The sequence below is a fragment of the Arabidopsis lyrata genome, assembly GCF_000004255.2.
Source record: "Arabidopsis lyrata subsp. lyrata unplaced genomic scaffold ARALYscaffold_1, whole genome shotgun sequence".
Taxonomy (NCBI): domain Eukaryota; kingdom Viridiplantae; phylum Streptophyta; class Magnoliopsida; order Brassicales; family Brassicaceae; genus Arabidopsis; species Arabidopsis lyrata.
The window spans coordinates 16,998,226-17,125,225 of record NW_003302555.1 but is presented as its reverse complement, the minus strand read 5'-3'; the positions used below and the strand labels follow the sequence as shown (position 1 = coordinate 17,125,225).

At 36.1% G+C, this 127,000-nt stretch overlaps 16 protein-coding genes, 2 long non-coding RNA genes and 2 pseudogenes across 25 annotated transcripts; 10 read left to right on the top strand and 10 right to left on the bottom strand.

The window, feature by feature from the left end:
• Positions 1-4,990: 4,990 nt before the first annotated feature.
• On the top strand, positions 4,991-5,969 carry LOC9327236. The gene has a single exon (XM_002893821.2). The coding sequence runs from the start codon at positions 5,190-5,192 to the stop codon at positions 5,952-5,954; it is 765 nt and encodes a 254-aa protein (XP_002893867.1). The 5' UTR covers positions 4,991-5,189; the 3' UTR covers positions 5,955-5,969.
• A 38-nt stretch (positions 5,970-6,007) lies between these two features.
• Positions 6,008-8,413, bottom strand: LOC9327235. Its single transcript, XM_002891127.2, has 7 exons — positions 8,103-8,413; positions 7,970-8,038; positions 7,766-7,885; positions 7,613-7,687; positions 6,730-6,867; positions 6,407-6,548; positions 6,008-6,296 (listed from the first exon to the last, which is right to left on the bottom strand). The coding sequence occupies exons 1-7, from the start codon at positions 8,277-8,279 to the stop codon at positions 6,136-6,138; spliced, it is 882 nt and encodes a 293-aa protein (XP_002891173.1). The 5' UTR covers positions 8,280-8,413; the 3' UTR covers positions 6,008-6,135.
• Positions 8,414-9,595: 1,182 nt separating this feature from the next.
• LOC9327234 (RING-H2 finger protein ATL34) lies at positions 9,596-10,992 on the bottom strand. The gene has a single exon (XM_021013143.1). It carries the CDS (start codon positions 10,873-10,875, stop codon positions 9,802-9,804), a length of 1,074 nt encoding a protein of 357 aa, XP_020868802.1. The 5' UTR covers positions 10,876-10,992; the 3' UTR covers positions 9,596-9,801.
• A 2,363-nt stretch (positions 10,993-13,355) lies between these two features.
• LOC9329928 (MLP-like protein 168) lies at positions 13,356-24,606 on the bottom strand. The gene is made up of 2 exons (XM_002891125.2): positions 24,415-24,606; positions 13,356-14,083 (listed from the first exon to the last, which is right to left on the bottom strand). The coding sequence occupies exons 1-2, from the start codon at positions 24,590-24,592 to the stop codon at positions 13,806-13,808; spliced, it is 456 nt and encodes a 151-aa protein (XP_002891171.1). The 5' UTR covers positions 24,593-24,606; the 3' UTR covers positions 13,356-13,805.
• An 18,104-nt stretch (positions 24,607-42,710) lies between these two features.
• LOC110224969 lies at positions 42,711-46,963 on the top strand. 3 transcript variants are annotated; one of them, XR_002329410.1, is made up of 8 exons: positions 42,711-42,817; positions 42,913-43,611; positions 43,719-43,782; positions 43,895-43,934; positions 44,056-44,217; positions 44,298-44,389; positions 44,523-44,571; positions 46,640-46,963. It is a non-coding gene; the product is annotated as an uncharacterized LOC110224969 (long non-coding RNA). The 3 variants fall into 3 exon arrangements; XR_002329411.1 differs by lacking the exon at positions 44,523-44,571; XR_002329412.1 differs by lacking the exons at positions 44,298-44,389; positions 44,523-44,571.
• A 643-nt stretch (positions 46,964-47,606) lies between these two features.
• Positions 47,607-50,631, bottom strand: LOC9327232 (acyl-acyl carrier protein thioesterase ATL1, chloroplastic). 2 transcript variants are annotated; one of them, XM_021013158.1, is made up of 6 exons: positions 50,449-50,631; positions 50,200-50,296; positions 49,986-50,063; positions 48,135-48,166; positions 47,926-48,021; positions 47,607-47,828 (listed from the first exon to the last, which is right to left on the bottom strand). In XM_021013158.1, exons 1-6 carry the CDS (start codon positions 50,596-50,598, stop codon positions 47,709-47,711), a joined length of 573 nt encoding a protein of 190 aa, XP_020868817.1. In that variant the 5' UTR covers positions 50,599-50,631; the 3' UTR covers positions 47,607-47,708. The 2 variants fall into 2 exon arrangements, with proteins under 2 accessions (XP_020868817.1, XP_020868818.1); XM_021013159.1 differs by having other exon boundaries at positions 50,200-50,300; positions 50,459-50,631.
• A 2,154-nt stretch (positions 50,632-52,785) lies between these two features.
• Positions 52,786-53,647, bottom strand: LOC9327231. The gene has a single exon (XM_002891123.2). It carries the CDS (start codon positions 53,377-53,379, stop codon positions 52,945-52,947), a length of 435 nt encoding a protein of 144 aa, XP_002891169.1. The 5' UTR covers positions 53,380-53,647; the 3' UTR covers positions 52,786-52,944.
• A 5,874-nt stretch (positions 53,648-59,521) lies between these two features.
• Positions 59,522-61,124, bottom strand: LOC9329927 (annotated as a pseudogene).
• A 4,800-nt stretch (positions 61,125-65,924) lies between these two features.
• On the top strand, positions 65,925-69,366 carry LOC9329926 (putative cysteine-rich receptor-like protein kinase 39). Its single transcript, XM_002893819.2, has 7 exons — positions 65,925-67,148; positions 67,232-67,357; positions 67,439-67,572; positions 67,670-67,880; positions 67,961-68,198; positions 68,300-68,438; positions 68,534-69,366. The coding sequence occupies exons 1-7, from the start codon at positions 66,317-66,319 to the stop codon at positions 68,816-68,818; spliced, it is 1,965 nt and encodes a 654-aa protein (XP_002893865.1). The 5' UTR covers positions 65,925-66,316; the 3' UTR covers positions 68,819-69,366.
• LOC9329925 (MLP-like protein 165) lies at positions 69,028-70,456 on the top strand. Its single transcript, XM_002893818.2, is given in 3 exon segments — positions 69,028-69,031; positions 69,247-69,348; positions 69,474-70,456. Coding segments are annotated over 3 exon segments (384 nt in total). The 3' UTR covers positions 69,752-70,456.
• A 3,090-nt stretch (positions 70,457-73,546) lies between these two features.
• On the bottom strand, positions 73,547-74,380 carry LOC110224970. Its single transcript, XR_002329413.1, has 2 exons — positions 74,304-74,380; positions 73,547-74,193 (listed from the first exon to the last, which is right to left on the bottom strand). It is a non-coding gene; the product is annotated as an uncharacterized LOC110224970 (long non-coding RNA).
• Positions 74,381-75,020: 640 nt separating this feature from the next.
• On the top strand, positions 75,021-76,265 carry LOC9327229 (acyl-acyl carrier protein thioesterase ATL1, chloroplastic). The gene is given in 6 exon segments (XM_002893817.2): positions 75,021-75,278; positions 75,449-75,549; positions 75,649-75,758; positions 75,849-75,944; positions 76,028-76,058; positions 76,061-76,265. Coding segments are annotated over 6 exon segments (552 nt in total). The 5' UTR covers positions 75,021-75,132; the 3' UTR covers positions 76,129-76,265.
• Positions 76,266-78,488: 2,223 nt separating this feature from the next.
• LOC9329923 (MLP-like protein 165) lies at positions 78,489-79,457 on the top strand. Its single transcript, XM_021013160.1, has 2 exons — positions 78,489-78,766; positions 78,983-79,457. The coding sequence occupies exons 1-2, from the start codon at positions 78,589-78,591 to the stop codon at positions 79,261-79,263; spliced, it is 459 nt and encodes a 152-aa protein (XP_020868819.1). The 5' UTR covers positions 78,489-78,588; the 3' UTR covers positions 79,264-79,457.
• Positions 79,458-82,495: 3,038 nt separating this feature from the next.
• Positions 82,496-84,245, top strand: LOC9327228 (acyl-acyl carrier protein thioesterase ATL2, chloroplastic). Of its 2 annotated transcripts, none has more exons than XM_002893815.2 (5): positions 82,496-82,769; positions 83,413-83,513; positions 83,652-83,761; positions 83,845-83,940; positions 84,032-84,245. In XM_002893815.2, exons 1-5 carry the CDS (start codon positions 82,558-82,560, stop codon positions 84,149-84,151), a joined length of 639 nt encoding a protein of 212 aa, XP_002893861.2. In that variant the 5' UTR covers positions 82,496-82,557; the 3' UTR covers positions 84,152-84,245. The 2 variants fall into 2 exon arrangements, with proteins under 2 accessions (XP_002893861.2, XP_020868815.1); XM_021013156.1 differs by having other exon boundaries at positions 83,856-83,940; positions 84,032-84,124.
• Positions 84,246-85,514: 1,269 nt separating this feature from the next.
• Positions 85,515-86,187, bottom strand: LOC9327227 (classical arabinogalactan protein 5). The gene has a single exon (XM_021013161.1). It carries the CDS (start codon positions 86,144-86,146, stop codon positions 85,745-85,747), a length of 402 nt encoding a protein of 133 aa, XP_020868820.1. The 5' UTR covers positions 86,147-86,187; the 3' UTR covers positions 85,515-85,744.
• A 5,464-nt stretch (positions 86,188-91,651) lies between these two features.
• On the bottom strand, positions 91,652-97,747 carry LOC9329922 (protein FAM91A1). 3 transcript variants are annotated; one of them, XM_021013132.1, is made up of 12 exons: positions 97,632-97,747; positions 97,153-97,299; positions 96,835-96,952; positions 96,322-96,418; positions 96,122-96,228; positions 95,700-95,822; positions 95,414-95,567; positions 95,019-95,079; positions 94,552-94,919; positions 92,790-94,416; positions 92,427-92,707; positions 91,652-91,925 (listed from the first exon to the last, which is right to left on the bottom strand). In XM_021013132.1, the coding sequence occupies exons 2-11, from the start codon at positions 97,278-97,280 to the stop codon at positions 92,461-92,463; spliced, it is 3,030 nt and encodes a 1,009-aa protein (XP_020868791.1). In that variant the 5' UTR covers positions 97,281-97,299; positions 97,632-97,747; the 3' UTR covers positions 91,652-91,925; positions 92,427-92,460. The 3 variants fall into 3 exon arrangements, with proteins under 3 accessions (XP_020868791.1, XP_020868793.1, XP_020868792.1); XM_021013134.1 differs by lacking the exons at positions 96,122-96,228; positions 96,322-96,418; positions 96,835-96,952; positions 97,153-97,299; positions 97,632-97,747 and having other exon boundaries at positions 95,414-95,557; positions 95,700-95,792; XM_021013133.1 differs by lacking the exons at positions 96,122-96,228; positions 96,322-96,418; positions 96,835-96,952; positions 97,153-97,299; positions 97,632-97,747 and having other exon boundaries at positions 95,414-95,593; positions 95,700-95,780.
• Positions 97,748-100,701: 2,954 nt separating this feature from the next.
• LOC9329921 (homeobox-leucine zipper protein HOX4) lies at positions 100,702-101,911 on the top strand. The gene is made up of 2 exons (XM_002893814.2): positions 100,702-101,307; positions 101,440-101,911. The coding sequence occupies exons 1-2, from the start codon at positions 101,011-101,013 to the stop codon at positions 101,713-101,715; spliced, it is 573 nt and encodes a 190-aa protein (XP_002893860.1). The 5' UTR covers positions 100,702-101,010; the 3' UTR covers positions 101,716-101,911.
• Positions 101,912-106,940: 5,029 nt separating this feature from the next.
• Positions 106,941-107,906, top strand: LOC9329920. Its single transcript, XM_002893813.2, has one exon. The coding sequence runs from the start codon at positions 107,222-107,224 to the stop codon at positions 107,741-107,743; it is 522 nt and encodes a 173-aa protein (XP_002893859.2). The 5' UTR covers positions 106,941-107,221; the 3' UTR covers positions 107,744-107,906.
• A 13,054-nt stretch (positions 107,907-120,960) lies between these two features.
• LOC9327226 lies at positions 120,961-122,627 on the top strand (annotated as a pseudogene).
• A 225-nt stretch (positions 122,628-122,852) lies between these two features.
• Positions 122,853-125,235, bottom strand: LOC9327225 (2-oxoglutarate-Fe(II) type oxidoreductase). 2 transcript variants are annotated; one of them, XM_021013146.1, is made up of 11 exons: positions 125,036-125,235; positions 124,746-124,941; positions 124,567-124,665; positions 124,432-124,483; positions 124,182-124,303; positions 123,995-124,092; positions 123,849-123,907; positions 123,690-123,746; positions 123,558-123,603; positions 123,280-123,359; positions 122,853-123,195 (listed from the first exon to the last, which is right to left on the bottom strand). In XM_021013146.1, exons 1-11 carry the CDS (start codon positions 125,135-125,137, stop codon positions 123,108-123,110), a joined length of 999 nt encoding a protein of 332 aa, XP_020868805.1. In that variant the 5' UTR covers positions 125,138-125,235; the 3' UTR covers positions 122,853-123,107. The 2 variants fall into 2 exon arrangements, with proteins under 2 accessions (XP_020868805.1, XP_020868804.1); XM_021013145.1 differs by having other exon boundaries at positions 124,567-124,668; positions 125,036-125,229.
• Positions 125,236-127,000: the final 1,765 nt, after the last annotated feature.

The window sequence follows — 127,000 nt, the reverse complement described above, 5'->3', positions numbered from 1 at the left end:
GCAATGACGTTCTCTAGTCAACTGTGAAACTGAGATGAGATGACACTTCAGCCCATCAACAAAAAACACATCTTGTAGACACAACGTAGAACCAAGCGAGACATGGCCCTGTTTAGTAGCCGTAGTGTAACGACCGTCGGGTAATTTGATAAGTACATGAGCCATATCACGGACGTCAAATAAGAACTCAAGAGTTCATGTCATGTGATTAGAAGCACCGGTATCAATAATCCATGATTCAATAAAATACGTACCCGAAAGATTGTTGTTGTTGAGTTTCCGGTTTGCAAGTGTCTGCACTAGTGAATCCCATTCTTCATTACTCAAACCAATAATTCCAACACGGTCTGCAGATGTTAACGAAGATGTTGATGTGGAGAGAGCCGACGATGAATTCAAGCACGCAGCAACATGATGAACATGACCATTCGTGGAGCCTTTTCCCGTCATTGAGCCCACCGATGTCGTTGTTATTCCACGACCAGCACCATTTGATTTTGCAGATTTGTTTCGAGGATTGGTCTTAGCATTGTCGTGCCACCAGTCCGGATACCCGATTTTGCGGAAGCAGTTGTCGGCGATGTGGCCGGTGCGACCGCAGAGCGTACAAGAAACAGAGCCTCCTCTATTTTCAAAGGCGATGCGTGGTGGAGCTGTTTGAATGACAAAGCTGACGCCGTCTGTTCTTTCTTCATGAGTGTGGCTCAGATTTTTGGATTCTTCATCGAGACATAAGGCGTTATAAGCTTCTTCAAGGCTTGGTAGAGGAATACGGGAGAGCAAGTTGGATTTCACAGCTCCATAAATAGTGTCATCGAGACCCATAAGAAACTGATGTAACTTATCCTCCTCGCGCTCCTTGCGAACCTCTTCCATTGTTTTAGCTTTTGATAATCAGCTAGACTTCCCCAGAGTTGAGTAAGCTTACCATAGTAAGCATCAATAGCAAGTCCTTTTTGTCTACAATTTGCGAGTTCTGTCTTCAATCTTTGGACTCTTTGTCCATTTTTCACTCCAAATCTCTTCTGAATGTGTATCCAGAGTTCATGAGAATCATTAATGTGAGAAATAGAGGAAGAAAGTTTCTCTTCAATCGTGAGTTTAATCCAAGACACCACTAGGGCGTTATTAGCGATCCAATCTTCAAAATCAAGGTCGTCTTCCGGTGGCTGAGGTATGGAACCGTCGACGAAGCCAAATTTCTTTCTTGCTTTGAGAGCCAAGTGAAGGTTATTGGCCCATTCATCGTAGTTAGGGCCGCGTAACAGAGGCTTGGAAATCAAAGTGCCGGGATTGTCACTGGAGGTGAGATCATATGGCGATATCGTTTTTCTAGTCGCAACTCGTGGCTGCGTTGTGACGGATGCTAAAGCAGACGAGGAAGAAGATGAGGTAGAAGATGATTTAGCCATAAGAAGATTTCGATGTAGAGAGTATCAAAATTTAGGTCAAAGAAATAAGAAACGGAAAAAAAAAATTGAGTATTTTAGCGGAAGTATTAGATCGTAAGATCGAGCAAAAACCCTTTTGTATTTAGGTTTCCAGCTCTTGATACCATGTCAAGAAACTCTTGATCGTATAATCTGAATTTCTTAGAGTTTAGATTACATGTTGGTGGCTATATATATAGGTTACAACTTGAGCATGAAGTTAACCTAATACACTAAACAAACCAACTAAGTTAAGCCCATATGGCCCAATACGTCACCTGCTGCAGTCCCTGATACGTCACCTGCAGCTGCAGTCTCTGATTCGCCTGCTGCAGCCCCTGATACGTCACCTGCAGCTGCAGTCCCTGATTCTCCTGCTGCAGTCTCTGATTCGCCTGCTGCAGTCCCTGATTCACGACCTGCAGCCGCAGTCCCTGACCTCACTCACGACAGAGAATCTGTCTCCAATGCTGAGGATTCTGTCTCCGAACCAGAGAAACTAGGTTTCGGATATCGCAAGAAACAACCACCAGTGAAGCTTGCTGATTACGTAACCTCTCTTGTCTACACACCTTCGCCATCCGCAACGTCGTATCCCATTGATAATTACATCTCCAGTTCGCAGTTTTCAGACAAGTATCAAGCTTTTGTACTTGCTATAACTTCCGGACATGAACCAGTGACTTATCAAGAAGCTATCACAGATGAGAATTGGAGATACGCCGTGAAAGATGAAATCGAAGCTCTCGAAGAGAATGGTACTTGGACTGTTGAGACTCTACCCGAAGGGAAGAAACCCATTGGTTGCAAATGGGTTTTCCGATTAAAATTCAACGCCGACGGCACTCTCGAACGACACAAAGCTCGCCTAGTGGTTCTTGGAAATAATCAAAAAGAAGGTATTGACTATGCTGAAACCTTCGCCCCCGTAGCTAGAATGATTACGGTTAGAGCCTTCTTGCAACAAGTTGCGTCTCTTGATTGGGAAGTTCATCAAATGGACGTCCACAACGCATTTCTTCACGGTGACTTAGATGAGGAAGTTTACATGAAATTTCCTCCTGGTTTTCGCATAAATAATGATACGAAAGTCTGTCGTCTCTGCAAGTTACTCTATGGTTTGAAACAAGCTCCACGCTGCTGGTTCGCGAAGCTTGGAAGTGCTATGAAAACTTATGGTTTTGAGCAAAACTACTCCGATTATTCCTTATTCACGCTTGAGAAGGGTGACACTTGACTTCATGTTCTGGTTTATGTTCCTGATTTGATCATTACGGGCAGCTCAATTCACGTTGTCAACAGGTTCAAACATTACCTAAGTACATGCTTTCACATGAAAGACCTTGGACCACTCCGATATTTTTTGGGAATTGAAGTAGCTCGCAGCCCTGAAGGGATCTATTTGTGCCAACGAAAATACACTCTCGACATTATTGCGGAAACAGGCCTAATGGGAGTCAAGCCCATCACGTTTCTTTTGGAGCAAAATCACAAATTATCTCTTGCAAAAGACGACCCATTCTCTGATCCAACTCGTTACCGGCGCCTTGTTGGTAGAATCATATACTTGGGGAATACTAGACCGGAGGTCTCTTATGCCATACACATTTTATCTCAATTCATGAACAATCCGAAACAGGCTCATTGGAACGCGGCACTTCGTGTTGTTCGTTATTTGAAAAACAGTCCCGGTCAAGGTATTTTACTTCGCGCCAACACGACTTTAACCTTATCCGCTTGGTGTGATTCTGATCATGGTGCATGTCCTATCACTAGTCGCTCTCTCACCGGCTGGTTTATACAACTAGGCGACTCACCATTGTCTTGGAAAACGAAGAAACATGATGTCGTGTCACGTTCATCGGCCGAAGCGGAATATCGAGCTATGGCTTACACCGTAAGCGAACTCATGTGGCTTTGTGAATTGCTCCCAACACTTGGTATTAAGGTTACAGCTCCTATTACACTTCACTCCGATAGTCTATCCGTGATTATGCTTGCTGCAAATCCCGTGTTTCACGCTAGAACAAAACATGTCGCTCGTGATGTTCACTTTGTCAGGGATGAGATTATTCGCGGAACTATCGCTACAAAACATGTCTCTACAACCAGTCAGCTAGCAGACATTATGACAAAGGCTTTGGGGAGACAACAATTCGAAGATTTTCTCGTCAAGCTGGGTGTTTGTAACCTCCACACTCCACCTTGAGGGGGGGGTATTGGGCCATATGGGCTTAACTTAGTTGGTTTGTTTAGTGTATTAGGTTAACTTCATGATCAAGTTGTAACCTATATATATAGCCACCAACATGTAATCTAAACTCTAAGAAATTCAGATTATACGATCAAGAGTTTCTTGACAAAGAATCATCCAACAAACAAAAACAGGGGTTTATCAGTCCAAATAACTCCATAGTAGGAGACTTGATTCTGGATGAAGTGGTGCCGGTTCTTGTAGACTTATGAATGCTACTATAGACCGCGGTCACTTTTTTCATATCAAAGTATGTAATTAAGTAGTTGTTTTGGCAGATAAACCGTCCATGGATTACTTCCTTTTCATTGCCGGAAAAAAAACAAAAAAAATGTTATATAAAGTTTGGTTTATATAAATTAAAACATGATCGCTAGCGGGTCATAAATCTAGTATATATATTATTATTTGTCAAATAATATTGACAAGATTTTCACGTTTCAGAAGTGAGTGTAAGCATGACCACAATTTCGGTTATTATTGTTATGGTTGATTAACTACTATTTACGGTTATAAATTTTATTTAACCGTAACGTTAACCATTACATATAATTATATACGGTTAAATACTGTTAAGATTATTTGATGATTACGATAATGTTAATATTGGAGGCGAAATCTTACGAGTTACCTAACTTTTTATACTACTTTTAGTAAGATGAAAAAATATGTTATAAATCAAATTTTCTTCATTTCGAGCAATATAGCATTACAACATATTTGTTTAAGAAAAAAAAAACATTTTTCTAACATAGATTTTTCATATGCGGTAATTTTTTTAAACTCTTTATCTGAACATTCGATATTTGTTTTTGCATTATACACAGTTACAATTATATTTTTAAAATTTTTAATTATGCGGTTAACTAATGGTTTTAATATGTTTACGGTTAAAAAACGGTCACGGTTAATTAGTATATTTTTAACAGTAACTAATTAATCTATTTTTACGGTTAACGGTTATGGTTGAGAAACAGTCTGGTTACGGTCCGAAATACGTTTACTCAGTGCCGGCGTTTGGGGTGTGCAAGTGGAGCAATTGTACCGGGTCCAATTTTTTTGGGTAAATTTAAGGGCCCAAATTTTTTTTCGTATAGAAAAAAATGTAATTTTTAAAACTTTAAGATATCTTCATCATAAAAAAAGCCTAAATATTTTATTTAGTATGAAAGTGGTTAATTTTTAAGTTTTTTTAACATGAAAAAGGCCCAATTTTTTTTTTTTTTTGTATGAAAAAAGGCCAATTTTTAAGATTTGTACCGGGACTCAAAATTAATTGAGCCGGCCCTGCGTTTACTGTTAGCTTTTTAGTCATGCCTAGGTGAGTGTGTCGTTTCTTTTCTTTCTAGGTTAAAGTTACGATTTAGGGTTTGTATGTGAGTACAAAGTTTCTTTTTTTTCTAGGTGAGTAAGATTCTTCTCTCAATTGATAAACGCGTTGGAATTTTTTTTATAATTTGCATCTGATATTTCTACTCTGAATTGTTTTGATTCATAGATTGCATATGGAGCATTCTTCCTCGATGAATCCTTCAACCATCTCGACCATCTCGAAAAAGATGGAATCAATGTCAATGACTCACCGTGTTGTCCGTAACAAGAAGAAATTATCACAGTCTAGATATTCTCCTTACACTGCTAAGATTAAGTTAACCATTGAGAAGCAGAAAGATGAGTCTTTGCGACTCGGAGTTGAGCTCTCACTCTTTGTGGCTGAAGCAATGTTCCTATTATCTGATGACATACATTCTATGTTAGTCTTCTGTTATCAAATAGTATATGAGTGTACAGGGAACAAAGAAAAGAAGAATCCCACCCAAGTGGTAAAAGGTCTGATGTATGTTATGCTATATGTGTTTGAAACATATATCAAACCCAAGAATGGAGTCTATCAGGCTGATGGCAAATCAACTCAATTGGAGCTGATCAAATCGTCTACCGAGCATTTTGCTTACGGAGTCAGGAATTTGGAGCGCATTATTTTGGTTCTCAATAATGGTGGCCTAATGCCACAGTCTGATTTTGAACACTTCAACAAAGAGCTGAAGAAGCTAGAGGAGAAGTTCAGGTCTTCCAAAGATGTTTCAGAGGCGAATGGATTTGCGAGAGATGCGATAAAGTCTAACATTCTTCATTTGTGGGCAAGGAAGTCACCAGTACCACTCAAAATAATAAACGCTCCGATTAGAATTGCTGAGATGTTTAGGCCTCTCTTGAACCAAGCAAGGGTGCGTATTTGCTCTTGTCTTATTGCTTCTTTACACATATGAATCAGAGTTTCTTAGATTCAATGGTTTTCATTTATGTATTGACCCTTGTTGCATTTTGGTATTTCATTTGGCTTTTTACATTTTATGAAACAAAAATATACACTTTCTTGGCTGTAGTTTATATTCACTAATTTTGCGAATAACACGCATTTACAAGGAGAGACATTGTATAGTGTAACGATTAGCGAATGTCCAAGGATTGGATGGCGAGTTTGGCTGCAATTGAAGAAATGTTCTCCTTTATGAGTCCCATTGAGAGTTCTAACCTCTCTATTGTATCTTTCATATCCATTGCTTTTAATTTCTCTTGTTGTAACCTTGATAGTTCCGACTTTGTCGATCCTGCATACAAGAAAACCCGAAAAACCTGAGGATTTTTTGTTTATAAAATTTAATAGTTCATACCTGAAAATCTTCTTGAAACATGAAAAGACGAGAGAATGTGAAATTACCAGAAATGGGTTGAAGTGCAGAAAAGGATAGACGCTCTTGGAGGGAAGGTAAGAATGATTCGTCAAATTCAACTGCCGGCTCATCTTCAGCCCAGTTTAGAGAGTTAATGAGACGAGTTTGTAGCGGCGAGTCTGCTGGAGCCTATTGCAAAAGGAGATAATCCAACACTCAAACTTCTGAGGATGTAAAAGATCTACATACAACTTAGATAGAACTTACCACATCTAATTTCTTAGCATAGGCTATAAACATCCGCGGGGACGGATGAAACATCTGAGTTGTTTCCAAGTAAAACGCGATTAAAGAGAGAGATTTTTTGTACCTTAAGTTTGATCTCCAAGCTGTTAAGATTCTTAATAGATTCCTTCAGCTGGGAGATTTTTGAGGTTAATTCATTGCTGCTCTCATAATTCACACGATCCTGTATTGGTCTGACCTCTCCGGACAAATAAGGATCTGCCTGAGACAATAATTCATATTGTAAGAACATCAACTTTGGACATTCTATATGAAGAAATCAACTTAACTAATCTCACCAAATGGAAAGTAAAAAACGATTATGATTAAGAGCCTAAACAATCACAACCCGCGAATGCACGAAAAATTAGCTAAAGTAACACAGATTCCATAAGAAATAAAAAACATCAGGTTGTTTTCATCAGATAGACAGCATATAAACTGATTTGCAGAGCTTAAGCTAAGGTGGAACAACATCTTCGCTTAATCAACAGTTTCAGCCAAAGAGAAGGAACAGAGTAGCTCATGGTCTAGTTTTAGTCCACAAGCTAAAGTATCACACTCTGATAGTTACCTGAAGTCTGTGTTTAACCAAAGATATCAACGTCATACTTTATATCCGTAATCTTACCCCAAAACTAAGAACCAAAAAGTTTGTACTGAGCATTGGCCAAAGAAAAGGAACAGAGTACCTCGCAATCTAGTTCAAATCGACAAGCCAAAATATCGCATTTTAGTTGTTACCTTAAGCTTGTATATAACCAAAGATTACAAACTCATACTTTCTATTTGTAATCTTACCCCTAAGCTAAGAAACCAAAACTTTGTAATGAGTTTTGGCCAAAGAAAAGGAACAGTGTAGCTCACAGTCTAGTTCAAGTCACAAGACAAATTATCACATTCTAATCGTTACCTAAAGTTTGTGTTTAACCAAAGATTACAAACGCATACTATATCCGCAATCTTACCCCTAAAAACCGCGAAATCTTCACACGACCAGCACCTCTTATCGAAACAAGCGCGCCAACGTCCAATCTCTCAACCTACAACATGTTGTAAGCTTCAGAACTCAGAGACAAATTCCTGACTCATTCAACAAACAACACACAAAAGATCCTTACGTTTTCAATAAATACCAAACATCCATATCTAGCAGCAAAAGAAGCTTCTGTTGCAGTCTCACTAATCGAAATAGGATCCAGAATGAAATGAACAAACATATTCTTCTTCCTCTTCATAGACTGAACCAAAACACCAACATCTTCACCATCAACATGTAATCAATCTCACAGAGCAAAATGCTTACAAAAGTATCGAATCCATACCTCTTCAAGTAAAGCTAAATACCTTGCTTCATACAAATGCAAAGTTTTACTCTCCGTTGGTACAAGAACCTGTGTAAGAATTTTCAAATCAAAATCAGCTATGGAAGGTTAAGGTGTGATTCATGGTGCTAACCTCGCTCATGCTAAAAGGAAGAAGTGGAAGATTGAGTGATTTGGCGACGATTTTTGAACGGCGTGCGCGAATGTTGAAACCTCCGGGAATTGAAGTCGCCGGGATTCGAATCCGGTGGAGATTTTTAGTAGGGAAGAAAGTGGAAGAGAGATTTGAGGAGAATAGAGTGGAAGTCATCGGGAAAATGTGAATCGCAGTGATCGATTCAGGTTTTCTCCGTTAAGCTCAGCCGTGAAAAGATAGCATGGTGAAGAAGAAGATAGATCCGGTTAAATTGAAATTGAAAGTGTATCCGGTTTAATTGAAACTGGAAATATACCAATAAGAGTTAAGACCACATTACCGGTTTAGTTTACGAGTGTAATTTGGTCAAATTTACCACAAAATTTGTCTTATAATAGTCAAAATTAGTGAATTACACACAAAAAATCTACTACGTATATTTCTAAAATTATTTCATAGTCATTTAATTATTATATATTTGTCTTTTTGAAAAACAAATAATTTTTATTGGTTTCGTTCTTAAGGAAGTGGAGAGATCTTTTTGCATTGATGCTAGTTAGGTTCTTACAGTAGTCATCCATTTTCTTAGGATCGCCTTACTAAACCAGCTAAACAATAAGTCCTTCATGAATCATGTGCCCATAGAGGAATGGAGACCGATGAGGGAGTTGGAGGACTTATTCCTTGTTTAACTTACCTAAATTGTATTCATGTTGGAGCTTGGTAAGAGATAGGGCTGGGCAAAAACCCGAACCCGATCCTGATCCGAACCCGCTACTGAAAAACATTCGAATGGGTCTATGGTCTTAGTATTTCGGGTTCGAGTATTACCCGAACATGAACTAGTATACCCAAAACAATCTGAAGTTTTGGGAAATTCATATACTTTTGAATATTTACGGTGAGTTTGAGTTTTTTTTTTACGGAATTTTGGGGGTAATTCATATATTTTCGTATATTTTCTGATACTTTGAGTAGTTTAAGTTGTTTTTCTAGGGTTTTTAGGTTATTCGGATATTTCGAGTATTTCTGGGTAGTTTTTTTCTGATAGTTTCGGATCCGACCGAACACGAAAAAAACCGAACCCGAAAGGTAAAACCCAATCTGAACCAAACCGGATAGGAACCAAACCAAACCCAAGCCAAATATTATAAATACTTGAATGGATTCCATCAGCCCTAAACCGAACCGAATATTATATAAGTGAGGAATTTTAAACTCACTGAGACAAAAGAATTGTAGAAGATAGAATAAATAGATCAATGCAAAATGAGAATCTACTAAAATATATGATTGATGAAAAGTAATTACGAAGTCTCGAAACTACTTTATAATTTCTCTATCATATGGGTTATCGATCTTAGTCTGAACTTTAAACTTTCTAAAATCACAAAACATCAGCATGCTATTTAGGTTGATATTACATGTAAGAAGATTTGCTTTTAAGAAGGGATAATTTCATTCGTATAACTAAGATGTTATGCATCAAATTAATACCAAAGTTCACAATCGATTCATATATAAAACTGTACAATATTGTTGACTGTATCGGATAGGCTCTCTTCCGCTATAGTTTTTCCCCACACACTTAGTAGACAAACCTACACATAGATTGTTTCATGGTTAAGACACACCAGACGTTCTCTATATCCTAACCTTGTCAATAAGAAAACTTAATATAGTCAACAAATTTAGACTAGACCATCTCTGGCTTAAGGCGATCAAATGACCCTTCACCAAACTCTCTTTCCTTGCCTTTTGCTGGTTGAAGAGAGGCCGTTTGAAAAGAGAGAGAGAAAGAAAGAGAAATGTTCCGTCGATTATATCGGCGTCCATTAGGAAAACCTCTTCTCTCGCTCCCAACGCTACCGCTCCTATACCCTTGCCTTGAACTCCTAGCTTTTGGTAACGTCGTCGTGTGGCTCAATTGCCTCCGTACCTCTTCCGGTAACTGCAATGTAAATCTGTCAAGGTTCTCTCCAATTGGTACTAGAGAATGTCCCGTTGAATGGGATCTTGGGAACAAAATCTCCGTTATTCTCCAGTTTGACAACCCTGTAGACCTCGATCGAGGCGGTCTGTTTGCCCTGGTGTTATTGCTCCATGTCAATCTATCTAACAAATGTTGATCTGGAGATTCCAATACACTTCTTCGCGCGTTTCCAGTTTCAAGATCATCCATATCTTGATTATCATGTGGGCGTATAAATGGATACAAAGAGATTTGATCACTGCCTGGTTTGGGAAGGAGACTAGCACGGCAAACAGGACATGTGGAGCGAGAAGAGAGCCAGACATCTATGCAACTAGCATGAAATACATGGCTACAAGGAGGCATCAAACGCAATGTTTCTTCGTCCTCAAACTCGTTCAGGCAGATGGCACATTCCACGCCGCCTTTGCCTATCTTTAGCCCTTTAACTTGTGAGTAAAGAAAGGAAGGAAAAGACGTTATCACATCCTTTCCAAGTCCACGGCTTGTTCTCCTCGTAAACGCTACTTCTCCATGACCTCCTTCTTCGGTATCAGAGCTAGTTCCATGAGGAGAAGTGCTTGTGTATTTAAAGCAAACGCAGCAAGCAAACAAGCTGAATAAAAGCGTGAACATAAGCATCCCAATGATTACCGCGGGTATTTGTTTCGGTCTTTGGGCACTATACGGTGGACCAATGGTTCCAGGCTTCTGCTGGCCGGTGACTTGGAGAACAAGCAACAATAGGAAGACAACATGATGACGTCCCAAGATCGGACTCTTTCCGATTGTCATCATGTGAAGAGGATTTTGGTTTTGGCTGTGTTACAAATGTGGAACATCTCTTGAACTCTATCTTCCAAGGTAGGGGAGAAGTCCATGTTCCATGCTATAAAAAATATTTAATTCGGTGAAGTGCATACCACGTTTGATCGTGACAGAGAGTATTAATTATATAATCAAGTTTGAATATTTCATTTTGTTTAGTCTTAATGATTGGTTCGGCTTTGTTCATCTGAAGTTTTGACTTTGAAGAGGTCGTAGGTTTTAAGTTCAACCTCACTTTGCCTCACCCTCTTTAACTAACGTGGTGGTTAAGCGCCTTGACTCTTTCACACAAAGGTTTTTTTTTTAATACTAGTCTGATGGTTAATTAAGTTGAAAACGAGAGGTCAAACATCATAAAAAAGAAACGCAGTCAGAGCAGGTCGTTAACCCTATTTTAACAAAGGTTTTTTCATTTATTATGATTATTTAGAAACACACAAAACCTTTGTTCAAAAAAAAGAAAGAAACACAAAAAACCAAAACATTGTCTTTTGTAATTTTATGAATGAATATAACAATGTTTTGGTATTTATTGAATTTTTCTTGTATTTACACTCCAGTTTTATATAAGAGAAGTAAGCTAATGTTAGATACAAGTATACAACTACATAAAGTCAGAGCTAATCTCAAAAAAAAAAAAAATAGAGTAGAAATTAATTTATTGATAGTGAACATTTATTGTGATATATTTATCTTTGATTTTTGTTTTTGCTATTTCATTAATTAAGCTCAATGCTAAGTGTATGGAAGCTCATAAACAAATTGTTCCTGAACTAGGATCAGTCACCTATAATAAAATTAAAATAGGGTTAACGAACTGCTCTGACTGCGTTTCAAATGTTGGCTAAATTGATTGAGAGAGAAACCAAATTTTTTGCACCGGAGATCATAGACATAGGATAATTAAATGAACAGAGAATCACACCACATATAAATCAATCAATCAAAATGATGATAAGTATGTAGGAAGCTTTTAGATTTGCATTCTAGCAAGTCTACTTTGTATTTCCTTTGTGTCATTCTCCTTTTATGTAGGCTTAACACTTAAATTATAAAACTAACACAATTGTGATGGACTCTCGAAAATACGATTCACATCTATGGTTCATCAACAAATGGGTCAATGCAAATTAAGTCCAAAATTCAAAGAAGTTTTTAGAAGACAATCAATTCATAGATATATCAAGAAAGTGTCTAGATAAAAAGAACCAAACTCCATTAATGATGATTGATAAAATCTTTTAAAATTAATTCTGGATTTATATATGTAATTAATTTGATTTATTTTGCATTTATGTTGATGATTTGTAATTTGAGCCTATATAAGCTTACTTTTCCATCCATTATAAATATATAGAATATTTGGAATATAAAAGGGAGAGTTTTCTCACCTTTAAAGCTTAGGCTTTGTTTACTTGTCTTTTCTATTGTGTGTGATTCCTCTAGAAAGCAAGTTGAATATCTGTCTTTGTATGCGATTCACATAGATATTGATTTGTGTTCTTATCACAAAGTCATTCCACAACTTTGTGTGGCGAACTTCGGTCCATCCATCCACTTGAGTCCATAGAGAGCGCCGTACGACCAGCTATAGATTCACCATCCATTATCCTTTGTAAGAACAACCCCATTTGTTCATACATCAAATTGTGCCCTTATAAGACTTGTTAGAGAGTTTATAAATTTTATTACTTACCGAATGACTACAATTAGCCTCATCTCGCATTACCAAGAAATGGACACCCGGAAGTAAAAAGATTAGTGATGTTAAAACGGACTTTCACCCAAGTATTTTGTTCACATGGAACCTCAAAAAGGCAGTAAGGAGATACATGATTGGTGGCAAACCACATGAGGATTGAGCTATCGGTAAACTCGTGTCCGCTCAAAGATCCTCCTCTGAATGGTGTTCAAGCTTCAATTTATCATGTTTGGAAAAGAACCACCACCGTTTCCAGGATCTGGTTCATATCTCTTTTTTTTAAATGATTAAGAGGTTCTGGGCCTAGGCCGTACATCTCCTCAGGCCAAGGACCAAAGCATTTTATATAGTCCCCTCCCAAATGTCACTCGAACCGGCAACCTCTAGGCTTTGTGAGAGTCTTTATCAATTGAGCTATTGACACTTGGTGATTTGGTTCGTATCATCGACAAAGCCGTCAGAGACTATATACTTACTACTCGGCTGACATCAAGTTTAGTGGATCTCCTTCAGCGATAATCTTATAATCGTCTCCGTACTTAAACCCAATGAAACTCTGTAATTTCTACTTTGCTCTGTTTCATTTTCTGCTCTGCTCTCTTTTATTTTATTTTATTTTTCACTTTGGACACTTGTAAATTACCTTATTCATTCAATTAGCTTACATTTAAACAAAAAAAAAATCTAATTTATGGTAATACTAAAAATTCACTCTAATATATATTCGTTGATTAAACACATATTAGTTTAAGATATCATGCGAGGTAAATGAATTTGAACCTCTCATTTCTTTCTTATTCGCGCCATTGCACCAAGGATTAAATTATCACTTCTTTTCTTAGGGTTCAAGGATGAATGTAATATAATTTCTCTCGCTCATAGGCTTCTATATATGTTTAGTCATTTTTGTATTTCATCGTCGCCAGTTCCATAATTAACATAGAAATAACATGGGATTTGTAATAAACACAACACACACATAAAAAACTACGAGAAGCTCATAGCTACTCAAAATGTTAAAACATGCGACTTCAAGCGTTAAACAAGCTCCTCAAAACCAGCACACTTGCAGACATCTCTTCTAAATTTAGAGAGATCACAATAATTGAGAAATACATACAAAACACAAGAGGAGTTCTCACGCATACAATATATAACTCTTACACACACAACTACACAAGCCAAGCATAAATAACCCCTATTCCTCAGACAAGAGATATCGGTCAACCTCTTTAATCACTTCAACAAAGAACTGGAGCAGCCTCTTTGGGTGAGCTACCTTCTCATCAATCCTCTCATACTTCATGTTCCACTTCACCACACTTCCAGATCCTCCTTGCTTAGGGCTCACCTTCACCGTTTTCAAGAAGGTCTTGTATTCTTTCTTTAAAGGTCCCTCTAATACCCTCCACTGAATCACATTCTTCTCCATATCCACCGTCTCGATCCTATCCTTCGACACTCTTGGCTCTCCATCTGCACCAATACAGGTTCACAAATCTTATGCATACCAAAAAAAAAAAAAAAAAAAAAGAAAAAAAAAAAAAAAGAAAAAAGTCCACATCAGCTCAGCGATTCTGAAGGCGATTCTAGGGTTTTGAAGAGTTCCCTGCACGCAAGGGTTTAGGCGGCGGCCACCACCGGTGGTTTCAATGTCCGAGCCGGAAAAATCAGTCTCTCTTCCAGGAGATTCATCCTCGTCTCAAACCAAACAGCAGTCCTATGCTGCAGTGGTCAACAAGCGTCCTTCTCTTAAAAAGCACGATTTTGAAGTCAGTTTAGTCGATGGTGTCCCAACGATCAAGGTTCCTTCAGAAGTAATCAGTGATTCTGTTCCCCTTTGGGAAGATTTTCTTGTAGGTAGATTCCCTTCTACTGCTCCACATGTTGCCAAGATCCATGTCATTGTTAACAAGATATGGACTCTAGGTGATAAGTCAGTGAAAATTGATGTTTTTGAACAAAATTCTACATCAGTGAAATTCCGTATTCGAGACGCATCGACAAGATTGAGAGTGCTAAGAAGAGGTATGTGGAATATTGCAGGTATTTCTATGATTCTCGCTAAGTGGTCTCCAATTCCAGAAGACGCTCAGCCAGAAATCACTACCATGCCTCTTTGGGTTACGTTGAAGAATGTTCCCCATTCATTGTACTCCTGGAAGGGTCTTGGTTTCCTCACTAGTCCAATAGGCCATCCTATTAGGCTTCATCCGGAAACAGAATTGTGTAGTAATTTTGAAGAAGCAAAGGTATTTGTGGAAGTGAATCTGACAAAGTCACTTCCAACTACATTCAGGTTTAAATTGAATCAAAAAGATGATGCCACTGTGGAGTTCTCTTACTCGTGGCTGCCTCCCCGTTGTTCTCGTTGTGAAAAATGGGGTCATTTGGAAGATGTTTGTGTCACAAAAAAGGGTCTCCAAGTAAGGTCACTGTGGGGGAAATTGAAGAAGGTGAGATCGTGGGAGAAAATGTGTTAGTAAACACAGAGTCCTCTGTTTCTGCTCCAATGGCTGAACAAGTTGAATCTAGTCTGGCAAAGTCTACAGAAGTTTTACACGATAAAACGTTGGAAGCAGGTTCTATGCAAGAAACTCAACAGAAAAGTAAGGATACAGAGGGATGGTCTCTAGTTTCTCCAGGAAAGGGTCGAAAGAGTAATGAAAAAAACAGGAAGTCACTTGAATTTGGTCAAGTTACTATTCTCTCAGCATCACGTTTCTCTGTTCTTGATGATAACATAGAGGAGTTACACGCAAAGGAGGATGTTCCAACAGTAATGGCGGGTACAGACCAATCTAAGCAAAATATGAAAGTAGATGACACTGCTGCAAGTGATGAAACTGCTAAGAAGTCGATCCCATCAGAAAAGCTTGGCTCTTCCAGAGCAACTAGAAACACGAAAAATTCACAGAAATCCACTGCGGAGTTTCTCTCTCAACAAGCTAAGGTCCCTCCTAGCACTTCAAGTAGAAGAAACCCCAAGAAACAACATTAATGTCAAGTTTCTTTTGGAATGTGCGCCGATTTAATAAAAATAAGAAACATTCCATAGTTCGTGAATGGTTACAATCAGATTCGTTACAATTTGGATGCTTATTGGAAACATGGGTTCAAGAGAGTAAGGCTTCTCGTATCATCTCATCGGTGTTTAGAGACTGGTCTTCGATGTCTAACTATGAATTTAATCGTTTGGGAAGAATTTGGCTGGTGTGTAGAAACAATGTCAGAGTTACTCCGGTGTTTAAAAGTGGACAAGTCATTACATGTTCAATTCTGGTCGAAGGTGCAACATAAGAGGTCTTTATGTCTTTCGTTTATGCTTCAAACCTTGTAGAAGAAAGGAAAGAGTTATGGGACGATTTGAAGCATCACTACGGGTCACCTATGATGCAGAACAAGCCTTGGTCAATTATTGGCGATTTTAATGAGATTCTTGATGGGGAAGAACACTCAAATTATGAAAACTCACCAACTTTTCCTGCAGGTATGCGGGATTTCCAGGAGGTGGTTCGATTCTGCTCACTAGTTGACATGAGTTCACATGGGCCTTTGTTTACTTGGTGCAATAAGAGAGAAGAAAGAGGTCTGATTTGCAAAAAGCTTGATCGGGTGTTGGTAAATGAGGAGTGGAACAGAACCTTTCCGGATTCTTATAGTGTGTTTGAGCCTGGGGGCTGCTCAGACCACCTGAGATGCAGAATCAAGTTTGGACCAGAGCTGCAACGAAAAAGAGGTCCTTTCAAATTTTCAAATGTTCTTGCGCAGGCTCCAGAGTTTTTAGCAACGGTGCAAACTTTCTGGGACTCAACCCCTGTCTTGTATCATTCTACCTCAGCCATGTTCAGGTTTGCTAAAAAATTAAAAGCTCTTAGCCTATCTTACGAGAGTTAGGTCGCAACAACCTTCATGCACTGTCCCGGAGAGTTGACGAGGCTTTTAAAATACTCTGTGATAAGCAAAAGGATACTCTTGATTCTCCTACCATGGCTGCAATGGCGGAAGAAGATCAAGCTTATAAAACTTGGGAGCATGTTACTAATCTCGAAGAGGGATTCTTGAAACAGAAATCTAAGTTGCACTGGCTTAATGTGGGGGATAAGAACAACAAGTATTGTCACAATGCAGTGAAGACCAGTATTGGGATATGATATCAGTTATCTTCGGAAATCATATCCCGTATGTTTAGCACCTAGAATTATTAGTTTCCATATTCTTCTCTGTAATTATTTGATCGCTTAGGTTTGGGGATCACACCTCTGTGATATATATATGTAATCAAACCTCAAGTAAATATACTGAATCATTCAGCCTCCATTGACGTCTCTGTTATTTCATGGTATCAGAGCTTGAAACACAAACACCCTAATTTTTTTTTTTTTTTTCGATTTTGTTGACCATGGCTGAACCAATCCCGAACACGACAACTGTTGAGGTGAGACGCAAGATCTCTCCGTACGATCTGACCGCCAATGACAACCCTGGAGCCGTGATCTCTCATCCTTTGTTGAAAGGAATGAATTACGAAGAATGGGCGTGTGGTATGAAAACTGCACTTTGCTCACGAAAGAAATTTGGATTCCTTGATGGATCCATCGCTCGACCAGCAGAAGGGTCTCCTGATTTGGAAGATTGGTGGACCATTCAGGCGTTGCTGGTCTCTTGGATTCGGATGACTATCGATCCTTCACTGCTCTCCAACATCTCTCATCGAGACATAGCCAAGGATCTATGGGACCACTTGAAGAAGCGTTTCTCTGTAACCAACGGGCCACGTATCCAGCAACTCAAAGCAGATCTGGCTTGCTGTAAGCAGAGAGGGCTTGCGATCGAAGCCTACTACGGCAAATTGAACCGTATTTGGGACAGCATGGCAAACCACAGACCTCTACGTGTTTGCAAATGCGGCAAGTGCGAGTGTAATCTTAATACACTGCAGGAACAAGATAGAGAGGAAGACAAGGTCCATGATTTTTTGGCCGGTCTTGATGATACTTTCACCACAGTGAGGTCCAGCTTGGTGTCACGTATACCAATTCAACCTATGGAGGAAGTCTACAATGTGGTGCGTCAAGAAGAAGATTTGAAAAATAATGTGAAAAAAGGAGACGAAGCTGCTGAAGTAACCGCATATGCAGTCCAGCAGCGAGGTCGTGTGCGACCAGTGGTGCATTCTGATGAAGGGACGGTGATGTGCAGACACTGCAACCGTGGTGGTCACTCTTCTGACAGCTGTTTCGCGGTGGTCGGATATCCTGAATGGTGGGGGGATCGTCCAAGAAGCAGAACAATGCAGAGCAGAGGCCGTGGTGGATCTTTTGCTGGACGAGGTCGTAACACGAGCTATGCAAATGCAGTTCATGTTCCGAATATATCGACTCAGGAACATGTTAATCATGTGATCACAGACAAGGATCGGGACGGCGTGACCGGTTTGAATGACATTCAGTGGCAAAACCTTAAAAAGCTTCTGAATGGTGGCGTTAATGGTGGAGCTAGTACCAGCAACGAAAAACTCTCGTGTAAAATCTCTTCTCCTTCTTGGATATTAGATACAGGAGCTTCACATCATTTAACGGGAAACTTAGATACTCTCACAAACATAAGGAATATGGATCCGGTGTTAGTAATTTTGGCAGATGGGCGAGAAAGAATCTCGTTTACAGAAGGAACTGTAGTGTTGGGATCAGATCTGGTTTTGAAATCGGTTTTTTATGTTGAAGAATTGCACACTGATCTTATATCGGTAGGACAGTTAATGGATGAAAATCGGTGTGTGGTACAAATGGCTGATCAGTTTCTAATCATTCAGGACCGCGTTTCGAGGACGATGATTGGGGCTGGTAAAAGAGATTCTGGAACTTTCCGCTTATGCAGAATGGAGTTGGTGGCGTCGGTTACAATGGAGGATGCGAAAGCTTATGAGTTGTGGCATAATAGGATGGGACATCCGTCTGCTAGAGTAGTTGGTTCTCTTCCACATGTTTCTGTTTCTGTTGATTCTGAAATTTCCAATAAGGCGTGTGATGTTTGTTTCCGCGCCAAGCAAACTAGATCGAGTTTTCCGATCAGTGATAATAAAACTTCGTCTATTTTTGAAATCATTCACTGTGATCTTTGGGGACCGTATCGAACACCGTCTTCCTCCGGTGCTCGTTATTTTCTTACAATAGTAGATGATTTCTCCCGCAGTGTATGGATTTATCTTCAGCAAGATAAAACAGAAACGTCAACAAATTTGAAAGCTTTACTCGCTATGGCTGAACGACAATTTCACAAACAAGTGAAATGTGTTAGAAGCGACAATGGGACAGAATTTGTGAGTATGGGAGGGTTCTTTCGTGCTCAAGGAATTCGACACGAAACGTCATGTGTTGCCACACCACAGCAGAATGGGCGCGTCGAGCGAAAGCATCGACACATTTTGAATGTAGCTAGAGCATTGCGTTTTCAATCAAGTTTACCAATCAGTTTTTGGGGAGAATGTATTCTAACAGCGGGATATTTGATAAACCGAACACCGAGTTCAGTTTTGAATGGAGTTACGCCTTATGAGGTGTTACATGGAGCAGCACTAAGTTATGAGCATCTGAGAGTTTTTGGGAGTCTATGCTATGCGCATAATCAAACGCATAAAGGAGACAAATTTGCATCAAGAAGTCGTAAGTGTGTGTTTGTTGGTTATCCTTATGGGAAAAAGGCGTGGAGATTATATGATTTGGATAAAGAAGAATTCTTTATTTCACGAGATGTGCGTTTTTGTGAGTCTGAGTTTCCATTTGCAGAGGCTGCCAACTCTCTTGCCAAAAACGTGCAGGAAGAAGAAAGAGGTGAAACAATGTGGGTTTCAAGATCCATAGGCCCAATTGAAGATGAAGAAAACAGGCCTGCTGGAGTTTCTTCTCAAATAAGCCCAACTGGTTTGACAAGCCCATTGGAAACTAATGAAATATTGAGCTCATCTGCTGAAACATCTGTCACGACACCAGAGGTATCATCGTCTTCTTCCTCCGATTCTCAGTCACCAGGATCGTCGCCATCGTCACCTGAAAAATCTCCGGCGACCACACCATCGTCTTCACCAAATCGGAATGCTCAAGTCACGGGAAACGAACCACAACCTCCGCCGGTCGTTCCTCTCCGTCGTGGTGAACGGGTTCGAGCTCCGCCAGTGGCTCTTAATGATTATGTCACGAACTCAGCTCAAACACGGATATTGGGTAATAGCAAATCTCTCTATCCAATTGACAAATATGTTAGTTGTGCTCGTTTTTCAGCCACACATCGAGCGTTTTTGGTAGCCATCAGCAAAGATGCTGAGCCAAAGACGTATAAGCAAGCGATTCGAAGTAAAGTTTGGACAAATGCTATGGGATCAGAAATTGGTTCTTTAGAGGAGAACAATACGTGGACAATTGAGGATCTACCTCCGGGAAAGACAGCGATTGGTTCAAAATGGGTGTACAAGATAAAATACAACTCTGATGGGTCCATTGAACGCTACAAAGCACGTTTGGTAGCTCTCGGCAACAAACAAATCGAAGGAGTGGATTATGGTGACACATTTGCTCCTGTAGCAAGAATGCAAACAGTTCGTATGTTTCTGGAAGTGGCAGCAGGAAACAATTGGCCTGTGCACCAAATGGATGTGCACAATGCCTTTCTCCACGGCGATCTTACCGAGGAAGTCTACATGAAACCACCGCCAGGTTATTTTACAAGTGATGAGAACAAAGTGTGTCGTCTCAGAAAATCATTGTACGGGTTGAAGCAAGCGCCAAGGTGCTGGTTTGCGAAGTTAACGACTGCGTTGCGTGAGTATGGTTTTGTACAATCTCTCTCAGATTACTCGCTATTTGGTTTTGACAAAGGTGGGATTCACATCAACATTCTCATTTATGTTGACAACATGATCGTGACAAGTAATTCAGATGAAGCACTCACTGGTTTCAAAGGTTATTTGGCCTCTTGCTTTAAGATGAAGGACCTCGGACCGCTCAAATATTTTCTGGGTATAAAGGTTTCTCGAAGCTCCAAAGGATTTTATTTAAGCCAAAGAAAGTATGCTTTGGAGATTGTTTCTGATGCTGGTCTTCTGGGATCCAAACCAGCAACATTTCCTCTAGAACAGAATCACAAATTGGCCTTGTCTACCTCACCTTTGTTAACCGATCCTGAACCTTATCGTCGAATGGTTGGTCGTTTAATCTATTTGGGAGCAACAAGACCTGATTTGGCTTTCTGCGTTCATGTACTAGCACAGTTTATGCAAGCTCCACGCGAAGATCACTGGGAAGCTGCGTTGCGAGTTGTACGATATTTGAAAGGAAATCCCGGCCAAGGTATACTCTTGAAAGCAGAGAAAAATTTTCAGATAACGGGCTGGTGTGATGCTGACTATAACAGCTGTCCACTCACCCGACGGTCTGTCACTGGATTTTTTGTACAACTTGGCGATTCACCGGTGTCTTGGAAAACACGGAAACAAGACACTGTTAGTATGTCTTCCTCGGAAGCGGAATATCGAGCAATGGCGTTCATCACAAAAGAGCTTATGTGGTTGAAACGAGTTCTTCTCGATCTTGGCGTCAAACATACACAGCCGATGCGTCTTTACTGCGACAACAAGTCAGCCATATACATTGCCACGAATCCTGTCTTCCATGAACGTACGAAACACATCGAAAATGACTGCCACTTTGTTCGTGAAAAGATACAGTTGGGTACTCTACAGCTTCAACATGTTTCAAGTGGTGCTCAGCTAGCGGATATATTCACCAAACCACTTGGAAGAAGATCGTTTGAAGATTTTTGTACCAAACTGGGCATTTTGAATCTTCATGCTCCAGTTTGAGGGAGGGTATTGGGATATGATATCAGTTATCTTCGGAAATCATATCCCGTATGTTTAGCACCTAGAATTATTAGTTTCCATATTCTTCTCTGTAATTATTTGATCGCTTAGGTTTGGGGATCACACCTCTGTGATATATATATGTAATCAAACCTCAAGTAAATATACTGAATCATTCAGCCTCCATTGACGTCTCTGTTATTTCAACCAGAATAGCTCAAAATGCCATCAGGGAGATTCAGTGTGTAGATGGCTCCATTGTTACTAAACAGGAAGATATCAAAACAGAGGCAGTGAGATTTTTTAAGGAGTTTTTAACCCACCAACCAGTCGACTATGTGGAAACGTCTGATCACCTCAAACAGATTCTGGATTTTCGTTGCTTAGAGTCTGCTCAAGCGGGTTTAGTTCAGGAGGTAACTGAGGAAGAGGTCCGCAATGTTTTGTTCAAAATGCTGGGGAACAAAGCACCAGGTCCGGATGGGTTCACAGTTGAGTTTTTCAAACAGACATGGGCAATTCTAGGAAGCGATTTCGTTACGGCTATCCAATCTTTTTTCCTGAAAGGTTTCTTACCTAAAGGAGTCAATACAACGATTCTTGCTCTCATACCTAAGAAGATTGAAGCTAAAGAAATGAAAGACTATAGACCTATCTCTTGTTGTAACGTCATGTACAAGGTAATATCCAAAATTTTAGCGAAAAGGCTAAAGAGGATTTTACCGACATCGATATCCCCAAATCAATCTACATTCATTCAAGATAGGCTCATGTTGGAAAATCAGTTACTGGCCTCTGAAATAGTCAAGGATTACCACAAAGATTCAGTCTCCGCTCGTTGTGCTCTAAAGATCGATATCTCCAAAGCTTTTGACTCAGTTCAGTGGTCATTTCTGGTTAACATTCTCAAAGCTTTCAATATCCCAGAAACTTTCATTCACTGGATTGAACTTTGTATTGGGACTGCTTCATTCTCTGTACAGGTTAATGGGGAGTTAGCCGGATTTTTTTGAAGCAACAGGGGACTAAGACAAGGTTGTTCTTTATCGCCCTATCTATTTGTAATCTGCATGAACGTTTTATCGCGGATGCTAGACAAAGCAGTTGTAGATAAAAAAATAGGATATCATCCTAGATGTAAAAACATGAGCCTTACTCACTTGTGTTTTGCGGATGACATTCTAGTTTTCTCCGATGGGAGTTCTCGGTCTGTTGCTGGTATTTTGAGGATATTTGATCAGTTTGCAACTATTTCGGGTTTAAAAATTAGCTTGGAGAAATCAACCTTGTTTATGGCTGGGGTCATTCCTCAGCTTCGCGAAATCATTTTGAGTCAATTTCCTTTGGAAGAAGGCTCACTCTCGGTTCGATATCTTGGTCTCCCTCTCCTCACCAGAAGTATGACGAGAGCTGACTACCTTCCCTTACTTGAACGAATCAGAACACGCATCACTTCTTGGACTGGACGGTTTTTGTCATTCGCAGGCCGTCTCCAACTGATAAAATCTGTCCTTTCAAGCCTTACCAACTTCTGGCTATCCGCTTTCAGACTCCCGAGTAAGTGCATAAAAGAAATTGAAAGTATGTTCTCTGCTTTTTTGTGGTCATGTCCTGACTTAAAACCGAAGAAGGCAAAGGTTGCTTGGAGAGACGTTTGTAAACCAATCAAAGAAGGTGGACTAGGCTTAAGAATTCTGTCGGAAACTAATACGGTTAGCATTTTAAAGCTCATATGGAGATTGGTATCAGCCTGGGATTCTTTATGGGTTAATTGGGTTCGTAAGAATCTGATTCGAAATGGGAACTTCTGGTCAATTCGTGGGAATACCTCATCGGGTTCTTGGATGTGGAGGAAAATATTAAAATACAGAGACAAGGCGAGACCTTTACATAAAATGGAGGTTAAGTCGGGTTATGATACTTCTTTTTGGCATGATGTTTGGTGTCCCCTTGGTTGTTTGTATGGTATTCTAGGTCCCCGTGGAAGCATTGATTTGGGCATAGCTCCTCAATCCTCTGTTGCCAACGCCCTTGCCACTCATCGTCGGAGACGACATCGGTTTCAAATCTTGAATACGATTGAGGATGAGCTTGATTCTCTCCGAAACAGAGCATCTCCAATTGGTAAAGATATCCATCTTTGGAAACGAAAGAATGACTCCTACAAGTGTAAATTCTCCTCACAGGAAACTTGGCACTTGATTCGGGAACATTATCCAGTTTGTGATTGGTACAAGGTAGTTTGGTTTCCTTACTCAACTCCCAAGTATGCTTTCATCACTTGGCTAGCCTTTCAAAACCGTCTAGCTACAGGGGACAGATTATTGAGATGGAACGCGGATGCGAATGGCACTTGTGTTCTTTGCGGGGACGGAGTCGAGACAAGGAACCATTTATTCTTTTCTTACTCTTACTTCTCCCAGGTTTGGACAGCTTTAACTAGAGGTGTTATTGCTCATAATTTCTCGACAAGCTGGGTGTCTATCCTACCCATCATAATGGCTTCATTCACATCACGATATCAATCGTTTGTGATAAGGTATGTGTTTCAGCTCACAATACATAGCATTTGGCGAGAGCGCAATGGTCGACGTCATGGTGACACCCCCATACCGGCTACGAAGTTAATGTCTATAATCGATAAGAGCGTCCAAAATCGTCTCAGCACTATGGCTACTTCGGGTTCTTCCAACTACGAAGGCATTCTCCGATTGTGGTTTCACACTCGCGGTCTCTAGTCTCGGTCCAGTTTCTTAAAACTCTCAAAGTGTTGCTCAAAATATTTTTGCTCACTACGTTGCATTTATTGTAAAACAGTCTTTTTTTGGTGAATATAATTTTACATTCATACAAAAAAAAAAAAAAATCATATGTATAATATACCATATATAGTGGAAGGTTTTTTCTTGTAGAATTATAAATATATGTATATATATAATGTTTCTATTACCAAAAGCTAATTTCCAAAAGATTATGCTTCCAACTTTGTCCCATTCGCCTTCGAGCAGATCACATCCCTGGATGTAGCGAGTGGCTGAGACCACATTTTGTGATCTTCTGGCGAACAAGTAAACCTTATCAGCCGTAGTTTTGATCTCCACATCTGCCTCAACCTCCTCCTCGACCATTCTTACTCTCGTTGTTTGTTTTCTTTACATCACCTACAGATGATAGTTCGTAGCTCCTTTTATAAAGAGGAAGGAATGGAAAATAACAATAAATGACGAGTGGATTTTATTTCGAGAGTGATTCAACCATTAATGACTCAACCATTGAACAATATTCAATTATTTGTTACCTAATCAAGTAATGAGGGTACACATTTTCCTTCCTTTGGAATTTTGTAATTATCATATTTTTATCTCATAGCTGAAGCTGAGACAAATGAAAATCACGATGTATATATATATATAGATTATATATATATATATATATATATATTAATTATAAGAATATTGTGTTGAAATTTCAAAAATACACAATAATAATATCAATACAATAAAAACAATAAAAATCTCTCCAGGCCTGACACCTCAACATTTTGGGCTGTTCTCAAATTTACACCTCATTAAAATCGTTATCCAATAAGAACATTTCGATTAATACAACTCAGATTTTCTAGCTAATAAAAATCTCTGTTCTAAAAAGCGGTCTAGGCGGTCGCCTAGGCCCCGACTAGGCGCTAGGCTCTCATTCGACGCCTAGATAACCGCCTTGACCGCCTAAAATTACATAGATCTTGTTTAATGTATTTTTTCAATTTCAATTAGAGTTTTATTTATATATATATATATATAGTTATAAATATTCATATATTGTTTAATATAAATATAAATAAATATTTTATCTAGTTTTTGTTTATAATTTCATAATTTTTAGTTTTATATTAATATTTTATATAACTTTTATATATAATATCATATTTATAATGTATTATGTTATAAACGTCTAAACCGCCTAAAAAATCGCCTAGGTCCCGATTAGGCGTTCTAGGCGCTAGGCACTGAGTCACCGCCCGCTTAGCGCCTAGCGCTTTCTTGAACACTGATAAAAATCTTCTTAGCTTCCACGTCACATTATCTCCCTCAGAAGTCCTAGCCGCTATGTCAAAATCAAGATTACGAAAGCTTTCAACTTTTCGTTCTCGAATCGATCAGTGTTTTTCAAATCGAAGATTAAAGATAAAGTAGAAGAAAAATTTGATTAGTGGTTGACTGCAACAACAATACCAACTGATCAATATGTACACCAAGTCTTTTGTTGTAAAGCTCGAGTACTTCTAGTGGAAATTCAATTACATTACTTCCATCCTCCACTTAGGTTAGTTTTAATGCATGAAATCCCTAATTAATCATCTGCTTTGTGTTTTTGGGGAGGGAAGATGCATTATAGTTAAGTCTTACGGTCTGCATACTCTTTGTGGATGTGGGGTTAATTTCAATTGGGGTAAACTGTAGTCACTTAGCTTTCTTAGCTGGACTTATGTTTCATTTTAGTATTTAGAGAAAAAGAATATTTTAGTTAGTTTATTTCACAAATGAAATCAGCAGAGGAGAGGTGAATGATGATATTTTAGACCTCTATCGTCTTAATAAAAAGCTATGGCTGAAACTAATAGACTTAAATTTCTATAGATAATTCAGCTCATTTTCTTTGTCCCCGATCATGAACCTAATTAGTCAAGATTATCTACAATCACCTCTCTCGATGTCACTTCTCGTAAATTATTGTTTTTAATTTTTAACTACTAAAATGTATTTAAATGAAATTATAACCGTTTAATTGAATCGCTGCAACATATGATTTATTTGACAAATCATTGTAACTTTTGGTTTTGTTTTATGAACTAATGTTATCTTTAGTTTATTTGACAACCGTTGCGAAATTTGGTATATGTGACGAACCGTTGCAATTTTTTATATATTTGATATCTACGATCGTGTCTCGCGGTTACAATTCTTCATAATTTACTAAAAAAATTAATCACTAAAATATATTCAACATAGTAACATTTGGTTTATTAGACGAACCAATGAACATTTTGGCTTATTTGACGAATCATTGTAATCTTTGGTTTATTTGATGAAACGTTGCAACATTTAGTATATTTGATGACATGTTGTAACGTTTAGTTTATTAAGTGAACTATTACAACTTTAGGTATGTTTGATAAGCCGTTGGAACATTTGCCCTTTAGAAAAAGATTTTTGTGAGCATTAACTAAAATTATATTTCTTCATTTTAGAGTTATATCTTTTCACCATGTTTTCTTCGTGTTTTTCATCACAAACTCTTCATTGAAATAATTGTATCTTTTAAAAATTTTTTTGTTTATTTAAACTTTCATGTCTTTTTAACTCTATATATATTATTATTTTTTATTTGATATTTTTTCATATAAAGCCCTTGGAAGGGCATTCATGTATATAATTTGTTATCTATATCAATATTTTTCCTTAAATAACAGTCAATTTTAGTTATTTGTTAAATTTTTTCCGAGGGTTGTCTCTCTTTAACATAACACAATTTAAAATGTTACGTCTTTTTATCATAATGTTTTGTTGAATATATTTATATAATTATATTTATAATTGTTTAAGAAATTAAAAAATTGCATATACTCATTATAAATTTTTGTTTAATATATTTTTACTTATGATTGCATCTTTTCGCCACAATATTTTTCTTATAATAATATTAATCTTAATAAATGCTTCTCAGGGTGAATATTAACACCCCGGTTTCAAGAATATGGTGATGCATGCGGAGAGGTTTAAAAGAATTGATTTGGCCACCTATGTCACCAAAGTGCACTTATTTTTTCTGTCAAACGTCTTGAAAGAACTCCACAATTAAGCGTGCTTGAGCTGGAGCAATTTCAAGATAGGTGACCTTCTGGGAAGTGATTGTCGGAATTGTGTGAGTGAGGACAAAACACAGGGAAAAATCATGTGGTGATTTGTAGGATCAGTAGACAAGTATTTAAAGCCTCCCCGACGTAGCGAACCGGCCGTCGGACAAGGGTGGGCCCATGGGTCCCGGAGAAGATGTGGGGCTCACTAATAGAGACGGTCGGGGCGTTACATTAAGTCTATTTATCATAATTTTTCGTAAAATATTTCTTGATTTATTGTTAAAATAATTTTTGCAAAGTTATTTTAGTTCATTATGATTTTTCGTATAATATTTTTTTCTTTAAAGATTTTAAGTCCACTAGAGAACGCCACCATTATGCGTGTTACCAATCAAAGCCTATGTTTGGTCGGTAATCCGTTAGAAAAATCTTCCTAGCATATATTTTTTCGGTAAGGGTCATTAGAGGAGATTTGTTGAGAAGTGACCATCATGCGACTGCCAAACGAACAACCCATATGCCAATAAAAGACAATGGATTCCAAAGAATTACTTTTTCCAACTCTATACAAACGTTTAGGTTTCGTCGGAAATCTACTGGACATAACCTTTTCCTACAGATTACACCGTGTGGATAGCCTATTTTCTTATAGTGCATGTCTTACAGTTTTAGATCAGTCTGTAACACCCGTCCCGCCACACATGACAGGACAAAATGTTACTCATCTGGTCTTGCCAAAACATTTCTTTCTATAAATTTCACCAACGAACAAACTTCAACCCACAATATAATTCACGAAACTTACTAACTTGGAAAAAGGGGAAAAAGGAGTGAGTAAAACAAGTTTACTCAGTGAGAAGATCAACTCTACCCACTGGACATACAGTAAACACGTTCCAAACATAAACAACAACCATTACTTAGCATAGATTCAGAATGACTATCAATCAAACAAACAAGCATTCGTCTTGCTCACAATAAGATATTTTACTTTCATTTTTAATTTGAAGTATTTTAACTTATGGCTACTCAATCCTCTTTTAACTCATGGTTACTCAAGCCTATTAACTTTGGCTACTCAAGCCTATTTATGGAAGACCACGGCCCGTACCTCGATCCTTCCCCTTATTGCTCGTCAGCGGTTAATGACCTGTATATGAACTCGTCGGTCCATTACAGTCCAACCTCCTCAAGTATCTTTCTCATACTCTTTAGCTTTCTCTTATAATTATTTTTATAATTTAATATACGTTACGTATGATATCAAATCATGTCACGAATGCATTTCACACATCATGTTACTAACAACCTAACTTCATGATACACACAAATTCACATAAATAAACAAAGACAATTCTCGAGCCTATACTCAGCAACTATCAAAGAGTATATAATGGAAGAGGTTACTGCATATCCGCATATACCATCCTCACCTTAGCTTAATTGAAGATGGAGAACAATTCCCTTCTCCTTTCTCCTTTAGACAAATTACTAGCCTGCCGCCAACCGCATACTATTGAACTCCACCTTAGCTATCCATCAACCAAGACATAATTAAGAGAGTCTTAAAGGATCCTGCAAAGTTTGGGCTCAAGCCAAGCTCATTTACCCAAGCCACAATACAAATTTCGTCACAATTTAGTCTATGTAAAACTGTCTTGGAAACATACACATAAATCAAATTCTAACCGTTAGAAATATAATCCCACCGTTGAATATGTTGCCAGTAGTATCATGAACGTCTCCACAAAGTTTCCTCCCAATTAGATTTCACATGAATCTTCCACGTTCTTCGGAAGGTTCTGCATCAGAACTGATTTCTGGATTCTGCAAATTGAGATGATTCTGGGCAAACTTTCAAGGTCAATTCCAGATGGAGATTTTACCTGATTGACAAGCCGTCAGTTACAATGATTTCCTTGCAGTGAGATATTTCCATTGACGCCTTAATAGAGATCTAAGTCCTTGTGGTCCATCGGGAAAACGCCTCACAAAACCATTAGTCACTCACTGTTCTAGATTTATACTTAGCCCAGATTCTGACAGCTTTTCAGCAGATTCTTGGCCAAAACGCAACGCTTATAAATTCTTGAGTCTAACTCCTATTAAAGCTTCGTCAGCGACTACAGATTCTTGAAAGCAAGATCTTTCTATTGACACCTTATTCGTGATATGAGACCCTTTGGTTCGACGGGAATCAATCTCACAAAACCCCAACTTGACAGTGTTCTTCTTTTCTCTTCTTCTTCTTTCTTCCTTCTTCTTCGCTTCTCATTTGCTTCGCCTCGGTTCCGATCTTATGCACGTCCACGTCTCCTTACTGTCATGAACCAAATCTCCCTCCCAATGTCTTCTCCTCCGCTACGTCTCCGCTACGTCTCCGTTTCTTCTCTCTCCTTGTCTCTTCCTTCTTTTTCCTACTCCATGAATCACGGCCATGTCTATTCTCTCTGATCTGCTCATTCTCCTTTCTACTATTCTCCAGATCATGGTGGTGAAGAAAAGCACAACATGGATGGTGGATCGAGACACTAACAGAGATGACGATGGAGTGGTGGTGATCTCGACGATGATGGAGTGGCGGACGGAGGTTATAAGGAGGTGGGGCACGTGCCCCACACTAACTTATTATTTTGTGTTTGTATTAGGGATTTGAAACAAAAAGTTAGCATATTTAGTTGAGTTTTATATAAGCATCCCATCACTCACAAGTTCAAACCCCTCTTATGCTGCAATTTTTTTTCTTTCATTTCCTATTAGTTCTCCAAATACTCTTCTAATATTGTTTTTGGTTAGCCCTCTTTATTTAAATGTCAGTTTTAAATTTTGTTTTTATTATTCTGTCTTTAGTTAATCTAAAAAATATTTTCATATGCATATAAGATTTCAAATAATATATACAAAATATTAAATAGATTCAATAGAAATTATTTTTAATATATATTGTGCCCCATACAAAATATTTGTGTAGATCCGCCCCTCATGGACCACTGGCGGCAAGCTTCCTCTCTTAGGCTCAGGTCTCCATGCTCTTTAGTGTTTGGGTGTGCGTTTTACTATGATGGCTCATTGAAGAGAGAGATACAACTAATACACACATAATGAAACCCTTCTCGTTTTCTATTTTGCTTCATTTGGGCCTCTAATGGGGGTATCTTATATCAAAGCAACCCAACCCAATAACGTGGAGCGGAGTGTTACACAGTCACTTCCATCTTTAGCGTATTTTTAATATGGTTTCATGTGACCATTGGGGTTAGGAGGCGCATATGAAGGTTTGGCATAAAGAAAAAATAGAGTGTGGACCAAGGAAGTGCCAAAATGGACAAGAAGAGGTGGTGATCGATCAACATACTGATCACCTTGACTGATCAAAAACATAAAATAAAACTTGGCCTAAAGATAATATGATTAGTTCTTAGATTGACAAAACAAAATACAATTCAAGCAAATAATTGAATTGATCTAACCCAATTTATTTCGGATCAACCCGTTTCATTGTGGATTGTCAAAACCATCGTCGAATAATTTATATTCAAACATTGTATTATTTTCCAATCATAATTGACATTTTTATTATATTTTCAAATAAACCAAACATCAAAAAAATTGTTATATACAAAAAGTAATCAAGGTATTTTACCAAAGAACCTTGTAATTATTAAAAGAAATATTTACTCAGATGTTATAGAAATGTTGGAATATTACTAGCATATCATATATTTTCTGAAAATTACTCATATGTTTAGTGTACTTGTGTAATTACAATTAATACTTTTGATTAGTTTTTTTTAATTGAGATTTTTTATTTATTTTAATTAAAAAATAATTAATGAAAAATTAGTTTAATCCACGTCATTAAAAGAAAAAAAATTAAAGCCACGTCATAAGAGAAAAAAGAGAAAGGAAGACGAAAAGTTACATAACTTATTGTTTAGCGGCAAATTTACATGTCACGACTGAGTTATAATGTTTCACGAAAGACGAAAGGTTGCGTAAATTTACATATTACGACTGAGTTATAATGCTTCACGGCTGACTTATCACAAGAACCAACTTCACAAGCTTGATGTGCGTTGTTTCCACATCTATCTGCACAACTCTACACCCTCTATCGTCGATGTTAAATACATATTTGTGTTTCCTTACCCAATTACCGGAAACAACAATTACCGGAACCAGATCAATTATATATCGGGAGATGGATGAACGAAAATGAAGAAGAATGAGGAAGACGATGTCGAATTGGATGTTCAAAATTTAAGTTCTGGATATCTTTGTTGATGTGAAAAACACAGAACAGTGAAGAACAAGACGAGTAGAAAAAAAAGACATTTCATATTTCCTTTGATGATGATGACATGGAATGATGACATGGAATGTTGCATCCGACGTTATTTTTTAATTGATGAAGTGGCAAGTAAGCCACCAAACGAACATGTAAATCAGCCTAATTAAATCAGCCATCAAACAAAACTTTAAGTCAATCCCAACATGAATACTATTACAGTAATTCAAAAACGAAAAAACTGCTGCCAAATTCAGCCGTTTAATGTCGTAACTCAACCAAAAATCTTTAACTCAGCCGTATCGTTTAATAAGTAGGCCGTAATTGCATGTTATTCTAGTAATTAATCTTTCGCTACTAAGTCAGCCGTAATTAGGCCGAGTTTTCCGTTAATCCAGCTCATTACAGCTGATTTATGACAGTCGAACTTAAATCAGCTGTAACGACATCCCATAACTAAGCCGTCTTTGATAACTCAGCCAATCGGAGAAAGTTAATTTAGTTGTGTTGAAGCAATAACTCAGCCAAAAGTTTGACAAATCAACCATCGGGTAAAAATTCAGCCGTAACTTAGGCTGGGTTATGCTTGAAAGTCAGCTATTAATTTCTCATAACTCAAACAGGTTTCATTAAGTCAGCCGTAACTCCAGGCTGGGTTATACTCGTAAGTCAGCCATTTTCTCATAACTCAGTTATTTTCCTTAAATCAGCCACAATATACCGTAACTCAGCTGTCATTGCCGCTGTATCTCTTTACGGCTGAGTTCATTAATACACGTCAGCGATTTTTGACGTGGCGACGCAATTTATTTGTCGTGGCAATTGCATTATTTGTAATTACGTTTTTTCCTATAACGTTTAACAGGAATATACTAGGTATACAAAATATACCCGAAACTCGTTTCACCTAATTTATATAATATCTGAATAATTTTCCCTTATTAAAAACTATGCCTTCTCCGTTATATGTTCTGGATAAGAAATTTTATTAGATAGCATTCAAGCGGTTAGTAGGGATTTGATTGGGAATAGCTGTGGAGGCTGCACTACAGCCCATATTTTTGACTAAAGTTCACACCAAGTCACCACCAATCATGATCTACACATATTTTTCAAGCTCTTTTTTGACGTTGGAAATTTTTGAGGAAAATCAATTAGTTTTTTTTTTTTTTTTTGTTCCTTAATTAGTTTGTTTGCTCTCCTCTCGTTATGCCCCTTTTTTGAACAGTTTGTATTTTATTTTACATCTGAGCTTTATTTTCTTTTGTGTCATTTATAGTTACCACGTGAAAGAGGTTTATGTGAATGGTCTTAATTGCAAGATGTTTACGTGATAGGTAATTATACCACGCGAAATCCAATTACTATACCAAATTTGAAAATAATTGATATTATTCTCCCAAAAATTATGTGATGCACTATGTAAACTGCAATGAGTAGGATTCAATTTTTTTTTGATAAAAATGTAAATATCATTAATATGAAGAGTTTATACAATAAGTTGAACCAAAATTAAAGAACATTTTCATGAACTAACATGGTCTGATGCCAAAATATTTTTTAAAAAATGGAAGCTTCATCATTCGACATTCATTTCATCAAGCAATTCACATTCTTATCAAATTAGGATAAGTAAGGACATTGGGTAAATGAGTGGCCGAACTATCATCATCGGGATTAATGTTTTTAATATTAGTTTGTTTGTTTCACATCCATTTATGGTCTTACCCTACTATTACTATTTTCATTTGAATCATTATGAACTGTCTAGATTATGTTCTCCGTTATCTGTTTTTTTTTTTTTGTACTTAAAGGTGCATTCTCATCCATCGTACTTGTGGTAGTCTAATAGTTTTTATTTGAAAAAGAATTATTTTGTAGGTCTAGGCTATAGATCGATTTCTCTTAAACTTAAAATTTACTAAATCATTTGATTTGGCATATTGAAATTAGGTCCATTAAAAATTCTGATAAATAGACTATTTAGACGTTTATATTCATCATATACAAATTAATCGGATGCTAAAAATATCGGATCACCTCTTAGTTATAAAAATAATTAAAAAAAAATATTTATTTTGTAAAATATAATATTCTATTTCTGTAAAAATATGATTTTATTTCTGTACAGTATACCCGAACATAACATTTATCATTATCCCAACTAAATTATGTGTTATCTTGGGTCCAAACTCCAAACTTTTTTTCTTTCGGTAAACTACTATTTCGATTTCTGTATAGTTTGCCCCACCATAAAGCAAACTACTATTTCTATTTTCGTAAATGGTATACCTTGTCACGTGAACTCGTGTACCCACCTGAAAGCTGATTGATTGTCTAAATGGGCCGACCCATTGGCTGTATTTGGTGGGTAATATAGTATATATAGATATAAGATACATAATAACCTCTATAAATTAATACTCCATAAATTATTACTTCTATAAATCAATACATTTTTGAGTAATATTAGGGAATAACCAAATAAAACACATAAACTAGGAAATTAGCAGAGAGAAAGTTTTTTGTCGGAAAACAGGACTCACGTTGTCAGAGAATGTGAAATAACAAAACCATCCTCCGTTTGTTTTGAGATCAACAGTAGGCGAGATTGTTTCGTGAGATTTTTCAAAATAGCACGTAAGATCTAAATTTCACATGTTATATTTAACTAAAAGACATGCTATTTCGAAAAACGTAGTGAATTTTTAAGAAAAAACATTGTTACGTAGTGTTTTTTTAAAAAAAAACATTGTTATGGAAAAATTAAACTTGAATAGAATCTTTTTTTAAAGAAATAACATGTGATCTTAATAAAAACCGTGAATTACTAGAAAATAAGAATCTTTTTTAAAGAAATCACATGTGATCATAATAAACAAACGTGTATTACTACAAAATAACATGATAGAGAGAGATATTAAACTGAATAGAGTGTTTTTTCAAGAAATACCATGTGCTCTTTATAAATAACGTGTAATACGAGAAAATAATATGATAAAAAGAGATATATTATTCTATCACATGTAATTCGAAAAAAAAAACATGTTATAAAGGGCATATACGTAATTACATGTACTTTCCGACATGATACAGATAATGATACAGCATATGGCTATTTTATTAATTATCCTCAAAAATTTGGCTATTTTGTGCATATTCCCTACATTTTTTCGGTCTCAAATTTGGTTTTTAAGATAATTAGTATATTAATAAATTAATAATTCGATAAATTAATAAAATATCATAGTTCTAACTGTATTAATTTATAGAGATTTTTTCGTTTTATTAGTATTATTATTAGTTATTAATTTCATAGAATAATCAGATCTTTCTTGGGTTGTTTTAATATCTCTTCTTTTTGGTTATATTTTTAATTTTTCGTTGTTGGCTAGTATATTTATATTTTTTTCTGTTCTTTTTTAACCAGCAAATACTTTGTTATAGAAAAAAAAAATTTTTAACAAAGTTTTTTTTTTTTTTTTTTTTGTCGCAAAGCATTGATATATTAAAAAGAACAAAGTTTTTAAAACTATTTTTATCTTTAAATATTAAAGCAAAAGAACTATTTAGTAGAGATTTATAATAATGATCCAGTAAAGTACTATATCATTTAAAATACTCCCTCCACGTTTTTATATTTGATATTTTAGGCAAAAATATTGTTTCAAATTTGATAATATTTTCAATTTTCATGGCAAAATTAATTCTCTTTTATTGGTTTTGACGATTTATATTTTGCAGAGTGTTTTATGATTGGTTGAATCATGTTTAGGTAGATAATAAATGATGTTTTAGTTTAGAAATAAACAAAAATTATATGATTTCTTAATCTGTGTGCAAAAACTTTAAAAATCAAATATTAAATAATGAGGGAGTATATTCTTATCTTTCAGTTAGTATTTTGGGAAAAAACATTTCATAGCAAATATTCAGCATGTAGATTTTTTTTTTATAGACAAGGGTGATTCATGATTTTACCACTCGACTAATTCAGTAATTCCTTTAATTAAGATGAGTGTAGCCCGCCGAATTGCCCATTAACGTGATTATCTGATAAATCTAAAACATGACACTATTTCGACTGGCTAAATAAAAGTGACTAGATAAAGTATATGGATGCTATTTTATTTAGATTAAACAAGAGGTGATTCATGTTATGCAATATGAAACCTTCGCCTCCGGCCCCATTTTAATAAAATCATCAATAGTTTATTAATGAAATTTTTAAACAAATTTTTACTATAGAAACACAAATACGTAGATTATTATTTTCCTTAACTTTTTTTTTTTTGACATCTTTGGATCGACAAGGCCTGATCCAAAGCCAATAATTCCTACTACACGGGGTAACGCGACTTAGTGGAGTCGAACTCCGGTGGAGAAAGCTGAATCAAGTGGATTTAACCACTTGATTAAAGGCACATCCTCTTAACTTCTAAACGTAATGTTTTTAATAAATTGAGTTAGTGAGATTTTTTTCCAAATTAGTAATCGTAGCTAGAAATTAAAAAGAAATCTATACTATATAAAAGTCGAGGCTATAAGCTCCTTAGGCTATCCACGTAGGATTTAAAACGACCAATCGCAGTTGGACATCTCATTAATTAACTTTTTTAGCCAAGACGTTAAATAACATTTTTAAATTATAAAATTTTCTATAGAATAGAAATGTAAACTTTTGAAAAACAACATATGGAAATAAGAAAATGTAAAAGTTAATTATTAGAATATTGAAAGAATAATAATATTGTTAGTCTCATTATAATAGCTTCCAAATAAATTAAGAAAAATTTCTAATTCTAAAATAATGTAGTTAACAGGAATTGGAAACAAGTTTCGAAGATAAGAAAATTACGAAAATTTATTTATAAAAAGTATTAACTTAATATTAAAGAAATATTTGGAAATTTTAAAAAATTTCAAAATATATAATAAAAGTATAAAGTTTTTCTATTAAATTTTTTATTAAATTTATAAACTAAAGTATCTAAAAATATGGAAACAATTATAAATATAAATGTTGTTATCAAAACATTTTATTAAATTTATAAACGAAAGTAAAAATATGGAAAGAATTTAAAATTTAAAGTTCTAAGTTTTTAAAAAAGTTTAATTTAAAAGGCGAAAATAATTATAAGAAATTGATCATTATTAGTCTCACTACATTTGTTTGTATTCCATCTTTAATCAAAATAGTTATTTGTTAATTCATATTTTAAAAAATAAATGAATTTGAAGCCATTTCTATACTATATCATAGTTGAAGCTAGGACAATGGATATCATAATTATATATATTATTATTTGCGAGTAAATTTGTTGTGGTGGCTCAATGAGTCCAAAAATGAAACTATAAGTATTTTGATTTTTGACCACAATAACCATCTCACTGATTAACGTTTTTAAAGTTATGAATTTATAAAAAAAAAAATATAGGTTGAGAAACAAGAGAAAATTGACATTAAAAATATACTGAAGCAAAAGACATATAAATTTGTTATCGTAATATCTAGAAAACTTAATAGCATAATAGTTACCGATGTTTACGTCGATCGCATATTGGATGTGTGGAAGTCAAAATGTCAATCGTTGCATGCAAATTTGGAGAATTTTACAACTGACATGCACATATCAAAGTATATGATCAAAAAGTTAAATTCCATCTATAGAGGAGGTAAGCTTGCATATATCCCATTTATATTCGTTAGATTGTTTGGTGTGTTTTTGATATTTAGATACAAACATATTTTTTGAAATTCAGTTTTAGGCCACTAAATGGTTGAATACGTGCGATGGACATGTAATCTTATATTTTTTTTGTTTACCATTAACCTGTTTTGGTTATTTTCTATTTTATTAGGATTTCGAGTTTTTTTTTAATTGCATATCAGTGGCTAGGTAGAATGATAATTAAGTTTGATTGCATCTTCTACATCCGTAAGCTATTGCCGACCTCTATTGTGTATTTTTTCTTTCCGTTGTTTGTTGTGTGTTAAATAATTTCCGGTGGTTTCAAATGTTTTGTATAATTTTGTAACAATCTTATCATTTGTATTAAAGATTTAGTTGGCTGAGACATAGAATCTTGAGATAAATGTAAATATTGTAATAGAAAATATTTGTTGTGCCACTACAATAAGGTGAGTGCGATTTTTTTATTGTGTAGTATCTCATTTAGGTTATAATGTATAAAAATCGTTTTTGGATATGTAGAAAGTGGAGTCACTACTTTGATATGCTTGCAAATCATAAAGTTTGTTGAGATGATACTGAATTTGAAAATAGAATATCATTTAAAACTAAAAAGTGAAATGTTATATATTGATCAAGATATAAGAAATGAAATTCAGGAAAAAAATAAAGAAATAAGTAGTAGAGAGTTGACAAGATAATCTATATGTGTAGGGTGTTTAAGAATTCGATTAGAATATTATAAATTTCGTCTCATTGTCATATAATCTGATTAAGTGTATGAGTATAATACATAGCTAAACAAAAAATAAATATTTATTCTCTTAGATGGAAAATTATGTTGATTTTATGTATATGAAAAAGTTGCAACAATGTTAAAAACATATGTCAATTGTTGTAGTTAAACTCTAAAAAACAATTCTTTAAGTAGGGTGAGCTATGAAGCCAATGTTTTTAAAGTTGTCCGAATAAAAGTAAGAGCATCTTATCATTCATTCCCAACTAGAAAAATACAAAAAAAAATTCTTAGAAAACAGATTGATTTTGTTTTTGTTTTTTTTTTATTATAAGATAACATACTAAAAAATCAGTAGTTAACTTTTGTTTTCTCTTGGGATCAACTTCAAGTATCAAATATGTTTGAAATTTTAGATTTTAGTGATAGGATATAAAAGTATATGGACGTTTACAGTATTACTAACTTGATTGAGAACTAATGTGGCACCAAAGAAAACAATGAAGACATTTAGACCTATGTAATCTACTCGAAGTAGTTAATATGTTCGAAATTTGATATTTAAGTGATAGGATATAAGAGTATTCAACTGTTTAAAGTAGCAATAATCCGATTGCGAACCAATATGATACCAAAGAAGACAATGAAGATAGTTAGACCAATGCGATATGGCTTGAAGGAGGAAGTTAGTACCTTATGATATTTTAGTCTTAAGTTTGAATTCATTTTAGATACTATTGTATGATGTAAAATTAATACTGATAAAATAAATATAACTCAATTCGGACTGAATTTCCAATATACAATGATAGTAGTTTAACAACTATTATTATTTATATTTATTTTTTCGAAAATAAATATGAAAAACCCACGCGTAGCGTGGGTTCAAAACCTAGTCTATACTATATAAAAGTTGAGGCTATAGGCTTCTGAGGCCGTCCACCTAGGATTTTAAACGACCAATCGTGGTTAGACATGTTATTAGTTAACATTTTTGAAATTATTATTATTTTCTATTTTTTTAGATTTTTGTAAAATGGAAAAAGCAACATATGGAAATAAGAGAAATATTTGAAAATATAGAAAATTTTCTAAATATTTTGTCATTAAAATACATAGTATAAAAATTATCAAAATGTAAATTATATTTTTTTTAAGTTTATACAATTTTAAATGAAAATACAGAATTTATGTTTAGTCTCACTACATTTATTAGTACTTAATTTTCAATAACATTAGTCATTTAATCACAACTGCTATCTCATTGAATGATATTTTAAAAATTTATGAAATTTATTTTAAAAGTATTTATAGATAGGAAGAAATATGATAATATGTTGAAGCAAGATATATATAAAATTTGTTATTATAATACATAAAATAATTCATATTAGTCTCACAAATTTAATTATATTGTCATATTTTTTAAACGACCAATCGCAATTAGTTATCATTAATTAACATTATTTGACATCACGTTAATTATCATTTTTAAATTCTAATATTTTATACAGTATGATATTTATAAAAAAAAGAAATATATATATATATATAAGAAATAAATTTACATTTTTTTCTATTTTTTTCCATATGTTGTCTTTAAACATTTAGATTTCTATTATTTTTCTAAAATATGGAAAAATAAAATTTAGAAAATAATAGAAATCTAAATGTTTAAAGACAACATATGGAAAAAAATAGAAAAAAAAATGTAAATTTTTGAAAAACAATATGTGGAATACATTAAACTTATATTCTTATTTTGTTAAGTTTTTTATTTACCAAAAAAAAAGAATATTAACAAAAACTATATTCGATTAACCCTAGATTTTTTCATTATAAATGATGACATGAAGCCTCCTATTCTATCATATTTTTTTAAGCTGTATATTTTAAATCGTCGGTAACAGTTAGGGTTGGTTACTACTCTTTATTAGGGATAACAATAGCCCACATTGAAAGTTGAGTAGAATCTTAAGTGGTATATATAAGATATGGACCTCTCTACTCATAGCCAATTGGTTTTGAGTTCGAAGCCCAAAGTTTAATATGGTATCAAAGCCCGATCCACACATTCTCAGCCCAATCTACATCGGCCGACCAAATAATTGGTCCGCCGATCCATGCCCGAACATAGCGAGATCAATGGGTAAAAGAGTCATCATCTCGAGCGGGTGTATTAGGGATAACAATATCTCACACTGGAAGTTGAGTAGGATATTAAGTGGTATATATAAGATATAGGCTTCTCCACTCATAGCCAATTGGTTTTGAGTTGGAAGTCCGCAGTCTAATACTCTTAATGGTGCATATTATATTTTTTTCATCACTTTTGCCACTTGTAGCAATATTTGGACTTCTATTTTTTTCTTATACACACAATTTAATATAGTTATCTTTGCTTTTGTCGCTCATAAGTCATAACCACGCTTTTATGCTAAAATATTAATTTATATATTATGATTTTTTTTTACTCTCATCATCGATTGTTACGATCGTTTTTTTTTATGTGTGATTCACTCGGCATTACATCTACACCTAATTGATCTAACTTTCCTCCTTCCGAGATGCTATATCCCGTAAAGATCATCAACTTTATTACTTGCATGTCTGCACTACCACCTAATATATTATGCTTCTGTTTATTAGATTGGCGCTTGTCATTTGAGACTGAGAGTAGTTTTTATTGTTTTGGTGAGAGTAAAACCGAAAGAGACCAGCTAAGTTTGTGAATGGTAGATGTGCTAATGGAATTGAGAATGAAACAAAGGATATGAGTACTTGCTGAAAGATGGAAAGAGTGATAGCTCTCTAGAAAAAAATGTGAAGACGGAAATTCAAATACATATTGAAAAGAATGTGAAAAATATGAATTGTTAAAAATAAAGTATAGATAAGCTTATGAGTACACTTATGTATAGAATCTTATATTTAGAAGAGCTACACTAACCAATACAGTGAAGATAGACGAAGAACAATAGTGAATTTGCGTACCCCAAATTGAGCAAATCGTCGAAGTTAGTCCCCATACAACAATAAATCTAGGAAAGTTGTGGTTGCGGTGAGAGTTGAGGAACATACATATAAGATCGTGCAAGGAAGCTCTCTTGGAAAAAATATCTAAGCCAATATTGTGAGATGTCTGTGGCTAATGAGGTAACTTATTTCGTGATTCTTTTTTGAAACTTAGGTTATATATTTCTTCAGTTAGATGATATCTAACCAGGAAAAAAGTATGAATACTTGTGTTGAAATTATGGAAAAAGTTGATCTTCTTAGAGTACCGATTTCAATCAAAAACATGAATTAACAAGATGTAAGAAAGGTAATAAATTTAATTCATGAGATCAGTTTCCTTGCATTATAAACAATTGACGTCAGAATTTAGGTAGCAAAAAGAGTTGATCTCCATGTAAATAAAATGAAAAAGAAAGACAGAAACGCGGTTGACACCAGAAGACAAACTTGGATTACCAAATATGGAAAGAAAGTGAGAAAATAGTTATGATATGATCTCTTTATGGCAACGTTTTGTTCATATGTAGCTGAAACTTGATGGCAAAGTTTTTCACTTTGTTGGGATGAGTCATTTTTGTATAAGAGATGCTCTGATAGTCTTTTTAGGATAAATGAGGTTATTGTCAAAATATTATAATTACTTTAAGAATAGTAAAATCTTTAATAGTATAAAAAAGTAAGAGATAATGACACATCATGTTTGTAATATATTTTATACCAAATTTTATCCAATAAACTTTTTTTTCTTATTAAAACAAAATTTTAAATAATGTAAATGATACTAAAAATATAAATAAGAACATTTATGTTAAAAAAGAATAAATAATAAACATTATAATATTTTTGTATTAGTAATGTCAATATATAGTTACTTAATTAAATACTTAAACCAAAAATATATTAAATCAATCGATAACAACAAACCCCCGCGTAGCGGGGGTTAATAACCTAGTATTGAAATAAAAATAATTAGGTACTACAAAGTCACTTGATATCACATCCATCAGTCATATAATTTCATGCTCAAGCACCCTAATCATTCTACCACATGATGGTCGATTAATATATACCTTTGTCTTAGAGAAAAGCACATCCCACGACTTGATCTTGTTTGCTTTCAAGATGACGAACCGTCATCTCCTAAATTCAAAACTATTCGACACTCATGAAATGCAAAATATGACCATAGTTAAGAAAATGATTCAAAAACAATTGTCAAGGCTAAATATGTTTTAGTTGGTAAGAATATATGTTGAAATTTAATAGATAAAAATCGCAAATAACACTGAGTTTCACTTGATGAAATCAAAGACCTTAAATGTTTCAAATTCCAATATGTATTAGGTTGACTGTAGCCATCTATCCGAACTTTATCAAAACGGGTTAAATTCAGATCAAACCCGTCGCAATTCAATAAAACATGGTTGTCCGGTTTATTAAACAAAAATCAACATTACAATTGGATATGTCGAATTATGTTGATTCTAATAGATTGTTATGTTTAGTGGCGAGGGATAAATTTGTTGTGTTGTAAAAAAAAAAGTAAAAGTTTAAGTGTAAATCGTGTGAACACATTTGTTAATCTTATATATACTTATATATATTTTGTTAATCTCTAGGACTTTGCTCCACTTCTGGAGGTGTAACCTCAGTGTGAGGGAATTTATGTCCCTAATCGCCTCACAAACCGATTAATGATTCACGGATCTAAAACTTGAATATGACACAAAAGAATTTGATAACCGAGTTCCCGGCCTCTAACCGGTACGTCTCGGGGGAGGACTCTTGCTCCCAAGCTTCACTATATCAAAGGAGGTTACAAACACCACTAACTAGTGATGTTATCTTTTTGGTTTCAGGTACAAACTCAGTAAGTACAAGATCAAAGACACAAAAGAACAAAAAGGAGAAAGCTTCTTGAGAACTCTAACGTTTTTTCTCTTTCTCTAGAACCCTCTTTTGCTGTCTTTTGCTGTTTTGTTTTCCTTATACGTTGTAATAGAGATATATAGGTGATATATTTGGGCCACAAATTATTGCCCACACCTTTGTTCTTCTTCTCCATGCCAATTTCGTTTGGCCCACATAGACCCAAATGCTGTGTTTAGTGAAACCCAAATAACAATCTCCACCTTTTGACCAAACACAGAGCTTCGACGAAATCGACATCTGAAACCAACCTCTCCACTTTCTCCTGTCCGTGAAGCCAAAACGTCACCACCAATCGCCTTCTCCTCCGGCGATATACTCCGGCGACGTCCTCCATCTCCGATTATCATCTCCACCAATCTCCTCCGAGTTTCCTCTTGTTCCCGTGATGAAGAGAAGATGGTAAAAATCGAAATCGTTTTAGATTCCGACCACAGCCTTCTCCGATGGCTACCTCCGGTGAAAGCAAGCTTCAGCTTCCACCTGTTCCACGGCGGCTCACAATTTTGACGAATCAAGAGACATCTCCTTCATCACTGCCAACGAATCTGAAGCTTCTCCAATGAATCAAAAGCTTCTTCTTCGTCTCCTCCGGTGAATCGGACCATCGCCGTCACCATTCATCTCAGGTACCCTCTCATCTCTCTCTTGTCTCTTCTTGTGACACTTAGAGACTAGGATCCTTGAAAACTTCCAGAATTTTGAGAAACCTGAAAGTTTCCCCTTCTGACTCCAGCTCAGGAGATCGGCTCCGTTTCTCTGACGAAGCTTTTGTGCTTCTCATCCTCTGCATACCCCAGGTACATCTAATCTCTTTCTTCTATCTCTTCACTTAGACAATTAGAGATTAGGATCCTCTGAGATTTTCAGAGATTGTGAAACCTAAAAGTTTCAATTTTGAAATCCATTCAGGTGACAAACTCCATCACGCTCAGTCACATCCGATCCTCAGGTAATCTCTTTCTCTGAAATCTTTTCAGATTTACGACATAAATCTTTTAACCATGAATTTCTAAACCTGACTGTCAATTGTGACTCCACCTGAAACCTTGTTCCTTTTAACCCCGTTTCAGAAATCTTCAAGAAGCATCACAACCTTGAATCACCTCTGCCTGACCAATTCCTACAATCTCATAGTCTGATGTGATTCTCTAACCAAATTTCTCTCCGAAACTTTCATAAGCTGCTCCACCTGGAACCGATCACTCTACATCACGGCTCCACAATTTCCGCAGGTTACTCCTTCACTCTCCTTTTTTTTTTTTTTTTTCTTTGAATCTCCGAGACACCCATAAGCCTTGACTTCTTCTCGCAGCTCTACCTGAGATAACTTAATCTCAAAATTCCTTCCTTGAAAGCTGCTTATGACGAGAGCACAACCTTTTATAATGTTTCCTATGACTTCAGGTAATCCCGTATTGTAAACCTGAAACTACTTTCTCTCGCCATGTATCTCCTTAGTCATCTTCTTTGTCTCTGAATTTTCTAATTCTGTGAGATACCACAAACCTTAACTTGGTTTCTCCATTCTTCAAAACAGCTCCACCTAGAACCAGAATCTACACCTTGTGACTTCCGATTCCTCACAGGTACCCTTTCCTTTCTCCATTTCCTTGGATTTCTTGGAAATGTGACTTGCCGTGGAACCTTTTCTTGATTTTCTTTTCTGTCACATGTGCCCTGATCTTAGATTCAACCCCTTTCACTTTCAAGAAACTTGAATCATACTTGTCTCAGCGCTTGAAACAATCCATGATTCAAACACCTTTCTGTTTAAACTCTTCTGCCTTGGACTTCTCTTTGTACCGCTGTTAACACTAACAGAGCCCGCCATCAAGCTACCTCCTTGCTAGATAGACTTTCGACACAAACCCTGGTCCAAGCGTCTTGTTTAACCAGAACCTTGCTGACAAACAAATTTTCGTTGAATCAACTGCAGAAACAAAAACTCTTAAGTCGCCCATGCTTCATTTCCTTGAAACAGTCTTCGACTTACTCTTGACCTGTTTGAACACACTTGATTTGAGCATCACTTTGCACCGCTGTTGTTGCCAACAGAACACGCCGCCTAACTCCACCTAGCTAGGAAGACTTTCGACACAAATATCTTTGCTCACCCTTTGCTCAAACTATTCTGCATCACCATTGCTGGTTCCTTTAAACATGTCTTACACTCACAACTTATAGCCTTTAAATTCCTTTCCTTGTTGTAACCACCACATTTAGCAAAATTGAGATTGAACTTAATGCCTTAGTTTAAACAACCACAGCCCTGAATCCATCTTGTACCGCCATCATCCCTGATGGAACCCGCCTCCAAACTGATCCCGTCTGGAAGACTTTCGACACAACTTTCCATTCAGTTCTTGTGTTTAAACATCCTCTTGTACTAGTAGATTTCCATCACTAGCAAACTCAATATCAATCTCTTATCAATTGCTAAACCATAACACCAGAGACTTCCCTTTTACAGCCACTTCCAACCACACCTCGAACTTGTGACAACCCTTTTCTAGCTGTAAAAATAAAATAAAAACTATTCCACACAATACTCTTCCTTGTATTTGGGAATCTACTAACACATTAGTGTCAAAGGAAACCAAGTATAACCTTACTTGTTCCTTACTGTCAATGCAGCCATGCATTCACCTCCATTAATTCTGAGACTATGACCTTTATCCAATGCTCCTCAAACCTTACCAGCACCTAAATCCTTTCAGAGTCATCAATCTGCTTTACCTCAAGCAGAGTCCAGCTTCACACTCATCTACTGCCTAACCCATTTCCTTGAATCTTCAACAGCCTTCTTGAACACCAAATTCGCTGACTTTCAACAACCAAAAACGAACAAGATACAATCTGGTTCACAGCAAAAAATCTTGACTTTCCCATTGTTGAAATCAGACCACATCCACGTGTTCTTCTAAGATGAAGATTTTCTTAACCTTAAGCAGCCTTGAGTATCCAAAAACTTCAGTAAAGAACATCACACATACCTTGTGATCGCAGCGAAAAACTAGACTTAAAGTCTTGAGGATTTGAGTCTTTTGGATGATGCTTCGATTCCTCTCTTCACATCCTTGAGTTAGTAACCTTAACTCTTGTGTTCTTAAACTTGAATCGAACTCACTGCAGAGAACCTCCACCTTAAACCAACTCACTATCGATTTAACCTTCACAGATCAAGAACGCCTTCTAGATCATATATGTTTCTGCAACAGTCTCAGAACTTCCTTTTTAACACTTGCAATGCAATAACTTGACCCTGTGAGTTATCTGAACCAAAACTCCCCTTGTTGCAAACTCTCGTGTCATTAGAGGATTTCCTGATTTTAAAACCCTGAGATCTCTGCCACATATTCAATCTTTACTTGAGAATCTGTAGTCCTCCAAACCAGACGACTTCAACTGATCTCGTGAATCTCAAAGAGCCTGGGCTCTGATACCACTTGTGAGGGAATTTATGTCCCTAATCGCCTCACAAACCGATTAATGATTCACGGATCTAAAACTTGAATATGACACAAAAGAATTTGATAACCGAGTTCCCGGCCTCTAACCGGTACGTCTCGGGGGAGGACTCTTGCTCCCAAGCTTCACTATATCAAAGGAGGTTACAAACACCACTAACTAGTGATGTTATCTTTTTGGTTTCAGGTACAAACTCAGTAAGTACAAGATCAAAGACACAAAAGAACAAAAAGGAGAAAGCTTCTTGAGAACTCTAACGTTTTCTCTCTTTCTCTAGAACCCTTTTTTGCTGTCTTGTCTCAACTACCACCACTATCCCTTATACGTTGTAATAGAGATATATAGGTGATATATTTGGGCCACAAATTATTGCCCACACCTTTGTTCTTCTTCTCCATGCCAATTTTGTTTGGCCCACATAGGCCCAAATGCTGTGTTTAGTCAAACCCAAATAACACTCAGAACTTGCTTAAATCTTAATGCATTCAGTTTGACCAAAAAAAAAAAAAAGAATCATAGATTCTATTCTTCTGGTTTCGAAACAAAAGAAAAAGATTATCTTATATGAAGGTGTTCGACATCTAACGTACGTTCTCCACGAAATATTACGTGCTTTCATATTCTTTTGTTTAAAAAGAACTATTGTCTTAAATTTTAAGCCTCTAACCAATAATGTATTTTGGAGTATGGGAAACGTACATGATATAAGATTAGGAACTTACGACTCCCAAGCCTCATATGACTTCCCAATCACTCGAAAATACTTGTTTATTAAAATTAAAAAAAAAAAAAGAAGAAGAAGTTATGTTCAATTTGGATACGTTTGGTGATAAAAGTAATTAGACAGAACAACAAGAAATACTATTATAATTAAGAAAATGGTAATGATGTGACTTATTATTACTATAGAATTAGTTAAACTATTTTGTTGTCCTACTTTATTCTTGAATTATATCTACTCCGTTATTTACTGAAAGACACATTTAAGTATAATTATAAATTATCTAGTACTTTCATAATTATGTTTATAAATATGCCTACCAAAAAAAAAAATTTATGTTTATAAATATTTAATACACCAAATCATAATTTAACTTCCCAAAATAATAGTAGATCATACAATTATATCACGGAAATATTTTTAGGATTAACTAGAAGTAGAAGTACGTGTACACGGATTAAAACATGATATGAAAATGTCTAGCATTTTACAACAAATAAATAAAACATAAGAATTTTGAAACAAATCAAATGGTCATGACCTCATGTCTTGACGTTGGAAGTGAACGAAATGAGAGCGTATATGAGATGGGACACGAGCAGGACGGTACTTGTTGTCAAGCCACACACCGGTTCCTTTTGCCTCCAAAATAGGCTGCATTTTTAGTTATATGAACCAGAAGATTCCAAATCAGAACAAAAGAAAAAAAAAATGATCAATATCAAGGCTTGATGAGAGGAACAAAATTAACCTCTAGATTTGGAAGTTTGAAGATGAACTGTTCAAAGTAAATGCGTGCCACAAATACTCCCGATATCCTTGATTTCATTACAAATTTGCATCCACTCTGCTAAAAAAATCAATTAAATGTACAAAACAATGATATTACAAAATGTAAAAATATTACTATATGATACTATGTCACAAGATATATATCTAAGAGAAGAGGATAAAAATTACTCGTAAAGGTGCAAGGAACTTTATTGTAAACTAGGTCGAAACCCGCGCTCCGCCGCGGGATATTTTTAAATGTTTTTTTTTTAATATTGAAGAAATTTTAAATTTGAGAGATGATTTTAATTAAATATCTAATATTTAAAATAATTTGAACGCAAAAAAAGAACCAAATCAAATTGGAATGTTAAACCGAGACTAAACCGTAAATCAATTTTAGTATTCAGATAAAATTTGTATCCCGAAAAAGTCAGAAAACGATCATTTTTTCTAGAAAAACAGATGAACAAAGGAGAGAGATAAATTAGATAAACAGTTAAACAGAGATTAAAAAAAAGGAATACATTTGCTTTTATATCTGAAAGACTTTAACTAATGGCAGCCAATAAGAGACGATTCTTTCACTGTGTGTCTAAAAGAGTTTATATCGCCGGAGTGCGATGGAGCTATGGCGGTGTTCCGCAATCGAACTCTAAATCTCCTACGTCTTTTTGTCACTGATTGATAGAATTGGAATCTGAATTTAGTGCCCACAAGTAAATATCTTTCTTTCCTCTTATTTTTTTTCTCAAGTTTACGTTTTTGTTTTCTCCGATTTGAATATACCGTCGATGAAATCGTTGAGCTTTCATTTTTTGACAAAAGTTATGATATTTGGTTCGATCGGACATATATGTATATGAACATTCCATAGATGTATAGAACTCATGACTTAGATACTTGAAAATATGTTATATGGAATGTTCATCTTTGATTTTAATGTTCCTTATGCATACTTGATTCATATGTTGAAGAGGCGTAAAAGGCTAAGAGCTTTGTTTGTTTGTTTTTCAAAATTTGAAAATTGAAAATTTGTTTTATTATAGGAGTACAGAACGTTACTCAAATGATTTTTAGTTATTCATTAAGGTCCATGATAACGCTTAATAAATCTTATAATATTTTATTGCAATGGTTCTTATCCAATTGGATTTGTATCCAATTTTATCCAAACGGTAAACATTACAAGTAAGGGCTTGACTGATTTAAACGTAGCAGTTGCGGTTACGGTTGTGGGAGTTTACGGAAGCGGGCGGTTGCGGTTTCAAGCGTTATTTAGTGTGTTGATCGACTGGTTTAGTGGTTAAAAACGGATGCGTTTGTGGGAGATTTATGACTGGTTGATCAGCGGGTACAGTAACGGTTAAACCAAAATTTACCAAAATGAATTTAGTATATGATTATAAAAAAGTATAAAAACACCAAAAACTATAATATTGAAAAAATAAAAAATTTATAAACATGATTAGCGATTAAAAACCATAAATGATTATTCAAATAAATTTTATATTGAAAACAAAAATAATTATTAATATTGGAAAATTAAAGTTAGATAATTCTTATTTTTTTAGAATTAACGTGAATATATATGACTTGATAATATATATTTTAATTTGTTCATTTTTCTTTTTTACTTTCTTTCCTTTTTTAAATCCACCGCAACCGCACCAAACCGCAAACGATTGTAGGAAAGAGCTTTTAAAATCCAACGATTTCGAGCGGTATAGAAAAGTTTCTATGATTGGCACCAACCGCTAACAACTGCTAGGCGAGTGCTAGCGGGAGAACCAATCAAGCCTTACATTGAAGTCCAACAGCCATATTCTAAAATATTAAGCTCATATGTTATAGCCCAAAAACAAATAGAACAATATTAATAAAAGCAGGAGGGATAATTATTGGCCAAAAAATCTGATGTGTATTAAACCAAATGTTTTCATTGGATGATGATTTTAATGATGTGTCATGCCCACAACACTCCAAAAAGCTGAGGTGTCAGCACTGGAGAGAAACCTTAGTGTTTTTATTGTATTGATTCAGAAATTGCCAAGGCTTCACCAGAACGGGATACTTCATCACAGTTGATACCGATACTCTCCATGAACTCGTGTCGACCTTCGTATGAAAACAAGTTGAACAAATAATATTTGGTAAGAACGGTATATAGGTTAAGTCTTCGTAGTAGCCAATGTCTCGACTCTAGGGATATAATAATCTGAAGCAGCAATATATGCAACCAAATTTAACTAACCGTGTTGGCAGTAGTTTGCATAAACAGCATTGTTCACAACACCAAACGGATCCAATTCATAATCGCGAACTTTAAGTTCAATCTCAGGGAAACTACTCTTTCTGTCATATTGAAATTTCAATTAGATTATGAATCTGAAATATTAGATCACTCCCCCTTGGCCACTATAGATGTCTTAAGTGGCAAGAGTACCACCCTAACAAAACAAATATGAGATCACTGAGATCTTATGAATAGACATAGAGAGACATATGTGTACCCTTTGCCTCTTTTTAGTTCGAGGCATGCGAGAGGCTTGAAGGTCGTTAGGTTCCGGAGAAGGATGATAACTGGTCTCCTTGACGAACATGGAAACATTACATGCATTGCCGGAGCTGCCCTGCCAGTAGCTTGAAACATTGCACTTTTGCGATGTGATGAGTAGTTGACAACTTTTGTGCGGTTTGTGAAAATTGGTTTCAGTAACCGTAACCATATATATAGAAGAATACAGATTATAAAACTTACATGATCTTCTAGATTATACTGTATCAATTGATGGCTCCGATTGGTGACAAAAAAAAAGAACAATAGGAACAAGAAAAAAAAGGAATGAAAATGAACAAAAAGGAAAGGAAAATGATCAAAACCAGGAACCAAAAGGAACAAAAGAATTGAACAAATGATTATGGTAAATGGTAACCAAAAAATTGAACAAATATTTAACATAATAATTATTAAAAATTATATATTTTATTTAGTTTATAAATTTTATTTAAAATTAATGTTTTATATAAATTTAAAACGAAATATAGTATAAATTCAAATATTTTATTTTAAAATAATATAAATTTCACTTGAAAGCATTTATTTATTTATTTTAGTATAAATACTAATTTAAAACAAAGTCATAACATTCATTTAAATTAAAGTTTTGATAAAAGTTTTTTTATACATAAATATATAATAAAATATAGGAATTATTTATGTATAGAAATATAAATATTATCAAAAAAGCTATTTAAAAATTAAAAACGAATTTTAAATTTTTGTTCCTTGTTGTTCCTCTACAATTTTGGGGAGGAACAATTTTGTTCTATCATTCTTTTTTTTTGAGGAATGAAGAGGAAAAATGTAGGACCACATGTCTGAAAATAAAACAAAAATTCCTTATAAATGGTAAAAAAAATGAGGAACAAAAAGAACATGACATTCCTACTCATTCTTTTCCTCAAAATTGGTTACCAATTGGAGCCGATATAACGAAATCAATCAGTCTTCTCCCACTCTGTCCAGTGTCGGTCCGGTAAAATCCGTGGCCAGATACGAAAAAAAAATTGGGGACTTTACAAAAAAAAAAAAAAAAGATTACTAATTTTTGTTTTTGCTAATTATGGGACATTCATAATTTTTAACTATTAATTTTTCTTAATTTTGGACATTGTTTGATAATTATGGAAATTTGTTTTACTAATTATAGAACATTTTTGTTAATTGTGGGGCTTTTTTTGATAATTTTTGGGGTTATTTTTTTTAGTTTTGGAGCTGAAAAAAAAAAAAAACAATTCTCCCAAAAATGGGCCTCAAAATTTTGAGGCCCAATACAAATGTTTATTAGAATTTGGTAAAGAGCCGGACCTCTGCCATATGTACAACATAATTTAGAGAAAAACAAAAAAAAAATGTTTGTTTTAAAATAAAAGAAACCAATTAATTTGTTTTTTTTATCAAATGGAAAAGCTGATGTTTAAAACATAATACAAATTAACTAAATTGTTTTTTGAATTTTTGAATTGTATCCAATCTTTGCTAATCCATTAACTTTTTTTTTTAATAAACCGCTAATCCATTAACTTCCACAAACTTAAGGTAAAATTTTATGAGCAGGAAATAAAGTAGTTATTACTTGAAAGGAACACTTTAATTATAATAGATATACTAATTAAAATTGATCACGATGTGTAAACCTAATGGTTTGTGTTAAAATCATCGATGCACCACCATCCATATCCGAACACGTATATATTTTGCATGTTGCTAGCAAAAATTAGTCTATGGTTAATGAACGCAAGAGTGTTATGGAATTGTTATTTAAAATCTTCGAGATACATGTAGTTTGAAGGAGTTATTATTATTCTTTCGTTTACTAGTAAAAAAAATACGTATATCCAGTTCAATATTCATGGTTGCAGCAGAAAATTCGTGGCTGTAAGTCGATATAGCCACGACTAGTGACTAAAAATAATCGTGGCTATAGCTTCGTAGTTTTTTTTTTTTTGTGGCTTTTTTTTATGGCTGCATAGCCACGAATTAGTCACTCATATTTCGTGGCTATTATTAGCCACGAATAGTCACTCATTTTCGGCGGCAAATTATAGCTACGATTATGTCACTATGATTTCGTGACAAATTTAGCCACGGAATATGCGTAGCAAAGTTCATGACAAAATTAAGTAAGCCACGATTCAATAAGTGACATGATCGTTGGTTTAAGCCACGATTTGTATAAAATTGCATAATCGTGCCAATGAACTTTAGTTGTAATATTCGTGGCTAATCATGTATAATTTTCTTCTAAAAAAAACAATGCTATAAATAAACCTGAAATGAAAAGCTTAAAATCCAAATAACATTAAATCCTAGTAAGAAGATTAGATTACATAATTATAGTAGTCTTGTAAGTTACAATACCAAAAGGCAAAAAGGGTGCTAATTTTAGTCATACAAAAGACCCCATTCATACAAAAGAAACATAAAAACAGAAACTTATAAACCTGCTGAAGCACACCAAGCATCTAAGTTGCCTTGTTGTGTTCTTGTAGGAAGGTCTGTCGGAGTAGCAGCAGGAGACACAACAGCAGACAGACGTAGCAGTAGGAGACACAACAGCAGACACAGCAGCAGACGCAGCAGCAGGAGGACATCACGACAAGCAGCAGGAGGACCATCACGACCAGCAAAACCGAGACCAGCAGCAGCAGCAGCACGAGCCATAACGTCACTTGGAACAAGTTGAATTCCCAGAGACTGCATAATCGCATTCAGCGCAAGTCGGGTTGTAGCCAGCTCGTCCATTACCGTGCCAATGCCAGACTTCAGCTCCACCATGTTTTCCTTGAGCGCCTCATTGGTTTCCTTGAGTGCTTCATTGTTTTTTTCCAAACCATAGATGCGCATCTCATTGTCAAGGTTGCGAGTCATAGCAACAGCCACTTTCTCGGATGGATTGATTTCCCGGTATTGTACACTGCCTAATCCGTAGATATACCCTCTTTTAGACTTACCACGCTGTGAAAGAAAGAAACAAATAAGAATCAAGCATCATTCAAAACTAAACACAATTTCAGATGGATAAACAAAACTGAACCAGTCAAACATATGAGAATTTCAGATGGATAAAATAAAGAGAACCAATTCAAAATCAAACAAATGAACGTAAACAAAACTGAACCAACTCAGAATCAAACAAATGAGAATAAACCAAACTGAACAAAAACATAAGTCATTTAACCAATATTGATATATCGTGGTTTTTACTGATTTTAACCATGATATTAGGTATGTTTCTAGAGTCTTTTTGGTCCTTTTTGCGTCTTTTAGAGTCTTTGCAGATACCTACAGGTTTAAGAGAATTCTGGAGCAAAAGTTGGACATTTGGAGCAATATAGCTAACAAGAGCAACTTGTCACGATCAGAGTATCTTGGTGTCGATCGACACCATCAGTGTCGATCAACACCGTCGCGTTTTGCTTGGACGACACACGTTTTTAACAAGTTTTGAAAAATTACAGAATGGCCCTCATGTTCCTGTTTGTTGCAAAAGAAGTCCCCGACGTGTTTGAGACTATATTATTAGGTTTTTATCTTTGTAAGGTTTTTTATGCTCGAATTTGGAGAGAGATTTGTGTATTAGCTTGGAGAGAAGAATCAGACTCCTTCAGAGAGATTCAGAACTCCCTTACTCTATCTCTTACTCTTTTTAATGCAATTTATTCAGATTATGATTTGTGTTTCTTCTACCATGTCTGAGTAATTCACCTGTTAGATTTAGGGTTTTTCCATGTTTTGATGAATTGCTAAATTAAATATTTTGGTAGGGTAATTTTAGTGTTCTTCACCTAGATTTGATTGAATTACTAGTTCTAGACTGATCACCTGGAATCTAGCTCATAGGATATTAGATAGAATCGAGAGGTCATCTATTTCCTGAAATAATCTTAGGTGAGCAAAAGAACTATTCGCATCGAGAGTTGGTTTAGTACTTTAGTGAACATATTAAACCTGAACTTTAATGCTTGTTTAGTTATAGGAATTTGCATCGAGAGTTGGGATTTCTATTGTTAGGCATAGAGAATTAACGCATCGAGAGGTGGTTAGTTTGATATTTGTGATTTGAGTTCAAGAACGGCGCTTAATAAACCCTTACCCGTTGTTTAATTTAAAATTCTGATTTACTAAAAGGAATAACCGTAAGTCTAGCTTTTTCATCAATTGATCTAAAAACCTCACTCACCTGCTAGTTTTCATTTGATTTCTTTATTTTATATTTAGCTTAATTCAAATTGCTGAATTGTTTATTGTGTGAACAACGAAAACTTTGTAGAATTCGACCCTTAAGTACTACAATATGATCTCTTATTTGACAGAATAGTTCTAGGAGTTAATTTGAACCATATCAAATTTGGCGCCGTTGCGGGGGAAGATACGGATTCATGCCTACGACAACTCAAAGCTCTATAAGGAACGCAAGGCGTATCATGACAAGAGAATCATATCCAGGACATTCGAACCAGGCGATCAGGTACTTCTGTATAACTCCTGTTTACATTTGTTTCCTGGTAAATTGTCTTCTTGATGGCCAGGTCCCTTTACAGTACATTTTGTTCGACCATACGGCAATCTTGTCTTGAAAAATGCCAAAGGTGAGGAATTCAAAGTCAATGGGAAAAGGGTGAAACATTATTGGGCGAAAGCCGAGCTTTCAGAGCGACACGACGTGCCTCTGCAAGATATCCCTTCAGCCTGACAACCTGTTGAGTCGAGCTAACGACTTTAAACAAGCGCTCTGTGGGAGGCAACCCACCCGGTAGGTTGTATATAATTCTTTTATTTTATTTTATATTCTTCATTTGTATACTTGATCTTTATTTTTTTTTTCATTTTCTTTTTCTTTTTACTAACTAGCTAAGATTTATTTTTGAGTTTCTGATTTTTCAGATATAAAAAAAAAGAACCAAAACGAGTATCGCGACCACGGCGTGGTGTCGATCGACATCACTTGGTGTCGCTCGACACCACGGGAATCGAGGCAGGTCGACATAACCCTCAGACGCATCTTCTTCTACATTCTACTCCCAAACCGCCGAAATCACCATTCCTCTCTTAGAACCTTCGATTCTTCACCGATTTTTTCGATTTTGGTGTCTAAATCCATTAGAATTTCATCCTCTATCCATCCCAAGTATTCATTCGTCCGATCTGCAACATGGCTGGCCAGAAAAAGCGAAAAACGAATTCCGGCAAAAGTGGTCCTTCCTCCTCCCGCTGCGGTGAGCCTCCAGCCGCCGTTCCACCACTGGCGCCGTCCTCCTCAGCCTCTCAAGAAGCTCCTCCAGCCTCCCATTGCCGTCATCCATGGCCACGTTTGGAGAAGTAACGAATTTGAAGCTCTCGGGTTTGGGACGACGATGTTCGACGCGAATTCGCCAAAAGTGAGTACATAAACCGTCTTTTCTCTCAGGATTGGGATGATTATGATACCTTGTTTTATAATGCTTGGTTGGGAGTGGTTCTTAAGCCTACTAGAGTGGTGGATATGGATTTGATGAAAAAGATGGGAATTGAGAACGAGGTTTTAGGGATGTTAGAGGCTATCGGTTTAGGAACGATTTGCACTAAGAAGTATGACATGTTCCCGGAGTTGGTTAGGCAGTTTATTGCTACTGTTAGAGTTGGGTATGAGAAAGAGTGCGAGAAAAATGCTAGAGACGGTTTTCTGAGTTTCTTCATTAGAGGAGTGCGGTACAGTTTGCCTTTGCGTGAGTTGGCAGAGATCTATGGTTTTGATGGTGAGCTCCCACGTGTGGCTCTTCCTGATCGTTTTGATGGTATTCAGAACTTTTGGTCTTATATTGGGAATGGAGATTATGACTCCAAGAAATCAGCGTAGACAGATATCAGGCATCCAGCTTTGAGATATGTTGCTAGACTCCTAGGCCACACTTTGTTGTACTAGATGGAGCCTGGTAAGATGAGACGTAATGAGGTGATACTCCTCAATTATGCTGTTGGTGATTTTTGTGTTTCAGGTCCTGAGGAGGATTAGTGTGACCGGCTTGTGAATTTCGGAGCTGTCTTCGCACATCAGCTGGAGAAGATCAAGTATCGGCCTTTTAGTGGCACTGGGACCAAGACCGCATGTGTTGGTAGTCTTCTCACTCCTATCTTCCAGCACCTGGGTATTAACACTGATGGGGTAGCAATCTCGACCGCGCGTTATACTATGGATGAGGCTTATTTGAAGCATGCGCAATGGCTCAAGGGTAACTTGCTCTGGAGTTTTTCTGATAGCACTGGGGATCACCTCATTCAGCTTCCTCAGCCCGAGTTGACTGTTATCACAGGCAACCCTGTTCAGCCCGAGTTGACTGATAGTTTTTCTTTTTAATGTATCAAGAATTCGAAAACACTGAGAGCAATCACAAAACTTATAAAGGGTCTTTAAAGTTGAATCCATGTGATCACTCAAGAAAGCTTCATAGATAGAAGACTCCACTAATTAAATCAAACCCCACTCAATAGATTCAAACCCTAATTACGCATTACACAAACTTGGATCTCTCTTCTTTCTTTTTTTTTTTTTTTTTTTTCTTTTTTTATTTATTTTTATTTTTTATATCCTATCGGCTATCCGGTCGGTCCCGGTAGGAACGCACCGAGGTGCTACAAAGTGGACTTGTCCACCGTGTTAACGGCTAGGCCCTTCGGGCTACCACTCTGCCTATCCCGAGTTTGGAATGTCTTCCGACTAAGTGCTAGGGGGTAGTCAGGCCGCCTGCATTTCTGATTATCAGGTAAACCAATGAGGCCAAAGCCCAACTGACAGACTACCCACAATAATGTTGATAACAGCAGGTGGAGTCGAAGCCGGGGTGGAGGGAATCTCACCCAAACAACCAGGGCCCGCCAACTACTCGCCTACCACCATGTGGGTGTCTTCTGTCTTTTACTCGGTTTATATTTTCACTCTACTCTCTGTTTCTCTTAACAATGATGATTTCAATTTGTAACCCTTCTTAATTTGGTTCATACATACACTTGACATGAAATTGTCAACAGATGTGTAGGCATAATATCATCAAAAAATTGATCGACATTCTATATGGTATTTAAATTTTCGACCGTACTTTATAAAACCATAACATCACAATAACCATTATTTCTAATTTACGTTGGAGGAAACAAAAAGAAGAGAAAATGGTGGTGGTTCCAGCACAAAAAGAAACCGAGCTCGAGGAGAAATCATTAGCTGCGTCTCTAACATAGACCAAATCAGAGTCACAAAAAGAGAAAGACGCGTATATAGTATAAACCCTATTTTGGGTCATACAAGTCATTAAAAAGAAGTGTGATAGATGAGAGTAAATCACACCCAACGTACGTTGGTAAAAATCATAAATTCAAAAGTAAATCAGATTATAAAGCCCAAGCATCTGTGGTCTAGTGGCAGAGGAAGCTTTGGGAAAGGGTGAAACTCCCAAACTTGAGTTCGATTCTCCTTGGAAACAAAAACACATTTGTTTGGGAAGTCTGTCAGTTGGGCTTTGGCCCAATTGGTTTACCTGGTAGCCAGAAATGCAGGCGGCCTGACTACCCCTGACACTTAGTCGGAAGGCATTCCAAACTCGGGATAGGCAGAGTGGTAGCCCGTAAGGGCCTAACCGTTAACACGGTGGACCAGTCCACTATGTAGCACCTCGGTGCGTTCCTACCGAGGCCGACCGGATAGCCGATAGGGTTTATCAAAAAAAAAAAAAAAAAAAAAAATCAGATTATAAAGGTTGATAAAAAGAGAAAAATACAGATTATTTGTTTTCTAAACCTACTTGTGGAGGAAGTCGCCTGAACAATCGTGCTTATTGTCGATCTCTGCCACTCAATTCTTTCTCCGGGAATAACACCAAGCCAAAAAATTAATTTCATTTCTTCCAAATATCTTCACCCCTATCTTCTTCAGGCCATCCCACCGCCACTCTCGACCTCACAACCTCTTCCTCGCAACAACTTAACGTAAAAGCAAAAGCTGTCACAAGGTCCTTTACAAAAATAAAAAAGACGATATGAGCTTAAAAAAAAGAACAGGTTTTCTCTCAGCCTTCTCCTCCAATCCTCTACTGTAAACTGATGGCGGACCGATATGCCATGCTCTCTTCAATACAACAGTTTTGTAAAATCGCCGTAATCAGGTTCAAGCTCGTAAAAGCTGTTCACAATAACACATAAGCTCTTCACATGAGATTTCCACATCTCGCTTTCTTCGTCACGTCCGCTATCTGTTCTTTAGTTATCACTATGTTCCCAGGGAGATCAGGAATCACAAACGGCTCGCAACTGGAACCTACTTTGTTTTGTCGGTCACCCTGATGCAATTTTCGGAGCATAAAGAGAAGTAACCAGTACCGTGGAAGAACTTCTCAGCAGCTTCAGTAGCCCACGTGAAGAATATGTCAGCGATAAGACAGTCTCGTCTCGTTCTCTCGAGGAGCTTCTCAAGCTAGTCTTTGAAAAACCTTGTCTGTAGAAAGAATTTCATGGTCATAGTGTCTATCACCATTGTTGTTTGAGGTGAAGAACGTTCATGTAACACAACACTTTCCTAATTGATATAAAGAGACGTTCTACAGTAAACTTCACCTTCTATAGTCACAGCTCTTCCTATTGAAACCCTAATAGGAAAAAAAGGTAAAATCTAAAATTAGAAACACAACTTCGAAATCAAAATCCTTAGATGCAGGAAACATAACTACGCAAAATGATTGGAGTAGAGAGTCACATGTTATATCTATAGTGACTTACTTTCAAATGTAGTGTCTGGTTCGCCTCCATTTGCATCAGTTACGTAGAATAAGTTTGTAGTCATGTCGCTACTCGTTGATATCTCTGTTCTTGTAACACTCAGACTGTTTTATCTGAATATCCACGTTACTTCCGCTAGTAAACCTTGTTTGTCCGGATACCTCCTCTAATCTCACTCCCTAAAGAAAAACCAAACCAAAGAGATGTTTGGATTTCCGATTAAACACAGAAATTCAACCAATTTAAGTGTAGTGTTATACGTCTAGTGCTCTTCTTTCGACTGCAGCTTCTAAGCATAGAATCACTCGTTGCCTCTCTACTTCCTAACATATCGATGATCCATCTTATGCCGAATATAAAATTCCCGATTAGTTCAACCAAATAAAGAAAGATCTTTGAGCTCAAAATCACACAAAACATCAATTCATCAAACGAATTTACAGGATCATTTCAAGGAACATACCAAGTGAACTTGGTCTTCAGCTGTGGTGATTGTAGCATGGAACACGGCATATTCCATATCGGTTAACGTACAAAAACATGGAATAGAAGCTTGGTTCGGTCCCGACAATGAACATTAACGACAGAGTAACCCCTCTCAGCCCAATTCTGAACCAATCACAACCACCATTGCAGATCTCTCCGGTTTATCGGATCTCCTCTCGTAGTCTCTAACTTCAAACATAAGCTGATGAAGTCTATGTTCTATGTGCATCATTGAATCCATAGAAACACAAGTCTTTGCAGCGGAGTTAACATCGTTATCAACATTCAAAACGTTCTTTAACCATCCTTCGATCTTGGATATCCGCTGAGAATCAAGAATCGGAGCTCCTGAGCTACCATCTCTGAGATAGATCACATAAGCAACTCTACCATTATGTGTCCATAGCTTAGCGTCAACAACATCACAATTTAGATCAGAGAGGACGGCAAACATCTCAGATAGTAAAGCGATTCTGTCTGTTCCGGTTAACTCTAAAGCTGTTAAACAGTTTACTTCAATGTTTTCTCCATACTAAACCGTCTCAATCGACTGTGAAATAAAAAAAAAACATAAAATATTATATATTTAGAATACATATATATATATGTTCTTGAAATTTCAGACACAGATTAATCAAATTCATGAATCTTTGAAATTTCAGACACAGATTAATCAAATTCATGAATCTTTGAAATTACCTATTCAATGTATCTCAAGACGCTCTGGACATTCAATTTGTTTCCGTTTACATGAAAGACTGCAGTAAGTAGGAAAACGAATTAGGAAGCAATGTAACGAATGTAATTAGAAAGATAATATAACAAATATTATATTACTATGAATTTTGGCTGCCGTAGTGAACTCGGACAATAGCGTCTTTGATTTAGCTCATTATTTGGCTGCTGTAGTGAACACGTTAGAACACATAGGTCATTTGTATATAAACCAAAATCTGGCCACATTATAACCATTTCGTAAATAATTCATTCATAATCTAAGAATCTTAGATTTGGAACACTACAAAATCTTAGCTTGGAAACTATCAAATCTCATCTTTGCTAAATTTTGGATTTCTTATACTTATTAAAAAAAAAAAAAAAATTTATCCTACAAAATCTCGAAAATTTTTAAACATACGGAAAGACATATTGCCATAAATGGTAACATTTCGTCAATACTTTTTTATCACGTTGAAGCTTTATTCAAAGTTCAAATATTTCACGGGTAAAACATATTCTTATATGAAATAGTCCCAAATTTGAATAAAAAAAAAAAAAAAATTGTAACATGTTTCGTTTTACACAAACGGATCTTGGATCCCGGATAATAATTTTACTTGAATCACTTCATCCCGCACGATGTGCGGGTTGTTATCTAGTACCATAGTATTGATTAATGATTATTCTCTAACACGCAAGGAACCGAGCATTAACTGCATGAGCTGTCATATTTGTGGAAGATTGTAGAAGAACTAGTCAAGGGGAATTGCAGGGTATAACCAAAAAATAAATATAATTAAGAGAGTAATCATTCTAACCATAAACATATAATATTCATCGTATTTTATGTATTATTGTCTACTTTGTCCTTGTTTTTATAGTATTTGTTTATACTTTCTTTTTTCAAATGTCCCTACCAATCCATGGTTTTCAAATATCATCGTGCTTGATTCGATACTATTTTATTTAGTTCTATAGTACTATATATAGAACACAATAACATTATAAATTTCTTTTTAAAAAATATCTTTCTTAAATTTCGAATTTATTTAAATTGCAAACTTACATCAATTCATATGTTGTATAATTCTGTTCTAGTGTTTACTTCGGTTGCTTGGGTTGCCAATATTGTATTTCATAGGGTATAGTGTTTTTTTTTTTTTTGGTGTGCGTTTAATTCGGTCGCTTGTATATGTTTTATCTATTACGGTTACCGTCACTAGTATCGCCGCCACCACCACCACCACAACTAACACTACTATCCCACCACCACCACCACGTCGTCACCACCACCATAACCATTACGATCACCGTAACCTCACCACCATTAATATCACCACGTTGTAACTACTACCACCACCAACACAACCACCACAAACCGTCACTCCCACCACCACCACTATCACTATCATCACTTTATTTTATTAAAAACATTTAGTTTTTTTTTTTTAAAACAAGCACTATTTTTGTTAAAAATTAAAAACATTTAGTTGTATACTATTTAATTTCTTTCTATTCTATTTTATTTCTGTATTTTAAACAAGCACTATTTACTATTTTAAATAATTCATGTCCGATTTTAAATATTGCAAGATTTAATCGGTTATTTTTATGAGACTAATTCAACATTTAAAATCATCTGGGAATAATATCAACTAGATTTTAACCCGCGGTACACCGCGGGGCTATAATTTTTTTGAAAATGATCTATTGTTTTGTTTGATTTAAATGTATTTATTATATATATATATTACCCAGCATTAAACCCGCGGGTCGATTTTTAATAACTAAAAATTGAAATTTTAAGTTGAATTTATTTTGTTAATATTGTTTGTTTTGCTTAGCATTTATTGTATTTTGATAGTTAATTCTACGATTTCACTCGTAGTACCGCCTCGTATTAATATTGATCAAACCCGTCCTACCATATAACTCTGTTCCGTGAAATTAAACATTATTTTGTTATTGTTTTTTATAATATTTTAATTTAAAAAACATATATAATTTGAGTAAATTTAAAAGTTTGCTTTAAATGGCTCCCATAATATATATATTTTTAATTTTTATAGAGTTCAAATATCATTAATATAATAAACTTTTTATAAAATTTAAATATTATAAATACTTTAAACGTTTTATCATCTTAAAATATTTACAATGTTTAATCTCCTTATAAATTCTTATAAAGTTTAAATATTTATAATATTTGAAACTTCATAAAAGTTTTAATATCGACCCAAACTTCATAATTGTATTTTGATTGTTAATTCTAAGATTTCTCTCGTAGTATATCGTTCCGTATTAATATCAACACAAACCCGTCACACCAGATAATCCCGTCAAGTGAAATTAAACATCATGTTATTTTTCTTTTTAATAATAATTTTATTTAGAAGACATATAATTCGAGTCAATTTAAAAGTTTGGTTTTAAATTGTGTCTATAGTATATATATTTATAATTTTTATAGATATCAAATGTTATTAATATATAAACTTTTTTATAGAATTGAAATATTATATATACTTTAAAAGTTTTATAAAATTTAAATATTTATAATATTTAAATTTCTTATAAGTTTAAAATTAATAATATTTAAAATTCTTATAAAGTTAAAATATTCATAATATTTGAAACCTTATGAAATAATAATAATCTAAAATAACATATTATTCCATAGACATAAATAATATTTATATATTTGGTAATAATGTTTTTTTGGATTTAATCTAATTTATAACTAAACAAATTATTTATAGCCAAAATGAGTTTGGTTTATAATAAGTAATATAGCAAAATGAGTTTGTCAAATAACAAATAGTAACCATAATTTAATTAATGTACATTAAAATAAATATATTTAAAAAATGAATTACTTAAAAAAATTGGTTTGTCAAAATTAAGAGAAATTGTTAAAAATGCCCCTTTTTCAATACTCCTTTTCAAAAATGCCCCATTTGAGAGTCCATTTTTAAGTTTGTCCTCTTTTAATTTTTAATGACCATTTTACCCTTATTTGAAACAAAATTAGGTCCACAAAATACAAAATATTTTTTGGCGGGAAAAGTGATTCCGCAATTTTTTTGGCGGGAAAATTTTACAAGGTATTTTAAAGGTTTTACCGAGTATTTACAAGTGTTTTGTAAGGTTTTACAATGTATTTTAAAAGGTTTTACAAGGTACTTATAAGGTTTTATAAGATATTTATAACTTGTAAAACCTTATAAAAAACTTGTAAAACCTTATAACTTGTAAAACCTTATCAAATAGCTTGTAAAATCTTATAATATCTTATAAATACCTTATAAATACGTTGTAAAACCTTTTAAAATACATTGTAAAATCTTATAAATACCCTGGAAAAAAACTTTAAAATACCTTGTAAATTTTTCCCGCCAAAAATTTAACGCCAAAAAAATTGCGGAATAACTTATTTTTTGGCGGGAAAAAATTTTACGGGAAAATTTTACAAGGTATTTTAAAGTTTTTACAAGTGTTTTGGCGGGAAAAATTGCGGGATCACTTTTCCCGCCAAAAATTATTTTGTATTTTGTGGACCTAATTTTGTTATATTTTCTTATATATTTGTGATATCTTTTATTAAAAGAAGGGTAATTTAGTCATTTCGTACATAAAAAGGGGTATTTTAAAAATAGACAGCCAAATAGGGCATTTTTGAAAAGGGCTATTGAAAAAGGGGCATTTTTGTGAGTCTCCCATTAATTAATATCTTTATGATATTATGGAAAGGATTAGTTATGGTTAAGATATTATGTTAAGATTTTTTTGGTAATTAATATCTTTGATTTAAATTTTCGAAATTAAATAATTAATGCCAGTGGCATTGCTTTGTAAATACTTTCAAACTCTAGGATTTATTTGCTAAGTGTACTCCAAAAATGTATATATTGATTTGGTCATGTCATCATTAGTCTCTCTCTTGACTCTTAACTTATACACACGTCACCGCGTCTTTTTTCTTCTCCCATTGCGCGTGTACTTCCCTGCTGCTGTCCCATTTGGTCTTTTCCCTCATTCCTTATGTTCTTTTTTAATATTTTTGAATAGAGTGTTATATTCTTAATTTTACATTAGATTTTAGTTTTAAAGAAAATTCACCCACTCGTCGATGCAATATTGAGGTTGATGGAAATAAACTGAATTTTATTAAGTTTTGGTCTAATTATAAACCACAGACCACAAAACTGAATAGTGAATATTTAGGGTATCCAAATTTAAAAAAGAAAAATTAAAAATTAGGGAGTTTTTTGTTAAAACAGTCTTTAGTGAAAACAATTTTAAAATCTTAGAAATTTGGAGGCCTCCTGCTGAAAAAGGATTAAAATTGGGGCTCCCATTTTAATATTTGATGAGTGTAGGTATGAATAGAATTATTTTTCTGCTTGATTGGTAGAGTGAGAGTCTGTAGAAGTTGTGTACAGACGTTTATTAAAGCACCCTACAACTTTAAAACTAAACAATCATGCTTTACAATATTTTTTAAAAGCTACCGTTAAAACAAAAAAAATCTTTTGAGTTTTTGGCTTTACACATCCAATTTTTCACTTTCTTCTTCTAACCTTCCCACGTTCCCGATTTCCAAATTATAATTCATTTATCTAATTTGTCAATATATGTAATTGCATAATAGTGATATTTATTATCATAATACCATATATATATATTCTACAATATATATATATATATATATATATATATATATATATATATATATTCTACTATATATTTACCAATCAAGCTTTCAATTTTAAAAAGTTATAGCTAAAATCGTAACCACAGTTTAAAAATCTATAGCCCAAATTCTACAGCAAAAATTGTAAAGTTACAACTACAATTTTTGCAAAAACCTTTTGTAAATAGTAGGAATTAGGAAAATTTTCGAATTTATCAATTTTCTCATAACCTTATCAAACTTCGAAATTGCAAAAATTGATAAGTTTTTCTGCAATTCATAAACTTATCTCATACGCTCATAAGATAAGTTGCATTTGCAAAATTACCAAAATCATAGACTTGACTTCTTAACTTCAACATACGCGTGGGAAATTAGTCGTCTTAGTATGAAAACTGATTTTCATAATTTCACTTTGCTTTTCTTTGAAGCCACAAAAGTAGGCAATGCTCCGGGATCACACGTTATTTTTATTTTTTGTCATCCGAAATTAATTAGAGCTCAAAAGAGCAATTCCTGAGGAATGTTGTTTACATATGTGATATGAAGCAGTTCTGTACGAATTTTTCGTGCCAGATTATCCGCTTTTACATTAGCATTTCGAGAAATTAAAGATAAAGAAAAGGATGAGAATTCTTCCTTGTCGCTCTGGAATTCCTCCAAGTACACTGAAAACGCCGGCCATTCGGTTGGAGAAGACACCATCTTCACCAAATCAGAACAGTCTGTAAGAAAAGCTACTTCTTGATTATCTGCACCAATCATACACTTCATCGCCCAGAGAAGAGCCTCGAATTCTGTATGTAATTGAGATAGACTTCTACGGAGGTTGGCAGCTCCCATGGTTGGCGGCTCTCCGGTTGATGATGTACAGAACCATCCTATACCGGAGAACTTATCACTTTTTTTCCACGATCCATCCACAAAGCAACGGCATCCACACGTTAATATATATTTTTCACACGTTAATATTCCAAATAAAAGTTGACCAATACACATTTTCTCACTCGGACATAAGTCAAGAAAGCAATAAGTATCTATTTTTCTCAGCTCACCTATAAAATTATAACAAAGCTCTATTGTCGACTACTTCTTACAAAAACGAATGCATTACTAAACAAACAAAAAGAATTTTCTTTTTTTTATCATTAGTTAATAAAAATAATGGGGAAATGCCTAGCTTTGATGATCTTCCTCTCTTCTTCTCTTCTTTTTGTCCTTCAAAACCTCGAAGTCGTTAACGCAGTCAGGTGTTCCGGAAGCTTCTTCAAAGGTAACAGCAGCTATAGCGAGAATCGCCACAAGCTCTTCTCTACTCTTGCTAATAAAGTCGTCACCAACGGTGGATTCTACAACGCTTCACTCGGTAAAAGTCCCAACACAGTTTACGCTCTTGTCCTTTGTGCAAGAGGTTACCAGCGACAAGCGTGTTCCAGTTGTGTCGAAAAAGTGACTCAGGGGACACAATCGAGTTGTCCAGATCGCATGGATACGTTCAAGTGGGACAATGACGACGAAGACCATGTTTCTTGTCTTGTACGTTCCACAAACTACTCAACTTTAGGGACGCTCCAGCTTGGACCTCCTGTTATATTCCCAAGTCCACTTAGTATAGATCCATCCAGGGACATGACCCTTTTCAAACAACAGTGGGAAACAACGGTTAATCGGACCCTTGAGGCTGCCACCAAAGCTGAAAATTCCTCGGTAATTAAGTACTATAGTGCGGTACAAGCCGAGTTCACGGAGTTTCCAAATGTTTACATGCTGATGCAATGCACACCAGACATATCTTCCCGAGATTGCAAGAGATGTTTGGGAGATTGCGTGACGTATTTTACAAAACAGTTTTGGGGAAGGCAAGGAGGAGAGGTTAGTCGTCCGAACTGTGTTTTCAGGTGGGATCTATATGCGTTCCATGGTGCTTTTGATAATGTAACAAGAGTTCCTGCACCTCCTCAACAAGTAAAGGGGAGCTCTATAACAGAAAAGAAAGGTAAAACAAATGAGTTAAAACAATTTCACAATTTGTAAAATGATAAAGAGGTTCTCAAACTAAAAAGGGTTAATAATTTGCAGGAAGAAGCATTGGCTATAGCAAAATTATTGCGATAATTGCGGTTCCTACTTTCATTAATATTTTGGTGTATATTGGTCTCATAAAAGTCTATGCTTGGAGAAGAAAATCAAACAACGGAATAGATGGTAAGTGTACCGTGTGTCTTGCTTTGATCAACTTTATGATGGTGCGATTAAAGCTTATTTCTCTTTTTTATTTAGTTTAAGTTGGTAGGGCAGAGTACTCTGATTCTGATGGACAATTTATGTTACGGTTTGATCTCGGTATGATCTTAGTGGCAACTAATGACTTTTCGTCTGAGAATGCGCTTGGCCAGGGTGGATTTGGTACTGTCTATAAGGTAGTACCATAGTAATAATATTTTCCTAATAATGAGTTGTATATTATTGATTGATCTAAGTCATGGATGTGTAACCGATCTTGAGAACCGGTTTCAGGGGACATTACTAAACGGGCAAGAGATAGCCGTGAAGAGACTAACGAGAGGTTCAGGGCAAGGAGATATGGAGTTTAAAAATGAGGTTTCTCTATTGACAAGACTCCAACATAGGAATCTGGTTAAGCTTCTTGGGTTCTGTAATGAAGGAGATGAAGAGATTCTTGTTTACGAGTTTGTCCCCAATTCAAGTCTTGATCACTTTATCTTCGGTAAGCCTTTGCAAGACAGTGGAATGTTTTTAAAGTGTTCGAATATTTTTAGCAAGAAAATGTTTCTTTGAACTCTACAGATGAAGAGAAGCGTTCGCTTCTTACATGGGAGCTAAGATGCAGAATTATAGAAGGCATTGCTCGAGGTCTTCTTTATCTTCATGAAGATTCTCAGCTGAAGATTATTCACCGAGACTTGAAGGCAAGCAACATTCTTTTAGACGCTGAGATGAACCCTAAGGTTGCCGACTTTGGGACAGCGAGATTGTTCGAAGCTGATGAGACTCGAGCTGAAACAAGACGAATAGCTGGAACCCGGTAAGAATATAACAACCAGTCTTGAAAACACATGTAAATGCTATTTTTTAGCAGAATCTTTTAGAAATTATTAGTTAATGGTATTGGTTGCATATATGCAGTGGGTATATGGCTCCCGAATACCTGAATCACGGACAAATCTCAGCTAAATCTGACGTTTATAGCTTTGGTGTTATGCTTCTAGAGATAATAAGTGGTGAAAGAAACAATAGCTTCGTAGGAGAAGGACTTGCCGCTTTTGTAAGCTTCTTAACATATCAAGTATTTTCTCCACTTTCTTTTATTTTCAAACCTTTATACAGAGAGTAAGAACATATATATTTTCTTGGTGCAAGGCATGGAAGAGATGGGTTGAAGGAAATACTGAGAGTATAATTGATCATTTCTTGATAGATCAGCCAAGAAACGAGATCATTAAGTTGATCCAAATTGGTTTGTTGTGTGTTCAAGAGAATGCAGCAAAGAGACCAACCATAAGCTCTGTTATAGTTTGGCTTGGTAGTGAAACTATCATCATTCCTTTACCTAGAGCTCCTGCTTTCACTAGAAGTCAATCTCAATCTGAGAATGGTATAAGGTCAATGAGCGATGATGTCTTCACGGAGTTGAGTTGTCGTTGAGTTATAGCTCATCAGTTAATCAAATCATATATACATTGTATGTTGTGGATATATTGATCATTGATGTATCTTAAACTTTGTCCTTTGGCTTGTATTTAAATTGAATCCATCTGTTTTGCAATTGGAGAAATTTTTTTAAACTTTTTCTATGTATTTCTGCTATTTAATAATATTTTTTTTCTATCATCTTTTGTGTTGTTTCTTTTGACATGAGTAAGTAAAGACTGATATGTTTTAATTATGTGTTGATTGGTTCTCCCGCTATCATCCGCCTAGCGGTTGTTAGTGGTGTGTTGCGGTTGTTAGCGGTTGGTACTAATCATAGAAACCGCTCCATACCGCTTTGGACCGTTCGAAATCGCCGGATTTCAAAAGCTCCTTTCCGCAAGCGTTTGCAGTCCCGGATTTCAACTCAACATGTCTCCTAGGGCCCATCAAAGTATTGAGCCGGCACTGAATACAGGGATGTGATCTGCTCGAAGGCGAGTGGGGCAAAGTTGGAAGCATACTCTTGTGGAAATTAACTTTTGGTAATGAAAATATTGTTTATATATATATATATTATGCAAGAAGATTAACCCTTCAACTTAGGTATACTAGATACGGGAAAGAAAAAGCATGATATATAATTGTTTGTTAACGCGTACTGGTGTAGATGGAGAGCCGAGAGTGTCGAAGGATAGGATCGAGGGGATTGATGTGGAGAATAATGTGATCCAGTGGAGGGTGTTAGAGGGACCTCTGAAGAAAGAGTACAAGAGCTTCTTGAAAACGATGAAAGTGAGCCCTAAGCAAGGAGGGACTGGAAGTGTGGTGAAGTGGAACATGAAGTATGAGAGGATTGATGAGAAGGTGGTTCACCCAGAGAGGCTGCTCAAGTTCTTTGTTGAAGTGATTACAGAAGTTGACCAATACCTCTTGTCTGAGGATTAGGGGACTCTTTTGCTTGGCTTATATATTTGTGGGAGAGTTATTGTATGCATAACAGTGTAAGGACTCTTCTTGTGTTTTCTTTTATCTCTTGAGATTTAGAAGAGATGTCTGCAAGTGTGCTATACATAATACATCATGTCTTCAAGTTGGAAGTTGTAATATTTTGAGTAGCTTATGAATTCTCGTATATGTATGATGTGTTTGTTAATAAAAACATATTATATTTTAGGGTTTAAAGTTTAAGTTATTTCATATGCGATCTTGAATAAATTTTTCTAAAAAGATTGAAAGAAAAAAACAAATGAAAGGGGAGGGATACAAGTATTTTCTGCAGAGAGAAGAAAAAAAGAGGACAGAAAGAGAAGAACATGTGTGGTTGTAGGATGTGCTTACTTTGGGGTGAGAGTATTTTGGTCTGTATAGATAAATATTCTAACCATTCAAATCACCTAATATATCTATGCAGTATATTGTTTAAAATGGTTCGGAACATTATAGATTATGTTATTGTAATTTTTAATGACATTTTCCGAGAGATATCACTTTGGCAACACGTTAGCAAAGCAAACCATGTGGTTATTTATAAACTTAACGCTAGTTTCTAAAAATGTTGTGTAACACCCAGGAATATGGTTGTGCATGCGGAGAGGTTTAAAACAATTGATTTGGCCACCTATGTCACCAAAGTGCACTTATCTTTTCAGTAAAACATACTGTGAGAACTCCACAGTTAAACGTGTTTGAGATGGAGCAATTTCAGGATGGGTGAATATCTTCCAGAAAGTGATTGTTGGAACTGTGTGAGTGAGGACAAAACACGGAAAAATATCATGTGGGGATTTGTAGGGTCGGTAAAAAAGTCTTTAAAGTCTTGCAGACGTAGTGGACCAATATGCCAGACAGAAATGAGGCCACGAGACTGAAAGAGGACATGGGTACTCACTAGAAAGGGCGGTCGGTGCTTTACATGTTTAATTCTCATTTTTTTATATAAACAAAAGATTAATACTAAAGCCTAGTGCGAAGGCTAATGACCAGCTGGGCTGCTTCAAATCATTGCTATCAGAACTTATGGTTGAAAATAATTTGACACCCTACGAATGTTTGAAGAATTCAGCAGAGATTATGATCATCTCGACTTTGCTGATCTTTCTTTTCCTGATTCCATCACTAATCGTCTATTTTCATTTCTATTTCTTTGTATTTTTACTTTTCAAGATCAGATTGCCCAGTGTATAAGTTAGTGTATTTACAAAATCTTCCTAACCAAAGCCCAAAACTTATGCGGTTCTCAACTAGTCACATTAACTCATTCTGATTTCACCACTAGGGAATCATCAGTATAACACAATCTATATAACGGTCCTAATGCAGAATAAATACGTTCCCAACACATCAAATGTTTTTCATAACAAATAAAGGAATATATAATAGTATAAAATAATATTTTATATATAAATATTATATCCTAGAGTACTCTAAAATATGAAGTTAGTAAACTTACAATCATTATTTAACTAAAATTCAATATTTATTAAGATTAGGGGCATATTTTAATCGATGAAACAGATAAATATAAGGGATTTCTAACTTTTATCTTTATTTATTCTATGTGGAAAACTCAATATGTCATCAACTTAACTATAAATATAAAATATATAACTATTATAACATCGACTAACTATATATATATATATATATATTAAACTATATGTTATTAGTTGATGTATTTCTCAATATGTCATCAACTTAACTATAAATATATAACAAAGATATTATACAGAACTTCTCAATATGTCACCGATGAAAAAAAACAAACAAACTCCCGGACATCAATCCAAAAAATAAATCCAAAATTTCCTTTATAAGGTTAATCTAGTTATAGGTACATTTCTATATGTTAGTTAACTTTAAAATCGGAACGAATTATCGAGTTTGTAACTACAAAAGTGGAATTAACTTCAGTAATTGTTATATTTCACGTACGTTTTGATTGAGATTGAAGCAAAATATTATCATTTATGTTTCATTATACACTAAAACCTCTATAAATTAATAATGTCGGGACCATGATATTTTATTAATTTATAGTGATATTAATTTATCTATAAATTAATAATTATTAATTTATATTATAAATTAATATTTATTAATTTATAGAAAGTTTTGTTTCAATTGTAAAAACTTTTTTAAAAAAATACGAGCTAAAGCAATGTGATCTAACTAAGATTAATGTTTTGGATGTTATAAATTTTATAGTTTTAGCCTTAAACACTTAATATTTCGAAAAAAATAATTTATTTTGACAATGAATAACAACGATTATAGAATTCACATATACAAACGATATACATAAATTAAAATTCACAAAGACATCCATTGTTGTATTTTAAAAACATATACGACTATTAAAAAAAAAATTATGCATATTCAAAATTTGAAAACTTACAAAAAATTTTGGCTATTTTTATGAGAAACACTAAAACTATTATATATATATATATGTGAAAATTACATGATTATTAATTTATGATATTATTGGGACTATATTTTTACATAGGGATTTCAAAAAAAATATTATCTTATTATCTTATCGAATTTGGTTAATTTTTACATTGGTCCGACTCGGGACCGGCCAAATTTATTAATTTATCGTGTTTATTAATTTATCGAGTATTAATTTATAGAGGTTCTACTGTATATGTTAGGCATGTATCAGTTTTGACTGAGACTGAAAGACTGACTAGATGCTTAATTCAATGATTGCTTTAGAAACTTAAGGTTCAAAAGAAAACAAGACGTAAATCGGCACACTACGGGCGTTCAAAGTATTAAGGAGATAGATCATTATAGAAATAAGAGGAACCGAACCAAACCAAAACCAACAAAATACCCGAACATATCATAAATTCTAAACCTAAAAGAAACGAAATCAAAATGGACCCGGACTAAATATGTCGTATACCCAAAATATATTTATATATCCACAAATATAAGTTAATTTTAGACCAAATACCAAAAATATCCGAATATTGGAAAGTTACCAGAATAACAGAACTGAAACCGAATGTATCCGAACGGATGTATCCGGAAAATACTGGAAATACTCAAAATACCGAAAATATTTCGGTTATTCGGGTATGTTAGAACCGGAACTGAAAAATATATTCAGGTATTTTAGAACCAGAGCCAAAATATACCCGATATAGTTCGGTCCCTAATCAGTTCTTGATTCAACTACGCAAACCAAATGGAATCCGAACCAGAACCGAACAGATTTTCCTTCGGTTAGTATATGGATCTTGAAAATAAGAACTAAATCCGAATGGTTCCGAATCAAGATCGAACCGAATCCAAATGCCTTGGACTAATCTTGACTCTAATCATAATTTTTTAACGATTCCATCACTGTATTGTAGTTGTGTATTTTAATTCTTATTATTCTTATTTCTTGTTGCAATATCAGCTTGTACCCATTGTAGAAAATTGGGTAGTACAAGATCTTCATAACCAAAGCCCAAAACTTAGGCAACCACTTTTTCTCCCCTAAAGCTGGTTCTCGACTAGTCTCTAGTCACATTGATCTCTTCTAAGTTAGATGTATGCGAGTTTCAGGAGGATAAATTACTATGCATGCATGGTGGAATTTGTCTTCATAGAAAGCAGCCATCACTAGATTAGGGCCGGTGGGCAAAAGCCTTAGTTCAAAATGATTAAAATTTTGGCTAATTTTACTTCGGTAGACTTCGTAGAAGAAGTTGAAGTTTAACAAGGTAAAGCTTTCGAGGGTTTGTAAGTAAGCAAGAAAATTGTTCACATAAATTTGCTTATTCGAACAATAGAAAATATAAAGAGAAATATGCTTATTGGAGCAAAAATAGTATTTACATAAAGGGATGTGAAACCTAACCTATATTTGCCGATTAGAACTCGCGAATTACTTGACGGATTTGAAAGAAGAGAAAGAACGCAAACAAAGAACACCGAGATTTTAGGAGTTCTGGCTCCGGTGTGGAACCCTACATCTCGCCGGAGATTGACTCCGGAATCCACTAGAACTTAGCTCAAACTCGAGCTCATACAAGTAACTGTTACAATCGCTCACCGGATTACAATCACTCTCAAGCTTTCTCTCTCATTAACCCAAAACGATTACTCTCTCTCTCTCTAACTCTAGCTCACGTCTCTCGTCGACTTGCGTCGTCTCTGTGACGCTTCCTCACTTTCTGTTACAGACTCGAAGAAGAAGAGTGATTAAGAGAAGAAGATACAGAGCCAAGGATAAAAGACTCTTTTACCCCTTTTGTTGGTGACTTATTACTAATACCCACACATGTGTTCCTCACGTGTGCCAGTAGTGTAAGCTTGTGTTGAACCCTCTGATTGCTTCAGAGACTTAATCACACTGCATATTCTTGAGATAGATCGAATGACACCAAAACCTTCAAGAAAGAAAGACAAAAATATATCAAAATCCTTAGAAAGAAAAGTTGACAATAAAAGTAGTGAAGAGAAAGACATAATCATTGCTGAACCCTTGGATGATTCTCACCCAAAAAAAATCCTAGTAATAGTAATTTCTCCTTCCTAGGATTAGACTGAGCCTAAACTCTGTGTATAAAAGAAAAAACAATAAATAATCGTAGACAACGAAAAAAGAAACATGGTACATTCAATTAGAACTTGTCCCAACATTATATTAGGTTAATGTATCACTCTCTTTGAGCACAGCCAGGTAAAACATTCGTGTTGAGCTCCCAAATTTTAAAGAGTTAATATGTATTGATTTTAAGGCCCTTAAACAGTACAAAAAAATTATATAGATTATAAGACTCCCTGGATGCGATCATACCAGTACTAATGCACCGGATCCCATCAGAACTCCGTAGTTAAGCGTGTTTGGACGAAAGTAATACTAGGATGGGTGACCTACCGGAAAATCCTCGTGTTGCATCCCTCTTTAAAAAAACGATTTGCTCAAAAAAAAAAAAAAATTATTATGATACTCCCAAACCATAATTGTTTGTAACCCCATAAATTTCATGGCCGACGTAATCTATAAAAACTTTTAATATCACATGGTTCGTTTTGTCCTTTTTATAATTGTGATAAACCTTTAATTGACATGCGTTAGCATACGAACCATATAATTATTTATAAATTTAATTAAGGCTATTTTCTAAACAAAATTTTCATTTAATTCCTATAAAAGACAAGATTGACATGTATCAGTTTTGAATGAGAATGAAACCGAAAAAAATTAAAGAGCTCAACAACCAAACTTTAAGATTGAAAAGGAGGCATAATATATAATGGTGTGAGTTATTTTCACAAACCGACAAAAAGTTGTGAAACTACTTTTGAGCACTCGAAGAAGTGTAATGTTTCAAGCTGCGGCCACGGCGGCTCAGGCTATGCCTGTGCAACACGTGGGGTTTCCCCGTTTTTTGAGTCGACAACTTGTCCTGCCTCTCCGAAGCGCAAAGACCTTCAAACCTCTGGCATGTCTCAAACTGAGAGTCAAAGGGTACAAAAAGATCTCTCTAATTTCATTTCATAAGAGCTAAGTGGTCTAATATTTGTTTTGTTTTGTGGTAACCGAAACATAGACTAAGCATCAAGATATGTAGATAGTCTATAATGGCCAAGGAGTAATGATCTAATATTTTTGATTCATAATATTTTTGCATTTGGCAGAGTGAATGGACTCCATGAGATTGAACTCAAAGTTCGCGATTATGAATTAGACCAATTTGGTGTTGAGAACAATGCTGTTTATGCAAACTATTGCCAACACGGTTAGTTTAATTCGGATGCAAATGTTAAGCGAGTTGCTATTTTTAAGCTATATCCCATTCTTACCAACTATTGTTTATTAAACATGTTTTTATACTAAGGTCAACACGAGTTTATGAAGAGTATCGGTATCAACTGTGATGAAGTATCCCGTTCTGGTGAAGCCTTGGCAGTTTCTGAGTTGACAATAAAGTTTCTTGCACCTTTACGAGTAACTTTGAACCCGTATTTTTCCAATAATATTTGTCACATTTTCTAAGATCAATGTTTTGTATTTTTTTATTCGATTTCTTTCCCGCAGAGTGGATGCAAGTTTGTGGTGAAAACGAGGATATCGGGGAGATCCGTGGCGCGAATTTACTATGAACAGTTCATCTTTAAACTTCCAAATCAAGAGGTTATTTTTTTGCTCTCAAGCCTTTGTGTTGGTTTTATTTGTGTTCTGATTCGGATCCACGTTGTATACCATTAACAAAGCAGCCTATTTTGGAGGCAAAAGGAACGGTTGTGTGGTTGTTCGTATCCCGTCTTACATACGCTTTAAGTTCAGTCACTTCCACCGCCAACATGTTTTTGATTGATCATGCACTCTTGGGCTCGACAAAACATTTTTTATCTATTGCGAAAAAATCTAGACATATGTAATGATACAGAGAAAAACAAACATTACTAAAAACTCAATATCCATTAGTAATCAAAACGAAACAAATTACATATATTTAAGAAGGATATCTTCATCGCTCATGTATATGTATAGATAATTAGATATATTTGGAAATTGTATAAATATTATATCTATGTATAAAATTTATCGCCATATTACATAAACGTATTAAAATTTTACTAACCATGAAAAAGAAAGTAATCTCTCTATGAATACCGCTGTTATATTTGTTGAGTTCTGAAAATCTTCATATATTTTAATTATTAAAAAAAACTTACGGAATAGTACGAATATCCAAAATTTTTAGTGAAGATCCGGTTAGTTGCGGAGCAAAAATGGATAGCAAAATGGCTGATCCAGACAAAGCATAATGAATCATAAATACCATAAAAGTTCAGAATATGTATTCTGTTTTCACCCTACCGCATTCTTACTATTTATGTACATATTGTAAGAGTGATGTTTTTCCTCATCATACTATGTATTTAAGCTGTAAGGAAAAAAAAATAGTTGTGGTTTTTCTTGTGAATAGAATTATCAATTTGTTGGCATTACTTAATTAAGAATTCGTAACCAAGAGGACGTCTTGGACGAGTAACTGAGAAGATAAAGAAGATAGACAAAAAAAATAACAGAAAACATTATCAAACAGAAAAAAGTAATAAATAGAAAAAATAGAGAACTAATATATATATATATATATATATATATATATATATTAAAATCATTAATAAAATATATATATTTAAATCATTAATAAAAAAAAAACTACAAGCAGACAAAAATCGAATCTGATCTAGAACAAAAGTTGTACAAAATATATAACTAAATGGCAGATTTAGAAGCTTAATTGTGAAGAGGTGGTGATCGGATGTTTTCTTGATTTGGTGAGTCTTTAGGTGTAACCAAAACAGCAACTTTCAGCCCAACTGCACAAAGAATAGGTTTATAGCTAATAAAGTAATGGAAGCCGAGGTGGGTGAGTTTGAATACATCGTGACCTATCTTGTAAACGACCAAAGAAGAAGATGTGTTTTGTAGGAGCTCAAGACCACTAACCTTTACAACATTGTCTCCATCCTAGTTGTATTGGAAGAGAAGACAGTCTCCAACTCTGAAGTGTTTGTTCTCATACCACATGGGGTCTGCCTTCGTCGTCCATCCATTGGAGTCTCCAACTTTAAACACATTCTCATTGCTGAGAACATCGCTTGGCATGGGAGTGCTAGGATGATGTGAAGGATCCCAAAAAATAAATGTCATTCTCTTTTATGTTAGCTCGACCCTTCAATTAAAGCTAACAAAATTTTGACCTTATTAGATTAGTTCTAGGAGTTTATAAACTTAAATATTTACCGACGGACTACAATTAGCATCATCTCTTAATCTCTTATAACCAAGAAATGAACATTTAATTTGGAACTCGAAAGTAAGAGATTATAGTGATGTTAAAACAGGCTTTAGGCTCGTGGGCCTAAATGGGACTAACATAGTATTTTTGGCTCGTATTTTATTTAACATCATGTATATAAACAGTTTTAAAAGGGCAGGACAGTTTAGACTCATTAGCTAAATGGGTTTTGAAAATAATTAACGGCTAGCACCGGTTAATATCCATTTTGTGTTCGTTTAGTAAAAACAACATTTAATTTTACCCAAACTCATCGCTTTGTAAAATGATTATTGCCTCCCGACCCAGACACGACAACAAACTGATTTTGAGAAGAAAAAATAATTGTCAGCTACAAAATTATATAGCTCATTACATAATTATATATTTATAGTAAATTAAGTATCAATATATACATTAATAAGTAAAGTTTTATGATAACATGCAGAAACAAATATAAATTATATGACCAACATCATAGTCTTTCGATTTAACCTGATATTCCTCTTGGATGATGTGTTATTCGTCAAGGATGTGCTTTGGCATACAATTGAATTCGTTATATATATAGGCTAATTTGGTTTACCAATAAAACTGGTTAAAATCTATTTTTTCTTCAAGAGGACTATAATTTGTTTATTTGAAATATAAATTTTTGTTTCATACAAAGAAAATATATTAAAATGACTTTGTTATTAATTCTAGTGACATTCATTGTAATTTCTATAAAACTCTAGGTCTATTATACTCTCAAAGTTACTTACTAAATAATATTAGTAGGTTCCTACCCAAAAAAAATAAAAAATTAGTAGGTTAGTTGTGAAAGAAAAAGTAGTTGAGTAGTCACCGTTTAACCAAAACGTAGTGAATCACTCTCAAATCTATTCTTCATTCCATCAAAGGAGCTACGAACTCAAAGGGAATCACTCATTCTCTTCGCAAGACCATATATTTAGGTGACGTAAAGAAAAAGAGCAGGAGAAAAAAATGGTAGAAGAGGAGATTGAGGTAGATGTCGATATCAAAACTACGGCTGATAAGTTCCACATGTTCATCAGAAGATCACAACATGTTCCTAAAGCCACTCGCTACATTAAGGGATGTGATCTGCTCGAAGGCGAGTGGGGCGAAGTTGGAAGCATACTCTTGTGGAAATTAGTTTTTGGTAATCGTTATATATATATCGTATCTTAATATATTTGATACCGGTAAAGTATTTTTCTGATCTGCCACTATATATATATACACGACTTGTAACTATGGTAAAATTCTAGGAAAAAAAAAGATAAACACTTCTACTAGACATATATAGTGGCAATTACTAGATCCAACGAAAACAAAAAATATTAAATATTTCATTTATAAACGCATTTTGGTGTAGATGGAGAGCCAAGAGTGTCAAAGGATATGATCGAGGTGATGGATGTGGAGAAGAATGTGATTCAGTTGAGGGTGTTAGAGGGACCTCTGATGAAAGAGTACAAGAGCTTCCTGAAAACGATGAAAGTAATGAGCCCTAAGCATGGAGGGCCCGGAAGTGTAGTGAAGTGGAACATGAAGTATGAGAGGATTGATCAGAAGGTGGATCACCCAAAGAGGCTTCTCCAGTTCTTCGTCGAAGTGACTAAAGAGATTGACCAATACCTCTTGTCTAATGATTAATTAAGGGACTCTTCTGCTTGGCTTCTGTGTGGGAGAGTTTTGTATGTGTGAGGACTCTTGTGTTTTGTATGTCTTTCTCGATAATGTGATTGCTTTAGATGTATAAAAGATGGCTGCAAGTGTGCTATACATCATGTCTAGTTTTGGAGAACTCTTATTACGCTTTAAGTTGCTAGTCGTAACATTTTGAATAAGCTCTGAGCTCCTCGTATTTGTATGTACATGTATTGATATGTATGTTGCGTTTATTATTCATGAAATCATATCATATTATAGTTCAAGCCTTATTAAGAAAAAAGTGAGATTTTAATTCCAATTTTATTATCTCACCTGATATAATAAAATGACATGTTATTAGATTTTTTTTTTCAATCAGTAAGACATTAAAGTGAATTTGTGATATAATCATAAATGAGATTATAATGAAGTATATAGCACTTTAATGAACCAAATTCAACAAGTAACTATCTCAACTGAAATGAGAAAAAAGTTATCCAAGCTGACACACAAGTAAAATTCCAAGACCTAACATGATCTTGTCTCCTTTTTTTTTTTTTTTGGTTCAACAACTTGTCTCCTTTCTTTTCTTCTCTTTTTTTCTTTGTCAATTATAACTTAACAAAGACGATCATTGGTGTTTAAAAAAAAATAAAAAAAAAATAAGACAATGACTCGATCATTCATGTAGAATTATAATTCACTATCTTGATGATCTGAATCTCTTATGACAGAACTTAGCAGCTTTAAGTGGTGCTTTCCTCGTGAAACCTAGTTTATCTATTTTTCTTATACTAAATCGACACCATTATCACCAATCTCTCAAACTTTTACCCAATGAAAAAATTGCAGCCAGTATCATATTTGTTTTAGGACGAAGACATCAACAAGGACTCGACTTTTTCGATTGATAGAATATCACACAATCGTAGTCGTTTAACCACCCAATTCACTCCTCTCTCTTAGATTCAACTTTTCTTCTTAATAATTTGTTTTCAACTCTTGTGATCCTTAAATTTCTTCACATTTTCATCTAACATATACTTATGACACAATACAAGCATACAACTAATATAACCAACACAAAGTCATGCCCAGCGTAGTTGACCTCATGCTTATGCAACTATTTAGATGCATAAATTCTCCTACGTCTCCACATAACCCAGTCTTGATAAGAAAGCATAAGTGTATACATAACATTATAACAAAAGTTAACATCTTCTTCAGCATTCCAAAGCTGCCACAAAACTCACTTCAATTAATAAAACATAAAAACTTTTTGGAAAGTAGTTTTTTTAGTGATTCAGTATAGTGCGTGATAAAATTCTCTATAAACCTTTGGTAATATTCAAGAAAAATATTCTATAAATCAAAACAACCAGCAATCCCTTCTCGTAATACAAATTTCCCCAAATATCCTAACATCCTGAAGCCATAACTCGCATTTGCTCAGCTCCACATATATTTTCTTCTCTCATCAACCTACGAAGTATCAATGCTACATGCTTAACATGCTTTTTCCTTTATTAAATAAACCATGATGTCACCAATAAAAAATGAAAAAATATTTCAAATGCAATTTAAAGAGTTGATTTACTACATCCAACCACTACTGTTTTGCGAGATCTGTATTATTCTCTTTTATAGAGTGTCTCTCTAATCATTTTAACTCTTTTGTCGTCCTCTATTTTGTATTTTTTTGATGGATTATTCTTTCTAGTATTAAATTTGAATTGGCAACAAACCAAAAAATAAAATAAAATAAATATTAGAAAATAAAATTAGATAAATTTCTTCATAAAAAAAAAAAATGGTTGTTTCCACTTAATGACTGCTTCGATCTTTAGCATAACCAACTGAGCCTAGCATATAATTTTTCTTCTCTCAACTTATGAAATATCAACGTTAAATGATTAACATGCTCTTTGGAATTTGTCATGTTATCAATATATAAACAATGAGAATTATTTCAAATGCAATCTAAACATTCGATTCACCAAATCCAAACATTCCGCTTTAGCTTACTGCTAACCAAACCAAATTTGTATATCTTTATGCATGGTACTAGCTATTAGGTATGCCCATCCCGTTTAGCAGATTTGTCGTAATATCTTTTTTTAATTTTTTTATGAGTGTTTCTCTAGTCCTTTATGGTTGTTTTATTACCCTTTAGTAAATTCTTAACTCTTTTGTCGTGTGATATGGCGAGTGGCCCCAATTGAAAGATGTTTCTTTGAAAGGTAAATAGACCACGTGAACTCGTGTACCGGCCCCGGCCCGACCCATCAATCTCCGATCAACTTCATAAGAAATATTTATTATAGTATATGAATTGTGTTTATTAATTTTAAGGGTGTTATTTTAACCATACCTAAAGCTATTTCATTTATTGGTTAATTTGTATACGAGTAGCTACACCTGCTTCAACCATTTTAACCACGATTTATTTTCTTGTCTCATTCATTTCTATTATATAATATAAGAAGAAATACAAATATAGACTACAATTTTAATACACAAAACAGGCAAAAACCGAGATATCCACAAAACTAAACCCTAAAAAAGAAACAAATGAACATATCGAGAATCATAACATACAAAAGACGAAACAAAATGCATAGATTAAAAACAAAACTCTCGAATAAGACTTACCTATCAAACTCCTCAAATCCAAGTGATCAAAACAAATCCTTACAACTACGTGAGCAGCGAAATCTCTTATATCAAAACAAGATACTACCTCCCAAACAAAACGAACCAATTTTATGAAACATAGTATTTTTCACTGACCTATATAATTAGTTTTAAAAAGAAAATATACTTTATGATTTATAAAATGAAAATTGACTTTTGAAATTATTTTTATTATCTTTTTCGTCATTTGGGTAAATAAAATCTGACCCATAGCCAAAATCCAGCAAAAGGGTGATGGTATAGATTACAACTCCGGTGGCAAAAACCGCAAAGGTGGATATTAAAACACTTGATGAAAGATACCAACATAATTTAATGTGTTATACCAACTAAAAAGTTTTAATTAGTATGTCAATTAGAGCTTTAGTTATCATACCACTCTAATGAAAAAATGATGTAGTATACATTGTATATGATGTTATGTCAACATCTAAGAGAGTAAAACTAATTTTATGTAAATAGATGATATGTCCTTTTTGGCTGAGATCCCACTAATATGATGTGGGATCAGAAGATTGCTTTTTTTTTTTTTTATATTATATATATAGAAGACACATTATCCTAAATACTATAATACCTATTACATTCTTTTACAATATATTTATGGTGATCATTGAAACAAATTTTCACAAACCGAACAAAGAGTTGTCAACTACTCATCACATAAAAAGGGCAATGTTTCAAGCTACCGGCATGGCGGCTCCAGTTATGCATGTGGTGTTTCCCCGTTCTTGGAGGCGACGGCATATCCTGCCTCTCCGGAGCGCAAAAACCTTTAAACCCCTTGCATGTCTTGAATTGAGAGGAAGCAAAGGGTACGCATACATATATCTCCCTTATTTCAATTCATAAGAGCTCAGTGATCTTATGGTAACCGAGGTACTATTGGGATATGTTGATAGTCGAGAAATTGCTACTTAATGCATCTATCATGTGCCTTAGTTACTAAAAAATAAACAATGCCCCTAAGAAATTTTGAGAGGCCATCTTTTTAAGTATAACTTTGGTTCAGTTTTAGCATATTAACGTTTAATAGTTCTTAAAATTATAAACTAAAGATTAGGGTACCTAACTAGCTAATGAGTCACACCTTTACCTTCTCAGTTCTCACGGCCATATGTTCCTTTTATGAATTATGACTTGCGATTTTCTTTTTCTTACTTAGCGAGTTTGTAAAAACAGAAGAACCGAAAAATAAGTTTTAGAACTACAATTTTGTTGTTACATATTCGAGTTTTTTTTTTTTTTTGATAAACCATATTCGAGTTTTATATATATGATTTTTTTTGTAATGATTATGTTTATTATTTGAAACGCTTTTGTTATACGATGAATTGGGGCAACTTTTTAACACCGCCTCAAGTCTCCATTAGTGTAGGCACGGCTGATCTATAGTGGCCTAGAGGGACTGATCTAATATTTCTCATTCATAATCTAATTGAAATTTCCATATGGCAGAATAAGTGGGTTCCATGAGATTGAACTTAAAGTTCGCGATTATGAATTGGATCAGTTTGGTGTTGTGAACAATGCTGTTTACGCAAACTACTGCCAACACGGTTAGTTTGCTTTAGTTACATATGTTGTGCGGGTTCAAATTATTATAAACCCTCGATTACAGTCGAAACGTGTGCTAACGTTAGAGCTATGTCCCATTCTTACCAAATATGGTTTATTAAACTTGTTTTCATACAAAGGTCGACACGAGTTTATGGATAGTATCGGTATCAACTGTAATGAAGTATACCGTTCTGGTGGAGCCTTGGCAATTCCTGAGTTGACAATAAAGTTCCTCGCACATTTACGTGTAATTTTTACTCTCTTTTCCAAGAATATTTGTTCTATTTTTTAGAGTTAATGTTTGTCTTTTTGTTTGATATCTTTGAGCAGAGTGGATGCAGGTTTGTGGTGAAAACGAGGATATCTGGGCTATCTGTGGTGCGCATTTACTTTGAACAATTCATCTTTAACCTTCCAAATCAAGAGGTTGGTTTCATTAAGCCTCGTTAAGCCTTTGTGTTGGCTTTTTTACTCGTATTTTGATTCGGATCCTTTTGGTATGTAATTGAAAAAACAGCCTATTTTGGAGGCTAAAGGAACAGCTGTGTGGCTTGACAACAAGTACCGCCCTGCTCGTGTCCCATCTCAAGTACGCTCATATTTTGGTCACTTTCAACGCCAACACGTTGTCGATTGATCACGCATTCTAAGGCTACACAAAATATCCATTATACTCCTTTGGTTTATTAGCTATTTTTATTTGATACATAAAACAATCAAGATATTCATAATTTTACGGAGCATAACAAATATCTAAACACTGTATCAAATTAAAAAAATAATAACATATATACTAAAAATTGTAGAGAAAGGATACATGTACCACGCTGGTATGTATATATGTGTATAGATATTAGATCTATTGAAATTGTATAGTTATTATATCTATGTATAAATTTTATGAATCTGTGTTCATCACATTAATCATTATGGTATTAACATTTTACAAACCAAGAAAGAAAAATATTTTCTCTATGAATATATCTCTTCTTTGTTGAATTTTCACATTTTCTATATATTTCAATTATCTTAAAATTCTTACGGAGCAGTTAATTTTCGTCAAAATATCCAGATTTTAACCGATATCCAGTTAGTTGCGGAGCGGATACGAATAAACACAATTAAACACAAATTCAGGATATCAGTTTTATTTATCTATGTGTACATCTAATTTATCCACTAAATTTATATTTTTCATGTAATCAAATGGGTTTTTATAGCATAATTTGGCTACCTATGTAAACAATTTACCACGACATTTGCTCATTTGAGCCAATTTAATATAGCTGTTGACAAAAAAAAAAACATAATTTGGCGCGTTAAATATTTGTATATATATCCATCGATGAGAATACCAAATATTTCTATTTTAAATTTAGATTCAACAAAATAATTATCCTTATTCCATAACAATTAAGTAAATGAAGCGTTCACTTAAGAGTTTAACTGATTTTATTAGAATGAACACATAGATGTCATGCACCTACTGAGCAAAAGCTAGCAACAAAATTCTTTGTTTTAAGTTTTTTTAGCCAAAAACAAAAAAAAAAACGAAAAAAAAAAAAGTCTTTTATCCAAACCAATTATGATGAATTTTCATTCGTATGCCTTTGCTTAATTAAACATTAGAAGCAAACGAATATAATTTTTATTTTCTTTAATCAACTCATATCAGTATAAAATATTTATTTAGCAACTTTTTCAATCATCAATAAATACTTTAGTTTTTTTCCAAAAGATATTTTACATTCTAATTTGTAAAACTGTAGTCTCGAACTAGTACGAAAGGGTCAAATGTTTTGACTAATAGGAGGAGACGAAGACAATAAGAGAAGAATCGGTCCGACACATCAACAAATGCTCCATTCTACAAGCCAAATCAATGCAAGCGTCACTACTCACTTCACTTTCCTTAATCTCTTTCATTACTTTTACTAACATCAGCCACCAATTTCGCTTCTAATTTCAAGTAAATTACATCGAATTCAATTAACCACCACTTATTCAAGAATGCTAATAATCAAGGAAATTATAAGAACTTGTAACAAATATAAAACCAACAGTATCGAACTAACGATAATAAGCATCATATAAACTAGAGAGAATCAGAAATCAAATCCCGGAATCTCTAAAACACTATAAATTACATAATTAATTAAATAGTAACAAAATGACAAATAATGAACCCAAAAATAATTCCTAGTGAATCTATTCAATGGGTCAAAAGTATCTACAGCAAAAAAGCGGCGATCACGGCAACTCCGGCGAAAGTTCCGACGATGGATACTCTGCTCACTGAAGCGGCATTTGGAGAGCCACTTGGGGGAGACTGAGCAGGTGCAGCTTCACCAGAGGGAACAGTTGTGCCCGGAGCTCCGGCAGGGGTAGTAGACGTCGGAGGAGCTGGCGGAGATTCAGTCGGCGGCTGACTAACCGGAGGAGCGGTGGTAGGAGCTGAGGAATGAGGATTGGCTGAGGGTGATGGTACCGGTGCGGTGGCTCTAGGAGATTGAGACGGTGGAGGAGTGGCTGGGAGGGGAGATATGGTTGGAGCTGGTCCTGGAGCTTGAGCAACGACGGAGGAGGCCACGAGAGTGAGGAAGAGGAAAACGACGACGGATTTTGAGGCCATTGTTAGTTGTTTGTTACGTAGTTTTGTGAGGGTTTAAGAGATAAAAGTGGGGTTTATATAGGGGAGGGCTCGGTGTAAAACCTCTGTTTCTTGGAAATTACAATTTACAACAACTTGTATAAAATTCTAACAAGTCAAATATAAATAACTACTTTTGAAAATAAGTCCAACATAATTGTCATTTTGGAAATAAGCCTAACAAAATAACTAAGAATGATAAATATTTCCAATGATAATTTTTTTGGGGGGTTAACCATATAATTGAATAAAAATTCCTTAAATAAAATCTCCTGACATTTCTTTCCAAAAGGATTATGTTTACAATATTTGTTTGCAAATTTATCATTGTAATTTTGTTTTCTCTATGTAATATGGTACTTTTATTAAAATATCCACTGTCGATTTATTACCCTTTTTTCATGGTCTCTTCTGCATTAGAAGAAGAGAGGATACATTGTTCTAGCTTTGGGAATCAATGAAGGAAATATTTGATAGTACAAATACAAATGGGGCAAAAGAGATAGAATAAAGAAGTTAAGGACTCATCTTCAATAGCAACATTAAGGTGGATATGTGTACACATCAACGAGGCCAAAGATAAAATCTGAACCGTCGGATGTATTTAGTGAGTCTTCGCCGACCCCAACAAGAACAACACGTTGTTTCCAAAAAAGTCTAGAGGAATGGGCGGCGTTCCAAAGCTGGCAAACTTTTATTTATATCCTTAACAAATCTAAAATCCTATGGAAGTAGCTTCCATAAAGATCACATGAGATCATAAGATTAACATCTCGAGATTAGGCTGATTTTTATACTCATGGACCAAACATTCCACTTACCCTTATGATTATATCACGTGGCCGTTTATTTTTCTCTTTTTAAAATTTGGCATAACAATATTATTTCTAGGCCTGAGAATTCGAACCGAACCGATTTGTCCGAACCGAACCGAACCAAGGTTTGGGCAAATCGGTTCGGTTTCTGTTAATTAGGTTTAACCGATCGGAATGGTTTTAAATTTGGTTCGGTTAACCGAGATTTTCGGTTCGGTTCGCCCAAACCGAACGGTTAACCGAAAACCTAAAAACCCTAACCTAATATACTCCTAGCCGCCTACAACCCTTCTTCAATTCTTCTTTTTCTTCATCTTTCTCTTAGATCCCCTCTCTTCTTCTGCTATTCATCATCTTCTTCTTCTTCGATTAATCTCATCATCTTCTTCGTTTCATCATCTTCTTCTTCGTCTTCGTTTCATCATCATCTTCTCTTGATTAATCTCATTATTCTTCTTTGATTCCTCATCTTCTTCTTCGATTCATCATTTTCTTCTTCGATTACACAAACATCATCTTTTTCTTCTTCTATACCGGAATCTTCGCCCATGAGATCTCGCCGCCGGTGTCTCCGATCAACGACTCCACTCCTCGATTCATCACTACGTCACTTTTTTCTCTCCCACCCCAAATTTTTTTTTTTTTTTTTGTGGATCAAGAGACCAAACGTGGCTTTTTTCTCTCCCACCCCAAATTTTTTTTTTTCTTTTTGGGTCAAGAGACCAATTTTGTGGAAGCCCAAATAGAAAATAGCTTTTGGCCCAACAATTATGAACCGAAAAAACCGAAAAGCAAAAACCGAAATAACCGTGAAATAACCGAACCGAACCGAAATTGTTAGTCGGTTAGTTCGGTACAGAATTCATTTTCCGATCAAACCGGAAAACCGACTAACCGAAACCGAATAAACCGATCGGTTTAAATTCGCAGGCCTAATTATTTCATTGTGAGTGAAACCATTCTATTTACTCATGCACCATTTTAGCCTTCTTATGAAATGGGGAGAGTAATACCAATTTAGATTTTATCCTATTATTTCCTATAATCTATTGTTTAGGAAAATAATGATCACTTTTGGATGAACTTTTCTTGTATAGAGAGAACCAGCCTTATCAAAGTATTTAATGGCATGCAGCTATTCTTAAAAATTTAGAATGATTTTTATCTATTAAAATATTTTCTCACATCGGTTGTGTTTGTGATTTTTGAGCAATATCTATGTGTTGTGGCAATCCTCTTCTCTTGAACTATATTTTGAGTGTGAGTTAGGCACACACTAAGATATCATAGCCCAGACCTAATTCCGATTATGGTCCACCCGTGAATGTCCAGTCCTACAAACTTCACGCTTTAGATATCCAGTCCTGAACGTGAGAGAGGTGTATTAGAATATTGTCCCATATCGGTTGGTTTGTGATTCTTATACAATATATATATGTTATGGCAATCCTCTTCTCTTGAGCTAACTTTTGGGTGTTAGTTAGACTCACACTAATATTATCTCTTTTCTTTTCAAACTTTCAATAATTTGAACATCATATATTTTGATGTTATCCCAATTTTTTTAAAATAAAATATCCAATACAGATTTGGTGTCAATTAGGGACATAAACCTACATATATTAGATATAAACCGTCCCACCATCAAGCGAATTAGAACTATAATGATATAAGTAAAAAATGCTAGCGGGTTAGTCAATTGTAACTTTTGAGCAGCGGTCAGAAACCGGTAAAACATCCACGGACAGAAAACAGATCCGCGGACAAGATATTTTAATTCAACATATTAGTTACAAGTTACAAATAGATACAATTTTAATGTTTAATTACTGTTCAGTTTTAAGGATTTACAACTCAAGTTTTTATAAATTACTTTAATTTAACGTCTCTTCGAAATGATGAATTTTACAAAACATTTTAAACCAAATGTTTACTCTAGTATCGTCGATACCATGTTGTGTTCAACTACTCAGGCTTCGATAAAATGTTATATTTCAAAGATTTTTAATACAACGAATTAATTATTTTAGCTATTTTGCAGCGGATTAAATAAATAAGAAATATAAAAATTATCGAAAATGAATATATCCGAATAATAAAACGGGCAACGCATCATCTATAATCAAACTTCATAGGCGTTTTATATATGTTTAGCCATCTTTGTATAAAAAAATAATCTCTATTTTGTTTTGGCGATTATACTAAATGTATATATATACGTTTTAACGGTATCAGCTTTGTGGATTGTTTATAAATATATTGGATTTTTATGGCATTTTTTAAAAATGTTAAATATTAATTTACACCTCAAAATTAAATTTAAATTTCCCCATTCTTTTAACTGAAACTGAGAATATACAGTTGTACGACACGTTTTTAGGTGTTAAAGAGAGTGAACTTAGTCAAGATACGAAAAGGTCTCCTATCTTCTAATCTCTTGTAGAGAGCTTCAAAAGTAACCGAGAAAGGAACTTTTAGACACGAAGAGAGAAATTTAGTAACAATTATGCTAAAAAGTCTTGAGAAAAAGTCTAGACAGCAATAATACGACGTAACGTGTACGTGTTACTCAGAAGTCAGAAGACCTACTAAAAGAGGAAGCGATAAGTATGACAAGCTGACCCAAAAAAAGGATTCTTAAAGGTCAGCAAAAGAAAGGTGACGAAAATTTTTTTTTTTGTCAAAGAAGGTGATGGAATTTCGAAGAACAATCTAATATAAGCGTAAATGAAGTAACAAAAACAAAAATTTTTATGATAAGCGAATCAAATAATATTGATCGGATTTCAGATCTAATAAGAGGATATACAAACTTAAGAAACAAGAAACAACAAAGTGGAAACATCCGACTTAATAAAAAAATACTTATTGTTAAAGAAATCAACACCAACATTTTATTCACATCAATAAAATAAAACATATAGTCAAACTAAAACAAATAAACCGTATAGACTAAAATTATAGATAATTGTTCATGACTAAAATAGTTAGTAATATTTTATAGATCCAACTTTTACTTATAACAAAATCATTAAAAAAAAAAAAATTCGATTATGATTTGTAGACGTTGTTGAATAGTGTTTTTTTACAAGCCACTAGGATCGGACCCGTGGTCCACCGCGGGAGAATATTGGTTTACATACGTTGAGTTTAATATTGTGTGTTTTTAGTAAAGCGAATCGTGTAGTATACTTATAAATATTCATAATAACGAATTGTAGAGAAAATGTTAAATTTTTTATAAATAAACCTATCGTATTAATTATGATTTACAAAATAGAATTTTGTGTTTTAAAATTCTAAAATTAGACGATTCATAGGAATTAGAGCCGTCAAAATAGGTCAAAAACTGCGGGTCGAGCCCAAATCATCTTACTATGGGGTAGATTTGAGAAAATATATTAAACACGCAAATAAGCGGGCCACATGGATTAATTCGCAGTAGGTCATAGGTTTAATCGGTTTTCATCCGCGGATTGGTGGATCAGCCCGCATGTTAGTATTTATGGATAAAATTATAATTTATTCAACATGTGGTAATTTAAACAAACTATAATAGTATTTTTATTTATTTATTTATTTTAGTAGTATTTTAAATTTTGGTTACTTTAAAACTATTTAAACAAAATCCACGGACAATCCCGCAAATCCGCATACATTCGCGGGACGGGTTTGTATTTCATATATGCTACCCGCGGATCGTGCGGACCAACAACTACAAGTCAAAATATTTTTTGCCTATCGCAAACGGGCTTAACGGGACGAATCAACTCGCTTTGATAGCTCTAATGGGAATATTATTTAGTCATACAACAAAATGAAGTTTGGACATAGGAATAATAGAATATGTATCTTATTTGTTAGATGAGAGATTGAAAGATGAAATATAATGATTAAAAATTAGTTATTATTTTTCATGATTCACAAAATTTAATAAATACTTATCATCTTGTTGAATAATTCTAAAATCATATTCAATAAATCTTTATAAATTGAAAATTAAACTTCTTTGGTAAGCTATAGGTATGAAAATACCATAATTTCGATTTAATCTAATTAAATTAAAATTAGTTACATGGATTTTATATCTATTTAATGTACACGACCAAAATAAAAATATCTATTTAATTTATAAAACAGATTGGGTATTACTTATGTGTGATAAATTTTCTAGAAATCCTTAGAAGCAAGTAAGATATCTTTCTATTAATGATAATTGACTAAAATGAGCGAAATTAATGATAAAAACGTTGATTGTTATCGAATTAGTTCCAAAAATATATGAACAAATTTATTATACGTAATTAATGTATAATATTGTTCGGAATATGCTTTTATAATTAGTTGTCATAAGTACAATCAGATTTTATTTGATTTCCATAAATATTTCATTTTTCATTCGATTTTTCATTATTAATTCGAATATATTCCAAAAAAAAATCAAAGATCCGATTTCAGAATTTCAGGTCAATTTTCTGATTTTAACCCGACTCATTTTCATTTGTACTTCTCTTTTAATAGTATAGAGATGGTTGATTTTGGTGCGTATATGTATAGCAAAAAGAGGATTTTTTTATTGTAGGAAGAAAAAGATACTGAAAATATAATTTGTTGTTAGAAAAAGATACTGAAAATCTAATAACGTCATCGATGTAATAACCGGGCCATCGAAAATTGGAACAAAATTGATATAAAATCTGTGCAACCCAAAACTCCTCTATAAACCACAGCCTTCCTTGACAGTTGACACTACACAGTCTCCAAAAGACTTTCAAGCGAAGCACAAATGGTATTAAGGATACATTCATTCATTCGTTAGCCAAATGTATAAATTGTAAAATTCCTAATGCTTTGCTAGGTATAAGCAACATCAGTTCAGTCTGATGGTCGCCGCAGATGCATTTTCCAGTCGGCCAGAATGTAAAACAAACAAACAAGAACCCGACCTGCAAATACATCTAGCAGAGTTAGATCTTTGTCATTCGTTTCAGTGGGCAAACCAAACCAAATCCGAACTGAAGTTTTTAAGAACGATTGGTTAATTATTTTAAAAACCAAGAAACTGAAACCAATTTTAGTGTAATCAAACTGAATAAACAAAAATTAATTGAGAAATTACACTCATATCATATGTACATAGTAAAAATAGTTGTCATCATATTACACTAGTATAAATTAGATAACTAACTTTAAGCTCGTTTTTTAAAAAATGAAAATCGGAAACCAAACCGCAATGGCATCAAATCAAACAAAGTTCATCAAATCAAACGGTTTGAATCCAAACCGAAAACAACTAGTCATGGATTTGTAAAACCGAAATAACAGAATGTCCACTTCTAAATATATGCAGATGCAAACGAAATTCACAGAGCTAGATCCTAGTGATACAGACTATGAACACGGCTGAGAGCCTGAGATTCAAGATTTCAGTTGATACAATTACGTACCTTTTACAAGATTAGAATCTTTTTGAGTACTAGTCTACTTCGGGGCAAGGGATGCAGACGCGGCAGCAGCTTCTGCTATGAGAGCAACCGGTTGGCGAGCCTGAAGGCAAGCGCCAATATCAAAAGGGTGCAACTCTGTACCATCATAGAGAAGATTCAGTCCTGGAAGAATCACTTCTCGGCTATCTGCTTCATCAGCATCTGCTCTTGTTGTACTTAAAGGAGCATTCTCATCAATGCTCCTTGTGGCGGCCTCGAACACTGGTGCCAGGGTGTAGGATCTGCGACCACCCCACAAAACTCCTCAACAACCAAGCAAAGAAATAAAAATATTCATGAGACATGGAAAGGAACTAAACTGACCTAAGAATGCTACCATCGAAGCTCAGAACTTCAGTCCGGCAACGCTGGCGATTAGCTAGTTTCAGCCTTTGAAATTCACTTGTGGCTCCGGAAATTGGTGAGGAAGGGTCCACGAGTGGGTTCCACCTTCCACTTGCGTAGGTCATGAGCTTATTACTACGGGTAGGCTCCTTAACTTGTTCTTTCTGGTAAAGAACTTTAGCAGCTGGACCTGTTGCTTGGTACAGTGCACATATATCTTTCAACCTTTTCCTTATACATTGCATTGCATCGTGTTGTTCCATGAGCGAATCTGCTTGAAGTAACTGTGAAGAGACGATCCTTTTGCAGATATTGTTGCATAACTTTGGACTGAAAAGTGGAAGCCCAAACTCCACGGTTAAAGGGACCCATTCATACTTCTCATCATCATCAGGAGAAAAATGCTTCGAAGAATCCTTTGCTTTAAAGAGTTTCAAAAGGCGAATGTAACCGACTGTCTTCAATTCCATGTTGTTTGCCAGCTTAGTTAAAACAGAGTTCAACTTTGTATTTTCCTCGAGGGGAAGTCCAAGCTCGTCGCCGAAATGAGGAATGGAACCATCAGAATTCTTCAGGGGTAATGGTATATCTAAAGTAACAATTCTTCCAGAGCTATCAAGATCATGCTTGCTGATAGGCTGAACAAGAACAGCTGAGCACTTGAGAAGGCAATTTAAACAGTGCAACAAAATACTTCCCTTGACCAAGTTACCTTCAAACTTGTTTCCTAAACCACCAACCGAAGATCCATCCCAAGACCAAATGATAGCTTTCTCACAGCCAGCTAGTGGAGCAGGAAGCATCCGCAGACACTGCCCTTTCATCAAGATAACCGACAAAGGCCCAATGCCCACGGTTGAATACAGTACCAATTTCATCCACTGTGTCATGGATGAATGGGAGGGAGGACCGAAATGAACAGGGCCTGACGGTCCAGGAAGAACAGTCGTAAGTGGAAGAGGAATCATGGAAACAACAATATCATAGTCACGGGAAAACAAACGATCTAGAGTAGCTGGTGTTAGAGAAGCCAGACTTTCACAACGGAGAATATCAACACGATATTTTTTCCTTTTCTTGTTTCCTTTACCGGTGTCGGGTCCATCTACAGGAATTGGCTTCCCCTCATTTTCAAGGTTAAGGTTAGAACTGAAGGTCTCAGTCAAGGCAGTAGTATCGACAGACGGTGTACTGGAAGCTGCTTCATGCTTAGCGCTTTCAGGGACATGCTCAGTGCTTTCAGGGACATGCTCTGTCGACAAGGGATCCTCTTGAGGGGTGTCTGAAACCGTGGAGGCCTCACTATTTTGGCTAGTTAAAGAATCTCCCGAATTATCAGGTAAATTAACATCTGCAAGAAGAGTAACAGCCTCATCATTGCTCAAAGTTCCCGAACCCATTGTATCAACTATTGTATCAGTAGCTACTCCACCAGATATCAAACATTCCAGGACACAACGAAGGCTAAAGGCATGATTTGCAAATTCTTGCAATTCACCCTCAAATTTCGCTCCCTCTAATGTGCTCAAATCCTGGCAAAGGTCTGGGATACTAGTATGTCCGAGTTTTCCCGCTTCATAGAGTGTCACAGCATGAGATTTCAATCCTACAATAGCGTTCATGAACATGTATGGAATATATTAGAATAATGCAAAAAGTGATCCTTTACAAAGATAATTGATATTCATGGGCTTTTAATAGATGTAAGTTAACCATCAAATAGAACTATAGGAAAGTTTACCTGGTGACACAGAACCCATCATTAAATACGATGTTATATTAGCATCAACTATGAAAGCAACCCGAACATGGCTAGAACGTGATCCAGAGCTTTCAGTCCCTAAATTATCTCCATGTTGAGCCTCATCACCATCAGCGGACTTGTAGGTAGAATATGCATTTTCGTCATCACTGAGGACGGCACGTGGAGACCCAGGCATAATCTTGTCATGAAGCACAGATGACGGATCAATTAACTTGACAGCCCATCCCAACCGGCAAACAAAAGATGCAGCAGCCTGTAATTGAGTTACGTCAGCTTGCAAAGTGGATGCCAGCTCTGCAACTGTTGAGTTCTCATTTGAAACTACAAAAACTGCATAGAGTAATCTGCAAAATGTAGTTGCAGCTATTAAAGTCCTAGATAATCTCAGGGGTAACTAAAACCAGGATAATATAAGCTTCCATGTGGCACAATAGTTCCCTTACTCTTCAATGGGATCTTCGTAAGACTGCTCTCTGTTAGAGATGAACCCTTCAAGCTTTGAAACTGAAAGAGGAACGCAAAAGGACATGCATCTCAGTGAAAATTTCCCTTTCAAAATAGAAAATATGAGACTGACATATGAATCTAAGAACAGGCTATCTAAGAGCTTCACTGGCTCTGTTCCAAGTAAGTAAAAGTAGCATGAAATAGTATTGGTAAAAAATGATAAAAAAAAATTTAGTTATATGAAGAGCTGGTTATGAATCTGTTCTTGGAACCCCCTGACATGCGATTATATGCCTCAGCAAAAATTCAACATTATCCACCCTTGATGTAGATTGTAAGTAAAGATAGAAGAAATGGTGTGGTATGAAAATATTGGCAAACATAAACTCACCTTTAAAGCGGTCGTCCTGATAGACTGGGACATCAAAATATACCAATCCCCTCTGGTACAGGCCTTTTATGACTTCTGGATCGAAGAGGAAATATGCATTAGCTTCCTCTTTGCAGATTTTATCTATTGTTGCCATCTCATCTTCTGAAAGTTTCTATGCAAAGAACAAGGAAATAAGATCTGTTATCAGACAAAGAACAAGTAAGATGACAGTGACATCGTTCACTCTGAGTAAACTTTGTTTGAAAAGGAAGAAATGAAAAAGATAAAGAAGAGCTTAGGTTACCTTAAACTCTTCTATGGTGAAGTTGACAAGGCAAACACCCCACCAAGGGTCAATAGAGAAATCCACAGGTTGAGTAGGTAAGAAGTCTTTTGCAATTGATTTATTCAGCTTCCACATTATTTTCTGGAAAGTTCGAAACATGTATGAGAAGTATAAGACATAATAGATGTTGAATTACATCCACTTATAGGCTCAAGTTATAATGATACACTATGATGCTCTAAACTTTTTAAAATTACAGAGCCAGAAAATATAAACAAGAAATACTCCATCTAAAAATTTTGCAAACATTGAATTCCCATATTTTTACCCAAAATAAAGATTCTTCAAGTCAAAAGTCAAAGGAAAAGATAATTTGCAGAGAGTAACTTGCACGACATGCCTGGCACATAAATCAGTATAGAGTCTAGACGAAAAAGTACCTTAGATCTGCATTTATTCATGATATCAATGAACTCATTCCTCCCTATTCCTGTAAGCCGGAAAGCATCTGCCGCACTGAAGTTTGGAATACTGTCATAAGGTTGCTCTGTGTCAAATTAAAAGGAATGAGAATGACAAAATCACTGGCTCAAACTTTAGGTAAGTAAAAAGAGAGCTCTAGAGTAAAGCAACAATTTACCATTTCTCATGACTTCAAATATCATATCACAGTAGTATCTGAAAGGTGATATCCTCATCACACGGCAAACATACTCTGCAAGGTGGTATGGAAAGAGCTGCAGGTAATTGTTAAAAGCAATTAAGATTAATTTCTCGGACAGTAATAGAAAAGAATGCTCTATATATTTCGTCCTAGATCACAAAGTTTCTCTCCTTGTATACACTATGTGAACCGACGACTATCATTCAGAGTAAGAAACATAGTAATAAATGACCATCACAGACTATGCTATCTAGAATCTAAAATAACCCTTGTTAGCCACTATTATAGATTCCAAACCCTTTTCTAATACATTGTCGCTCTAATACCAAAAATTGTGCTGCGAGAAAGCCATTAAATACGAGATAAAAGGATGAATGAAGAAAAGAAAAAAAAATAGGGAAACTACAGAAAAATGATTCGCCAGTAACTCTCCACTAGAATGCAATTAAAATAAAAAGACCTCTTAGAGAGTAATCCATCAACACGCACCGCCAGATTCTTTCGCAAGTAACGCATCATATCTTCATAATATTCACCTTCTTTGCAAACTTTACAAGCAAAACATGTATTCCATAGGAGTCTTTTCTTTATACAATGCGCCGTAACCCTACATCAAGAATCAAAACAGTGAAAAAAGGATACTGCTATGTAAAGGTAAACTACAAATAAGCTCTAGATCAGCTCAATTCCAATTAGGCAATTCAACATGAGAACAAATGCTCATTGTAGAAGAACGTAAAACAAACTGAAAACTTATGTAACCGTGCCCCGAGCCACTGTACGCAGAATGCATAAAGAAAAACTAACCTTCTATGCCATTCATCCTTCGACCCAAGAATAGATTGGAGTCGTTTCGGGAGGTTTTCCCATGGACATTCTTCCCTTACAGCTTTCGATATCAACTGGTCCTCTATTGTTACTGGAGTGTGCTGCATCTTCCCCAAATTCTGGTATCTTCCAATGACATCAACAAAATTCAAGATAAATAGTTGGAATGAGGTATTTAAGCTTTAATCTAGCCATTAGAAGAAGCAATTCAGAATCATCATCACACCAAGTTCTTCTTCCACCGACAAATTCGACAAACCTAGATCAATTTCTAATCCTAATCGGCTACACAATGCAAAAATCAAGCACAGAAATGGAGTCTAATGTCAACTACTAGATGAAATTTTGAAGAACATCGGCGAGTGAATATGCAGCGATCGTACACTTCTGATCCGTAATACATAACGCAATTCGAAGATGAGACCATGGAATTGGCTATCGGAGATCAGAGGTAGTACCTGAGCACACACCGGAGATGGCAGAGAAAATTAGAGTTTCCTTGACCGGAATCTCATGAGATCTGAAGCGACTGCAAAAAAAATTGGCAATGACTGATCTTGGCTCATGGGCCGAAGCTGGTACAATGTGGGCCTGAAAGTTTATATGTGGGCCCCATAAGCATACAGTACAACAAAAATCATAGCAATAGAAAGAAAAAGGAAACAATTCGGGATATATTTTCCTTGGACATTATTGTAATTAAAAATTCGATGGACAAATTTTTCTTTTTTTTTTATCAACAGCTTTTAATTAAAATTCAAAAGAGTCATGAGATGGACAAAATTATCTATCAGATTTTCAATATTTATTCAACACTTTTTTTTAGTAAAAAGAAAGAGAAATTCCTAAAAATAGCCCTAAAACAAGTTTTATTGACAATAATAGCACACACTCCATAAACTTCCAAAAATAGCACTAGTTAGCTTACTATTAGTGTTTTTGTTCTAAAAATTTTATCACTAGTTTTTTTTTCAATAATACCACAATTTTTATATAAAAGCTATTCAACAAAATAAATTAGAAATAAATTTAAAATATTATATTTGGGTTCTCTATTTCCAATTTAGGGTATATATTTCCACCATTTAAAAGAGATTTATTTCTTTTAATATTAGTTTGTGGTATTATATTTGGGTTCCCTATTTCCAAATTAGGGTATATATTTCCACTATTTAAAAACAATTTTGATTCAATTTAATATTAGATTAGTGTTTGCTCTCTTTTTTATTTTCTATCTTATATTTTCATTAAGTTTAATTGAAGTTTATGGTGCTATTTGTAGAACTTTTCAAATGACGTGCTATTTTTGGAAAAAATAACTTTTTTGGGGCTATTTGTGTCAATCTCCCAAAAAGAAAACCAAAGGATTTTTGAATATATCCCAAATATTAAGCCAAGAAAAAAAAAAGCTTTTCTTTGCTAGAGCTAATTGACTATTTTAGATGGACACTCGTTTAATCGGTTCTGTTCGGTACGGGTTATACAGTTTTTCTATTTATTTTTGTTGTGGAAAAAAATTATAATATAAATTAACCTGACTAACAAATTTTAATTACTATTATAGGTTTCAATTATATTTATTTGTGTTTTCATATATTTGATTAAATATATTAATTTTAGTGAATTTTGGTTAAACAAATCGGTTTCATATAATTCAGATTTGGTTAGGTTCGGTTCAGAAAATCCAGTATAAAAACTTATGTATTGTTTGAATTAATCTAATAAAATTTGATTTGGATTAGGTTTGGTGAATTTTAGTTTGGTTTAGTAAAATACCGTTCATTTGGTAATTTAGTAGGGCCCTAGTTTTTAGCTAAAGTGAATATTTGCTTAGACTTTAAAGTTGTTTATTTTACTTTGTTTTTGGCAAAGAAGAATTTAACGTCGTTTATGTTTATGTTACCTAGAAATGTAAGGTTTAATCTTATTGATTTATGAAAAGATTACAACTCGTATAAATATACAATGTCATTGCCTTACCCTAGAAATATACAGTAAATGCAAAATATACAAAACAATAGTATATACTAGAGAAATATTCTCTTTATAATAAAGAGCATTTCTTATTTTACTATGGCAATTGCATGCATGTATCCACCTTACAATATTTGCTTTACTTTCATTTTCACTTGTTTTCTCCAACTTTGACATTTTTTGTCACAAATCTTTTTTCTAGTGGTCCATTTCTTTCGTGGCCTGTTTTATATACACATATACTGATGTACACACCTTGTTGTAAGATATTCTTTTTACATGCATGTGTAGACCCATGGACATCTGTTACGTATAAGCATTAAATGTTTTAAGCAATTTCGACAAATATTAGTTGACATTGTACGTTTTAGCTATATGTTAATTAGGGTTTGTTTGAATCTAAATCGTTGTCAAAACCAAGATTACTATGTGGTCCAGTAATTGGTTTAAATGGGTAGAGAATTTGCCATGTGGAACAAGATGAGAGAGTTTTGGCATATATATAATTTACTCTGGTTATTGAAAGAAATCGTTATCGAGATGGGAGACTTTTTGTTTGATGCGTAGAAGTTGTAGACACTAGACGTGTGATCATTGCAAATCTTGTTTCCTAGATTTTGACATCAAGTATAAAAGAGTTTTAACTTAGAAAATGAATTTTGTTTTCTTTTTCTCATTTTAAGGATGATTTTCGTTGTCTTAACGGATACTACCATTAGCATCGCAAATCAAGAGGTTTGGATACAGAATTCAAGTGGTAAAAGATTTGTCTTGTGGATTAAAACTAATTAAGGTATGATTCTCCGTTTACAAACATGTCGATAAATCAATCCATCGCTAACCGATTTAAATGCTAAAAATATCTGATTCTCTCTAGAGTTTAAAACTAATCTGGATTATATTTATATTAAAGAACAACTACAAACATTTGTAGTACTTCGTAGTGGTGGTGGTACTCTCAAACTTCAATTGTGGGCTACACTTTGACGGACTCTTGTTTTATGCTATGAGAGGGACATGTGTCGGTTATTGTAGCTGTAAAGAAACCATGGTCGGTGTGATTAGAGAATCTTCCACTTTGCGGTTTTCAACACCTTCTTCAATTTAGACCGGGTCCATAGACTTTGTAGGTTTTTCGTTTCCACGGGACTTGTATATTAAAATATACTAAAAAGCTTATAAAACACCACTTTTGATATTACAAAAAGGAATAAAAAGAGAGTTTTACTCATTCTAATCTCCTTTTAAAAAAACTCTTGTGATCTACCACTTCTTTAAAAAAATCTTGTGATTGAAATTTTAGAATTTTGTATAATTTTTATTTATTTTGATTTTGATAAATCATTTTATGTATAATAATTTTTGAATTTTGTGTGTTTTGAAAACTTACATAATGTGCTAAATCGTGGTTTATGTTTAATCATTTTGCTCCTTCTCAAGTTTATTGATAAGTACAAAATAAATCAGCGTATATTTAAAGTTAATTGTTTTTTTCATAATTCATTCATTACACGATATTTTTCATATACCATATACAACTAAAAAAATATCATTCTATTAATCTGCAAAAAAAATTGAAGAAAACATTATAGGCATATAAAAAAACAGTAGATACAAGATAAGATATGAACTAAAGTGTTAAGAGGTTTGTTGTGTAGTGGATTTCAAAGTTAGCGAAAAGGTTTCACTATAAGAAAGAGAACGCCTATATATACATAAGTTGTTGTGTTGTGGTTAACAACGTTCTTTATTTCAAGTTTCTCACATCAATCATTTTAGAAAAACCTAATCTCTTATGTTTACCATTTTCTTTCATCTCTTCTAATTCTCTATTTTAAAGCACAGAAAAATCTAAACAGCAATATGGAAGAAGACACATTCTCATTGGGTGGGAAGAAGAGAAGATTGAGTGTAGATCAAGTCAATACACTTGAGATGAACTTCAAAGAAGAGAACAAGCTCGAGCAGGAGAGGAAAGTGAGGATCGCGGACGAGACAGGGCTGCATCCAAAACAAGTGGCCGTGTGGTTCCAAAACCGACGTGCCCGTTGGAAGACTAAGCAACTTGAACGAGACTATTGCGTCCTTAAAGCTCATTATGACTCTCTCAAGCTTGAGTACAATAATCTTGAGCATGAGACACAAGTTCTTACCTCAAAGGTATAGTTATACTCACTAAGCACAAACAACACGAGCTGTGAATTTATATCGTTTCCACATATGGGTCTGTGTCTAATAAATAAGATATTGAATCACTTACTAAATTTCTATGTTTTATGTTTTGTTTCATAGCTTAAAGAGCTAAGAGCCAAAGTGAGAGAAGAAAAGAGAGAAGAGGAACATACCATGTCTCTTAAAGAACAGAAACGAGAAACCGAAGAGGAAAATGATAAGATCTTTCAGATGGTACCTACGTCTCACAACGGCTTATGTTCTTCGACAACTTTAGGATCGATGGCTGAACCTTGCCAGTTCAGAAATTATCCGGAAAAAGAAATAATTATGGTGAAACTAAAAGAACTCCGCAATTTAAATTATGTTGATTATGCTTCTAATCTCCAATGGTAAAATTAATTACATGATCTAGTCTATATGTAAATTAAGCTCTAATTGAACAATTTGTGATAGGGTTTGGTAGATGTAGACTATTTACTGCTTTGCTCAAGTTCATTATTAGGTATGAACGATGACAATATGGTAATAACGAATTCTTGGATTGTACATGAAATAAACTGATAACATCGTATTTTTACTCGTTTTTACTATTATTTCTAGGTGTTTTTAGTAAGCATTATATGTGATTTTGGTGATTATAAAAGATTTTCCCAAGTATTCATAGTGTTAAGAGTCTTTACAGATTTTTAGACAAAAAAAAAACAAAAAGTGGAGCAAAACACAATTCAGGACAGTTTCAGAGGTTCATATTACGGGATACTTGTGAAGACCTTCCCGGTCACCAAATGAAAGTTCTTGGTGTCTTTAGATCGGTAGAAGAGTCTTCTTTCACCTCTAAGTGGATTTATAGCAAACTAGCAAGCCGTTCAGAAGATATTCCCAAAACAGTGGATACATGTCCTGTAGCAGCGAAAAGAAGTGTGTTCGGGGTGAAGCCTCTTAGCTAGACTGGTAACTGTTATCTCAGAAATATAGATGCATATCACAATACGTACACACAAATACGTACATTTTATTGAATAAGTAACAAGTAGAGAACTGAAACCTGAAATACGTATACAAGTATGTACACCGTCGATCCCTTCTCTGCTTCAACGTAAGAACAACGTATAGATTGATAGAGGCTTGCATTAAGAAATCTCCTAAGACAGAATTTCGCCCCTACGGTGGTGTTAGTAGCTTTTTGTGGGCGTCTATCTTGCAGGATACAACTATCCATCTCTGTATTCACACCTCTATAGAGACCCTAGCAAACCTACTTTGAGATTCTCAGAAATTGAATTCAGGAGAAGAAGAAGATTAGAATCAATCTCAATCTCTGTTTCTCCTTAGTCTCTCTGGTATTGTTCTTCTCTCTCTTGTGTATCGTCCCCTCTCTACATCATGATGTCTCTTTAATTATTAATCCAAGCGGTACTTGATCAAAGAGATGCTTCTCTTACATCAATCGTTGCTTTTCTAATCGTCACATACGTAACAAGAGACGTGATGTTATTTTCACAAGTAGAGGGGTATTAACATAAATACAAATGTTTATGTAAATAAACATGTAAATATTAAACATGTAAATAACCACCAACAATACCCCACATTTTCTATTCAAACTCAACAATACCCAACATTTGAATAGAAAATAAGCTTCACAATATCTGAGAAAATAGAATCAATATGCATCGGTAAAGGTGTCTTTTGGACTTGAACCTTTCCTAGTAAACACTTATCGGATTTACTTTGTGGGTAGTGAACTCTTGTCTTGAACTAACCACATTTGATAGTAAACCGAGACAATAAGTGAAACACATATATCATCAGAACATATCCCGACTTCATGAGAGCTCTAGAGAATTTAGCCATATCAATTCTCGTAGGTGCGACCGCGACACCACTCTCATATAGGTAACATTAATTAAGAATAGTCCATTCTATCCCACTTGTAAGCACAAGATATTAATGTTATAAGAATAAAAATGTATCCCTTTAATCGTCAATGGAAACACATTTAACTTCATAGGAACTAGTAATGTGTATTTCTCTCTTGAGCCTTCCTCAGCTAGTTTGCCTTTTGAACCTAAGCCATGGGATCTCCAATGTTGCTAGATAAGGTTTCCACCAAGTGATGACTCATTGTGTTGGCTTCAAACCAATTCCCCTCAAAGTGAATACGACTTGCTCTTTCGGTAGGCCTTTAGTCAAAAGATCAGCCAAGTTTCCCTTTGATCTAATATAATCCAATGCAATCACCCCATTGGAAAGCAAGTATCGTATTGTGGCATGTCTCCTTCGAATATGCCTTGACTTGCCATTGAAATTTTTATTTCTCCTTATATTTAAGGCAACCATATTGTCACAATGGATACATAGTGCAGTTACTGGCTTTGGCCATAGTGGAATATCTTCAAGAAACTTCCTTAGCCATTCGGCTTCTTCTGCAGCACTATCTAGCGCGATAAATTCCGATTCTATTGTAGAACGTGCTATACACGTTTGTTTAGATGATTTCCAAGACACATCACCACCACCAAGTGTAAACACATAACCACTTGTGGATTTACTTTACTATCCGTACTTTCAGAGATCCAATTGGCATCACTATATCCTTCTAACACCGGAGGAAATTTAGTGTAATATAGACCATAATCAATTGTATGCTTTAAGTATCTCAATACTCTAACCAAAGCATTCCAATGTTCTCTATTTGGATTACTTGAATATCGACTTAATCGATTCAATGAGTAAGCCAAGTCTGGTCTTGTACAATTTGTAATGTACATGATACTCCCAAGAATTTGTGTGTATTCCAATTGAGACACACTTTCTCCTTCATTCTTTGAAAGCTTACACGTCGAATCAAACGGAGTAACTACCTGTCTATCATCAAAGTGACCAAACTTGTTTAGAACTTTCTCCACATAATGAGATTGAGTAAGTGAATACCCATTTGGCTCTCGTCTAACTCTAATTCCAAGAATTACATCAGCCAATCCCATGTCTTTCATTTCGAAATTGTCACTCAACATCTTCTTTGTGGTATTGAGAATGTCTTTACTTGTTCCCATTATCAACATATCATCCACATATAGACATATAATAATCATATCCTTCTTAGTTTCCTTAATGTAGACACACTTGTCACATTCATTTATTTTAAAACCATACGACCTCATTGTATTATCAAACTTCTCATGCCATTGTTTTGGCGCTTGCTTAAGTCCATACAAAGACTTTTTAAGCTTACAAACTTTCTTCTCTTTCCCTTCGACTATAAAGCCTTCGGGTTGTTCCATATATATTTCTTCATCTAGTTCACCATTTAGGAATGCTGTTTTAACATCCATTTGATGAATTTCTAGATTATATATGAGCAAAATTGCAATTAAGAATCTAATCGAAGTGATTCTAGTCACCTGAGAATAAGTATCAAAGAAATCAAGACCTTATTTTTGACGAAATCCTTTAGCCACTAGTCTTGCTTTATATTTCTCAATTGTACCATCCGGTCTCAACTTCTTTGTGAATATCCATTTATGTCCAATTAGTTGATTTACAATTAGTTTATTACCAGGTGGTAAATCAACCAATTCCCATGAATGATTACTCAAAATGGATTCAACTTCACTTTGAATAGCCTCTTTCTAATAAGATGCTTCCAATGATTCCATTGAAGCCTTATATGTTTGAGGTTAGTATTCACTCAAATACGTCATAAAGTCCGTGCCAAAATCTTTAGCAACTCTTGCTCTTTTACTTCTTCTTGGTTCATATTCTTCTTCATGAATACGTACACGATCATTGTCCTCACGTACCCGTTTGGTACATGGTTTTCTAGGCTCTTTGTATGGAAATACATCTTCAAAAAACTCAGCCTCATTTGATTCAATGATCGTGTTTACCTTTACCTTAGCATTATCAGATTTATGAACTAAAAATCTATAAGCTGCATTATTCTCTGCAGGACCGATGTAAACGCAATCCATCATTTTTGGTCCTATAATAGTTCTTTTTGGTAAAGGTACTTGAACCTTAGCAAGACAACTCCACACTTTCATATATTTATATGAAGGAGTCTTATCTTTCCACATCTCATATGGAGTTCTATCACACTTCTTATGAAGAATCTTATTCAAGATTGAATTAGCCGTGGGAATAACTTCACCCCATAGGTTAAGTGGTGCCCCCGAATCGTTTAACATGGAAAATTCATCATCTCTTTAAGCATTCTATTTTTCCTTTCGGCAACTCCATTTTGCATCAGAGTATAAGGTGCTGTAGTTTGATGAATGATTCCATGTGTAGAACAAAAATCAGAAAATTCATTGATTTGTATTCTCCACCACGATCTGATCGGAGAATCTTTATTCTCTTATCTAATTGATTTTCATCTTCAGCTTTGAATTTCTTAAACATATTCAAAGCCTCATCTTTAGTATTAATCAAATAGATTTGGCAAAACTTACTGTAATCATTAATGAAAGAAATATAATAATTCTTTCCTCCGCGACTTGGAGTTGATTGAAAATCACACAAGTCACTATATATTAAAACAAGTAATGCGTTTGACTTTTCCACAGATTTGTGAGAGTGCAGTGAATATTTTGATTCTATACAAACTTCACATTTGCTTCTTTTATGACTCTTAAGATTAACAATCCTAAATTCATCATTCTGTACAAAAAATGATAATTGACATGTCTCATTCTTGCATGCCATAAGTCGTTCATGAGTGAATCTTAAGAGGTTCCACACGTGCTATTTAAATTTCAAGAGGTTTAAAGATGGTTGCACACGTGCTAGAAAAGTGACAAGTCCATGTAGTTTCGGGCATACATTTTTTGAATCAAAAAATCTTAGCCATGATTCTGCTACACAAACATCTTCAAGTTTATCTTGAGGATCTACGTCTCGACGACCGATTTAAATGAAAATCTTAAATTAAAAAAAAATAGACAATTTTTAGAACAATGTCCAAAAACAATATTATTTAGAGATTTAAAATAAGAAAATTACGCTTTGAAAAAACTCAGAAAAAGTAAATTTTATATTAGGACTTGAATTCGATACAAAGTCCGAATATTTGTGCATATACAATATATTCAAGCTGAACAAATAACGATTTAAATAACAAATAAAAATGTTGATTTTCTAATTATTAAATAGAAACACCTACGTTTGTTTAGATATTAAAAAAAAAAACTTATAAAAGTTTAAGGATCATTTTGTAAAAAAAAAACAGAAAATTACTTCTTCTTAATAGTTTTCTTTTAAATATAATAAAATATTATTCATATCATTTTTCTCCCCAAATGATGTATCAATTAAAAATTATTTCCCTCATTTTTTAATATTTTCCTTTCAAAATGAAAAACCATTCCTCAGCATTGTCTCCTGTGTACTGTATTAATAATTTAATACACCTCTTTAGATCGATACAACATGTCATCGTGATTAAAGCTTTAACCAAAAAAAAACATATATTTTGGCTTTTTATGTATGTTTGTGAATGTAATAACGTCAGAATAAAATAATAGAAATTCTATATACGTACAAACCAAAAGAACTAAAAGTTATATATATATATATATATATATATATATTTATTGATATGTAAATATTTTATGTATTGAGTGTGTAATTACACAATATTTGGGACTTTCTGCGCCTACCAGACTTGGAATTTTCTAGTCATTTCAACTGACCTGTTGCACTCAATCACAGCCGTTACTTAATCTCTTCCACACATCCTAACCGTTGATTCTCCTTTTGCCCGACCTACACGACCTGTCAACTAAAAAATCTTACAAAAGGCCCATCTTCAAACTTTCCCGGAAAATCCCTAGAAACCTCCAATGAACCATCCACGACCAAATCATTCTCTCTATTAAAAATTATATAAGCATTTTTGATGTCTCTTCTTACCACTCAAATAGATGAAGAGATGGCGAGCTTAAGCACGAGCTTGCTCGGAATAAGACGAGGGTCAAGTAACAAGAATAAGGCAGAAGATAAGACCAAAAACGCAGTGTTTTGCAAGAAGCATCCAAAGCATAGACAATCACCTGGTGTTTGTTCTCTTTGTCTTAACGAGAGGCTCTCTCTTTTTATCAAAGCAGCTTCTTCACGTAGACCAAGATCTCGTCAAATCTTGTGTTCTTCTTCCTCAACTACTTCCTCTCTTTCTTCTTACGGTTCTTCTTCTGTGTCTTCTTGTCCTTCTCCTCTTGTTGAACGCCGAAGATACTTGGTAGTGTCCGGAGGCAGCGGTAGAGGAGAGAAAGTGATTTCGTGGATGACGAAAAGCCGATCTGTAGCTTATAAAGTGGATGATGAGAAAAGAAAGAAGAAGAAGAAGAAGACAAAGACGAAAAGTGGTTTCTTTTTTGGTTTTGTAATGGGCTCAAGAAGGGACGATAAGAGAGTGTTGTAGATTCGTTAGATTAGATTGTTCTTGATTGTGTATTTTATGATGCGTTCTTGATTCTTTCATTTTGGATTGATTGCTACATATAGATGACTAGATCAGTTTGGAATTTTGGGTACGTGAAAGTGAGAGAGATTCTCTTTTAACAACGATATATGAGAAAGAGAAAGCAAAAAAAAAAAATTTAACGAGGCGGTTGCAAAGTTATTTTTATACGAATTATTGTGATTTGTGATTGATTCCATGAGCTTGCAGTTTAGTGGTAACATAAAATGTGCTTATCAAGAGATTGAGAACATGTTTTTCGTTGTTGATTTTATTGACCAAAAAAATAAAATGTTTTCGTTGATGATTTCAGTTGACCCCCACAAAAAAAAGTTGTCGTTGTTGTTATTAATGTTTGCACACTTAACTTAGGCTTTTCTTTGATAAAATTCGTGAGAACATAAAAATCATATAACTAAACTTTGTATTAAGAAACTCTTCTCCAATTTGATTTAAAAAATCTTTTTCTAATTAATACTATTTTTCTCATCCCGATCTACAAAGAATGCATAACGCAAACCCTACAATCATATTTTTTTAGATAACCATGGTCGGGCCAAGATAGCAATGTTTTCAGTTCTTATAGATTCACTTATATTTTTTACTTTTAAGTAATGGTTATATCTTTAAAACCACCAAAACTAGATGTTATATAAGTACAAATATACACATTTTTAAGTAAAGTTATTTGAAAATTTATATAACAAATATGTAAGGGGCACTTGTTGGGGTCGGATTCCATCCTTTAGCGCCGAGCCAGACTTAGAACACTTCGGGAGTCTTTCAGCGATCACCTCGGGGCATCGCATCATTCACCTCGGGATATCCATCTAATCGATTTAGTATACCCGAGCCCATCGCCTCGAGGATACTTTAACAAGACGTTTCAAGCACCCGAGCCCATCGCCTCGGGCATACCTTTAACAAGTAGTTTCAAGCACCCGAGCCCTTCGCCTCGGGGATACTTGAACAAGACGTCTCAAGCACCCGAGCCCAATTGCCTCGGGGATACTTGAACAAGACGTCTCAAGCACCCGAGCCCAATTGCCTCGGGAGTTTCTGAGCCCATCGCCTCGGGGACACCCGAACAAGCCATCCTAGAGTGCCCGAGCCAGTCCTTCCTGTGTACCCGAGCCGATTGCACAAGTTTCTCCGAGGTGAAGTCTTCATCATCGCCCGAGGTAAAGACTTGGTAAATATTCGCTTTCAAAGTACCATTTCCAAGCAAGGTATCATTTCCGAACAAGAAGGATCATTTCCGATATACCCGGAAATGATAAGAGAGAATCTAGAAGGATCGACTCAAAATCAGGAAATCTCCCAAAGACTCCGAAAAATAAGGAAACTATCCTAATCCGCGATATTCTGAGCCGACTTCAAGATAAATGGAAATCTTCCGAGAATATCGCTGGAGAGGCGGTTTATCACCCCTATATAAAGAGACTCAAGGCTCAAGCAAAGGCAAGCAATATCGCTCTAGAATTTACACTACGCAAAGCTCTCACAGCACAAACATCTTTTTCCTTTTACGATCAAACTCTTGTACGATCAAAGTCATCTTTTTCTTAATAATATCAAGAACACCATCTTTGGTTACAATCGTTTCTGTTGTTCTTTGAGAATTCACGATTATCGTATCCCTAAAATAAAACCCTAGACAAATCTTGATTGTGTTAGTTTCGACTTCCACAGTTTGGCGCCGTCTGTGGGGATTACTTTAGAATTCTCTTACCTTAAGAACGCAAGACTCGAATACCAGAGAGGATGGTGAACGAAGATGATCGTCAGGCACCACCAGCCGGAGGAGGGAACCCTAACCCTCCGAACCCTCCTTCTAGCACCACTCAAGCCGATCCGACGATCATAGCAACTCTAGCCGAACTAAAAGATCTAATGGTTAAATTCCAGAAGAAAGCTGACGACCAAGAGAAAGCCAACAAAACCTTGGCGCAGCGAGTCGACGAAATCGCAACACGCGGGCAACAAAAAACCACACGTTTCCAGACTCGGCCGCCACGAGCTCGGAGGGACTTGCCTGGCATCAACCCAACGAGACTCACGTTCGCGACACCAACCGGCAACACCAGAGTCGCAACCCGAGCCGACCCTGCCAGACACGAAAACCGAGATGATCCCACCGAGCCGGACGCAGTGGACTTGACGGACGAGCCAGATGATCTGCAAGATGAGCGTACCCGAGCCGGAGCTAACTCCGCCGAGCGAACAGATCTCACTAACGATGAAGAAACTGAGGAAAACATAAGATGGGCCGAAGAATCCGAAAGAGAAGACGAGCTAAGCAAAATCCGAGCCTCCCTAGCCAAGGCGGAAGCTGATATGAAGCTCGTCAAAACCCAGATACATAGCGTTTCATCCTCCGCACCGAACATCGACCGAATTTTGGAAGAATCTCGGAATACGCCTTTCACCAAAAGAATTTCCGAAACGACGATGTCCAATCTGGGAAAATTCAAAATCAACTCTTACAACGGATCAACCGATCCAAAGTGCCACATTAAATCGTTCGTGATATCTGTGGCCCGAGCCAGGTTCAAACCCGGGGAAAAGGATGCAGGTCTGTGCCTACTGTTCGTGGAACACCTCAAAGGACCCGCATTAGAATGGTTTTCAAGAAACTCGATTGATAGTTTCGACGAGCTGTCGACATTGTTCCTCAAACAATACTCCGTGCTCATCGACCCCGGAACTTCCGACGCGGATCTGTGGTCTTTGTCTCAACAGCCCACCGAGCCATTAAGGGATTTCCTCAAGACCTTCAAATCGACGCTAGCCAAGGTCGAAGGAATTACAGATGTAGCAGCTCTCTCGGCTTTGAAGAAAGCTCTCTGGTACAAGTCAGAATTCAGGAAAGAGTTGAACCTGTCTAAACCAACAACAATTCGCGACGCGCTGCATCGAGCCTCGGATTTCGTCGCCCACGAAGAAGAAATGGCGCTACTAGCAAAGAGGCACGAGCCAACAAAACCGGCGCCCCGAACCGAGAAAACCGAGAAAGCCCAAGCGACACCTCCGGTCCAGAAGAAAACGCGTGAGAGCGGTACGTATACGCATCACAAAGGGCGCAATTTCTCAGGATACCATAGCTACCAGATTGACACGCCCCGAGGCCGTGGCCGCGGCAGAGGCCGAGGCCGTGGGCGAGGAAGAGAGTCCTTCACCTGGACAAGGGATCAGCCACCGAGCAATGATCAAGAATATTGCGAACACCACAAAATTTTCGGCCATCATACCTCGAGATGCCAAAGCCTCGGAGCCAAGTTAGCAACCAAATTCCTAGCTGGAGAGCTCGGGACAAACGTTACTCTTAAGGACCTCGAGCCAGAACCGGAGCCCGAGCAGACCAACCCAGGAAGAGACCCCGAACCAAGGAACCAGGAGTCTCAGAAAAGAACCCGGGGGTCGGAAGACAAAGACCGAGATGGTACGCGGCAGAAGGTTCTTACCATAATGGGTGGATCGCCATACTCTCCTGACACCGTAGCGGCAATCAAAGCTTATCAACGCCGAGCCGAGACGCCTAGCAACTGGACAAGACGCTTCGATCGACCTAACGACGTGATCACATTCGAAGAGAGCGAGACAAACGGGCTCGACATGCCTCATAACGATCCAATCGTCGTCACATTAGCGATAGGAGACCATGATATTTACCGAGTATTAATTGACACCGGCAGCACCATTGACGTAATCTTTCGCGAAACGCTCCAACGAATGAACATCGACATGTCACAGGTGATTCCGACCCCGAGGCCTGTCCTCGGATTCTCAGGGGAAACTTTGATGACGCTTGGAACCATCCAACTACCAGTCCGAGCCGGCGGGGTAACAAAGATAGTCAACTTCTCAGTCACCTACCATCTACAATGTCATAATGGGAACTCCGTGGTTAAACCTAATGCGAGCTGTCGCATCAACATATCATCTGTGTGTCAAATTCCCGACCCCCAATGGCGTGAAAACGATCTGGGGCAGTCAGAAAAATTCTCGGATGTGTTTCATGGCAGCACACAAACTCCGAAACCCTGTCACTGAAGCGAAGGCTGAAACGGATCACAAGAAATCAAAACTTGGCCGGAGTGAAGAGAAGGCTATATCTAAACAGTTATAGCAATTACAGATCGAGGAGGTGCGCGAGGAGAAGAACCCTACCTCGGATCCTGTAATCTCCATTAGCCTCGACGACGAACGGCCTGAACGATGCGTGGAAATTGGCAGCGACTTAACCGAAGAACTCAAGACAGAGCTCATCTCATTCCTCAAAGAGAACATCGACACCTTTGCCTGGTCGGCTGAAGATCTACCTGGGGTAAGCATCGACGTAATCTGCCACGAGCTGAATGTTGACCCATCTTTCAAGCCCATCAAGCAGAAGCGAAGAAAATTGGGTCGGGATCGCGCAGATGCAGTGAACGCCGAAGTAGAAAAGCTCCTGAAGATCGGCTCGATCTCTGAAGCAAGATATCCGGACTGGTTAGCAAATCCTGTCGTGGTTAAAAAGAAGAACGGCAAGTGGAGAGTCTGCGTCGATTTCACCGATCTGAACAAAGCTTGCCCTAAAGACAGTTTTCCGCTCCCACATATCGATCGTTTAGTGGAAGCAACCGCGGGAAATAAGTTGCTATCATTCATGGATGCTTTCGCAGGATACAATCAGATTCTCATGCACCCCGACGATCGCGAGAAGACAGCATTCATCACAGACCGAGGTATCTACTGTTACAAAGTCATGCCCTTCGGACTCAAGAACGCTGGCGCAACGTATCAACGGCTCGTCAACAGGATGTTCTCCGAACAGCTCGGGAAGACGATGGAAGTTTATATCGACGACATGTTAGTCAAATCCCTTGAAGAAAGCGATCACATAGCCCATCTACGCGACTGTTTTCGCCAGCTCAACAAGCACAACATGAAGCTCAATCCGGCAAAATGTCGTTTCGCGGTAAAATCGGGAGAATTCTTGGGATATCTCGTAACTCACCGAGGCATCGAAGCAAACCCGAAGCAAATCGATGCTCTACTGAACATGCCCTCACCACAGAACAAGCGTGAAGTCCAACGTCTCACCGGGAGAGTCGCAGCCTTGAACCGATTCATCTCACGGTCCACAGACAAATGCCTGGCTTTCTACGATACTCTGCGCGGGAACAAGAAATTCGAATGGACCGATCGCTGCGAAGAAGCTTTCCAGGAACTGAAGAAGTATTTGGCTAATCCACCGGTGTTAGCGAAACCAGTCCTGGGCGAGCCGTTATTCCTGTACATCGCAGTCTCTGATACGGCAATAAGTGGAGTCATAGTCAGGGAAGACAGAGGGGAGCATAAGCCGATATTTTATGTCTCGCAAACTTTCACCGACGCGGAAACACGCTACCCGCAAACTGAAAAGCTCGCCCTCGCCGTAGTAATGTCAGCTCGGAAGCTACGGCCGTATTTCCAGTCTCACTCAATTGTCGTCATGGCGCCCGTATCACTCCGAACCATCTTGCACAGTCCAAGCCAATCAGGACGCCTAGCTAAGTGGGCGGTAGAACTCAGCGAGTATGACATCGAATACAGGAACAAAACATGCGCGAAATCTCAAGTCCTGGCCGATTTTATCATCGAGCTGCCAACGGAGAACGCCCGAGAAGAGTCACCCAACGCTGTTTGGATCCTCCACGCCGACGGCTCATCCTCAAAACAAGGTTCTGGCGTCGGAATTCGCCTCGCGTCACCAGAGGGTGAAATCCTTGAACAATCCTTTCGGCTAAATTTCGACGCGACTAACAACGTGGCTGAGTACGAAGCGCTGATAGCAGGACTTAAGCTGGCTCGGGGACTTAAGATCAACAAGCTGCGAGCCTTTTGCGACTCCCAGCTCGTGGCTAATCAATTCAATGGAGAATACGCGGCTCGCGACGAACGAATGGAAGCATATCTTGCTCTCACACAAGACTTGGCGAAACAGTTCGGAGAGTTTGAGTTAACCAGAATCCCACGAGGTGAGAACACATCGGCCGATGCCTTAGCGGCTCTAGCTTCAACCTCCGACCCAAATCTGAAGAGGATCATACCGGTTGAGTTCATCGAAAAGCCGAGCATTGAAGATAATAGCAAGGATCAAGTTCTAACAGCTCGGGAGACAGAAGAACCGGAAGAAATGGACATCGAACAGCTAGACCAGCAAACTACGGACGCAACCGAGCCCGAATACGGAAGCGACGCCAAATGGATCGGAGCCATCCGAAGCTACATCGCCGATGGAGAAGTTCCTACTGAAAAATGGGCAGCTCGAAAGCTTAAGGCCAAAGCGGCTCGGTATACTCTTTAAATGGCGATTTTCTGGCCCCCTCCTTATCTGTGTCGAAGGAAATGAAGCTCGGAGAGTCATGGAAGAAGTACACGGCGGATCTTGTGGAAACCATTCTGGCGGAAGAGCCCTGGCTATAAAGATCAAACGCCACGAATATTTTTGGCCGACGATGGTCAAAAACTGCGAGAAGTTTTCTCAACGATGTGATAAATGCCAAAGGCACGCACCAACCATTCATCAACCCGCCGAGCTCCTCTCTTCCATCACTTCGCCTTATCCATTCATGCGATGGTCCATGGACATCATCGGACCTCTACACAACTCCAAGCAGAAGAAACTTGTCCTCGTACTAACAGACTACTTCTCCAAATGGATAGAGGCGGACTCCTACGCCAGCATCAAAGACGCGCAGGTCGAGAACTTCGTCTGGAAGAACATCATATGCCGCCATGGGATACCTTACGAGATCGTCACAGACAACGGATCACAGTTTATTTCGGCTCGGTTCGAAGGATTCTGCGAGAAATGGGGAATTCGCCTCAGCAAGTCTACGCCTCGGTACCCTCAGGGAAATGGACAGGCCGAGGCGGCAAACAAGACGATTCTCGACGGAATAAAAAAGCGCCTCGACGCGAAGAAAGGCCGCTGGGCCGACGAATTGGAAGGAGTATTATGGTCGCACAGAACCACCCCGCGGCGGGCCACGGGAGAAACACCTTTCGCCCTTGTCTACGGCACGGAGTGTGTGATTCCCACCGAAGCCGAGATCCCGGGACTGAGAAGACGTTTTCTCCCCGAGCAGGAAAATTCCAACACTCAGATGATGCTGGACGAGCTGGACTTAATTGACGAGAGAAGAGATTCAGCTTTGATCCGTATGCAGAACTATCAGAATGCAACGGCTCGGTACTACAATTCTCACGTGAAGCATCGCCGCTTCCACGAAGGAGAGCTCGTACTACGCAAAGTTTTCCAGAATACCGCCGAGCAGAACGCATGTAAGCTCGGTACGAATTGGGAGGGACCGTACACGATCGCAAAGGTAATCCGTCCCGGCGTCTACGAACTCATCAACATGAACGGCAAAGCGGTACCTAGATCCTGGAACGCAATGCATCTAAGGAAATATTACCGCTAAAAACCTAAGGTACGCATGTACTTGAACTACGGGGTGGCTTGATCCCTGAAAAGGGTACGTAGGCAGCTCGTCCTCGGACGAGTTCAGCTACCCCCCCTAATTAAAAAAGGGGGGAGTGGGTCCGTATACTTATATACTCCCACAAAATTTTTCAAATTCTCTAAGTTTTTACCCTTCGGGTTATCAATCTTATCCACCTCGGAGATTTTAACGGTCATCTTATCGACCTATAAAGCTAAAAGTTCGTTTGGACGATGGCCACGTCCTCGGACAGAAAAAGCTCTTTTCACCGCCTCGGTTACAGCGCGCTATATAAACAGTCGAGACGATTCGGTCGGAGATATCCTGCCATAAAGAAATTGTCTTCAGAAAACCCAGTTGACTTCGACACTGGTACCCCAGTTCGCTTCTAAGCACTGGCTTCGACTATATCAGCTTCGACTATATCAGCTCGGGTCGCAACCGATAAAGATTAGTCCTACTTAACCAAAACCCAGTTATCCTAACACTGGTGCACGATTCATTTCACTTTCGGCTCGAAAGTTAAGACGTTTGGATTTAACTTCTCAACGAGCAATTCTTAAACCCGGTTAACTTAACACCGGTGCATGATTCTTTTCGCTCTCGGCTCGAAAGATAAATCCAGATATTTGACATTAGTTTTGGGATAAAGCCGTCCAGGCATGTCTTACAAAAAAGAGAATAAAAAGACATCTCGGGATCAGATCGAATCTTGGTTAACCGGCGAAACTTGAGCTACCTCGGTACCTCGGTTCGAACCCGACTGGTCGGCAACGCCTATCGCAGCCGCGGCACCCTCGATCGAACGATTCCCGAAGCTATCGTCGACAGAGTCCGGGGAAACCGGAGGAAGCTTCAAGTCCTCTCGCAGCTCGGTCCCGAGACGGACGTACTCATCCTCGGCGTCTCCATATTCAGTCGTCCATTGAAGGACCTCGGCCTTCTCATCCTCCACCTTTTTCCCTTCCTCCAACTCGGCTATCAGCTCGGCATTGGCCCGCGCTTGCACCAAGTACATATAGCGCGTAGACACCTTCCCGTACTGGTCCATCTTCGCCTCGATAGCCTTGAACTTCTCGGCAAACTCCCTTTTGGCTGCCCTCCGCTCTCTGATAATCTCCTTCTCCCGGAGAGCCTTCTCTTCGGTAAATAACCGATGAAGGCGTGCAATCTCGGCCTCGAGCTTTCTCTGAGTTCGCAGGCTATCCTCCGAAGCCTTCAACCGCTCCACCTTCTCGGCCTTGGCCGATGCCTCGGCCTCTTGTTTAGCCGCAATCGCCTCAGAAATCCTAGCCTCTACTTCGGCTCGAGAGATCTCCGACTTTTCACGAGCAAGCTCGGATTTCCGAGCTCCAGAATCGTAGGCTCGAACCATGGAATTCATCGAGTTGAAGGCCTGCAATAGAACGAGAATCGTCAGCAAACACGTATGGAAACGATAGAAAAATACGCAAGGAACGAATCTATACCTTCAGAAATCCAGCAGCGGTCTCACGGTAGTTTTGTGCCTCTAGCAAGGCCTCGGGAGCGGAAAGCGGCGGACCCGAACAAGAAGCGATAAGATTAGCCGAAGCTATCTTATCCTTGTAGATGGGAACCTCACTACGGCTCCTCTTCTCCCTTCTGCGTCCTCCCGAGCTATCACCTCGGGGCCTCTTCCCTTTCGCTTTAGCCTTCGCCTCGGCACCCAGAGCTACAATCGCCAAAGCCCCTACTGCGGCGGGAACTCCCACATCCGACCGAACATCACCAGAGGCCTCGGGCCTGGACAAATCTGCAGCGACCCGAACCTCCTCAGTCGCCTCGGCACCATCGGCAACCTGCGGATCAATGTTAACCTCAGGCGGAGTTGACGGTCCGAAAGTCGCCTCGGAAACCCTTTTTTTCCTCGGCCGCCTTTCTTTCGGCAGCTTTCTTCGCCCTCAAAGATTGCGCAGCTCCTTGCATTTCAATGAGGTGATCTAGACGGTGGTCGGATGATTCTGAAGAAGACTGGCAGGGAGCTCCGTGCAACAAACGCAAGGCTCTCTCAATCCTTTCCTGAGAGAAGTGCTTCGTCCAATCGCACTTCCGAGCTATTAGTTCGTCGTGGAGGTCTAGAAAGCCTTCGGGAACGTCTTCGAGAAATGACGGGTTCCGATCTGCATAGACAAGAAAGCACTCAGTGAAAAGTTTAAAGCAAAACAAAACGGCAAATACGGCTTCGGGCGTAGTACCAATTTTTCTCCATTTTCCAACAACTCTCCCTAAGTAGTCCTCGTGGACACTATACTCATTCAAGGCTACGAAGAAGAAATGGTCGGTGTATTTCTCATCCTTGCTCGGAAAACCACCGATAACCCTCCTATTTGGCCTCGGAGATATGTAAAATCTCTCAACAGGGCCTGGTATGCGCCGGATCTCTAGGAGATTCCTTAAGTGGCTAAGGTCGACAAGGTTAACCGTCTCAATACTCCGGACTAGAATCCCTATAAGATGGCGCAAGCCTCGGGTTGTAATCTGAGACAAAGCGATCTTGTACGACCATAGGAACGCTAAAATCGGCCTCGGGATCGGAAGCCAAAGGTAGCAATGGTAGAAGAACCCCTCGTAGAGGGTGAAAAACCCCTCGGGCGGATCATCTGCTCGCTCGTTCGGAGTTGGAAGTCTTAGCTCAATTCCCTCGCTAAAACCGAACCGGGCCTTGAGATCCCGAAGGGAGTCCTCCGTGCATAAGGTAGAACCCGGGGGATCGGGTTTCCTAGCTTTCTTGGCTCGTTTTCTCTTCTGTTGACCCTTGGCCGCTTGGACTTTAGCTTGGAGCAACCTAGCCGCCTCGTCAGAATCGTAGTGAACCTCCTCGGCCTTAATAGGAAGTAGAGGCGCCTCGGGGGCATTTCGCCAGCACGAGACTCCAGCTTCACCAGCTGCCGGTGGATGGATCCTCCTTCTACTCAAAATCGCCTCGGGATCATCAGGCAAATCCTGATCCCGAGCCATGTTTGCAATCGCGTCTTCCCGAACGATGAAACGGCTCGGGTCTTCTTCCCGTGAAGCCGACTCTGCATCACTACCACGGTACAACACGATCTGATGGTCCGTGGTATCCGCCTCGGGGTCGCTCGAGGAACTCCAGACCATCTTTCTCTTGTAGACAGGGAGATGAGTGTCACCTCGGGGCGAATCGCTGGAATCAGATAGAGACATTTTCTGGCCTCGGGAGATTGAAGAAGTTGATCGGAGGAACAAAGCTCGACAGATCGGAGAAATCAACCTAGATCTAATGACGGTGGCGCTACGACGGAAGTATAACGGAAAAAGTAGAGAAAATGCAAGAACTCAAGATCAGAGAAAGAAGAGAACGAACCTTGAAAATTTTCCTTTGCAGTTGCGAAATGAGAGAATGAGTCGGAGACTTAACATTTATAGGGACTTAAGGCGCGTCGGGTACGAACGAGCCAAATAAAAAACATCGCGTCCGCGTCTAAGGCGCGTCGGGCACGCACAAATCAAATAAGATACTTCGCATCCGCACGAATCTCGGGAATCAGCGAAAGGACCTTTCCGCTTCTCGAGAAGGAATCCCAACCGTCACACGCCAAGAGAAGATGAAACGACAGAGGAATTCAAATCGCCAAAAACTTTAAAGGGACCGAACTGTTCAAAGTAAACGGCTCGGCCTAATTGTCATGAAGCTCGTCACGCTTGGTTCTCCAAACTAACGAGCTGGGGGGCTAACTGTTGGGGTCGGATTCCATCCTTTAGCGCCGAGCCAGACTTAGAACACTTCGGGAGTCTTTCAGCGATCACCTCGGGGCATCGCATCATTCACCTCGGGATATCCATCTAATCGATTTAGTATACCCGAGCCCATCGCCTCGAGGATACTTTAACAAGACGTTTCAAGCACCCGAGCCCATCGCCTCGGGCATACCTTTAACAAGTAGTTTCAAGCACCCGAGCCCTTTGCCTCGGGGATACTTGAACAAGACGTCTCAAGCACCCGAGCCCAATTGCCTCGGGGATACTTGAACAAGACGTCTCAAGCACCCGAGCCCAATTGCCTCGGGAGTTTCTGAGCCCATCGCCTCGGGGACACCCGAACAAGCCATCCTAGAGTGCCCGAGCCAGTCCTTCCTGTGTACCCGAGCCGATTGCACAAGTTTCTCCGAGGTGAAGTCTTCATCATCGCCCGAGGTAAAGACTTGGTAAATATTCGCTTTCAAAGTACCATTTCCAAGCAAGGTATCATTTCCGAACAAGAAGGATCATTTCCGATATACCCGGAAATGATAAGAGAGAATCTAGAAGGATCGACTCAAAATCAGGAAATCTCCCAAAGACTCCGAAAAATAAGGAAACTATCCTAATCCGCGATATTCTGAGCCGACTTCAAGATAAATGGAAATCTTCCGAGAATATCGCTGGAGAGGCGGTTTATCACCCCTATATAAAGAGACTCAAGGCTCAAGCAAAGGCAAGCAATATCGCTCTAGAATTTACACTACGCAAAGCTCTCACAGCACAAACATCTTTTTCCTTTTACGATCAAACTCTTGTACGATCAAAGTCATCTTTTTCTTAATAATATCAAGAACACCATCTTTGGTTACAATCGTTTCTGTTGTTCTTTGAGAATTCACGATTATCGTATCCCTAAAATAAAACCCTAGACAAATCTTGATTGCGTTAGTTTCGACTTCCACAGCACTGAATATTTTTCTTGGATTGGGACTGACCATGTAGACAACTTGTCGAAGAAGAATAAATAACTCCCATATTTACACAAAACGCAAGTCCATGAATCTTGGAACTGTAAATTATAAACATATAAATCATTCAGATGTCGTAATGTAAAATTTAGATAGCAACTATCTTCGTCAACAAAAGAAACTACTTTTAGATGTTCACATGTAGTAAGGCTAATAAATATATGTAGAGCTTTACGCATGTTTATTTTTGAGAGCGAGACTTTTCAAATGATCTTTAACACTTTTGTAGCTCCCACATTTACCTGGAAATTCTCTAGAATTCGTTTTCTTTTGAATCCCTTACTTTTTACGCTTTTCCAAACAGTTGACCGACCAGATATCTCTCGTTTTTGAGTATCTTGCTTTTTTCCTTTTGTTCCTTTTAGAAATTGAGCATCTAACTATTTTTTTAAAAACAACAACATTTAGTCACATAATAGCTATATGGACTTTACGTGACTATATTTTGCAAACATCACGAGCCCTCTGTTTTGCACCGCCAATGACCGATCGGCTCACGCGGTTCAAACGGAGAGGTGGAATATTACCATAGATACTATCGCCACGAATGAGCCAAAGAGATCATGGACCATTAATGTCGACTAACCTTTTATCTTTTTAGACGGTTTTACCTTTTCGATTCATCGAAAAATATGCAACTTCTCGGTGAGTTTAACATACCAAGATCATCAAAGAAATGTAGAGCTGAAACATAAAATCATTTTAAGATCACAACAATCTCTAGAATATAGTGTGGATCGGACTGTGTGGTGTTTCATACCGTGACACCTTGAATCGACCGAGCAACGCTGTAGCGAGTCCACGCAACGTTTGAGAGTGCATACAATTTATTTAATAGAATATGCAAACTTTTGCTATGAAATCTGTGTTGAGATAAGCTTGAATAAATTAAAGCTTGAGGGTTAGTTAACTTGAGTTATAAGATAACTAACAAAAGAGATATCTAAGAGTTATAAGAGTTTTGGAAATTATCCAAAAGTATTTAGGAGATATCTATATATATGAGTTGCCAAAGTGTGGTAAACCATATGAGTTTGTGAGATTGAGATTGTGAAGTTTAGGTTTGAGAGAGAAAGTCTTTATTCATAATCTTTGTTCTTGTGATTGAGTCAATAATCTGAAATATCAAACTGTATGCACTCTCAGATTTCATAGTGCAGCCGTAATGATGGCTCCGGTTAGACCAGGCGTCCAAATCTCAAACAATAGTCGTCAACCTTACGCGGTGTCGAAACTGGCTGGTCACCAAACCTCCGCCAAATCTTGGGGAATCGGACGTGCCATTTCACGTATCCCTCGTGTTTCAGGTGGTGGTACATACCGTGCTGGTCAAGCAGCTTATGGAAACATGTGTCGTGGTGGTCGAATGTTTGCTCCGACTAAAATCTGGCGACGGTTACATTGCCGTGTTAATGTCAATATAAAGAGACACGCCATGGTTTCCGCAATCGCTGCTACCGCAGTTCCGTCTCTAGTAATGGCTCGTGGTCACAAGATTGAGAATGTTCCAGAGTTCCCGCTTGTAGTTGGTGATTCGATTGAATCCGTTGAGGAAACTTCTGAGGCTGTTAATGTTTTGAAGCGGATCGGTGCTTTCGCTGACGTAGAGAAGGCGAAAGATAGTGTTTGAGTTCGTTCTGGTAAAGGTAAAATGAGGAATCGTCGTTACATTTTTAGGAAAGGTCCATTGATTGTTTATGGAACTAAAGGATCGTTAGTGGAAGCTTTTAGGAACATTACAGGGATTGATATATGTAATGTAGAGAGATTGAGTCTATTGAAGTTAGCTCCTGGTGGTCATCTTGGTAGGTTTGTGATTTGGACTAAGTCTGCATTTGAGAAGCTTGAGTCTATTTACGGCTCGTTTGAGAAGTTATCAAGGATATGTTTTGCTGCGGCCGAAGATGTTGAATGCTGATCTTGCTAGGATTATAAACTCTGATGAGGTTTAGAGTGTGGTGAAGCCAATGAAGAAGGATGTGAAAAGAGGTGTGATTATGAAGAATCCTTTGAAGAATTTGAATGTGATGGTTAAGCTTAGTCATTACGCTAAGACCGCGAAGATGATGTCTTTGTTGGCTGAAGCTCAGAGAGTGAAAGCTAAGAAATAGAAGCTTGAGAAGAAGAGGAAACCCATTCCTAAGGTATTATTATGCTCTGCCTGATTTCGATATGCACCTCTATATTCATTTTTTTTTGGCACAAATGCACCTCTATATTCATATAATCATATGATTAAGCTTTTTCTCTTCTTATCTTGTGTGGTGTTTACAGGAGGAAGCAATGAAGATGGGAGCAGCAGGGAAGTCATGGTACAAGACCATGATCTCTGATCTCTGACAGTGACTACACCGAGTTTGACAACTTCTCTAAGTGGCTCGGTTTGAGTCAATGATTCTCTCGACTGTTGTATCTTTAGAGTACCTCTTAATCTACAGAAACAGTACTTTTGTTTATCTTATTTGTTACCATTAGTGTATAATGTCTTTCGACATTAGCAAACAAAGTTATAAAAGTTTTGTTTGTAATGGCCTTTGTCTTTTAATTACCTTAATTATTTAATATGTAGATCGCTATACTTCTTCATGTGAGAATTAAAATCACAACTAAGATTTCAATTCATTGCTGATGGAAAAACATTTTCCAATTGCCAAATGATCATTGCAAGAATGCCTACTTCAAAAGGACTTGTTGTCTTGTGGTATGTTACAAAGATTGGTAAGGAAAATGTTTGCTTGTATAGGAAATTTGTTTATCACTTCTGGTGAATTCTTTTACGCATTTTGGGCTAATGACCTCCACCAACGTGATGTGGCTGAATTTACATTTGATTAACATCTCAAAAACTCGTTAGGCAACATGTATAGCTTGTATAGATTCTAAATGTTACAGAGACTGTCAATTCGTACAGATTCATATATTGAAACAAGACATAAGCATGTGTATCCCTCCCAATAAGTAAGGGAGGGTGTGCCGTAAATTTCACTTACCTTACAATATCTTTTAGGACTTTACTTCGAGCTTACCCCTAGAGTACGTAACAGCGAACTTATATAAACTTACTTTTGTAGACTCCTTCCTAGTGTTGATCAAAAAGAGCATTCATGTTTGTTGGTGGTAGATGCTTAACTTCGCATGTGTTTCCTCGTAACGCTGGGTGAGGTATGTCGAGCATTTGATCGGTGGATATCTATACATGCATAAAAAAATCATAAACATTAGAAAAGCGTTTACCACTTAAAAGGTCTCGGTATAACACAAGGTAAAGTCTTACTTAGGAAGGTCGCTTTCCGACTTGCAGGTTGGGAGACACTCCACGAGACAGTCATGATTTGGTTCCACGAAGAATGGAATCTGCATAAAGAAAATATTAATTAGATGCAACGTCAATGTTATGTATATCTTGCTAGATCGGATTCTGAACATGTCAAACACAATGTAACTGTTGAGAATATTATAAGCGAGCATTGAGTATATGGCTAAAAACATCTCCCTTATAACCCTACAAGATTGTATAGATAAGACACATATGGGCTTTAGTAAGGGCCTTACGGAATATCGTTCCTGACCGTTCCCAAGAACCCGATGCAACGTAGATCTGTAAGGTCATATGTACGTGAGAAAAATGTCAGCTAGAAAAAACTTGCTTCCAAATCAAAATCACTTGTTAGTTAGAAATATTACTTGAAAAAGCCATTACTCCAACGTTCCAGCATATCGCCAAGATTCACGATAAATGCTCTGTAGACAGAAAATAAATATGGATCAGATGCTAGTCAGCATATAATTCAAGGTTTAATAGATGATGGACCAATGAACAATAAGAAAGGTTGTTCATTATACCCTTTAATCGGCGGTACATATTCCCACTTCTGAGGCGTCGCGTTCTTATCTTTGCATATCTGCCATCAAGATTTATCAAAATTTCACATAACTAACCGGTCATTTCAAAAGGTATGTGAATAAGCAAAATCTGTGCAGCTTAAAACCTGGAGTCCCATTACACCATCGGTGGCTAACAGAGTCATCATTCCGAAATCTGAATGTGCTCCACATGCATATATTCCTTTTGAGGGATCAGAAATCCCTAAAGTACAACAAAAGAAACCAATGGGATGAACATACAAAGCTTAAGAACTTATAATGCTCTATGATTTTCACAAGACAATAAATTACCTTGATAGCGCAACAATCGCATAGTTGCAATAGGCTTTCCAAGCATCTCTGTCCTATCAAAGTATTTCACATCCAAGTCAAGTGCTAACGCCAATAGTTTTCCAATAGCCATAGAAACTCTCCTGACCATACCAAAACGTTTTATCATATAGAAGGCCAAACTTTTGGTGAAATGATTTGTTCCTATAAATAATATATTCAACTAAACAAGCGAATTCCAGGACAAGGGCAAGCCAAAGATGAGACTTACAATGCTTCTTGATGATATTTCTCCATTGTTTCTCGCCAACCAGGTAAAACATCTAACCAAAAACATCGAGGTTTATTCAAAGAAAGTGCTATTAACAAAATCAACACACACACCAAAAACAAAAAAAACACTAACCAGCATCAGGCCAAGGGTTAGGGCCATAAAATGGTTTATCCCAATGAGGATCATCTTTTGGAACTTCAATTCCAATGTAATAACCTTCTTTGTGATCCCCTAAAAACCCCCAAAAAAATATTAATTCAACATCAAACAATGAAAAACACCTTTGAAATTAAGCAAGAGGTGACACAAACCATTGACTTGATTCTTGGGATCTAATTTTTCATCAAGAACAGGTGTATAGCCTCTATGCTTTTCGTTTCTCAACACTTTCATCTTCTCCTCTAAAGGAAGAGCAAAAAATTTCTTGCTCTGCTCGAAAACATCTTCCATGAACTCTTCGTTTATCCCATGATTGATCACATAGAAAAATCCACAATCCAAAGATGCCTAAAGCCATAATTACCCATATCATGGAATCAATTTGATATAATGATCATAATTCATAACATGCAAAATCTAAAAACTGAGATTGGAGATAAACCTGTTTAAGGGAAGCAACTGAATGATAAAGATCATCGTTAGCTAGATCGATACAATTAAGAGATGAAACTTTCATGGTCGAGTCCTTCGTGTGATTCTCCATCTCAATCTCTTTTTCTCTGTCTGTTTTTTTTTTTTTTTTTTTTCTCTACTAACAAAAAAGGAATTGCAGCCGTCCCGACATTTCAGCTAGCTTGTTGTCAGAAAGCTAATGTGGTCAACAGCATAATAATTAGTAGGCCTGTAAACGGAGCGGATATCTGGTTTTTTAAAATATCCGTATCCGTATCCGTATCCGTATTATCTACCAATTTAGTATCCGTATCCGGATCCGGAAATTCCGGATATCTGGTATCCAGATATTCGTTAAAAATCCGTATATCCGTGGAAATCCGCGAATATCTGGAAATAGTGTTTTAAAATTCTAAGTTCATTAATATCTTACATAAAAAAATTCATAAAACAACTATAAGTTGATTATATATACGAAACATTACAAAAACAAAGAATTTATTAAAGTAGCAAAAAGTTTAAAAGATTCAAGTGATGCTTTTAAAAAAAGAAAAGACATTAATCAACATTTTAAATTCTTCTTAGAAATTTTATTTTATTTTTTGTCATATGATTTATTTATTAACATTGAAAATAAAATAAAAACAATTAAAAAAAGTTGGGCTTACAAGATTTTTTGGACTTTAACACTTGAAAAATGAAGTCATAAGGCTTTTAAATTATATATATATATATATATTTTTTTTGCCGGATATCCGTTATCCGGCCCAAATTTTTGGATTATCCGTATCCGGAATATCCATAATTTTACTATCCGTATTCGTATCCGTTTTGCCGGATATCCGTTTTTTCGGATCAAAAACTGGATACGAATACATATATTCGCAGATAACGGATATAAATCTCAGGCCTAATAATTAGTATCTAAATATGCCACTTTATGCATAGTTAATAGGGAAAAATGTCATTAAAACATGACTTTATCAAAAGTTTTGAAAAAATCATCAACTTTTGCTTATGGTGAATTAAATTGCTAATTTTATTTGAATTTTTTATTAATCGTTAATTTTTGTTGATTTTGTTAAATAAGATACTTCGTTAAGTCAACTAACGAGGGTTAATGTTGACCTAACAACTTTCGTTAAACTATAACACGACCTCGTTTTGCTTTAGTTTTAGTGTTTAAAAATTAAAAACACAACTCCAAGAATTGAACCAGCCACCTCAATGGTGTAACAAATGCTATTTAAACCACTAAGCTAAAGCATTTATGGAGAAGATAAACACTAAGAACATGCACAGTGGGATAAACTTGAGTATATATGTTAGAATATTTTTAATGTTATAATAAAAAAAAGAGAAAAGAGGGAGAAAGATAAAGAGATAGAGAGAGATAGAGAGAATAGAAAGGAGAGTGAGACATGTGGCACTTACACCCGATTGTAAGTCTACACCCATCTTCTTTCTCTTTCATCACTATTCGATTATTTTTGTTTTTTTTAATCATAACACCCGAACAAAAGTTGCGCCTCTGTGTATGGCCTAAGAATACTATCTACCATCATAATATATGCTGAATTTTATATGTGAAAAGAGATTTTTGTATTTTTCAATAAAGTGTAAAATTTGACGTTTGAATCCAATGTTTAGTCTAAAACCAGTTTCAGCGAAGACCTTTTTTTCAACCTAGTTCCCCTTTCTCTCTCGAGAATCAGCCGCCGGAAGGGAAAAAAAAAATTGTCGATCTGAGGCTGAATCAGGGTGGCTTATCTAGCACCGGATTCAGCCTCCATGTCTCTGTTTTAGTTTCTTTATTTATTAATTTTTTTCGATTTGTTTCTTTGGTGACCTTCTTCGTGAAGTGATGATGGTGAAGTAACATCGAAGTTCTTGTGCTTGTGTTTCCGGCCGAGTTACGAAGGTGGTGCTGGTTTGGTTAGTGGCCTATATTGGC

What these genes read in the sequence shown, in the direction of transcription:
- LOC9327225 (XM_021013145.1), bottom strand. Translation starts at nt 125,137, where the DNA reads ATGGAGAATCACACGAAGGACTCGACCATGAAAGTTTCATCTCTTAAT. An exon ending in CAGTTGCTTCCCTTAAACAG is followed by an intron (nt 124,942 to 125,035) that starts GTTTATCTCCAA and finishes TTATGGCTTTAG; the next exon opens with GCATCTTTGGATTGTGGATT. An exon ending in TCCCAAGAATCAAGTCAATG is followed by an intron (nt 124,669 to 124,745) that starts GTTTGTGTCACC and finishes TTTGGGGGTTTT; the next exon opens with TAGGGGATCACAAAGAAGGT.
- LOC9329928 (XM_002891125.2), bottom strand. Translation starts at nt 24,592, where the DNA reads ATGGTCGAGGAGGAGGTTGAGGCAGATGTGGAGATCAAAACTACGGCT. An exon ending in CTTTTGGAAATTAGCTTTTG is followed by an intron (nt 14,084 to 24,414) that starts GTAATAGAAACA and finishes GTATTGGTGCAG; the next exon opens with ATGGAGAGCCAAGAGTGTCG.
- LOC9329920 (XM_002893813.2), top strand. Translation starts at nt 107,222, where the DNA reads ATGTCTCTTCTTACCACTCAAATAGATGAAGAGATGGCGAGCTTAAGC.
- LOC9329921 (XM_002893814.2), top strand. Translation starts at nt 101,011, where the DNA reads ATGGAAGAAGACACATTCTCATTGGGTGGGAAGAAGAGAAGATTGAGT. An exon ending in CACAAGTTCTTACCTCAAAG is followed by an intron (nt 101,308 to 101,439) that starts GTATAGTTATAC and finishes TTTGTTTCATAG; the next exon opens with CTTAAAGAGCTAAGAGCCAA.
- LOC9327236 (XM_002893821.2), top strand. Translation starts at nt 5,190, where the DNA reads ATGGAGCATTCTTCCTCGATGAATCCTTCAACCATCTCGACCATCTCG.
- LOC9327227 (XM_021013161.1), bottom strand. Translation starts at nt 86,146, where the DNA reads ATGGCCTCAAAATCCGTCGTCGTTTTCCTCTTCCTCACTCTCGTGGCC.
- LOC9329923 (XM_021013160.1), top strand. Translation starts at nt 78,589, where the DNA reads ATGGTAGAAGAGGAGATTGAGGTAGATGTCGATATCAAAACTACGGCT. An exon ending in CTTGTGGAAATTAGTTTTTG is followed by an intron (nt 78,767 to 78,982) that starts GTAATCGTTATA and finishes ATTTTGGTGTAG; the next exon opens with ATGGAGAGCCAAGAGTGTCA.
- LOC9327231 (XM_002891123.2), bottom strand. Translation starts at nt 53,379, where the DNA reads ATGACTCGCAACCTTGACAATGAGATGCGCATCTATGGTTTGGAAAAA.
- LOC9327235 (XM_002891127.2), bottom strand. Translation starts at nt 8,279, where the DNA reads ATGACTTCCACTCTATTCTCCTCAAATCTCTCTTCCACTTTCTTCCCT. An exon ending in ATTTAGCTTTACTTGAAGAG is followed by an intron (nt 7,886 to 7,969) that starts GTATGGATTCGA and finishes GTTTTGGTTCAG; the next exon opens with TCTATGAAGAGGAAGAAGAA. An exon ending in TGCACTTCAACCCATTTCTG is followed by an intron (nt 6,297 to 6,406) that starts GTAATTTCACAT and finishes TCTTGTATGCAG; the next exon opens with GATCGACAAAGTCGGAACTA.
- LOC9327234 (XM_021013143.1), bottom strand. Translation starts at nt 10,875, where the DNA reads ATGATGACAATCGGAAAGAGTCCGATCTTGGGACGTCATCATGTTGTC.
- LOC9329926 (XM_002893819.2), top strand. Translation starts at nt 66,317, where the DNA reads ATGGGGAAATGCCTAGCTTTGATGATCTTCCTCTCTTCTTCTCTTCTT. An exon ending in ATCAAACAACGGAATAGATG is followed by an intron (nt 67,358 to 67,438) that starts GTAAGTGTACCG and finishes ATTTAGTTTAAG; the next exon opens with TTGGTAGGGCAGAGTACTCT. An exon ending in AGACGAATAGCTGGAACCCG is followed by an intron (nt 68,199 to 68,299) that starts GTAAGAATATAA and finishes GCATATATGCAG; the next exon opens with TGGGTATATGGCTCCCGAAT.
- LOC9327232 (XM_021013158.1), bottom strand. Translation starts at nt 50,598, where the DNA reads ATGTTTCAAGCTACTGGCAGGGCAGCTCCGGCAATGCATGTAATGTTT. An exon ending in AGTTCCTTGCACCTTTACGA is followed by an intron (nt 48,022 to 48,134) that starts GTAATTTTTATC and finishes TTTTTTTAGCAG; the next exon opens with AGTGGATGCAAATTTGTAAT. An exon ending in TCAAACTTCCAAATCTAGAG is followed by an intron (nt 47,829 to 47,925) that starts GTTAATTTTGTT and finishes CTAAAAATGCAG; the next exon opens with CCTATTTTGGAGGCAAAAGG.
- LOC9327228 (XM_002893815.2), top strand. Translation starts at nt 82,558, where the DNA reads ATGGTGATCATTGAAACAAATTTTCACAAACCGAACAAAGAGTTGTCA. An exon ending in CGCAAACTACTGCCAACACG is followed by an intron (nt 83,514 to 83,651) that starts GTTAGTTTGCTT and finishes TTTCATACAAAG; the next exon opens with GTCGACACGAGTTTATGGAT. An exon ending in AGTTCCTCGCACATTTACGT is followed by an intron (nt 83,762 to 83,844) that starts GTAATTTTTACT and finishes ATCTTTGAGCAG; the next exon opens with AGTGGATGCAGGTTTGTGGT.
- LOC9329922 (XM_021013132.1), bottom strand. Translation starts at nt 97,280, where the DNA reads ATGCAGCACACTCCAGTAACAATAGAGGACCAGTTGATATCGAAAGCT. An exon ending in TCACCATAGAAGAGTTTAAG is followed by an intron (nt 95,568 to 95,699) that starts GTAACCTAAGCT and finishes TTCTTTGCATAG; the next exon opens with AAACTTTCAGAAGATGAGAT. An exon ending in TACGAAGATCCCATTGAAGA is followed by an intron (nt 94,920 to 95,018) that starts GTAAGGGAACTA and finishes TACATTTTGCAG; the next exon opens with ATTACTCTATGCAGTTTTTG.